Raw genomic sequence first — 144,179 nt, 5'->3', positions numbered from 1 at the left:
TTCTTTATTTGCACTCCCAACTTAACTCATTTTTAATTTCCTACTACTAACATGCACACGTGTACAGTTGTGTATAATCACACCACAATCAGAATAAAAAGGAGTTTCACTACTCTTCCAAAGTCCTCTTACAGTTTCTGTAAAGCTACATCTTCACATTATTTTAAGAATATACTATGAATGGAACTGTACCCATTTGTTTTGAGGTGTGTGTGTGTGTGTGTGTGTGTGTGTGTGTGTGTGTGTGTGTGTTTATTACACTTAGCCCACTGCCTTTGTTTTGAACTCAAGTTGCTACTGCAAAGTGGCATTTCCTAGCATAAGGAAGCCTTCACAACTAGTCTGGTGTGATCACATTTTCTGGTTGAAGGTAGCTTCTTTCTCTCCTGTCTCACAAAGGAACTAATAATGCCATTCAGGAAGACTTCATCTTTGTGAGTTCATTGCTTCCCAAAGGTTCACCTAGAAGTGCTATTGGAAATGGAAAAATCAACTACAACCTCTGAATTCAGGGCAGTATCTTTACATTCCATCTCCAGCAACGGATAAGGACAGAAATTTTGTAGAAATTATTAATATCTAAATCTTTACAGGCTGGGTCATTATTTTTAATCAGTGAGAAGGAAGGATGCTAGAACTATATGTCACCTGCAGGTCTATGCATGGAGATGTGGGTATCTGCACAGCTCTATTGACCCACTTAACAGTGGGTGGCACTCCCCAGGGAATCCAGCAGGGTGCACTCAGAGGCCGGCAGAAGGGAAAGAGCTGGCCCCAAGGACAAATTTATAAATGGGAGTAAGAGATTTGTGTCATTCCTACAGTGCTGGATAACTTATCATGTTGCAGTGTATTTTTTTAACCATCCAGTGTATTCATTTGTATATTTATAGACACTGTCTAGCTACCACAAGTGAGGGAAACCATGCAAACATTTTTATAGCTAGTCCCACATTAAAGTATGTATAGATCTAGAACAAAAGGTTCAGAACACCGAGAGACAGATGAGAGTCTCAGAAAAATCTTCAATAATATTCCTTTACTTGCTACTCAAAATAGCATGAAGAAATATTCAGGTTTGCTTTCCAGCCTGGTGGCTCTCTCTCTTCTCAACCCCTTTTATGTTTTACTGAATCTGGCTTACTTTGGTTAATATTTTTTTATGGTTTTCTATTTCCTAAGAAATTGTACCTACCATATCATTCTTTCTGATGGAGTAGAGAGCCAAGGAGAATATTCTCAGGAGAGGAACATGAAGATGCATTAGCTACATGCATCTGATCATGTAGAATAATTTTAATCAAAGTGAACTAACAGGACATGGAATGAAGTTTTTTCTTTCCTTTTTTGTCTTATTTTCTTTTTGTCTTGTTTGCTCATTAATCTGTCCTTGGAAAGGTGGGAGCAGAGAATTGGAGGGTTGAAGGATGAACAAATGTGGCTGAGGTGCTCACTAAATGAACTTGTGTGTGGGCATGGGAAGAAAAACCTGAAACAGATGAGGAAAAGGGAGGCATTGTTCAAAAAGAAATGTTCTCATTACCTGACTTATGTAACGGTAATCTTTCTGTATATCACCTTTATAAAAACAATTAAAATTTTAAAAACATATTTATGTAATCTTTTTTCTTTTTTATTGTCAGGGTGATGCATAGAAGGGTTAGTTACATGCATCAGGTGGTGGGTATATTATTTCTTGAATATTGTTACACCTTCCTGCCTTTCCATGTTTTTTTTCCCCACTTACCTTCTCTACCCCCTCTCCCAATCACCTTGTTTTCTCCTTCCCTTCTCTATTTCACATAAACAAATACACGTATATGCAATATACCAGGTAACAAAGACAGGTACCATAACAACATGAGATAAACCATAAGCAAAAAAAATAGATAAGAAATAATTTCACATAGCACATAAGAACAACAATCGCAAAGACAAACCTCTCGTTTCCATATTCTGGAGTTCATTTCAATTACCCTCAACCTATATAGCCATATGCACATAATTTTTTAGCTATTGTGATCTTCTGCTAGGAAAATCCTTGTTAAACTAATTACAAGTGAGAGAAACCATGAAGCATATGTTTCTTTGAGTTTGGCTTACTTCACTTAATATGATTTTTTTCCAAGTCTTTTCATTTCCTTACAAATGGGGCAATGTTATTCTTTCTGATGGCAGCATAGTATTCCATTGTGCATAAATACCACATCTTGTTGATCCAATCATCTACTGAGGGGCATCTGGGTTGGTTCCATATCTTTGCTATGGTAAATAGTGCTGCAGTGAACATGGTTGTGCTAGTATGCTTTAGCATGTCCTTATTAATAGACATTTGAGTAAATGCCAAGTAGTTGAATTGCTGGGTCACAGGGGAGCTCTATGTTTAGTTTTTTGAGGAGCTACCAAATTGCTTTCCAGAGTGGCTGAACAAGTTTACACTCCCACCAACAGTGTAGTAGCATTCCCTTCTGGCCACATCCCCACCAGCATCTGTTGTGATTAGATTTCATGACAATGGCTGTTCTAACTGGGGTGAGGTGGAATCTCAAATATATTTTGATTTGTATTTCTTTTACGGCCAGAGATGTAGAGCATTTCTTCATGTGTCTACTGGCCATTTATATTTCCTCTGTAGAGAAGTGTCTCTTTAAGTCTTTAGCCTACTTTTTAATGAGATGGTTGTTTCTTTGAAGATTTGTTTTGGAGAGATTCAATTTTTTAAGCTGTAGATATATTTTTAGATATGAGGCCCTTGTATGGCTAGTGAAGATTTTCTCCACTCTGTGGGCTTTCCATTTAACTTGCTAGGTATGTCTTTTGCCATACAGAAACTCTGCAGTTTAATGTAGTCCCATTTGTTCAAACTTTCTATAATTGGTTGTGTTCCTGGGCCTTTATTAAGTTTTGATGTATTCCAGGGAGCCCAAGTGTATTTCCTATTTCTTCCTGTAAAGTTTTCAGGAAGAAAACTTTTACCTCAAGGTCTTTGATACATTTGGAATTAATTGTGGTGCAGGGTGACATAGAAGGATCCAACTTTAGATTTCTACAGGTGTTTAACCAATTCTGCCAGCACCATTTGTTGAAGAGGCTGTCTTTCTTCCATCCTATTTCTCCCCTGCTTTTTTTGGCTCCCTTATAGTAGTTTGGTGACTATTTGGGTTATTTTCTGGGTCTTCAATTCTATTATATTGACCTCAAGCTTGTTCTTGTCCTAGTACCAAGCTGTTATTTTTTTATTATTACTATAGCTCTATAATAGATTCTAAAGTTTGGTATTGATTTGGTATTTGGTATTGGTTTGTTATCAATACCGAACCAATTTCATTACCAATCCTGCTTTCCATTAAGGATTTTTTTTGCTATATGGGTCTTTTTTTATTCTATATGAATTTTTGGATTGCTTCCTCTATTTCATTAAAGAATGACCTCTGGGTACTGATGAGCATTGCATTGGAGATTTAGATACCCCTTGGCAGGATTGCCATTTTTGCGATGTTAATACTTCTAATCAAGGAGCATGGGAGATTTTTTCCACTTCCTTAGTTCAGCTTTAATTTCTTTTTTTCAGGTGTTTGAATTTTTCACCATAGAGGACCTTTATACTCTTGGTTAAATTAATTACTAAGTATTTTATTTTATTTTGAGGCTATTGCAAAAGGAATTGCTTTCCTGATTTCTGCCTCATTCTTTTATTGCTGGCATACAGGAAAAGAGTTGATTTTTTAATTTGATTTTTTAATTAAAGAATTTATTAACATTGATTTTAACATTCAAATGACATGTTTAACAACCAAGTATTCAACAAGCGACTCTCTATATACAATCACTGGCACTTAGATTTTAGAACATAATTAAAATTAAGTTGAGGGTTTGTATGCCACAGATACATATTAATCTATGTATTAAAACATTATGTCTATAGAGTCATAAATTTTTATGCTCAGCTATGTTCATCTCTGCACTATTCATAATAGCCAAGAGATGGAAACAACCTAGATGCCCTACTGCAGATGAATGGATACAAAAACGTTATATATATATTTACATATATATACATACATATATACATACATACATACACACAATGGAATTTTACTTAGCCAACAGACAAGATAAAATAATGGCATTCTCAGGGAAGTGGATGAATCTAGAACGAATCATGTTGAGTGAGATAAGTCAAGACCAAAGCAGTTGATTTTTGAGGATTAATTTTATACCTGCTACTATGCCAAAGGTTCAAATCTGTTTGAGTAACTTGGGAGTGGAGTCTATAGGGTTCTTTAAATACAGAATCATATCATCTGCAAAGAGGGAACGTTTCACTTCCCCTTTCCTTTTTTGGATGCCCTTTATGTTTACTTCTTGCCTTAGGATTTATGTAATTCTAAATTGATTGTGTTCCTCAGTACAAAATTACCAAAGTGACAGCAAGGAGACATTGGGAAAGAACAACAGTCTGACACTAATGAGAATAAAACAGTCAAAATTTCATATGAAAGTATTTGTCAAGTCATGCTAGAAGATATCATTTTAAAATTTAATCCATGTATTTTAATTGAAAAATGTAGGCTGCCCTGAAGACAAGCCATAGTACTTTAATTTAATAATTTTATTCCCTACCAGTGCACATAAAGCTGGGTGGTTTATTTTCAAGCGTTTGGAAACTGCCATGCTTTACCTCCACTTCATCACACACATAGACGTAGATGAGTACAGTGGGCAGAGCACTCTCAAATATGATGCAAGTCTTTTTCCCTGGGATTAGCTACAACCTGAAGGTGCTAGCAACAGTGTTGTTTTGGGCACTGGTAGTCATGTGTTAAATGCAACTCATCAGCCTCAAGAGCTACCATTAGACATGCCAACATTCTAACCAAGCCATACCTTAACTTTTCTCCTCTCTGTGTTCTTAACATTGAATACCATATTTGATCAAAATAGAAGCTACTCATGACTGGGGACAAATGCTCTCAGGATATCATGAACCCAGTCTAACTGGATGTTTATAGCTCCAGAACCCTGTGAATGGTGGGTCCAGCTCAAACTAAGTAATCACCTTGATCTGCTTCATACCAGAGAATTCAAGGTCAGCAAGGACCTTGCTGCTTGCATTAAAAGCATTTAGACCAGGGGTTTAGCCTATGTAGATATACATGTCGGTGCATTTAATTGTTCATCATTTCTTGTGTACTTTTCCAGTTCCAAGAATAGAATTAAAGACAAATTCATAATTTGATTCTAAGAACGAACGTAAGACTTCAATAATGTTGAAAAATGTACTCTTAGGGAGCTTGGGAACTGCAGTCCACATATTGAATTCCATGAAATACATCTATAAATTATTTTCTTGTATTAATGTTTGAAAATAAGCAATAAGTAAGACCAAGCTAAGTTGAATGTTTCTCTTCAAAGCTTTGGTTCACCAAGAAATAATAAGAAAAGTTACAGGGGAGCAGTTATTAAAAAACAATTTTTTCTCAATGAAGAGGAATGGAATCTTCTCCTTCTATTGACTTACTAAGTATCTCCAAGTCTGTGTAGATTTGAATTTATTCCATTGATTTGTTCAGTTCTCTTCCAATGCTTCCCTGTTTAATTTTATTTTAATTTTTACTTATTTCAACTTGTTTGTATTTATTTAACAAACATTTAAGTAACAACTCGTTCCAAAGATATTCTTACTGATTTAGAACTACTGAATCACATTTTTTTTTCTTCATGCAGCTCTACGAAATGGGTCCCATCTTTGAATTACTTCAGAGATTGGGAGACCAATGTACTGAGAGGAGTGAAATGAATTCTAGATCCCTAAGCTCAGAGTTAACTGAACTAGTTCTCTCAAGAGTTCTTGGAATACCAAAGGGCTCATTTCCTCATAGTAGTTCTTTGATGCAATTTTATTTTTTCCTGTGAACTTGTAATTTCAATCATGTTTCACTTCACAGAGCTGCACTTTGTTCCCTGCCTTGTGCCTACCAACCTAAGAAAAACAACCATCTTTTTTTTTATTGCCTCTGAAATACTTCTATTCCCAGAGCGCTATTAATGTTATAGTCAAATGGACATCTGCTATTGCATTTCCAATTTTAAAAGATCTTCAGCTGTCCGGGATATTCCATTGGCTGATATTTTTCTAGTTTTCCATTCCATCTGTTTGTCTGATCTACGTATCAGTTTATCACCCATCATTTTGCTTCTATCTCTCTCCATATCAATTTCTATATTTATACCCATATATATATATGTATATCTCTATCTTCCTTCTTCGTTTTACCCTGTCTGTGCCTACGACATTCTTTTCTCTTTCTTCTTTTGATTTTTACCTGCATCAAAATCAAATATATAGATGATAAAATTTTATATACAAAGTCTTCCATTTAAGGTATGTGGGAGATTAATAAAATGGGAAAATCTTCTGGATTAGAATTTTCCACCTGGCTGAGAAGGAGAAACACTGCAAAATTTTAACCTGCCCTTGGAACTGACCCCATCTTCTTCATCATAAAGCATTGCTTGAGACTTTATAGTTATGTTTAGTAAACAAAAGCATATGGGCTGTGAAAACGAATTAAGAAAACCATTGTGTATCATGTAGTCTAGATCTTCTGTTATACACAGTAGTTGAGGATTAGAAGCTCCTGAGAGCTTTAGCAAATATTCATGTCTGTAACCATCATAGGTATTCTGATTTAATTAGCTCAAGATTTGTCTTGAGCTAATTTAAGTTCCCAGGTCATTCTAAAATAAGCCAACTTGAGAATCCCTCTTATAGGTCTAGAATATAAAATCTACACACTATATAAGAGACAGAGTTGGATATAAATTCACCAGTTCTTTGGCTTTCTGTTACTTAGGCTACATCTTTCTTTTTCTTTTTCTTCTTCTTTTCTCTCTCTCCCCCTCCCTCCTTCATACTTCCCTCCCTCCCTCCCTCCCTCCCTCCCTCCCTCCCTCTCTCTCTCTCTCTTTCTCTCTTTCTTTCTTTCTTTCTTTCTTTCTTTCTTTCTTTCTTTCTTTCTTTCTTTCTTTCTTTCTTTCTCTTCTCTCCTATTATTTTTGTGGGTCAAGGGGCTTGAAGTCTTCCTGGGTTCTGTCCCAGAGCTTTTCAGCTCAAGGCTACAGCCCTACCCTTGATCCAAGCCCCACTTCACATTTTCTAGAGGTTAATTGGAAATAAGTGTCTCAGGTCCTTTTGTGCTCAGACTGGCTTTGAATCTTAATCCTCAGATCTCAGTCTCCTGAGTAGCTAGGATTACAGGGGTGAGCCACGGAACCAGCTTCCTTTTTTCTTTTAATGGTGGGTAAATTGCTTATAGTTTCCTAAGTCACTAAACACACCCCTTTTTCTTGGTCTGGGTTTGAAGTTAGCATTGTAAAATACAAGAATAAAAGTGTGTATCTCACTGGAGAGGATCCCAATGTTTTATGATGTCACTGTTGGCTTTTTTTTTCTTTCACCAATATTTATTTAGATATGTGAAAGTCTTTTCTTTTTGTGTGTGTGTGTCTTCTTTTTTTTCTTTTTTTTTTTGTCAGTCCTGGGTTTGGGCTCAGGGCTTAAGCACTGTCCCTGGATTTTCGCAAGGTTAGGGCTCTACCACTTGAGTCACAGCACCACTTCTGGCTTTTTTGCTATGTATGTGGTACCGAGGAATCGAACCCGAGTCTTTGTGCATGCTAGGCAAGCACTCTACCACTAGGCCAAACTCCCGGCCCCGAACTATTTTTTTTTTTTTTGCCAGTCCTGGGCTTGGGCTCAGGGCCTGAGCACTCTCCTTGGACTTTCTCAAGGCTAGAGCTCTACCACTTGAGCCTCAGCACCACTCCGGCTTTTTGCTATGTATGTGGTACCGAGGAATTGAACCCAGGTCATCGTGCATGCTAGGCAAGCACTCTACCACCAGGCCAAACTCCTGGCTTTTTCATATATTTTTTATTGTAATTAATAGAAGGGTTACATGATATTTGCCAGATAGACGGTGCATTAATTCACATATATTGATACCCTTTCACATTTCTTGATCCCCATTTCCCTCCCCCCACCCCCACCCTCAACTTGTTTTCCCCCCTTCCCTATCCAATTTCAAATAACCAAATACAAATAAATTCAATATATCAGGTAACAAAGTGAGATACTGTAACAATATGAGATAACCAAGGGACAGCAAAAGAGATGAGAGATAACATACTACCTTAAGGACAACAATCATTCATTATATGGCTTTTGTTTCTATATCCTAGCGGTCCTTTCATTTAGCGTCATACTATATGACCTTATGTATCAAGGTTTTGCTCTACTGCAAATCTCTGCTAAGAGAGCCCAAGGTTTCAACTGATTATGACAAATGAGGGAAACCATTGAGCCTAAGTTCCTTTGAGTCTGGCTTACTTCACTTAATATGACAGTTCTTTACCAGAAATTGATCCTAAGTAAGCTTTAGCACTGTTGGCTTCTTAAATGCAATAACTAATTTTCATTTAAATTAATAAAAGAAAGTCTCTTTTATGTAGACACATAAAGAGAAGAGAAAAAATACTCAGGAAATGATATTAGAGAACAGTTATTTTCAACATTTTGTAAAGTCTTATCTGCTGAATTATTGCATGCAATGGATTATCACAAACTCAAGAGCATTAGAGAGGCCCAGAATTCTGTAGGCCTGAAGTCTCACTTGGGACTTTCTGCCCAAGGTATCACAAAGCTGGAACAACATATGGGCCAAATGTGTTAGTCAGAGATAACAGGGAACATTTTACAAGCTGATTCTGACCACTAGCAAAATTTAACAAAATTCAGTTCCTGTTTGTTCTCAGATTGAGATTTCTTTTTGATGACTACTAGCTGGGAGCTTTTCTAACATCTAAAAGTCACTTCCATTCCTTGGTATTGTTCCTTCCACCTTTAAGCCAACAATGATGTGAACAGATCAAGGCCTTACTGTGCCTTCAAATTTTGCTTTTCTCTTCTTTGTTTATGCCACAGAAATATTCTCAAAGGACACTTGTGACTTGGTCAGATTTATTAGATTATCTCCTTAAGGCTAACTGACTTAGAATCTTAACTGCATGTACAAAACTACTTGACACAATTGACTGTATTACTGTCTGGGACTCAGTTAGGAGATTTCTATTTAACTAGTACAAAGATTAATCACCAGATGAAAACATCATCAGAGGATTCCTCCTCTAACCCCTATCTCCATCTGCACATTGTGAGTGTGAAAGTTCAAGAGTGGTTCTAGTACCTTTATGTTTCCTTTTCCTTTTAGAATTTATCCTATGTCCTTGATTTGTATAAAAGATATTGATGGCCAATTAAGCACATATAAAATATATCAGATAACAGGGTGAAAAATTATAACCAAAGGATGGCAAATGGATGAGTGATAACATAGTACATTAAGGACCACAGTCACTCATTATATGGCTTTTAGTTTCGTACGATTTGCCTAATGTCTCTAGATTTTGTTCTATTGTAAATCGATGGGTTATTTGAAATTGGATAGGGAAGGGGGGAAATCAAGATAAATGGGAGGAGGGTGGGAAGGAAATGGGGACCATGTCATGAGAAAGTGTATCAATGTTCGTGAAGTTATGCACCTTCTATCTGATGAATATAATTTGTCCCCTTTATTAATCACAATAAAATCATAAAAAAAGATATTGATGAGAAACTCTGCATTTAAATGTATTGAGAACATCATTGGGATAGCTTGGGAAAAGATTCTTAGTAAGAAGTCATCTATATCAGCAGTAACTAAACCTAAGGTTTGATGAGTGCCAGGCACACACAGGGAGATACCTATTTAATTCCATTTTACCTTCACAGGAAAGCTTTGAGAAAGGTATTATCTTGATTTTACAAATCAAGAGAAACATAACTGCATATTAAAATGCAGAGTCAGGATTCAAGACTCGAAGGCCAGTCTGTAAGACTTCAAAGTCAGTGCTCTTAGCCTCCTAATTGAATACATGTTTTATATATCTATATATCTACATTAAGATTGTGTACATACACATAAATAGAACTATAGTAGAAAGACTTCATTAACTAGGTTTGTTAACACAGTAATAATTTATTTATCATATGAAATATTTATCTATCATTTCCTTTGTTCTAGTATATATTTGTTGACTCAACTTATTGTTCTTCAATTATCCGATTTTCTTTTGTAATTCAATTTTATATTAATTCAATTTTGTGTCAGACACGTAGTTCATAGTAATATGATGTCAATGATCATAGGAAAAGGCTATAAACACTATATTCTAGATGTATTTAAATATAATGTGTCTTATCCTCATTAATCCTTAATTTCATTAAATCATTCTAATAGTCCAAAGAAACAAGAAGCATTACAATACTCATTTTAAAACTAATGAAGCTAGGCATCATAAAGATGGTAAGTAGCTCACCCAAGGCTGCAAATCTAGTATGTGCAGAAGACAGAAGCTAACCTGTTCCTGACTTTGGACTTTATGCTTTTGCATTCCATCTTTCAACAGATTTTAGATCTTAGAAAAAGAATAACATGTTTCCTGGATATGTGAATTTACATAATAATACACAAACATTTTATAGGACTCTTGCTGGGCATAGGCTCAAAGCTATAATCTGTGATCTGAAGACTGTGGGTCAAAAGCTAGCTCCCAGCAAGAAAGACTGAAGACTCATTTCCAATTATCCACCAAGAAGCCAGAAAAGAAGCTGTGGCTCCAGCAACAGAGACAGTGGAGTAGCTAGGATTACAAGCATGAACCTCTGATGCCTGACTCCCTTGTTATTTTCTTAATGAAGCCATTGTAACTACACAGAAATAGAATCTCAATGTCATTTTGAGTCATATTTATGTTACGGCTAAGAATGTTGAATATTTTTGACACATTGCTTGTTTTTTCACCACTCTGTTCACTTTATCTATCCATTAGTTAATTAGATTATTTGGTATTTAAATTTTTGAGCTCTTGATATATTTTGGGTATTAATAACTCATATGATGAATAGATGGTACAGGCTACTAGACTTAGCTGTCCAACATGATCTATGTTTTCTTTTTTATTTTACTTCAATTTTATTTACATATTTCAGAGTTTTTAATGCTTTGATGTGATTTTTAGTGTTGATCTTTCTATTTTTGTGTTTTTATGTTTAGTAATGTTTGTTATATGAAACCTGGTCTCCTGATGGTCAGTGTTTATATGTTTACAATTATTTTATCTTGTTGATGCATTGTTACTATTATCAATACAAAGTGTCATTAATTTCTTTTAACCTTAGTTTGAATCCTGCTTTGTTAGATATGAGTATAGCTTATGCCTGCTAGCTTTTGGGTTCCATTTGCTTGATATTTCTTTTTTTCATTTTATAAAGTTAAGCATATTTTTGTCCTTACCAGTGATGAGTCCATCTTGTAGGCATCAAACGTTTGGGTCTTGTTTTTAATCTGATCTGCCAGTTTGTACTTTTTGATAAGAAAATTGAGACTATGTACACCCATAGTATTATTAAAAGGTAAATGATGTCTACCATTTTTTATTTTTGCTATATCTAGTTCTGCCCTAATACTTATTTGCTCATATGCTTATCTAATGAGATAAATGGTTGTGTTTATCTTTCTTTTCTTTGTGGAGGATTTCTTTAAATACTTTATGTAGTGATGGCTTAGGGGTCTTGAATTCCTTTAATATTTAAAAATAATTATTCTGGAAGATTATTATTTTTCTTTCAGTTCTGCTCCACTGGCTTTTAGAGACCTGCTGTTATTTTGAAGGATGTGAATTTACATGTCAGTTTGTGGTTCTCTCTTCAGCTTTCAATATTCTTTTCTAGTTCTATATGTTTAATAATTTAACTGTAATACAAAATTAAAGGTCCGTTCCTCATCTTGTCGGTTTAATGTTCCAAAAGGTTCTAGATGACTATCTCATTCTCAAGATTTGAGAAATTTTCTGCCTTATTTATCATCATGTCACCCAATGTTTTAAAATTCTGGCACTGCAATCCAAATCTAAGTGTGTTTGTTTTTGTTTTTGCTTGTTTGTTTGGTGATAATGGAGTTTAGTTTCAGGGTGCTGTTAGTCTTATCACTTGGGCCTTACTTCTGTTTTTAACATTTTTTTCTAGTTATTTGGAGAGAGATTTTGTCAAGCTTTCTTTTAATTATGAGTATCCTGATCTCAGCCTCCTGAGTAGCTATGATTACAGGCATGAGTCACAAGTGCCTGGCTCTAATGACTTTATTGTTTAGCCTGTCCTGGGGGCTTGAATTCTGGATCTGTGCACTAGAGCTTCTTTTGCTCAAGGCTAATGCTCTACCACTTTGAGCCACAGCTCTGTTTCCAATTTTCTGGTGATTAATTGGAGATAAAAGTCTCAGATTTTCCTGCCAAGGCTGTCTTCAAGCCACAGTCCTTAGATCCCAGCCTCACGTGTTGCTAGGATCACTGGTGCACTGCTTTGATGTTTTAACATATTGATTTACTCTGATTTCCTGTATTAGAATTAGTAATTGTGATAATGGTTAAGAATATAAAATTATTTCCACAGCTTATTTTGTGTTTAAGTTTTCTTTGTTTCTCTACTTTATATTAACCTTATGCTGCTTTGAAATTTTTATTTAGAGCAATATTAATTTGGTTCTTGTTAGGTAAGGTCTAGTGCCTTACATATTTAGAAAGCAATGGTAACTAGAAAAAAAAAGCACAAATGTATTCTTCTTGGGCACTTCTACGGTGTTGTAAAAAAAAAGAGCTGATAACAAAGCTTAGCAGTAATGCCATCTTGTAATCTTATGTGACATATATAATTACTTCAGAATAGCCTCATGATATATATGCTATTAATGTGTTCATTTTTATCAGTGAAGAGAAATGACCCACAGATAGATTAAATTATTGATTCTGGTAATTGTTTCCTTTTCTCCAAAGAAGCTTTGTATAGAATGCAATTCTGTTTGTGGATTCTTGCTCTTATTTCCTGTGTAATCCGAGTCCTATTCAGAAAGTTGTGACATTCATTTTTACTTGTGTTCCTTATGCTTCCCTCCAGTAGTATAAACAAAAGTTTCGCATCTTACATTAAGGTCTTGATATATTTTAGATTAGTTTCTTAAAAAGTTGAGAGATAGTGATCTAGTTTCAGTTTTAAATGGGAGGAATACTGGTTTTCCCAACACCTTTGGTTGACATGTCATGGTATTAAGTGAATGTCAAGTCAGTTACAGAAGACAACTTGATTGGAAACACAGCTCTCCTCATTTGCCGATTGTAAAACCAAACAATAGAATGGTTTCAATAGAGACTAGACTGTCCACAAAGCTTAAAATAGGAACAATTTGGGCCTTTTTTATTAAAGAATTTATTAACATTGATTTTTACATCATAATTCAAATGACGTGATTAACAAAAAAGTATTCAAGAAGGGAAAGTCTATATACAATCACAGGCTCTTAATTTTTAGAACATAATAAAAATTAGGCTAAGGGTTTGTATATCATAGATATGTATTAATCAATGTAATAAAACATCATGTCTATAGAGACATAAGTTTTTATGTCTATGTAGTTGTGTTTATATTTCCCGTACTATGTTCATATCATTGAGTATGCAGATATTGAGTCCTCGCTCTTGTACTCTTTGGATCTAATAGCCACATATTAAGGATGCTATGTGCTTTTTGTTCCTTTGGCCTTGACTTGTCTCACTCAATATGATTCGCTCTAGATTCATCCACTTCTCTGTAAATGCCATTATTTTATCTTGTCTGTTGGCTATGTAGAATTTCATTGTATATATATTCCACACTTTCTGTATCCATTCATCTGCAGTAGGGCATCTGGATTGTTTCCATCACCTGGCTATTGTGAATAGTGCAGAGATAACCATAGTTGAGCAGGTGTCCTTATCATATCTTGGGTTATGATGTTCAGGGTAGATGCCCAGCAGTGGTATGGCAGGATCGTAGGGAAGGTCACTTTTCAGTTCTTTAAGAAACCTCCACACTGCTTTCCAGAGTGGCTGTACTAGTTTACAATCTCAACAGCAGTGTAGTAGGGTTCCTTTTTCTCCACAACCCTGAACTCAGTGTCTGAGTTCAAAACCTTAGTTATTCTTGTTGGGGTAAGGTGGTATCTTAGGTTTGCTTTTATTTACATTTCCTTTATGACCATGGATGATGAACATTTTCTTATATGCTTTTCTGCCATTTTAATCTCTTCTTCTGATAAGTCTCTCTTTAGTTCTCTTGCCCATTTAGTGAATGGTTTGTTGAGTTTGGGGGGGGATTAGTTTCCTGAGTTCCCTGTAGATACTGGATATTAAGCATTTGTCAGATGTATTATTGATGAATATCTTTTCCCAGTTGGTTGGCTGTCTCTCTACTTTTGTGGCTATGTTTTTATATGTGCAGAAAATTTTTATTTTTAGGTAATCCCATTTATCGAGTCTCTCTCCAATCTGTTGTGACCTTGGGATTCTGTCCCGGAATCTTCTGCTTGTGCCTATGAGTTCCAGTGTCTCTTCTACTCTATCATGTAGCAGTTTCACGGTTTCCAGTCTGACACTGAGGTCTTTGATGCACTTTGAGTTAATGCTTGTGCATGGTGAAAAGTTACAATCAATTTTAGTTTTCTGCATGTAGCTGCCCAGTTTTGCCAGCACCAATAATTGAATAGACTGTGTTTGTTCTACTGTATATCTTTGGCTCCTTTGTCAAATACAAGTTGACTAATTGGTATGTGGTTCTATTTCTGGGTCTTCTATTCTGTTCCACTGATCTTCTGGTCTGTTTTTGTGCCAATACCAAGCAGTTTTTGTTATTATGGGTTTGAAGTCTGGTATTGTAATACCACCAGCATTGCTCTTTTTGCCTAGAATTGTTTTGGCTATTCTAGGTCTTTTCTTGTTCCATATGAATCTTTGGATTATATCTTGTATTTCAGTAAAGAATGTCTTTGGGATTTTGATGGGGATTGCATTGAATTTGTATATCAGTTTTGGCAGTATAGCCATTTTCACTATGTTGATTCTCCCTAGCCATGAGCATGGGATGTCTTTCCATTTCCTAGTGTCCTCTTTAATTTTTTTCATTAGGCTTTTAAAGTTTTCATTGAATAATTCTTTTAAATCTTTGGTTAAGTATATTCCTAAGTATTTTATTCTTTTGGGGGCTATTGCGAATAGGATCATTTTCTTGATTTGGCCTTTTGTTCATGTATTGTTGGTGTACAAGAAGGCTACTGACTTCTGAAGGTTATTTTTGTATCCTGCCACTTTGCTAAAATAGTTTATTAATTCTAGAAGTTTGGGAGTGGAGTTTGTTGGGTCACTCATCTAGAGGATCATGTCATCTGTGAATAGGGATAGTTTAATTTCTTTTTTCCCTGTATGGATCCCTTTTATGTCCTTTTCTTGCCTATTGCTCTGACTAAGGATTCCAGCACTATATTGAAGAGAAGTGGAGAGAATGGGCAGCCCTGTCTAGTTCCTGATTTTAAGGTAAATGCCTCCAGTCTTTCACCATTTAGTAGAATACTGGCTGTAGGTTTTTCATATATGGCTTTAACTATTTTGAGGAATGTACCTCTTATTCCTATTTTTTCTAGTGCTTTCAACATGAATGGAGGTTGCATTTTGTCAAATGCCTTCTCCGCGTCCAGAGAAATTATCATACGATTCTTATCCTTAGCTCTATTGATGTGATGTATTACATTGATTGATTTGCAAATGTTAAACCAGCCTTGCATCTGTGGGATGAAGCCTACTTGAACATAGTGTATGATTTTTAAATTTGTTTCTGGATTCTGTTGGCTAATATTTTATTGAGGAGTTTTGTGTCTGTGTTCATTAGAGAGATAGGTCTGTAGTTTTCTTTTTTTGTTGGGTCTTTCCCTGGTTTGGGGATGAGAGTAATATTAGCTTCATAAAATGAGTTTGGCATTGCTCCTTCTGTTTCTATTTCTTGGAAAAGTATAGGTATTATTTCATCTTTAAACGTCTTGTAGAATTCCACAATGAAACCACCTGGACCTGGGCTCTTTTTCGTTGGCATTTCCCTGATTGCTTCCACAATTTCATTGTAAGAGGTTGGTTTGTTCAATTTGTTTACCTCTTCATTGTTCAGTGTGGGTAGCCTATACTTATTTAAGAAATCATCCATTTCTACTAGATTTTCTTGTTTCTTTGAATATAGGCCCTGGTAGTACTTATTCATTCATAATGCACTGAATTTTTTGGATATCGGGTGTGATTATTCCTGTAGGGTCTCGGATCTTATTTATTTGAGTATCCCTTCTCCTTTTTTTGATTAATCTTGCCAGGGGTCTGTCTATTTTGTTGACTCTTTCAAAGAACTAACTTTTTGATTTATTAATTTTGTGTATAGTAGATCTTATTTCAATTTCTGATATTTATGATTTTAGTTTTTGTTATTTCTGTCCTTCTAGTTGTTTTAAATTAACTTTTTCTTGCTCCTCTATGTGTTTCGGTTTCTGCTTTAGGGTATTTACACGCTCTTCTTCTGTCTTTTTAATATGTGCTCCTAGGGCGATAAATTTGCCCCTTAGAACTGCCTTTGCTGTGTCCTATAAGTTCCATTATGAAGTCTCTTGATTGTCATTACATTCTAGGAAGTTTTTGATTTCTTCTTTGTTCTGATCTGTCACCCTGGATTTATTCAGAATTGTGTTGTTCAGCTTCCAAGTGTTTGAATGTTTTTTGACTTTGACTGCATTGTTTAGAACTAGTCTGACTCCACTGTGATCAGATAGAAAGCATGGGATTATATCAGTCCTCTTGTATCTGCTTAAATTTTCTGTATGAACTATTATATGATCTATTTTGGCGTGTGTTCCATGTGCTGCTGAGAAAAATGTATAAAGTTTCGCCGTTGGATAGAAGACTCTGTGTATATCTATTAAGCCCAGCTGGGCTATGGTGTCATTTAAATAGATGGTGTCTTTGCTTAACTTTTGTTGAGTTGACCTGTCATTTGGTGAGAGTGGTGACCGCTCTAACATGAAGCCAAACTCCCTGCCGTACAAATGTATTTGTATGTTACTATAAGTTCTACATGCAAGGGAACATCACCTTTTTTTCCCCCTGGGCCTGACTTACTTCTTTTAACATATTTTTCCCAGGTCTCTCCACTTCTTTACAGATAGTATAATATCATTATACTAGTTGGTTCTTTTTAAAGAAAATAATTTTCTTTTGTATTTATGTAGTACCAAGGAGTGAACTCAGGTCCTCATGCATATTAGGCAAGCATTCTACCATTAAGCCACATTCTTTGCCCACTATTTGGTTCTTTACAGGAAGAGTTTTTCAAAATGTTTTAGTAAAGTAAAATAAAACAACTCAATTTTAGTAATTTATCATATTAGTTATATCATCACATGCAACATAATGTATATTTTACAGTATATTAGCTGCATAATCCATGTACATATGTATGTAACATATAGCCAAACATATGAATATATAGGCAAATATAATAACATGAATTTCATGTACATTATATGTTATAGAATCTAAATATTATCTATTACATAAGAATAATATATGATTAGATTTCTTTTTAAATTTTTATTTTATTATCAGCATGATATATAGAAAGGTTAAGGTTACATTTGTAAGGTAATGAGTGTATTCACAACTGGACCTTCTTGAATATGTTTTTCTCCCACTTTCCCTCCCCATCACTGTTACACTGGTTTGCAGATTTCTATATAATGTAATACATTATGTAGTGTTATATGTGTTGGTCTATAATGACTTTTTTCTCATCTGAATCCTAAAATAGAAGCTGTACCTGGTAACTTTTTCTCCCTTCAGTTTACCTGATGCCTAGCTCCTTATTCACCAATCTATTATAACATTTTAATGAACTGGGTATTATTATTAGACATCTAGAAGACATGTATGATACAAAGTAAAAGCTCTGCTGAAAATGTAAGCCAGTAATTGCTTGTCACAATGACTATTTTCTTGTGTTACAAACATATGGTGTTTTGTGACTTGTGCCTATGTGGTTTCACAGAGTTATCTAATGAACCTTCTAGAGTCAAGGAACAGCCAATCATTATACTAATGAATCAGAATTTTTTGCTTTAGACTCACATGCTTCCTTTCTACTGAAATGTGGGGCCATTCTTAATAGCTGCAGATACTGATGGATTAAAAAGTAATATGGGGGGTTGGGAGTTTGGCCTAGTGGTAGAGTGCTTGCCTAGCACTCACAAAGACCCAGGTTTGATTCTTCCATAGCATATACATAGAAAAAAAGCCAGAAATGGTTCTGTGGCTAGAGGCAGAGCTCTGGCCTTGAGAAAGCCCAAGGACAGTGTTCAAGGACCAGGACTGGCAAAAAAAGTAATATGTCCAATAAAGTTTGAAACTCTTTATCCCTAAGCTGCTTTCACTGATGCTACTTAAATCAGTGTAGCTTTAAGGCAGAAAACATAGGTAGGAAAGTGAAATTGCTTAGAGAAAGCTAAAACCATAAAAGCAATGATATGTTAAGTTGAATAAAGGGGACTCAAATGTGCTCTGAAAGTAAAAAATCTATAGTAGAGTGATATGAGAACTAGCTTGTCTCTTCACTTATATGTAGACACTTCAAAGTATCACAGACATCATCTGATAACAAACTTAAAAATCTGCTTCACATTATACAGTGGACACTATTCATATTAATGTGATTTCTCCAATGGCTTTCCAGGTCATATAAATGATATAGCTCATAAGTGCACAAATCTTTCACAGGGGACATAAAATACCCAACTTTATTTTATCAGCTTAAATCTGTTTTAGCCCATTACATGCCCTGGTGTCCATCTGACTGATTCACCAAAGTCTCCACAAGAAGAAATAGAAAATAAAACCACAGCTTGTAGCATGGTAGATAGATTTAGTAATTACTAACTGTGTTACCAATGTGAGCTACAAATGGTGAGCAGAACTACCACAAGACACTCAGAATCTATTATTTTTATGTATTTTTGTTTGACTTGAACATAGTGGTATGGTCAGTGCCGCCTACTGTTTTCCAATTTCTCTTTTGTCATTATATAGATTATAGACTAAAAACAGCAGAGATTGCAGTGCAACAAGGTTTCTAGTCTTACATTTGTAATATGAATCATGAATCCCATATGATATAAGTGTATATCCAATTTTTTATAGTTCTTAAAATTTAAAGTTTGTGTAAAAATTGAGATTGTAGTCACAGGATGAATTTTTTTTTTGCCCGCCTTGGGCTTGGGCTCAGGGCCTGAGCACTGTCCTTGGACTTTCTCAAGGATAGAGCTCTTCCACTTGAGCCTCAGCACCACTTCCAGCTTTTTTCTGTGTATGTGGTGCCGAGGAATCGAACCCGGGTATTTGTGCATGCTAGGCAAGCACTCTACCACTAGGCCAAACTCCCGGCCCCACAGGATGAATCTTAAACAGAGATTTGAACTGGAAACAAAAGAGAAAAGAAGCATTTTCTTATGATAATGGAATTTTATCATTATATCTTTACTTCTGGGAAATAAGTGAAATTCATTTCTCTCCTCACAGGAAGTGAGAAACAAACTGTACTTCTATTAGGAAATCTAAGAGGTTTGGGGAAAGAGATGATAAATCATACTATACAAGGAAGGAGAATAAATGAATAAGTATGCATGATACCCTGATAGAGATTTTTTTAAAGACAATCATCTTAGTCATGATAAGAAGAATCCTACAATGGAGTTGTTGCATCTTAGAGATGTGAATATTTTGCCTCAGTTTATCTCATGGATAAAGAAATTTTGGTATACATATAAACAAATATTATATAATTATAAACAAGAAAGTCTTGTTATTTGTGAGAACATGAATAATCCAGGAGAGTAGGGGATATTATAAGTAAAATAAGTAAACAAGATATATAAAGGAAAATTTGAAAAATGTTAAACTCATAGAAACAAAGTACAAGGACTGTCACTAGATTTTTGAGGGTTAATTTTATGCGCACTACTTTGTCAAAGTTTCAAATCAGCTTGAGTAACTTGGGAGTGCAGTCCATAGAGTTCTTTAAATACAGAATCATGTCATCCACAAAGATAGAAAGTTTCACTTCCTCTTTCCCTATTTGGATTTCCCTTACGCTTGCTCCTGTTTATGTGATTAATTATATTAATTGACTTACCTGTATGTCAATGCGAGGAGTGAGGCAGAAATCAGGAAAGCAACTCCCTTTGCAATAGCCTCAAAGAAAATAAAATAGGAATTAACATAATGAAGAATGTAAAGGACCTTTATGATGGAAAATTTAAAAACCTGAATTAATTTCCTAATTAAAGCAGAACTGAGGAAGTGGAAAATCCCCCATGCTCCTGGATTGGAAGAATTAACATGGTGAAAATGACAATCCTGCCAAGGGCTACCTACAAATTCAATGCAATACTCATCAGTATCCAGGGGTCATTCTTTAATGAAATAGAAGAAGCAATCCAAAAATTCATATAAAATAATAAAAGACCCTGTGTACCAAAAACAGTCCTTAGCAGAGAGAGCATTGGAGGAATATCAATACCAAACTTTAGACTCTATTACCGAGCTATAGAATAAAAATAGCTTGGTGCCTGCACAAGAACAGGCCTGAGGACCAATGGAACAGAACTGAAGACCCCAAAATACACCCACAGACCTGTGGCCACCGAATCTTTGATAAGGGAGCAAAAAAAAAAAAAAGGAAAATAATCATGATGGAAGAAAGACAGCCTCTTCAATAATGGTGCTGGCAGAACTGGTTAAGTACCTGCAGAAAACTAAAGTTGGATCCTTCTATGTCACCCTGCACAGGATTAATTCCAAATGACTTAAAGACGTTGAGATAAAAGCAGATATCCTGAAAACTTTACAAGAAGAAATAGGAAATATACTAGCGCTCTTTGGCATGAGTCAAAACTTTCTTAATAACAGCCCAGAAACACAACCAATTAAAGAAAGTTAGGACAAAAGGGACTGCATTAAACTGCACATCTTCTGTATGGGAAAGAATATAGCTAGCAAGTTAAATAGAAAGCCCAGAGGGGGAGAAGATCTTCCTAGCCATACAATAGAAAAGGACCTTATATCTAAAATATACCTACAGTTCAAAAATTAACCTCTCAAAAACAAATCTTCAAAGAAACAAACACCCCATTAAAAGATGGGCCAAACACTTAAAGAGAGAGTCCTCTGAAGAGCAATAAGAATGGTCTACAGATACACAAAATATGCTGCATGATATTGTTCATGATATCTACTGTATATCACATATATATATTGCATGTCAAATGCTTTGCTAAGGTAATTTGAAAACCAACGTTCAGAGAGATCAGGCAAATTCTTAATTAAGAAAGGTGTGAAAGAAAACCTCAAACCCATATAACACAAGTTCAAGAGCTAACTCCCTTAAAATATTCAAGAGAAAGATCTAAGAATGTTATCAGAAAACCTGGTTTCAGGTTTCTTGTTTTAATTGACAAAATCACTGTCAAATGTGAACACTGGTTTACAGCAGTTTATGTAACTACTTGGATGCTATGGGGAAAGGGTGAACTATTAATAATGATAATATTTTATTATTCCTAATGAGCCTCCAATTTGTGTTCTTTTCCCCCCTCATTGTTTGCGTTTAGTATGAGTCTGGCTTACTGATAGAAGAAAATAAATCCATTTGCCTAAGTTAATGCATAAATATTGCAGGCCTCAGTGTTTCTATTCTTTCAACTTTCTGTTTGTTTGACAGACACAGGATATAATTACATGCTTAAAGAGGTGATTGCGAATCATTCAAAGTTGGCAGTTACTCTACAAAAAGGCAGATCTATGTCTCTTTAGAACTTTAACAAATTGCTTTGTCGGACCAATACTAACAGATTCTCTGGGAACATTTCATCTCTTGGTGCTAAGTGCTATTTTTCTATAACTATTTGTGGAAGCAAGCCTAATATTTCCTATTTCTAAATCTATTTCTATTTGTATAGGAAAAAAAATTAAAACTCCTATCTCAGACAACATGCTAAGCACAGTCACAATCCTTTCATGTTGCATTCATAAAGAAATGGTAGCCATTTTCTCTCATGATTTTACTATATAGGAGTCCCAAGAGAAGCTCTCACTTAATGTTATGCTTATTCAGAGGAGTATTCAATTTTCTTTATAGCACCATATTAAATTTCATCATGAGCTTGGCTTTACTCTCGCTTGAAAAATAAAAAGTTTACAGTAGTAGCACCGCCTCCCCATCTTAAATTTATAGAGTGTATCAAGCTCTATTAGGTAGAACTTTAAAAAGTACTATTCAAGTGGCTTTTAAAATAAATTCTCCTTCAAATATATTTCACATTCTTCATTCTGAGGAGGATCTTCTTTTCAGTGTGGCTTGCACTTAGGGCCTGGTTCAACCTCTGCGCTCTTTCAGTCAAGGCGAGAGTTCTATTACCTTGAGCCACAGCTCCACTTCCATTTTTCTGGTGATTAATTGGACACAGGAGTCTCATGATGGACATCCCTGCCCAGGCTGGCTTCAAAATGCCATCCTAAGATCTCAGCCTCTTGAGTAGCTAGGACTACAGATATGAGTCACTAATGCCCAGCTGAAGAGGAACTTATTTTCTTTTTGCCAGTCCTGGGTTTTTGAACTCAGGATATGAGCATTGTCCCCGGCTTTCTTAATGCTAGAGCTCTACCACTTGAGCCACAGCACCATTTCTGGCTTTTTCTATATATATGTGGTACAGAGGAATGGAACCCAGGTCTTTGTGCATGCTAGGCAAGCATTTTACCACTAGGCCAAACTCGAGGCCCTGAAGAGGAATTTTAATTTTTGGTTTTAATCTTTCGTTTTCACCTTATAGGATTGCCATAGTGTATTCAACCTGGATCATTTGTTGGATTGAGTGTTGGATAGAGTGTTTTTCTTTTTCCCTTCTTTCCTTCCTTCCTTCCTTCCTTCCTTCCTTCCTTCCTTCCTACCTCCTTACTGCCTTCCTTCCATTTTTTTTACTTTATTTGAGTGATCTTTTTTAAAGAATGTATTGTGATTTGAAAGGGGATTATTGAAATAGAAACTGCAGGTCTGAATATTCTTAGTTTTGGACTTCTTCCAGTATTCTTTGTTGTCAGCAACCAGGAAAGGCCATTTACTTGAATAATTCACCAGCTATATTCCCAAGTGAGAGCTTCAGGAGTCTCTTTATTTGCTTTAGCTTTTTATTATGAGGATTTTTCATATGCACACAGAATTAGAAAGGATACCATCACAAAGCCTTATATCCTCATGAAACAGCTCTAATTATTAGCAACATTTTTCAAGCTTTAAAAAGTTTTCACCATCTCAAGTTATATTAGAAACAAACGATGTGTTATTATAAAGATAGAATGCTTAAAGTATGCAAATTTTCTTGAAAATATTAAAACATAGTGTGTCTCATAGATATTTGAGTATTATAAGCACCATTTGTGTGTGTTTGTTAAATGGATATATGTATATTAAAATGTTAGTTGTTTTCCCACATAAGTTACATGAAAATTGTAAAACTGAATAGCTTCAACAAATATTAGCTCAACAACATTAAATTATGAGCAGTAGAGAAAGATTAATTGAATATATAGTGTGTATAAAGTATACATATGTTTGAACATATGATATTTTAATCTTTATTAATAAATGAATTGCATACTTGACAGCCCTTTTCAATTTTTCATTTTGGTGTTTTCTTGTTATGCAATAAGAACAAAAATATTTTGTACACTAAAGTTTTCATTAAATGTCAGCTCTTTACTTGTAACTTAGCGTGTGTGCTTGGGCTATATTGCTAACTGACAGTCACTAAATATATCTTCTGTCTTAGATGCTTACTGAAAACTGTTTTTTTCTAATGACCTTCATGATTCTTTGCAAGCAAAGTCTATTTTTTCTAAGTGATAAAAGGTTGAGCCGGGAGTTTGGCCTACTAGTAGAGTGCTTGCCAAGCATGCATGAAGACCTAGGTTCGATTCCTTGGTACCACATACATAGAAAAAAAGTTGGAAATGGTGCTGTGGCTCAAGTGGTAGAGCTCTAGCATTGAGAAATGTCCAAGGACAGGGCTCAGGCCCTGAGTTCAAGCCCCATGACTGGCCCAAAAATAAATTCTAAGTGATAAAAGGCAAGATTATTCTGAATTAGTTATAGTCAATTTGGCTTGGGACAACATACTGAATTTTCTCTATTTTCGAAGTTCAATTTAGTGTGTGTGTGTGTGTGTGTGTGTGTGTGTGTGTGTGTGCGCGCGCGCGCGTTTGTGAGTGATTAAAAAGCCTGGATCAATAAGTATGTATATATGACCATATAAAATGCAAATCAAAAGGAACTTCAAGATAAGGAATTAAGAGGGTTTTGTGTTTGCTTCTTTTCTCTTTCTCTTTTTTAATTTCATTTTATTGTAGGGGTGCTTTATAGAGGGGTTCCAGTTACATTCATCAGGTTGTGGATACATTACTTCTTGAACACTGATGCCCCTTCTCATGTTTTTCTCCCATTTCCCCTCCCAATCCTCTTATTTTTCATTTCCCTTCCCTATTTCAAATAAACATGTATACAATATACCATGTACCAAATTCAAATACAGTGACAATATGAGGTAAACCGTAAGTGGAAAAAAGAGGAAAGAAATAACTTCACATAGCACATTAAGAAGAATAACCAAAAATAAACCTCTTGTTTTCACATCCTGGAGTTCATTTTGTTTAACCTCATCCTATAAGGCAACATGTATATAGCTTTTGAGCTATTGTGATCCTGTGGTAGGAGGATCCTAGATGTAAAAAAATAAAAATAAAAAGAGAAAAGAGAAATACTTAACAATACCTGTCTCTTATAAAGGAATAAGGCTCATATTTATAATTTAGAAAATAAAAAAGTAGTTTAGAATGCAAAAAAACCCACCATGAAGTAATTACCTGAAAAGGGTTGGATAGAATGGAGTCTGGGGGGGAATAGTAAGCAAATGAAGAAAAGAGGGGGGAAATAAAGAGAAGAATCCAATACATATCCTATAAAATTAAGAAGATGAGGAAGGGGATTGGTAGGAGAGGGATGGGTGAGATTATTGAAAGGGATGAAATTGATCAAAATATATTGTATTTATAAACTTGCTTTGTTATATTTATCAACTCCTTTGTATGATTATTTAAAGATAATTTTAAAAATTGAAAACAAATAAGACATTGGTATTATCAGGCTCACACATGTAATCCTAGCTACTCAAGAGGCTGAGATTTCTTTTTTTTTAATTTAATTTTTTTTATTGTCAGGGTAATGTATAGAGAGGTTACAGTTACATTCACAAGAAGTAGGTGCATTACTTCTCATGTTTTTGTCACCATTTTCCTCCTCCAACTGTTTTCAGTTAATTCTTTTCCCTTTTTTTTTCCGTGTAGTGTATTGCCTGCTGTCACTGCTTTTGATTTTGGTACCCTTAGTCATGTATATAAGTTTATCTGATTTGGGGACAGGAAGGGGAATTCCAGAAATAGTGAGGCAAAGGAAAAAGGGTGAACCAATGCAACAGCCATACTTACAAGATACTAAGTCAGAAATAAACTTTATAACGTGTGGTGGTAGGGGTAAGGGGAAAAATGAGGGAAGGGATTACATTGTTCCCCAAGAAATGAACGCATTTCGTTACTTATATAACTGTAACCCCTCTGTATATACCTTGTTGAATAAAATTAAAAACAAAAAAGACCCCAAACACTGTTCCACACCAGTATACTAACTTGTCATGAAGGAAAGCATGCAATTTTTTTTTCTTCTAGAAAGAACATAAGTGCATTACTAATGATACAAATAAGTGAAAACAGATAAAAAGCAATTAAAATCCTACTATAACCCCATTGCAGGATTAGATAGGTGTATGAAAAACAGTAGGGTAGAGCTCTAGAAAGTTTTTTAGTCAGAACAGTGGTTCTCATTATTTATATATGTGTAACTGAACTCACACACACACAAAGACCTTTCTCAGGCACTATGTGATTGCTCTTGTCTCATTGCACTGGATTCTAGCTCTGTTGTCTGTATAAACTGTTAAAGGTTTACAATATCTGGAGCTGATGTGGTTTAAGGCCTTCACTTCCCCCATTCTGGGTAACAAAACATGTGAAACTCAAGAATTTTTTCATTCTGTTTTCAAAATGTTACTGGAGAATCTTTGTGGAGGACAGGTTGTGAAATTCCCTTCAGTGAGTAGACAAGGGCAGATGCATCAACATGCATTATTGTCAAAGATTATTTATTATGGTTTCGCTTACATGGATTGAGAAGCCTCTGTTTTTTCTTCCTCTACCAGATGTTTGCATTAGTAAGAGCTTCTTTTTTTCATGGCAAAACTGTGGATCTTCTCAGCATTACAGAGTTTCTCTATAGTTCTTCCTCCAACCAGCTTGTAGTTAAGTGAATAAAGGAGTTTTATGTAGGCTTGTGGTTGATGTTTCCTTAGATATGTGTTTTTTGGATCTCTTTCTCTCTCATAATGCTTTTTTGAATTTCAATATAACGTTATGTAATATACAGGGCACTTATCTCTTCTAAGCCACCTTCACAGACTCATTTTTCAGGAGAGTGGGGGAGGATTATCCTTCACTTATTATACAGCTAGAACCAAGAGATTTCTACTCAGAGTGAGTCATACTTGCTCTAATTGGCACACAATCAATATCCATTCTACTAGGAAAATCAGTCTTCTCTTAGGATGAATTGCTTTTAATTTTGCTCTGGCAGCTTGTGAGTAGATTCTCCAAGATGATATTACCTTGCTCATCTAAAACTGCAAATTCAAAATAGAGTTCCATGGCAATATTCTGACCCTTAATCATACTCATTGGAGGGATTACAATGCTAACATTTTGAATGTTTACATGCCAGACTCTGTACTGCTCTAGTCAAAGTTGGTAATGCATGAAAAGATGCTAATAAAACACATAGAGTTGGGAAAGGGGGCTGTTCATGTGCTAAGAGAATTTCTGTTTAAGGTTGAAGCATAGTGATTATAATTGAATTAGTAAAGTAGCTTTAAGAGTGTATTTCAAAATGTCTGTAGTTGAGACAAGTTAAGTGTCACCTCAATTTTATTTGACAATGAAAATTTCCTTTTAGTGGCAAAAAAACAATTTGTCAGAATGTGAAAGAAATTTAGTCAATTTCTGATACGTTTCAAAGATACACATTTTCACTTCTGGTTTGGACACCTGAATGGGTGCAAGTATACTTCTAGTTAAATAGTCATAAAAAACATTTGATTCTTAGATTCTACTGACACTCAATATTTTTATCAGATTAGAGATTTTTTAATTTTATTATTTTTTTTATTGTCGGAGTAATGTATAGAGGGATTACAATTACATGCTCCAGGTAGTAGGTGCATTACTTTTCACACATTGATACTCCTTCTTATGTTTTTGTCCCCATTTCCCTCCCACAAGCTCCTCCCAATCATCTTGTTTTCCCCTTGTCCCCTTTCTATTTCTAATAAACAAATAAACACACATACAATATACCAGGTAATAAAGTCAGATACAGTAGAAATACGAGATTAACCAAAGGGCAACAAAGGAGAAGAGAAAGAACATAGTACATTAAGAACAACAATCACACAAGATAAAGCTCCTGTTTTCATACCTAGAGATCCTTTCATTTAGTCTCATCCTATATGATGTTATATATCTAGGTTTTGGGCTATTGTAATCCCAGATTAGAGGATTTTTAATGTAGAAGAAATATAAAACCACTTAACTGAACGTCATGCTTCACAAGTGAAAAAAATATTTGTAGATTTTAATGAATTTAGCCATCTGGCATAGCATTGAGAAGACATATTTAATTCATTTTTCTTGACTCCTATGATGACAGTTTTTTAATCATATAACTCATAAGGCCATTTCTTATCTGTTTTAAATAAATGCTATTAGAATTTCTCATTTGATATATTTACTCAAATTTTGCATTCCTTAACAAACTCTGTATAGAAAATTGACGTATTTAAATGGGAAAGCCAAATTATGTTATTCACTAATTTAATGTATATTTATCCAAAACACCTAGACCCCCATTTTATAGAAAAAGAGAAAACAGGTAAATTAGGTTGCAGAAGATAAATGATGAAATATAGGACCTCTATACAGTGGTTTATAGAGGGATGGATTGAAGTTGGTTAGATGTCTGTCCACAAAATGAGTGGGACTTTAAGTTGAATCCCAGATTTTTAGTAGTTGTGCCATCGTTAAGGAGAACAGAAATGTGTTCCATGAGAACACAGTGTTCCAAGAATCAGAAACAGGAGAGCTCAGTACCCAGGCCCAAAAAAATATAAGTGCCTGGACCAGCAAAATAAAAAAAGTTGGAAAGTAACAAGAAAAGGTAAATGAAGAAGTAAGCAGAATTCTAAAGATACTTGGATTTAAAACTACAGAAAATAGAGATTTGAGAAAAGATCTCAAAGAGGAGATATAATGTTTGGGAGAATTGCAGGGTAAAGATAAGAACTACTATATTGGGGAATTCTTTTTTTTGTTTTTGTCATTATTTCCCTGTTTAAAACCATACAACGGCTTCCATTTTCCTTCATACTGATTCTAGTTTCCTTGCAATTTGTGGAGACCTGCCTTTGCAGGCAACACTGGAATACAGCATTCCATGATAAAAAAAAAAAAAACCCACCAAGAACTAGAATTCAGTTTATTAAACACGTACTTCTTGCCAGGGCCACTGTAATTCCTCTTTATCCAGCCAGCTTCTGCTTTGCTTTAGCTTTCAGTTCTTGTGACTTCTTCCACAAAACCTGCTTCTTCTATTCAAGATCACTAACTATATTATTTAAAAAGATGCACACTCATACTATACAGTGTTACGTGAAGTAGATTTAGTGAAGCTAATACAGAGAAAGAAGTTATTACAGATCTACACATTTTTCTTCTCCTTCTTCTTCCTCTCCTTCATGCTTTCCCTCTTCTCTTCCTTCCTTCCTTCCTTCCTTCCTTCCTTCCTTCCTTCCTTCCTTCCTTCCTTCCTTCCTCCTCCTCCTCCTCCTCCTCCTCCTCCTCCTCCTCCTCCTCCTCCTCCTCCTTTTCCTCCTCCTCTTTCTTCTTCGTCTTCATATTCGTATTCGTCTTCTTCTTCTTATTCGTCTTCATCCTCTTCTTCTCTAGTCCTGTGACTTAAACTCAAGGACTGGAGACTGTCTTGAGATTCTTTGGCTCAAGGTTAGCCTCTACCACTTGAGACATAGCTCCACTTCCAGACTTTTATGTGATTAATTGGAGACAAGAATCTCACAGACTTTTCTGCAGTCCTTATATCTCAGCCTCCTGTGTGGCTAGGATTACAGGAGTTAGCCATTGGCATCTGGCCACACTTTTCTTATTTTCTTTAAACTCTGCTCAGCACACACCTATGTTATGAATAAGTTAGAATAGTATTAAACTGGGATAACTAAACAGATAGAAGACAGTTACAGATGCGTTTAAAGCCTGAAGAAGAGCAAAAGAAGGGTACTTGACAGGAATGACAGGTCCTACAGAGGAAGGATTTAAGAACTCTGAAAGGGTAAAAGTGGAAGAATAGAGCTACCTATTCTGACAATGATAGGATATTTGTCAAACAAATAGATGTATTATTTTTTTTTCTATCTTGTGCAATAGATTGCTGAATGCACAAGACATGGAATAAGAAGTCCAGAGTTCTTCTGTGGGGTGAAGAGAGGTTGAATCCTCTTTGGGTTTATGGTGCTACATTTTGGAAACCATAGAATCTGTAAGTATGTCCAAGTCTTGAGATTCACAGAATATTTTGGCTAGGAATATGTAAATCATTTGTATGGGTGTGTTAGGGGGAACAGAGTATTTGATAAGACCAGAGAAGAGATACAAGCATAGAACGCACATATTTTATGACTGGGAGTAAAAATACCTTGACATATACAGTAAGCTAATAATAATAGTTAACATTTATTATAGGTTTAAACCCATAGTAAATCAAAGCCAATGTATGTTATTTAATCAAACTGATGATACAATGATGTCTTCTATATCTCTATTTTTCATATTTATAGGAATCAAAGCAATATGTGCTTATACAAAATTCACAATAACATACATACATAATTTAGAAGATGGATGCACTGTGCAATCCATTCCACAAGACAACTTTGGGAAAAGGATATTATATCTTCCTGTATCTTTGCTTACCCTTTATACATTTATATGCTTCAGCAATTCTTTGGTCATTAAAATAGAGGATTATGTTATGTCCGTGCAACATTTTTTTCACATGGTCAAGCATATTTAGAACACTTATGAGGTCATGCATTGTATAGAGTAAGTAGTCAAACGATGTTTGTGACAAGTAATTTTCACAGAAGAAAAGTAGACTTCCACTTAAATTTAGGCTTAAAATAAAATTATCAAGCTGGGAATGAACAATAAATAAGGACTAGACTCAAAATAGTAAATCTAAACATTATTATATCAGAGAAGCCTAATAATGAATGGAGAGCATTCCAAAATGGAGAGTTTCATTGTATAAATGTGGCAGATTTCAAGAAAGATTTCTTGTTATTATTGTTTACAATATTTACACTATTGTTTATTATTTATAATTATCTATCACTAATTATGAATAGATTAGCACAATTTAATAACGATGGAAAACAATAAAGGTGGCTAAGAGAAGATATTTAATTTGAACAGCTTTACACAAATGGTTAAAAAAGGACAGGAAAGAGACAGGGTGGTAAGAGATTTATGGCACTGAAGAAGCTTATAATCGATATCATTTTGGTAGACATCAGGTTTTTAAAATGTAAAGACATTTGATATCTTCTTTAGGCTGACAATTGGATGAGTGTAGAAAAAATGGAGAGGAAGAAGGACTATATTTCTTCTGTTTCTTTGTTTTTCTTTTTGTTGGTTTTGGGGCTTGAGCTGTGCACTGTCCCTGAGCTCTTCAGCTCAAGGCTACTGCCCTACCCCTGGAGCCACAGTACCTACTTCTGCTTTTCTAGTGGATAATTGGAGACAAAAGTCTTGTAGACTTTAGTGCCCAGGCTGGCTTTGAACTGCAACCCTTAGATCTCAGTCTTCTGAGTAGCTAGGATTACAGGTGTGAGCCTCCACACCAGGCTGAAGGATTATATTTCTAAAGACAAAAATCATACTAAGTAAATTTGTGTTATGTTCTCTCCATACTGTTGGTAATTCACCATACTACCTATGATTGAAGGACTGATTTCTTCTTTCTTATAGTGAAATGGAAATCCTCATACCACAAATACTTTAGACAGTAAAATAGTACCTGCTATCACCTAACAATGGCTTATAAACAAAGTTCATGGGCAGGAATTCTAGACCCTAGTGAGGTGGTGAAACTATCATGGGGTAAGGCCAAGTAGAAGGTGACAAGGAATGTTGGGGAGGCCCCCAGCAGCAGAGGGAATGTAGTTCCCACAGAACTAAGGTCTGTTGACAATAGGTTGTTTAAAATGAAATCACCTCCAGGATCTTAGTCTCCTCTGCATTTCTGTTTTCCTGCATTGTTGCAACCAAGGAAAACCTCATCAAATGCTCGTACCAAGCCTTTTAGATTTTCCAGTTACCAGGATTGTGAACCAGCGAAAATCCCTGTTTTTTACATTTCACTAAATGTTTTACATATATATATATATAAACATTATACATATATAAAAACCCCAAACCCATCAAGACTTAACAAACCATTTAATGCCCTGACACCTAAAATAGAGGACTGACATTCAATTTCTATCCCCTTGCTTTTTACAGAATAGTCATGAAAGTTATGAATTTGCTAGACTTGATGCAAAATGTAAACTTTTCTTTCCTTTGTTTAGAAATATTTTGTTGTTGCCCATTGTGAAGCTTGAACTCAGGGTCTGCGTGCTTTTCCTGAGCTCTTTTGCTCCAGGCTAGTGCTCTACTACTTTGAGCCACAGTACCACTTCCAGTTTTGAGTAGTTAATTAGAGATAAGTTTCATGGGGAAATTTTTTTTTATAAAATTTTTTTTATTGTAATTAGTAAAAGGGTTACATGATGTTTGCCAGATAGAAGGTGCATTAATTCACATACATTGATACCCTTTCACATGTCTTGGTACCCATTTCCCTCCCCCCCCACACCCCCCACCCGTCTTGGTTTTCCCCCCTTCCCTATCAAATTTCAAATATCCAAATACAAATAAATTCAATATATCAGATAACAAAGTGAGATACTATACCAATATGAGATAACCAAGGGACAGTAAAGAAGATGAGAGACAACACAGTACATTAAGGACAACAATCATTCATTATATGGCTTTAGTTTCAATAGCTTCACATTATGTATCAAGATTTTGCTCTATTGCAGATCTCTGCTGGTAGAGCCCAAGGTTTCTACTGATTATGACGAATGAGGGAAACCACTGAGCCTAAGTTCCTTTGAGTCTGGCTTACTTCACTTAATATGATTTTTTCTAAGTCTTTCCATTTCCTAACAAATGGGGTGATGTCATTCTTTCTGACAGCAGCATAGAATTCCATTGTGTACAAATACCACAACTTGTTGATCCACTCATCAACTGAGGGACATCTAGGTTGGTTCCATATCTTTGCTATGGTGAATAGTGCTCCAATGAACATTGTTGTGCTAGTGGATTTAGTATGTCCTTGTTTCTGGATGGTTGGGTAAATGTCAAGTAGTGGAATTGCTGGGTCATAGGGGAGTTCTCATGGGGACTTTTATTTTTTGCCTGAACTGGCTTTGAATTGCAATCCTCAGATCTCAGCCTCCTTGAGTAGCTAGGATTGCAGGCATGAGCTACCAGTGCCTGGTTAAAATTTTCTAAGAATTAATCCTAATTTGCCATTTGTATGGCTATAAGGGTAGATAGAGAACTTTAGACTTACTAAGGCAAACATTCTACCATTGGAGCTACATTTCCATTCCTGTTTCTTGTTTATATGAAATTCAAATGTATCTGCATAAATTTTTCCCATCAGTCATGTTATCTCATTTTCAGCTAGCATTATAGAGATTGGATCCTAAGTGACCTCTTAGATTTTGGCTTCTTGACATGAATCAAACTTGTCACATTGGAGGAAACATTTCTTACCATGTTATGCCATAGAGCCTAGAGTACTATGTGGCACTGGGAGAATGTATATAGTGATTGGAGGGGACACAAAATGAATCCATTTGCATGAGGTAAGGGATGTTGCAAATTCCCAATTTTATTTTTCAGGAACTTCTATAATCTCATGTATTCATTACTCTTTAATTTTAAAATCATGACCTTAGTGTTTTATTTCTTGTACAGTGAATATAAACCAAACTCTTTTGCTTTCCCTTTCTAGTTTGAACTTCTGAAAACACAGCTATCTTTATTGGCAATATTTTTTATTCTTTAGAGGATTATAGGATTAGGAGATAGAAGTAAAATATGATTTGCAGTGATTAGTATTCTAGAAGGAAACATCTTCCAAACACTAGGTGGAAAAATTGTTACTAACAATCTGATGATATTATTTTCTCACTATGTCTTCCCTTGTGTGAAAACTGCTTCTATCTTTTTCCATGATTCCATGATAGGCATGTAGGATAATGTTGCTGAGGTATGGAAAAGTGTTCAGAGTTAGTATGCCTATTAGCCTTTGCCACAAAAACTATGTGGAAACAGATATCTAGAAGTTCAGCCATGGTGTCTTATCCTTTCACAAGGAAGAATATCCTGTTGTGTGAATAATGAATGCTTTTCTCTCCAGTGGTCAACTCCAGGCCCACTACAGTTTGTTGAAAAGAGAAATTTGTATATATAACATACGGAAAGGCTGAATTCTGACCTGTTCAAGGTCTATTCTCCCCTAAATTGCAATCCTGGTGGACTTGGGAATTATGTGGCTAAAGGAAGGAATATTCAGCCATTTATATTCTCTAAGTGGCTGCTAGCCTCAACCACCTGGTATGGAGGGGCTACAACTTCAGGATGCAGCATCAGAGGGCATGCATGCTTCTAGCCATGATTTCAGTAACAATGGCTTCTAGCATTTGGCTGCATGTTCAGATGTATTGGAAAGTACTCAGAAACTGGGTATACCTCTGAAGAAACTTTCTCTTGACGACTTGTGCCTGCTTTTAGATAAAAAGCAATCTTGAAGCTGGTCACCAGTGGCTTACGCCTGTAATCCTAGTTACTCAGGAGGCTGAAATCTCAGGATCACAGTTCAAAGCCATGAAAGTCCATAGGACTGTTATCTCCAGTTAACCACCAGAAAACTGGAAGTGGTGCTGTGGCTTAACTAGTAGAGCTTTAGACTTAAGACAGCGCCCAGGTCTAGGGGGGAAACAAAAAAGCAATGCTGTAGTCATTCATGGGAAAAATGACCTGACTAGCATGAGGAAAGCAGAATATTAGATGACTTACCAGTCATATTTTACAGCTTATTTCTGTGAAGTAGGACCAGGACCTATAGGCCAGTTAATGAAATCTGAAGTACTGTGGCTTACCAGGCACACAGATGCTACCTGTCTAGCTTTCTGGCAGTCAGGTTCCTGGAAATTGACAGCTTAAGTGAGGTCTGGGAGACTTCAGGGCAACAATATAATTTGGATACTCAGACTCTGTGCAGGTCCCCACAATCTCAGTTTTGAAATAAGAGATTTGTTTTGGGAGGAAATATTAATGTCAGTGCTGCAAAATGTATGTTAAGTGAAGTAAGTGAAGCCCAGCAAAACAAAAGGTCATGCTTCCCTTATATATGGAAGCTAGATTTAGCTTATAAACTTATAGGTAAATAAATATATTGGGAGATATATAAGTATATACAAATGTATATACTGACTGACATACAGTAGATTCTAAGGACAACTCAAATAATGTAATTCTTTAGAAAGGCAACGTCGAAATTCAACAAAATAAACACCAGGAAGTGGATTCCTGAAAGGAATTGTGATGGAATCTAGGTGGAAGGGATAGACAAAGAAGAGGACTATGCAGTCAAGAATTCAGTGTGTATTCTACAAAAGTAAGACAAAAAAAGGGAAGGGCTGGGCAGAGAAGAGATTGAGAGTGCTCAAAGGTGACATTGATCAAGATGCACTGTATTTAAAACTGCTCTGTAAATGGCAACTTCTTTGTACAGCTACTTAAAGATAATTAAAAAATAAAATTAAAAAAGAAAAACAACTGAAGAATCTGGCAGACTAGCCTATGCTGTGTGAAAATGAATCAGGACACAAGCTGTGGAAGCTTTCCAGTCTCTACTCTCCACAGTTGCCTTCATTCCCTCTAGCCTAGTGCAGGCTGCATGGCATTTTGAAAGACCCAGCTAGGTCCTTCATGGCATGACAATTTGGGAGCTCTTGTTTACATAGCTCTTCTGCTTTGCTTGACCCTGGAAGTAAAGAAAGTCTCAGGGTGGCCAACATTGGATTTGGCTAAGGAGAGCTAAGTCAATCAGAAACATAGAGAATAAGGAAGGTGCTAACACTGGCAAGGAGAAATATGTCTTCAGCAATAGTCACCAAAGGTATCTAATTATTCAGAAAAGAAACTAAGTTAAGCTTCACCTCACATGATAAAGCCCAGGTAGTGGCTCTTAATTACTGGATACAGAGACATGCATTGTGTGAATGATCAGTTATAACAATAACTGAGAGAAAGACTCCAGGTTGTGTTACTCTAACTCATTCTGTATTTTGAGCGTATGGGTATTGGATAAAGGAAAATTTCCAGGGATTCACAATGAGCATATTCTCTATGGGCTCATAGGACAGTGTTCTCATGGGTACTGTTATGGAAATCACTGGAGAAAATCTATTTCAAAAGGTCGTGGAAAATTGAGATTCCTAAAGAGATTAAAAAGAATATATTTTGGTCACAGAATCAATTTGAAAAGCCACTATATTACTCATAGTAGTCATTATCTCAAAGAAATTTGTTTCAATCTGACCACCTTAAACTATAAACTACAGCAATAAAAAATTCAAAATGAGATCCAGAATAACCCCTGATATTTCAAATAATTTGTTTATCATGTGTTTTACAATAGTAAGGTAAATAGAAAGCTAAGAAGAGAAGACTTATATTGCGGATTCTCAAGAAATATTTGTTGAAAGAACATATAGAAGAGCAAAGGACAGAAATTTCATTTACATTATTCTTTCTTTTGTTTGAGACAAGTTCTCAGAATGTAGACCAAGGTGTCCTTAAACTTGGAACCTTCCTATCTCTTTCCCTCCTGTGCATTTACAATTGAAGGCATGTGCCACCATGCAGTGATTAATAACGCAAACACAGGTCCTTCAACATAGTTTCTGTGTATCTCTCTCTCTTTTTTTTTAAAGAGCGTTTACAGTTACATAAGTCAGGTAAGGATTGCTTTTCTTTTTGGACAATGCCACCCTTTTCCTTGCTCTCTTCTCAGTTTTTTCCTTTCATCCCACCCAAAATGTACATGGTTCATTTTCAACATAGTGTCTACTGCTTGTCCCTCTGTATCTGCACCTCCTCTAACTCTTCCAAAGACAAAAACAAACAGCACAAAAGGAAAGAAAACAAAAACAGTTAAAAAAATAAGAGAGAAAAACCCTTGTTTTCATTTCCTGGAATTTATTTTGATAAATATTATTTTGTATGATCAGAGGAATTTCTCTCTCTTGTTTTTTTTTTTTTGCCAGTCCTGAGGCTTGAACTCAAGGCCCAGGGACTGTCCTTGGACTATCCTTGGACTTTCTCAAGTCTAGAGCTCTACCACTTGAGCCACAGCACCATTTCCGGCTTTTTCTATGTATGAGGTACTGAAGAATTGAAGCCAGGTCTTCATGGATGCTAGGCAAGCACTCTACCACTAGACCAAACTGTTGGCCACAGTATTTTTTTTATATATTCCTTAATTACAGATATTCCTTTATAATTTTAATCTAAGTCTCCACAAGTATACAATAAAAGGGCCTTCATAATCAGGCAGCCCTTACTAAATGACTCTCCTGTAATCCTGTTCATGGGTGAATTTTTTAATTGTCCTTTCCTACATTTAAATACACAAATATGTATCATTGTGTTACAGTCAGCCATATTTTTACACAACAATATGTGTAGTACATTTGCAGCTTTGGAGTAGTTAGCTCCATGTTTAACCTCCATGTGTACTCTGCTGTGCCATCTCTGCTGGTACTGGCTTAATGAGGACATCATCTCACAACACAATCCTCATAAATCATTTTTTTGTGGTAAGTAATTAACAAAATGATAGATTAGCAAATAATAGAGTAGATCTAACGAAGACTTAGATGTGGTAAGTTTTTCATTTTTGTTTTTTGTTTTAGTTTGAAGTGAGAACCTTCATATTTGCAGGAAATTCACATTTCTATTAAATCCAGGTTTCTAGCCCTGAAGGTAGTCAATACTTTAAATTATCACATTTCTTACAACATTAGAGACGTTTCCTTATATGTCCCTCTTTATATCTACTGTAAAAATAAAAGTGGAAAAAATCACAATAATTAAAGTTAAAAATTCAATGAAGTGACAGCCAAAAGAGAAATCAGCATATTAGAAAGAGATAAAGAGGAATTTAATCAACTTAAAATAGGTTACAGCAAACACAAGACAGAAAACGAAAATGATAGAAAATTCAGATCATACATAAGACATCTAATGCAAAATGAAGGAGATATTATATATCTACAACTGAAGTTCTAGGAGTGAAAGAAGTGGAACAGCAGTATTGTGTGTGTGTGTGTGTGTGTGTGTGTGCATTCGCGCATGCGTAGGTGATTCCATGTGTATGTTTATGACATTCTTTTTCTGGTCTCTACATTCTTCATTATTCTTCATTAATTTACCTTAAAATGGTATCAGTCTGTCATATAACAACAAAAGATTGTGTCGGTAGTTTGAAGGTCTAATGGTCATCAATGCATAGCAACTTTCTCTTAGCTGTCCAGAACCCCTCTTCACAGAATCTAAAACTGGATCAGTACGCAGTGCAGCGTCGACTGGAACCCAGGACCCTTTCTCTCTCACAGCTAGTCGTCTTTAATAACCTGCTTCTTAATGAATGTAGTGCTTTGAAATAAAAAAAAAAAAAACAAGCAAACATGTCTTTCCCTCATTTCCCGTGACCATAAATTCAGACTCTTCATTATTTATGGTGTTTCCAGGAGATCGATGCATAAAAGTGAGGGAAAGGATACACATTCAGAATTGCACGCTTTATTATGAGACGAGAAATGAGTCTTGCCCAAATGTTCTCCTTTGACAATAACTTTTTTGGTTGTTTTTCTTTTGCCCTCGTTCATATTTTTCATCCTCTTCCATAGGCATTTCCCGGGCAGACTTTATGACTGAAAAACTAGTCCTATAAGTTCCTCCAGAGGCTTCATCACCAACCGCGTACTGGGACCACTCACTACACTGTTGTCCAAAATTAAACATCTGGGCTCCTAACGAATACAGAAAGAACGACAGCCCTCCGTCTGTCTCCCACCCCCAGATTTCCTCCTACACACGCTGAGAAGGTATGGATGCGAATTAGCATCTGTTCCGAGTGACTCCTGACCACTGGGTGATGGTGATGGTGGTGGTGGTGGGGTCTTGCCACACAAAGGGGGAGCGCGGGGCGTGGGGAGGTTGGAAGCCCCTGGAGCCTGGCTACAGGAGAAGCCCGTTTCAGCAGTTTGCGGGGTGCGGTGTGGGGGACGCAGGGCAGGCTAAACTTGGAAATTGAATGCCACCCAAATTGCAGCCTGGGCCCCAGAGCTGCTGGGAGAGGAGGAACTGAGTGCGTGCGCCAGCGGGGTGCTTACGTCGCCGTGATCCGGGCTGGGATAATTAGAGGGGGCTTGGGCTGCGTCGAGTCCTGTTTTAGCAGCAGCAGCGGCAGCAGCAGCAGCCAGGGAACTCGCAGCCGCAGCCCGAGGGGCGCGCAGAACTCGGGAGCCCCGGAGCGCACGGGGGAGAGAGATCGAGAGAGAGGAAGAGAGAGAGGAAGAGAGAGCGAGGCCGCGCCCACCGCCCGCGCTGGGGGCGCACAAAGGCCGGGGCGGCTGCTTCCCCTGGCCTTTTCCATCCCGGCGTTCGGGTCCTCTCCCTCCCTTCCTTCTCCTCTCTCCATAGGCGACAATGGCCGGGCCCCGGCGAGGACCTGGGACCGCGGGGAGCCCAGCCCGGTTGGTGCCCCAGCCTGGCAGTGAGCTCAGCGCACCAGGTTGCTGATCAGAGGAGGATGTGGGCCCGGCTGTCCCCCAGCAAGTCTTCGGCTCCCGGCGCCCCCGCCGCCGCCGGTTCTCTCGGCTCGACCAGCTGATGCTGCTGTCGCCCCCCGCCCCCCGCCGCCTCCACCACCGACACCACCGCCAAAGCCTGGGCTGATGGATGCCAGGGAATGCCGCATTGCTTAGCGTCCCCGCCTCCGGGTTTGCTGGTAGGACCAGGCTGCTCTTTCTTTTTGCTTGCTTTAGGGTGTCTAGAAAAGAGACAGGCATGGAAAAAATAATACGTTTGTCATTCTCCACAACTCCCTCCACCCCCTCCCTCTCTCTGTCCCTCTCCCTCTCTCTCTTGATATCTACATCCCCAGAGAGCCACCCACCCATCCCCACCCTTGCCCCCTCCCTGACACATGTCACTGGACATAAAGAGCTAGAGCAAGGCAGAAGTTGGGGGTGGGGGGTGGGGTGCCCACATGGGTGCCCCAAACCTTGCTGATGCCTTATGAGATCATGGTGTCTCTAAGAGGGGTGAAGGGAAGGTAGCCGTCTGCAAAAATCTTCCCTAATCGTATTGATAACCATAAGCAAAATCCTACAAAGGTATCTTTTAAAAATAGCATCTGTGAATAAGGAGGCACACAGAAGAAGGGAGAGAGAAGAGAGAGGGGGAGAGAGAGAAGAAGCTTATTCTACTCCCCTCCCTCCCTTCATCCCCCCCCCCCTCTTCTTTCTGGCAGAGATGCTCTCTCCCCGCCCTGGAGCTCAGCGGTGAAGAGCCACCTTATTATTAATCAGAATTCTTCTCCGTGTCCCTGGCAGGCGCATCGCATCCTTCAGCTAGGGACGGCGGCAGAACCCCAGTGCTGGGGCTGAGATGTGCGTGGGGGTTGTTTCTGTGACATCTTGGAAGATAGGAAAAGAGGACAGAACCAAGATCAGAGGCAGCCGGGCTAGGTAAGCTTAGGAGTGTTTTGTATGAAGAGAGAAAAAGGACCAGAAGAGACCAGGCTTCTTGGACTGACTGACCAGAGATTCGCATCGATTTAAAGGAAAGAGAAGAGGGAGCGAACCTGGGCGCTGGTTTTGAGGAGGTTGGGGTAGAAGTTTATCCCCCCACAGTGGAGCTCTGGGAAAGCACGAGCAACAGGATACTCCATTGGATGTGAAGACGGGCCATTTTCTATAAAGGGACAGGGAGCAGGCAGAAGGAGAGCTGGGGCTAGAAGGTGGCTTGGCACGGCCAGGGGTGCAGTAGGACAGACAGTCCAGACCAGGGGAAGGCTCGCCAGAATAGAACAATGACTCATTTACAAGCTGGTCTCTCTCCTGAGACCCTGGAGAAAGCTCGCCTGGAACTCAATGAGAACCCAGACACCCTGCACCAGGACATTCAGGAGGTGAGAGATATGGTCATTACCAGGCCGGACATTGGCTTTCTACGCACCGATGATGCGTTCATCTTACGCTTCTTGCGCGCCCGCAAGTTTCATCACTTCGAGGCCTTCCGACTCTTGGCCCAGTACTTTGAGTACAGGCAGCAGAACCTGGACATGTTCAAAAGCTTCAAGGCCACTGATCCAGGCATCAAGCAGGCGCTGAAGGACGGATTTCCTGGGGGCCTGGCCAATCTGGACCATTATGGAAGGAAGATTCTAGTCCTTTTTGCTGCCAATTGGGACCAGAGCAGGTAAATCTGGAATGTAAACTTGTGTTAGCCATATATATATATATATATATATATATATACATATACACACACACATATATATACATACACACACATATATATACATTTATATATAGTGCGTATATACACACATATACCTATAATTAATATAGATACACATATATAGTACATATCATACACATCTATAATATCCAATACATGCATATGTATTCCAGGCTTTGTTTTCAATAGTGCCATAATTTGTGATTTTGATGATTTGTGATTTTTTTTTCTTTTCAATTGATTTGGTTTGGACAAACTAGAAGTTGGAACTGAGAAGTGAACTGGACCTCTGGAAGAAGGTAGTCTGTATTTGTACTTGAAAAAAAAAATAAAAGCTCTCCCATCTCACCTAGTAGTTTTTTCCTGTAGCTTTAAGGGCTTCCCACATCCATTATTAGGCTGACATTAAACAAAAAAGGACTTCTTAACTTCTAAATAAAGGTGCACAGTTTTTCACCTCCTGAGGAAGTTTTCTGGTGTGGTGGAATATGTAAGGAATGGAGATAACTTTTCTACTTTCTCTGAAAGAAATCATTAACATAGGCTCTTGATCTTCATCATCATCACCACCAGCTCCATCACCACCTCCATCACTCTCCTTAATCCCCCTGCCTCCCCTTCTTCCCTCTTCTCCCCCCCCCCACTCCTCTTTCCATCTTTACTCCTGGTATTTTGACTTCTTAGAATAACCTAGTGCTGGGCCAAGGATATGTAGTTTTATAGCTTGGGAACTTTTCTGCTTGGCTCTGTGTGGATGATACACGTCACTTCAGGGAGAAGGAAGAGTGGTACCTTCTGTCGCCTAGCATGCCTAGCGACACTGAAAATGAAGGCTGATGGATATGCTTGTTCTACACCTGTCACTAATCTAAAGAGTGTGTTTTCTGTCTGATGTGATTTTTCATCTTCTGGAAGGAAGTAGGAACCCTTCAGATAGATCAGCTGAGAGGCTTTTAGGTTCATTTGCTGTTTAGTAGAGGAGAAATTATTTTCTCACTTTGTCTACATTATTCCAAGAACAATCTAGCCGATGGCAGTTCTACTTCCTCAATCAGAATTATTTTCTGAGGATGAAAGACATAAGAAATTATATAAGGCTCTTGGGGAAGAGAGGTTCAATTACGTCAAAATTAAATACACTTCATGAATCTTAAATGAATACTAGCAAGCTGAGAATCCTAAGAACTAGTTGCCAAACATCAGAGTTCTCTAAATGGTAACTTTGGCTGCATCTGGTTCAAACTAATGCTGGAGAAATCAGAAGTGATTTTTACAGATCCTGAGAAACCTCCCCAGACAGGCTTCTGGTTTTAGGATGTTATACAATGAATTAAAATCTTAGTTTCCTTCTTTTGATTGGTCACCTTGCCCCACTAATTCTAGGTAGAGAACTGTGATTTTTTAACATAAATATGTAGATAAATTACCACCTTTTTGTTGTTAAGAAACTCATGGAAAAAAATTAACTATTGGGAAGAATGGCATTTCCTTAGGAAAAATTTTTAAAAATCAGTTCAAATGACTGACCACAAGTTGTGTTTAAAATGCTTCCCCCATCTGAGAAGTATATTGCAGAGTCATGTGCTGATGGTTCTTTATATCAAAAATTGAAAATAATATTGGGTAAAGAATCTTTATTCCAGATAGTTTAGAACGATAACACATGTTATCTACGACATACAACTTATGTAAAAGATGGGTTATTATGACTCAAAGCACAGTTATACATCTTTGGCATTATGACAACAAAACCTCCTGTACCATTGATACATAGTTAATAAAAAGCCTGTACCATTGATGCTAGTAAAAAGAGTAATATAGACACAGGTATTACTGATAAAGCATCTAATAAAGAAATCTATAGTAAGGGTAGTTATTGAACAGTTTATAGAATTAATTTGTATAAAACACAAAATTATAAATATTAAAATATTGCAATGTAAGATAGGAAGTGAGAATTCAGGTCCTACAGATATATCTTGTCATGACCTATAAGCTAATAACTGGATGTTCTTTCTGTGGTAGTAAAGAAACAATTAAAATCAAGATACTGTGGTACATGGGTACATAAGGTGAAAATGCATATAAGTGATTCAGAGAGTGTTCAAATATCAGTTATTTCTTCCTTTCATATGTCAACTGTATAGTTCCTTACCTCTATCCCCATATTCTAGGTTCACATACATCAAATGATAAGGAGCACTGGATAAACACTTTTAGTACATTGGCATCCTATGTTACCTGCACATTTATCATGTGTGCATAAGAGTCCCTGTAGTTCCGTAATCTCTCGAAAGTGCTTGTGCATTATCTACCCTTCTCAGAGAGAATCCCCTGTTCCACTGCATAATCACAGGGCTTTTAATCTGAGTCCTACAGAAATCTCTGCCACCTTCCTACACAATTGATATCTTGCCATTATTGCTGTGACATATTATGCTCTCTGTCATGTTTTCCTACTCTTCCTCTCTTGTTGTCAAGTCTGATGAGCCAACCTGCATCCCCCAGTCCAAATACAGTCTCTGGAGAAAAGTGAATGTTTGAACAAAATTCTGACCACATTCTTTGACTTGAACAACTTTAATTTGCAAAGTAGTGTTGCTAGAAAAAAACAAAACAAAACAAAAGAACAATCGGTGAGTTTGAAGTGCAGATAATTACATAAGAAATTCCAAAAATGAGGTATAAGAAAATGTTCCATTTTATTTGGAATAAAATTAGATACAAATTCTGAAGCACAAAAGAAAGTCATGATTTGGGGAATTTTGATTAAAAATAAATGACAAAGTCCTCTGAAAGAATTAGTTTGTCTGATGAAAGGCATGCTATGATATTTATAGCAATACCTAAGCTAGAATAGAAATTTAATAAGAGTTTGAATTGTATTGAGAGTTATAATGTTTTGATTTTTTTGTGGTACTGAAGTTTGAACTCAGGGTCATTGTGCTTGCAAAGCAGTTTAGGTGGTCTACCACTTGCACAGTTAGAGTCTCTTTTGTCATTATTGTTTTTTGTTTTGTAACTGAAGGTATTGTTTGGATAAGTTCTTACAGTTTTGCATTTTGCCTGGACCAGCCCCAGGTATCTATATCTACCTCCATCTATGCCTCCTAAATAATTGGATTATACTTGTGTACCAACAAATTTACCTTATTCTTTGACATAGGACCACCAGGCTGGCCTTGAATTGCAATCCTCCTCATCTCCATCTCTGAAGTAAGCTAGAATTACACCCATGTACTACCACACCTGTTATGCAGTTGTTTCTTTTTAAATTCTAAGCTGAAATTTGTAGGTCATTCCTTCCAGGTTGTCTAACATAATTTCTGAAAGCAGGCGTAAGCAGCCCAAAATTATCAGTCATCTGATGAGTATGCTGCATGGCTAGAATGCTGTAGTTATGGAGGCCATCCTTCCTTCCTCACTAATTGTTAGACCACTTGACTTTGTGAATAGTGTTAGGGTAATGGGCCATGGAGCGAAAGGAGAAATTGCCCACAGTGAAAAGGAATGTTTAGAATTATAGGAGATGACAGTCTAGGTCCAAGGGCAAGAAAACAAACATTTGCCATGTTGAAATTCACTGCTACAAAAATATTGGGTGCATTCATGAGTGAAATTGTGTCACCTGAAACATAAGGATGATGTTGTATAAGAATTGGGCTCAAAGTTGTCATCCTGCTAGTAGTATTTTATTTCTCTAGGTTTCATTAGAGTTATAAAGTTTTCCCTATACTTTACTGTAGTACATAACCACTTATTTGGAATCTGGTTAATAGTAATTACAAAATAATAGCAATATAGCAGGAGTAAAAGAGATTCTTAATGCAGTGATGATTGAGAGACCACTGGTCACCTTACACTGTCTTTGGATTGTCATATGGATATTGATTGTGACTCATGGTGACAATCCAAGGAGAGAGAGAAAACAAATCAGTTAAGTTACACTGTTGTGATCCTCCAACTCTTCCTGGGATTTACCTGAAAATGCAATAGTCTGCTTTTTCCTATTTATGTGACTTTTTCATTAAAAAGGAAATATACAAATTGTAGGTATTTGTGACTTCAGTTTGAATTATGATAATGCTCTGATTTAATGAAATATTGTGGCCATTTTTCAGATTCAAAGATGGTAACAAGAGCCTAACACAGACGGTACAGATTTCCTTTATGATAGCTCTTTAGTATTTAAAAAATATAAAATAAATTAAGAATGGTTTAAGATAGTTAAAGGAAATTAACCAGATAATTAAGATGAAGTATTTATATTATGTACTATTAAAAGAAAGAGAAAAAACATTTTTATCATTTGGATTGGTTTTAAAAGAGAGCTCAGATTATTAAAATATTAAAATATCACATTACTAAAGATTCTATGTCATTAATAGCAAAGTCAGGAGTTCTTACATTCACAATACTGGAGACATTGCTAGATTATACTGTGGCTGGATTTTTAATCATGTTAAAACTAGCAATGATAAGTGCATTTCTTTTGGATTTATATCATGGCAATGCTTCCATAGTTCAAGAAAGCTCTTTTAATAATTAATCTGGGAACTTCAAAAGATTCCACATGCTACTCATAGGTTAGCAATAGGAAAATGAAGGTGGTAAAAAGAAAAATGTCACTGAGAATTGTAAGAACTTTCAGAAAAAAATAGGGCAATCTAAAAACTAGGACAATTGTGCATTACTTAGTGAAATAATTCTGAAATAATAGCAAAAGGAAACCAAAGGAACAAATAAAGAATACTAACTTTTAGTAAGGCATCTATTAGATCTAGATTGAGCATATTGTCATGTTGCAAATGTGAGTCTTGGAGAGAAGCAAGGGATTTGAGTTTACTACACTGTCCTGAAAGGATGACTCAAAAGAAATGTTTAGAAAATATTTTAAACTATGAGCCAACAGTAAACCGAAAGGTCATCATTAATAAACTGATACATTGCCTCCATTTTGGAATAAAAGATCAAACTTTAGAAATTTCATAGCTGGATGTCGTAGCTCACACCTGTAATCCTAGCTACTCAGGAGGCTGAGATCTGAGGATCACAGTTCAAAGCCATCCCGGGCACTGAAGTCCATGAGACTCTTATCCCCAATTAACCACCAGAAAACCAGAAATGTTACTGTTGCTCAAGGGGTAGAGCAGTAGCCTTGAGCTGAGGAGCTTAGGGACAACACCCAGGCCAAGAGTTCAAGCCCCATGATGTACAAAAAATAAATAAATAAATTTCAGCCAACAAAGTACATACGTTTACTTTCATAATTAGCATTATTATTGACAATGAGGTATAACATACTGCTACTATGTGTTAGATTCTTTAGACATCAAATAGCCAACTGAAAAAATTAATCTTCCATTCAAATTGGTTTAGAAAATGGACATCAGCCAGATGTTTACAAAATTAACATTTTTAGTAGCTCCTGGGGCAAGTAAGTACACCTGGTGTGTAGTTCCTACCACAGAAATTGAAATAGGTAATGAGGAAGTAAGTGACAAATATTTGAGGAGAATGTTTATCAGCTTTGGGAGTTCTGAGCATACGAGCACTGGCACGCTGTACAGGGCAGGAAAAACATTGCTTGTTTGGTTCACTTAAGTCAGTTTTAAAAATTTATTATTCGATGTCATTTATTCATTATAAACACGTTTGGCTGGCTGGTGGTGGCTCACAATCGTAATCCTTAGCTAGTCAGAAGGCTGAGAGATCTGAGGATTGTGATTTGAAGTTAGTCTAGGGAGAAAAAGTCCCTGAGACTCTTGTCTCCACTTAACAAGCAAATAAATAAAAGCTGGAATAGCATGTGTGGTTCAAGTAACAAGAGTGCTAGCCTAAAAGAAAGACAGTGAAATTATGAACTTAAACCTCAGTACTAGCACAGTAAGTAAACAATTAATTAATAAACACACTTCGCATTATATATCCTGTCAGTAAGTACTTTTGCAGTGATCATATGTCTGGTAAATGAATCAGTCATGTGGCTTAGTGTATAGTTGTCAAAGGGAAAAGAAACATAATTATATAAACAAATCAGGCCCTGATAGTTAAAAAATATCAAATTAAAGACAATTGAGACAAAAATTAAGATGGGCTGGTAGTGCTGGGACACAGATGCAATTCTATCCTTTGCCAAGTTGAGGTAGGAGAACAGGAAGTTTCCAAACAGACGAGACTATGTGATGATTTTGGTACCAGCCTGATCTACACAGTTGAAAGTTTAAGTCTGTCTTCCCTTGCTTGAATTAAAGTTAAGCAGGGAAGAGAAAAAAAACGTGTTTTATTTTTAATTTTTTTTTTTAGGCAGAGACTTTTGTTACCAGACTTGCAGAAGATTTGGCCTTGAAAAGCTGTCTCCCTGGTGTGTTTATAATTTTTTCCAGCATAAGTCTACCTTGTTTTATTTTATTTTTATTTTTGACAAGAATAGATGCTGGATATTTTGGCCTATTTTTAGAGAATCTAATTTTGTTTGTAGATATTTCATTTCTGGTGATTATGTGTTTCCTACTCACCTGTGTTACCACAGCAGTAAAATTAAATCAGGGGGAGACAGTTCATCAGTGCTCAGTGACAGAAGCCAGAACATGAACATTTCAGTTATCATTTCCCCCCAATGTTTGTAGATGAGCTGTGTTCCCTAATTACTACCATGCATGTTTTAGCATTTTCCCTTCCCAAAAGCCTTGTCCTTGGACAAGGACTAGAGCATAAGTAGTACAAAGTCATGGTGCCCTGGTGGTTTTTGCTCTTCTGTCTTCTGACGTAGTTGCTTCCACTATGAGAAATCCAAACAGCTGTTCATCGAATTCTGTTCTGGGTATGGGGAGAAGAAAGATCATAGATCTATTTGATATCAGAAATATCTGACTTGCAATATAGACTCCCCTCTTTCCTTCCATAGTGATTTATTGCAAATTCTTTAAGTTCTCCCAGACTCTATGCCCTCTGTAGAATAATGGGAACAAAGCTCATTCTTCAACTCACAATTATTTCAATATTAGAATAATACATTTGAAATTGCTTTGAAAATCATAAATGGTTACACAAATGGAGGTATTATTTTCATCACCATTCAGTAATATAAAGCACCTATGTAGGTTCATCAGTTTTAGCACTAATGATACCCTGAAGCATTAAAAATTATAATTCTTCTCCTTTGTTTCTCCCCCAAGTACCTTTCCAACTGAAAGTGCTCAGACATTAGAAAATGTGGTTTAATGAAAACTGAGGGTTGGGGCAGCCTTAATGAAAAATTTAATAATGGCTGATTGATTTAGTGACAAAGGGAAATTGGCTGTTGTGCTTCTCATCATGATCCAGGTCCCGGTGTCTCACCACTGCCCTCCCCCTCCCCCCGCCCCTTGTTGGAAAGGTTGGAAAGCAGTAGGATATGACCTGTTGTGATTTAAGTTGATCTCTGCACTTTCTGTAAGCTGTGCTACAAAGTGAGAGGTAAACTCCTATCTGGAAGAGTAAGTCTGAAAGCCTCTCTCCAAATGATATGGTTACTAGAAGGCGAAGAACCTTCCTTGGTCTTCTTCAGTAGTTTTGAAAACATATTCGGCATTCCATTCATTTCAACAACTTCATTTTTAAGAGAAAGCCGGTGTTCTCCTAGTTGCAGATGGGACGTTTCCGGTCTACAGCGCTGCTTTACAAGAGCCCTCTCCTCTCTTTCATTTACAGCAGTATTTCTGTTTGGGTGAAATAGGGAACTTGAATGAATGTAGCACAGACTTGATGGCAAAGTACAGCACTGTGACATCATTTGCAGGAAGAATTATAGCATTAACACTGTGTATCCTTGGGAGATAATTTAATTCCAGGACATATCATTGAAGATGTGCATTATTATGTTCTGAAGAGAGAAAGTGGTATTTAGCCTGTCAAACACGATTTCATACTAATCTTACAGGTTTTTATTTATACAATAAGCACAGATACTTAGAGGTCCTAAAATGAGAGCAGTCAGCTGACTGACAGATAGAGAGTTTGTTGGAGGTGGATCTAGAGGAAGGTAGAACTTAGAGAAAGGGGAAACTGACTGTTATCCTTAATAGACTGAAGAAAAAGGAGAGGAATATACTTCTTAATTGGGGGAATGGATGTGATGAATCCCTGATTTGCCAGGCTGGATTTGAGTCTATATGAGTCTTGTATGGCAGGAGGTATGGTTACGAAGAGAATGTGAAGTTTAGGTTGGATTATATTAAGTAGTGCTGTGTGTTGGCTTTTAGAGTACTTCATTTCACATTAGGTTAGGAAAGACTAGGAAATAGTTCTGAAAGGGATAAGAGGAGAGAAAGAAAAAGAGGAATGCAATCATTAGCAGGCAATAAGGCTCTTGTGCAGAGCGAAAGAAAATGGGATCTCCAAGAGTGAATATTAATTGAGCAATGAAGGCACCGGCAGAGGAATATTTCAGGAAACAAAGATTTAGTGAAGTCCTAGTATCTGCATAGTAGCTGGAAAGATGAGAATATTGCTCAAGATCTGGCATGCGGTTGGTACATTTACATTATATTGGCTTAAGAATTTGTATGGGAACTCAGTCAACAAGAAACAAAGAAGCCATAATTTGAGAGGCTTTATTGGTGAACTCTTGTCTCAAAGACCTGCGGCCCCTTCAATATACTTAACACTGTCAGAATACTGAGCCATGAAAGCAAGAAAGGAAAGAAAAAACAGAAAAAAAAATACCAACAAATCAGATTCTTGCAATGGAGAGCTGAAGTGGCATACCATGGTGATGGACGAAGAGCCAGGAGAGAGGAAACACAGGAACATGAGGCATGGGTAATGGCACCTGAGCTGATCCAGATCAGCTAAACAGTGTCAGGCTCAGGGGGTATGGTCACAGGAAACTCAAGAGTTTCTCGGGTCCAAGGTACAGGACTGACAGGTCCTGTAACCTATCATCCAAGTCCCTGCTCCCACCTGTGGGAATTCAGGCATGCCCATCACTTGCCTCTAACATGAAGACAAAAGGGCACTAGTTAAACTCAATTCTCTATCATCTACCACATGGCCAAGATGGCACTGCTTAGACACAGTGTCTTTATTTCAAAAGGATGTCTTGACTAGAGGACTCTGGGATTCCATGTGAGGAAAACTATGGAACAAAGTCAACTTCCATATTTATGTGACTGGAAAAACAAAGATCAATGAGAGTAAAATAAAATCGAGTGTTCAGGAAATAAGGAAGAGAAAAAAGACAGGGTAGCATCAGAGACCCAGTTATAATAGAGCTTCAGTAGCAATGATCTTAGCCAATAAGTTTGCAGGATCTACTCTAATCTAAATATTCTTTTTTATCCATTTTCATTTTTTTCCATATATTTTTTATTGTACTTAATAGAAGGGTCACATTATATTCACCAGATAGAAGGTGCATTACTTCACAAACATTGATACCCTTTCTCATGTCTTGGTCCCCAATTCCCTCCCTCCACCCCTACCCCCATCTTGTTTTTCCCCCTTCCTCTATCCTATTTCAAATAACCAAATATGCATATATACAATATATCAGATAACAAGGTGAAATACTGTAACAATAAGAGATAACCAAGGGAAAACAAAAGAGACGAGAGATAACATTGTACTTTAAAGACAACAATCACTCATTATATGGCTTTTTTTTCTTTATCCTGGAGGTCCTTTCATTTAGCCTCATACTATATGGCCATAAGCCTCTAGGTTTTATTCTATTGTAAATCTCTGCTAGGAGAGCCCAAGCTTTCTACTGATTATGACAAATGAGGGAAACCATTGGGCCTATGTTTCTTTGAGTTTGGCTTATTTCATCCATTTTAATTTTTTTATTTTCACAAGAATCATGTGAAGTTAAGAACACATGTTTAAAATGTATAGAGGAGGAAGAAAAGTCATATAACTTCAGCAGTCCAAGAAGTCAACGTTTAGTGTTTGCTATGAGCTATGCACTGAAATAAATATTTCAAATTGTAATCTATCAGGAAACTATTACCTCAAGTTTTTAAAGAGAAAATGGAGACTTAGAAAAGTTTAGTATCTTCTTCAAAGTGCTGAGACTAAAATGAAGATAAATATTTCCCTTTTTGTGTGTGTCTATTATAGGTCTAAGTTTTATATTGAAGAAACTGTATTTTTTTATCAGGTTTAATAAAAATGCCCCATCAGCATTCATGAGCATGCACTCTACTTTGCAAGGAAGGGTTAGATGTTTTCCTCTTAATTATACAGTGAGTCAATAGGAGCCATGATTGGTGGAGAAAATTCTCCACCAATTCTTTTTTTCATAACAGCAGCTTTGATTTTTTTCAAAACAAAGCATCCTACCTAGTTTTATATCAGTTGTAAAATGATCTGCTGGTGCTATGATTTCTCCTTACTGTGGGCTGTGCATCAGTATTTCCACGAATTCAAGTGTCAGTTAATGCTATTATGGGAGACAAAAAATCAAGGTTAAGAGCTGTAAAAATGTGCTAGTTTTAATTATGACTTTATTTCAATACTCCAGAGAAGAATAGCAATGGAGGAACTCATACAGTATGCATACAAATCCCAAACATAAGCATGGGAAATATTTTACATATGATAGTGCACCACAATTTGTAAATTACAGCAGTTGAAATAACTTAAAACAAAAGATGATAGTAGTATAAATACATATATATATATATATATATATATATATATATATATATATATATATATATATATATATTGGTTGGTCATGGGGCTTGAACTCTGGGCCTGGGTATTATCCTGAGTTCTTTAGCTCAAGGCTATCGCTCTACCACTTGAGCCACAGCAGCCACTTCTGATAGTAGTATTCTTGAAGAGATAAATTTGTAGATATCACATTCCTTTGGAAGGTATGTTTTACAGACTTTTGGCAAAAGCTTCTATTAATAATGTTCTCCTATGAAGGGGCTTGCTGAGCTGCTAATGGTATTAATATGACATGTTTGACAACAAGGCTGTAGGAATTCAGAATGGTGGTGACCTGCCCTTTGAGTGCAGCTAACTGGGTTTTTTTTTTTTGATGTTCTTTCCTCAAATAAATGTGACTTTTTTTCCAGAAGACCATTTAGTTTTCTTCTTAGAGTAAGACATTAAATTTCAAAAATTGGTTTTCTCTTGGAAGCTTTGCAAAACTGCTTTCCTTTCTTTCTGACTAGGGAATTTGCCTTATTTTGATTCCTTTAAAATAATTATACAACACACCTACACACCTACACAAATGCATACATTTAAACATAGTTTAAATATCAGAATGATAGATTATAGGACTTGTGTGTACAGACATGTATAGATGATTTTTTTTCTGGATTTTCACAATTTACAGCATGTTCCTTAGAACAAATTGAATCATTTAACATATGTTGATATATACTTTCCAAAGAAAGTCAGATGTTAAAAAAATTGAATTTCTCTTGCTTTCTAACCTTACAGAGGCCATAATTTTCTTTTCTATATACTAATGCATCATCCTTCTAAAATTGTTTTCAAATTCAAATTATATTTTATTTTATGGTGTTTTGACATAGTTTCCGTATTAATAAGAGAATAGATAACTCTCATAAAGAGTTTAGATTGACCTTTTCTTTATCAGGATATTATTGTGAATTTTAGAAACTGAAATATTTGGGAGTTGCCTAATTCAAACCAGATTTTCTTCATTTAGCATTATCAGCTTCAGGTCATAATAAGCTGTTATATTTTCAGTGACCAGAGGCCAGCCATATGTGATATTAAAGACATTCAACTCTGCACATTTTACTGATTATAACAACAAATACATCATAGTGCTCTACAAAAATTTTCTAACTTTGTATATTCAGGCATTATTTTTATATAATTTATGTAGTTTTGTGATGGTCTATACATCTCCAAAATGGTTAAAAATTAGGGTCTATGCATTTTTGCAATATTAAAAGGACCATTAGTTTTTCAGGAAAAATATTCTCTAGCTCTGATTACACCTTGTCAAGTATACTATATCTAGGCTACCATTGCAACAAAAAAATATAGTCTACATACCTAGAATTGTGGGTATGCTCTCATTTGGATCATTTCTTTGACTCTACTTCCCATTTTCTACCGAAATTGAGATCAATGAGATAGATATAGTTACAACTTTTTTTAAGATAAAGAAATATAACCTCACAATTATAAATGCATGACACACTGAGAGCCACAGCTAATGAGGGAGAAGGGAAGAGGTTTTACCTAGCTGTCTTTTGACATCATTCCTATGCTTGACTAATGCTAGAATCCTCACGTATATTCTTTTCCAAACTGTAGGTTTTACAAAGGGGAAAATGAGGCTGTGAGAAGGTGAGAAATCACATGAAGTCCCAGTGTTCATGATAGTTTCCATTCTGAGTTACTATGTTTTGCTCATTTGCCTTCAAATGCTTTTAGAAGTAAAACCAGAACTACTCCTTCTTAAGAAGTCATTGGATCATTCCTACATAATTCATCTATTCTTCATTTCACATTTTCTCTGAGGCCTAGATCTCTTTCTGGATTTTCCTAGTTGCTTCAACCTAAATGTCTCAAGACAGAAATGTGAAATGTTGGCTGCATGAAAATTGAAATCATTGCCATTTTCCATTAACTTGCCAATTCTACTAAAAGTCTAGGCATTCTTACTGATTCTCTTACAGTTCTCTCAGCAATGATTGTATTGCTCCATTCATTTCCTGAGAGTTAGGTCCTATGTGGTCCTGACTGCAGAACCTCCATCTTTGAGCTCTCTCTGGAGTGTTATTGTAACTTTCTAGGTATACTGCACCTACCTCAGCTAAATAAGTTCTTCACTTTCAGACGTCTCCATTTAAGACTCTCTCAGCACTACTGATTTCAATGGAAGACTATCATTTTCTCAGGTTCTTGAAGCTGAAATGCATACCACTCTTCCTCTTTTTTTATAACGTTGAGTTGAACTAATTACCATGTTTTTACTTCTCAGATGTCTCTCAGATTTGTCTTGTTATTTTTGTCCTCTTTTTTGTATTTTTTATTTCTTTTTAAAATTTTTATTGTAAGGATAATGTATAGAGAGGTTACAGGTAATTCATCAGGTAGTTGGTACATTACTTCTCACACATTGATACCCCTTTTAATGTCTTAGTCCCTCTTTCTCTCCCCAACACCTCCCAATCATCTTGTTTTCCCCCCTTCCCATCCCTATTTCAAATAAATAAATAAATGTATATACAATATACCAGGTAACAAAATCAGGTACAGTAACAATATGAGATTAACCAAAAGGCAAAAAAGAGAAGATAAATAACATAGATTGAGAACAACAATCACACAAGATAAATCTCTTGTTTCCATACCCCTTTTTGTTCTGTTTTTGTTGTTAAATAAGTCATAACCAGTCTTAGCACTTGAATCTGGGCTCCTGTTTATAGGAACAGGTAGATTTATTTGATTTCTACAATACTAAGGTGCATGACTAGAAAAAGAAAATTATCACTTTTCTAATTTTGGAATGCTTGTATTAGAATAGATAGATAAAGTTTTATGATTTTCTCCCTTTGGTTTATACTTATATTATGCTCATTCCATACCTCTAACTTCTCTTTCACCTTAATGATACAATGCATATGCCTGTCATTTGACATTTGGCTTTCATACAATGTTCTTATACTCTTAAGATTCCTTCAAACCTCATTCTCTACATTTTCAAACACAGTTGTCTTAGAGTCTTAAATTCTTTATATAAAATGGCAAACAATTTACATATGATTTTCATACCCCTTCTATGTACTTAAGATATTCTCTATTTAAATACTTCTTGATTAGTTATAATGCTTAACATAATAGAAACACAATATTTTATACTGTTTTGTTATATAATATAGATTCTGTACATATTAGCTATATATGGATTTAAAAGATACTTTGGATTCTCTCTTGCTTGAATGTACAGAGACACAGAGGGACAATGGAATCAAGAGGCATAGTATCAGTTTTACTGAAAGCATTTTTAAGTCACTTAAAAATAAAAAAAGCTAACTTTTGAGGGTAGTTGAAATGAGATTTTTGAAAGTCACTGGAAACCCTAGAGGAAAATTAAGTGAATATAAAATTTGAAACCAAATGTTCTTTTGAAAGCAATGCTATTATTAATTGGAATGAAAGATATTACGATTCAAAACCAACCCAGGCACTAAAGTCCATGAGACTCTTATCTCCATTTAACCACTAGAAAACCAGAAGTGGTGCTGTGGCTCAAGGGTACGGTGTTAGCCTTGAGCTGAGGAGCTCAGGGACAGTGCCCAGGCCCAGAGTTAAAGCCCTACAATGAAAAAAAAGTAGTTTTCAAGTTTAATTCAGAACTTCTCTGTTGCTGATAGGTACACATTGGTGGATATTTTGCGTGCCATCTTACTTTCTTTAGAAGCCATGATTGAAGATCCTGAGCTTCAAGTAAATGGGTTTGTTTTGATCATAGACTGGAGTAACTTCACCTTCAAGCAAGCCTCTAAGCTTACACCCAGCATGCTGCGACTAGCCATTGAAGGCCTACAGGTAAGAATATATGGATTGCTATTTCTTGCTCTTCCTTTTTAGACTTCTATTGTATGTGTCATAGTACAGAATGTCTTACAGGATAATGAAATACAAGACATTATAGTTCTTGAGAACAAATTCTAACACATTACATCAACAAAGGATTGTATAATGCTGATTTTAAATTGACAACTGTGCATGGAACATTTTTCTTTAGATTTGCTCTATGAGCTTTTTAGTCTTGCTTCCTATTTTTCATACTTATTGACTAAATATTTCATTCATGACTTCATTTAACCTAGTAAACTTGCATGGATCAGTAATATGTTCACATAGCCTAAGCCTAATCAATATGTTTATCTTCTTTAGTCTCTAGGGTACAAAAATCACTTTTTTGAATTATTGACTTGTTTCTTCATACTTAATTGGGTTTCTTTTTTTTGGTGTGAGGGACTGTCACAAAGAAATTAAGTAAAGTATGTCATCTAGGGAATGATAATTTACTGCCTGGGAATATTATAAAGAATATGGAATTTATTTTGAGCTTATAGACAGCTTTATAAGTTCACCTGAATGATATTATTCAATGTTTATTTTCTATATCCTCAACAGAAGAGTTTTGAGAGTTAATAGTTAATTTTTCTTTTGTCACTTGAGTATTTTATTGCAAAACAGACTATACATTTATCATTCATTAAATTAGGGTGCTAGGCATTTTTACCAATGAATATATCAAAATGATCCAGTTCTCCACTCCAGAGTAAATGTATTAAAATTGAGGACTTCTGGTCATCTAACAAGGAGTTACTCTTCCAGATGGAAGAAGACTGCAGACAAATTAAATACAGTTTGAGTTTTGCCTTTGAACTGAGGAAGATTCACCAATCTTTCTTCTCTACATAGGTTTGTCTTGAGTCAAGACTTCTGACTTGCTCATTGTGAATCAATTTAACTCCTGTCTTATCTTAAATATTTCTATTAACTCTAGAAACAGTTACTAAGGGTTGAGAGAGGGCAAATACGTATATCGGCTGTATTTGCATCAATTTTTCAGGAGACATGTTTTCCTAGATGGGTACTATTTTATTATAATTTGTGACTTCCTATGATATGATGAATTACAGTAGATTGGCTTTGGGAGTCTTGAGTGCTCAGATTCTACATTTGTTGATTGTACTTATCTTCTATTACTTCTCTGCAGTTAAATAAATCTAGAGAGTTACATCCTGGATTCTGAAGAAAATATGTTGTCACTTTGGAAACTAGAGAAAAAAGGGAGATTGTATCTTCTGATAAAGTTTAATATTTGTTTCTTTTGAAAGAAAATGTAGACTTAGCTGGAAAGGTAGTGGTGCTGGTAAATACGTGGTTGGCTTTGAGACACAAGTCAAAGTTTGCTTGCTGAGTGAATAAGTGTGGGAAGAGGCTTCAGGGCACCTGGATTTGGAGAACACTTTGGACAAACACAGAACTATAAGAAGTTAGGAACACATAATGAGTCCGCTTTGTCATGGCTACAATGAAGAATGAGTTCAGGGTAATACACAGAGATAAGCAGGGGAGGGAAGATTGCAACCTCACTGTGTGGAATGGAAGACTGTTTGTTGCATACTCTGGCCTTTGGTCTTTAGGCATAGGGTAGTTCAGGGAAGGAGAGTAGAATGACAACTCTTCCACTTTGGAAAAGAAATCTTTTAGATAAAATAATGGACATGATCAAGGAAGGAAAAGTTGAGTCTAGAGAATTGCAAAACTACCATTGAGTTAACTATATCAATCCTGTGTTCTAGGATAAGGAATGAAATTTCAGATTTTAAGGTACTTAGTCATTTTTTCCAGTATATATTATGATTTGAGTCTGGGTTGTCTGACTCTGAAGACGGACATATTTCATGAGTCTTGCTGTTTTGGTTCATTCCTGGTCTCAGAAAGGAAAGGAGGATATGCTCCATTTCTCTCTCAGACCTCACAAGGTCATTTCCCTAGTTGGATAACAATGCATATTTAACTAAACAAGTCATGGGTAGCTGATCTGTGATTTTACATGTATATTAGGCTAGGCCTAATGTGAGTAGCCTCCTTGAATGCCTTGCTTTCTAATTTTCTGGGGGCAAAGAGAAGGTTTTTTTTTACAATGAGCCAAAGAGATCTGGGTAAACACAAGTATGAACCATTATTCTACGCTTACTTTTGATCCAAGATCACTGCAGAATCTACAAATATTTTCAAAATGTGAGAAGTTTCAGATACTTTATAAAAATAATATAGTAATAGATCTGATAGCATCAAATGCTTTGTTATGCAAAGAAAATATTTCAGCTTCATTGGAGAGTGAAGAGAAGGGGAAAATTACAAGAAGTTAATTGATTAGGATAGTCATAGAAACAGGAAGCTTCTTACAAAATCAATATAAGATTAAGTGAATGTGACTCGTCCACTGTAAGATGTCTGCCTGGGAAGCCAATTAAAACACAAAAGGTTTGGAAATAATGAAATGCTATTGAGTCTGTAAAGTTTTTGTTAAATGGTACACTTTTAAATAACTGTGGTTTCTTTCACTCTAGTTTGTTTTTTATAAAAACATCTTGGAAACTCATTGAAACATGGAAACTATACTTTTCATGGCAGTTTTACTTGTGTTGTTTGTTGTTTTTTGCCTTTAGTGTGGTCCTGCCTGGTAGTTTTGCTTTTGCTTTCAGTTTCAGAGAAATCCTCACTCCATCTGCTCAGCAGTGTAATACTGCCAAGACATGGCTTGCTAGCAAAGAGTTTGGCTGTGACAAGGGGTTGAATAGCTCTTTGAATTGTTACATATAACTCAGATGTAGGGCCATTGTGAAGTGCCTAACATGATGCCAGATATTCTAAGAGCCCTTACTAAGTAAGACTTGTGAAAGAATGAAGAATATGTAATCAATTCACTGGCCCTTTGATTTGACTCAAGGGCCCAGTCTTACCAGGAGCACTACAATCTGCTAACTATGAGAGCCTGGGTAATTCATGTGGAAGAAAAAAAAAGTGCTGCAACCACAAATCCTGGCTCTGACTCCTTTAAAGGCCAGTTTTAGCCTGGGAACCTTGCCAAAACAGAGGGCATGCTAATGCTTAGCAAGATCACTGTTCAAGGCTAATAAGTGAGTAGCTAAATTACCTTTAGTCTAGTCTTAGCTTATTCAGTTTTCCAATTCCTACTTGTGATTTCTGGCAGTTCTGTAATTGCACATGTGTTTGTGGGCATATAAGGTGGTTAAGGAAGAATATAAAAAGAAACTTGGTAAGATATGACTAAATTAGAAATTCACAGCAAAACTGAAGGATTATGTGCTTTGAGGCTGCTTTTAAAGATATAAATATATCTTTATATCTATAAATGTATAAATATTTAGATATAATATCTATAAATATATCTGTAAATATCTTTTTAAATCTATATCTTTATATCTCTATGTATCTACATTTATATCTATATATACCAATGTCTGTCTACCTGTCTGTCTGTATCAATGGTTGGTAACCTGACATCTATTTTCAGGCTAAATGTGGTTTAGACAAGAGCTGAAACCTATTGCATATGAGCCAACTTTTAGGTAGCTTAAGGCATCATTGTTAAAGGACTTGAATTGATGTCTGTCTTGAAAATGAATGCACAGATTCATGATCTGTGTTCATTCAGACAGAATGTATGTCTGTGCATACAAAATGTGGAAATAGATATTCTGATCTTTAGACAGAACTGTACTGAGAAACAGTGACAAGGGCAGTATATAAAGAAAGTGATATTTTGTTTGTCACATGAGTATGTGTTTGAGCTGTGTATTCTGTCAGTTGTTCCTTAACCTAAAACAAAATGAATGAAAGCCTAAAGTTGTGTTGTTCTGTTCTGTGAAAAATGTGGTTTGATTGATGGTTTCAGTCCTCAAAAGTAGAACAGAGTCTTTCTTAGAAAACTGACACTATGTAGTCAGCAAGATGGCAAAGGCATATAGCAAAGGCATATACAGACATTTTTCTTTTGTGGGTCATGGGGCTTGAACTTTGGGCCTGGGCGCTGTCCCTGAGCTCTTGAGCTCAAGGCTATTACCTTACCCTTGAGCCCCAGCCCCACTTCCCCTTTTCTAGAGGTTAATGAGTCTCAGGTCTTTTTGTTTTCAGGCTTCAGGCTGGCTTTGAACCTTGATCTTCAGTTCTTAGACTCCTGAGTAGCTAGGATTACAGGTGTGAGCCACTGCACCTGGCTTTATACACATTTTTTCAATGTCTACATAAGCTCTGTATGTATACATGTACATGCATATGAATGTATATATACACATGTAACAATTGCAGTTTTCTCTTTCTGTAAAATTATTATATAGTTCCTTCAATTTGCAGAAAATATGGTAAAACTGACCAGTTTCTAGAGTAGGTGTTAAGCTTAAAATAATTAAGAGCTATGTGTTTCGAGTGATTTTATACATATTTACTAGATTTAAGACACTTAGTAGCTATCAATAACATGTAATACTTTTACATATTTTGCTACTAACAAGAAGCTTGTTATTTGACCTAAGATAGCCAAATGATTACAAGCATAAAGGGAAAGAAGTAAATAGCATTTATTTGGTTTGAATAGTGATGCATGGATAGAGAGAATTATAATAGAAAGTTGATCCACGTGAGCTATTTTGCATTAATTTTATTGTCTTTGTTTAGATATATCCTGAACTAGAGGACAGAGAGTTGTCTAAATGTAAATATCTTTCTTTTTTTTCAGTACTAATATGAGTTCATCTTGATATATGCTTCCTCCCCAGAGGACTTTATTTTTTCATACTTCAAATACACACTGAAAACCATGAACATGCATGTCTACTTAAACTTTTAGATTAAGACTTCAGAGCTGTAAGATTTAGTCACAGGAATGAATAAAATTGGTACCTGCTTGTCATTTCCCTTCAAAAATATCATCTCTCATGAGTAATTAAAACCTCTGGAAATATTTTAACAGTGTTATTTCTTTTTCTTATAATTCAAAATTCAGGTATCATATTGTTAGGGTCTTTGAGGAAAGGAATTTGATTGTTCATCTACATCCTATTCATTTAAGATTACTCTGGAAATTAAAATACTATTTAACTTTCATTGTAATTATTATGAGGAGCTTTATACATTAGGCTTAGTTTTCTCACTTCCACAACTGGAGAAATCAAAATAGGAATTCTTATCCAGATTTTATTCTGAGATCATTTGATGAACAAATAATACCTGTATGTTTCTAGGGTCTCAACGGAGCAGCATTTTGAAAGCTACAATCAACTGGATTGTTAATATATGGATAAGTTAGCTTGCTGTGTTGGTAAATGCCTATAATTCTACCACTCAGAAGTCTGCAGTAGGAAGATCAAGTCCAGCCCAGATACAAAGTGAGATCTCAAAAAATCATATTTCCTTAACACGTGTATTTGTAGGTACTAGCTAGATATTAATGAGAAACATAAAACCTAAATTACAGTTTAAAAAAGACTCAGTGTTAATAATTCAGGGTACAAAGGAGAGGAGGAGGAAGAGGAGGAGGAGGTGGAGTGAGAAAAGAAATAAAGAGACAGCCCGAGAGAGACAGGGAGGCAATTTGCTTTCTTTCCTATTGATTTTACTGTTCATCTTTTCCAGAGACACCCTCCTAGTCATCCAAAGTAATCTTCAATTAAATATCTGGTCACTCAAGTTGACACATTAACTGTTATACTAACTTTACAGAGATTGCTGTTGCTTGGCCTTGATCTTAGGAGTAATTTGACTTAGGGAATATTTTTTATAAAATGAAAGCAAGACAAAATAAGGTATACTAAGGTAAAAAATACCCAGAAAAGATTAATAAGTCCTACAACATATTCTTGGGTCACTTAACACAGGACTAATATTCTAAGAAATAATTTATTAAAAATTTTCATACTGGAGTGAACATTGGAGTATATTTACAAATGTAAAGGGTTATATAATAGTTGATTAAAATAACTGTTCAGTGCACAGTTTTGTTATTGCTCATAACACAATTGTACAAAATAGTTTGATAATTAAATATTGCTGCATGGGTATAGAGAATAGAATCATTGTTAAGTTAAAAAGTGTGAGATCTAAAGAATCCAGTGTTTATCAACTGCTTAAAAAAGTTTTTCTTTATAACCATTTTTCAATATGATAAAGACGTGCAAAAGTTACCATGTTTTAACCAGTGTAAAAAGACTAAATCAAATGAGGAATATAGCTTTTTGTCTACTTTTGTGATTATGCTATGTACTACAAGGAATTTATTTTCCTCCTGCACGTATCCTAGTAACTCTTTTTGTGTTACAGTCTATTTCCTCTAACTTATTAGATATATATTAGAGCTGTCACCTTGCAGTTCTAATAATAATAATAAAATTGAAAAAATTACCTTTGTGTTAGATTTACTTTCATAGGTTTGCTAGTCTCCACATGAATAAGTTATTTTGTTGTTATATTTCTGTTGGTTCTTTTAAATCTGAAAGTATATAGGGAAGGTAAAATTGTAGATTGAGTTAATTCCATTTCCATATTTGTTTGAGTTTTGCTGAATGTAGAGATATGAATACCAATTAAATTTCCTTTAGTATTTTGAAATGGTTATATTGTAGTTGTTAGGCATTCTTTTTTTTTCTAACAGAATCTTGGCTTCAAACAAATTCTTGTAGTTTGTAGGCACTTGCAATTTTCTATAAACATTTTAAGACCTTTCTTACTGTCTGTAGTTGCAACCATGCATTTGGGAATATACCTTTTGTATGCTCAATATACATATTAAATTAAATCTTCAGTTAGCAAAGGAAGTATTTTTTCTTCTCAATGTGTGTTAGTTCTGAATTGTTATAGCCTTGCTTTTCATTTCATAATACAAGACCTCTATTACCCAATTTTTCTGTCATGCTTTTGTTTCTTGGTTTCATGTACTTTCAATCAATTTTTAAAATATTTCATCATAAATGCAGAAATAAGATTCTGTATAAATTCCTCTGTAGTAATGACTTAAAAAGTAGTTGTATAATGTTCCTCAATGAATGTTAACTTCATATCACAAGACATTCTTGCCTTCTTAGACTTCACTGATACCACAGTAATAAGAGAAGAGGTATACCTTATTATAATTTGATGGAGGTTCACCTTCAGATCCTTCTTTCAACTTTTGCAGGTGTAAGTGAGGGTTAGATACTCCATGTCACTGGCTAGACTAGAGTAGATATTACCTAAAAGTTTTGAATGTTTTAGTCTTGTGTAACAAGACTTCTAATTAGCTTGTTTCATATGTGATGTTTGGACTTCTAGTTATTGTCAGTGGGAGGGATACAGAAGAATATTAACCATCACTTAATACTAGGAACAGAAATTAAAGTTACACATATATTTTGTTCTTCAGAATTTTATGCAAGTACATGATATTTTAGTGTTAGCCTTCAGATATGCTTTTCTATAATGCTGAAATTTTATCTTAAATAAACTCTTCTGTGTCTTTGAAAATTGTGGAGAAAGGTAGGAAACCAATTTTTCCCCCAGTGTGGCACAATGACTTGGAAGCAAGTTAATGCCTTAAAAAATCAATCTTTGTTAGTTTTGATCATAAGCTCATAGGAATGAAAGACACATTTGTTTTATGTTATAAAAGAAAGAGTATACCCTTATTCTTCTACATAGTAATAGCTGGATGATGATGATGATGATATGCATGTAGATGTAGATTTTGGGTAGTAGCACAATGGTAGTGGAGGATAGTAAGTGTTATGAAGATTTCTCCTGATATAAATCCCTAGAACTAATGTGTCCTAGGGGAAGCTATGGAATAAAATTATTTCACAATTTCAAGAAAAATATGCATAATTTTTGATAAAGAAGTGTAGGCATAGTGATGTAAGACTGTAAGGGTTATGAAAACATGTTTATGTATAACTAGGGTAGTGTTTCAGATGGATGAAAAACTTAATTACCTGGTTTCAAAAGATAACATGAGAATGATGACTTGCCACTGCATTATCTCTCTTTCTTCCTTACTTGGACACTGATGGATTTGTATAGAACTGGAGAAAAAAATTATCCTATACTTAGTAGTGCCTTAGGAGCAGATATCTAATCTTAGTAATATGTCCTTCCATATTACTAAACATGGGGAGGTAATTTAATTGTGAAAGGGAAGTAAACATGTTCATCTACACACAAAGCTGTGTTGTTTTCTAGTTTCATGAGCATGGAGAACTACAAGGAACTTAAACAAGAATTAAAGTGACTCCAGGGCTTCATAGCAACCATCAAAGGAGTCTTAGGCTAACTTGAGCAGTACCGTGGACAGTTCCACAGACTATTAGCTGATTGTGTTTTTTTGTGTGTCGTAATTCCTGTTTTGTTTTGTTTTAATTGCATTTTCATCTGGGTGTCATTGGTTTTTAAAAATCAATATCTAGCTCTTAAATGTAGGCTGAAGTTGCTGCAAATATAATGGTTTTCTTCATTACCTCTGAATCTTACAGGTCAAGCATTTGAGTCATGGCTACATACAGTTCTCCTAATGAGGCTTTCCCCCTCTTCTTTCCTTTGTCATTGGTGTTGTCTGATTGATTACTAAAAACTTATATATTGGAATTGAAAATACCATTAACCTTCTTATCCTTTTCATCCAGAGATTTCCCATAATGTTATTTATTACCTAATTTTCAAACGCAGAACATTTGTACCTTGAGAACAGGAGAGATTATGTACTGTGGTTTATATTTAGTCATAAGAAAAATTTTTTTGGGCTGGGAGTTTGGCCTATTGGTCGAGTGCTTGCCTAGCATGCACAAGGACCTGTGTTTGATTCATTGGTACCCCATACATAGAAAAAAAAGCTGAAAATGGTGCTGTGGCTAAAGTGATAGAGCTCTAGCCTTGAGAGAGCCCAAGGACAGTGCTTAGGCCCTGAGCTCAAGCCCAGGACTGGCAAAAAAAGAAAGAAAGAAAGAAAGATTTTTCTCTTTTGCCCATGATAGTTTCTAGAAAAAACTTTTATTACTTGTTTGATCCATGAAGTTTTATTTGAAGAGCAATTATAAAGCTATAGCTAACAAAAACACATTTTTGAATAATTTCTGAATAGACCAGGCTTTATAATCAAGAAATTCTGGGCTCAAATTTTGCCTTTGGGACATAGTGGTTTGGAAACAGAATGCATATCTGTATCAACCTGTTATAGTCATATATAAATAACAAATTTATTGCCTTCCATGTAGTAGTAGTATGGAGATTAAAAAATGTCTTATTTGAAAGTGGGCATAGTACCTAGAGAAAAAAGAATGGACTTATATTTCCTCTGTACTCAGGAATCCAATACAAGTACATTTATGTAACAAAAATACTGACCTTGGAAATAGGAATCCAATTATTGGTGCCAGGAGTTTGGCTTAGTCGTAAAGTGCTTGCCTAGCATGTGCAAAGACTTGATTCCTTGGTTCCACATACATAGAAAAAGTGGTGCCATGGATCAAGTGGTAGATCTATACCTTTGAGAAAGCCTAAGGACAGTGCTCAGACCCTGAATGCAAGCCCAAGGACTGGTGAAAAACAAGCAAGCAAGCACAAGAGGAAGGAAGGAAGGGAGGGAGGGAGGAGGAAGGGAGGGAGGGAGGGAGGAAGGAAGGAAGGGAGGAAGGAAGGAAGGAAGGAAGGAAGGAAGGAAGGAAGGAAGGAAGGAAGGCAGGCAGGCAGGCAGGCAGGCAGGCAATTATTTTCCAGTATATTCAACTATTCAAAGATATCGTATAAAACACACCAATTGAAGTTTGATATGTGATATTCCCAATTATGTCTTATTCTGTAAATAATACACCATAAGCACTGTTCTTTACAAATTTGTAATCCTTGACTCTTTCAGGTTGTACGACAATGAATAAAGATGATTAGTAGTTATTAGTTATTTAAAACACAAGGTACTCACTTGCTTTTTCCCTAGGACCTAAGATGTGACTATCACAGATATTGTCTGCTAAAACCACCTGAAGAGATTCATGAAATGAGGATTAAAATACATACTTCTCCTCACTGTTTACATCTAGATTGTGGGTTCCTTGTAGAAAGAACAAGTTTCCATTTGTTAAGTAGCTCAGCAGTTGATGACAAGGAGGAAAATGCCAATGGTTTTGGTTGAACTGAAGGTGAATTTTAGGGACATGATTAAAAAAAAAACCTGCTAGACAACAAACAACTGGGTTCCAGAGGCTCATGCTTGTAATCCTAGCTATTTAGGAGATTGAGATCTGAGGATGGAGGTTTCAAGCCAACCCTGGGTTGAAAGTCTGTGAGACCTTATCTCCAATAAAATAGAAAAGCCAGAAATGGTACTGTGACTTAAGTGATAGAGCCCTAACCTTGAGCAAAAGAAACTCAGGGTCAACACCCAGCCTTGTCCCACCTCCCAAATTAAAAAAAAAATAACAACCAAACTTGGTAGGGACCAAGACAAGATTATATTAAGAAACTATATAAATAATGAAGTAGGGGCCAGGAGTTTGGCCTCCTAGTAGAGTGTTTGCCTAGCATGCATGAAGACCTGGATTCGATTCCTCAGTACTACATATATTGAAAAACCAGAATTGGTGCTGTGGCTCACGTGGTGAAGCACTAGCCTTGAGGACAGTGCTCAGGCTCTGAGTTCAGTCCCCAGAACTGGGGGAAAACAATGACATAAAAAGTTCACTATATCAGGCTTTTGGAAGATTCAAGAGAAGGGATATCCACAAAAGGCTATGTGATAATTTACACAGGAAGAAAAAACCCAGCTTCTTGAGCAATGAGGGCATTATTGTTGGGATGGTGGCATTTAAACATCTGAAGTATGCTGAGTAAAATCACTCTAATAAATGGTACAGTGAGGTGACAGTGCTAGTACTGAGGGATCTGTGGGTGTCATTTTAAGTCGTGTGTTTCTTTGAGAAAAGTATGTGATAGGATATAAAATAATACTTTAAGATCCTTCAATAATAAAGTTAAAAGAATTAGAGCAGTTTTCTCAATAAATGAATTTAAAATATATTACCTAAAGCATGTAAATCTCCAGGAGGGAGAACCCTATACCATTAAATGTATTTCATGAGTTTGTATTTTTTCTTCGGTAGTTCAGAGATTTGAACTCAGAACTTTGCAATTGCCAGGCAAGTATGCTAGCTCTTGAGGCTTGTCTATAGACCTTTTAGTCTGGTTCTTTTGGAATTAGGACATTGCTTTTTGCTCTGGACAAGTTGGGTCATGATCTATTTTACTTATGCTTTCTGTAATAGTTGTGATGACAGGTGTATGCTAAGATGACCAGCTTTTTTTCTAAGATGAACAACTTTTTCATGGAGGCATAATCCCCCAATCTCAGATTTATCTATCTGGAATGATTGGTATTCATGCATCCCTAAACTAAGACCTTGATTAGTTGAGATAGAATCCAACAAACTTTTTGTGTGGGTTGGCTTTGAATCATAGCCCTTTTGATCTCAGACTCCTTAATAGCTAGGATTACAAGCCCCTTCAATTTGCTTACAAGTTAATTTACAAAGGGACCTACAGCCTTTCACTTGGATAATGGAGTACTTGAGTTGGGATGCTATTCAGCCATTTCAAAGGCTGTTGGACACAGGGATCAAGTTGATATTAGTATCTGGAAGCATGAGGTATCATTTTTTTTTTAAATTTTTTTTATTGTAATTAGTAAAAGGGTCACATGATATTTGCCAGATAAAAGGTGCATTAATTCACATACATTGATACCCTTTCACATGTCTTGGTACCCATTTCCCTCCCCCCACCCCCTCTCCCGTCTTGGTTTTCCCCCCTTCCCTATCAAATTTCAAATATCCAAATACAAATAAATTCAATATATCAGATAACAAAGTGAGATACTATACCAATATGAGATAACCAAGGGATAGCAAAGGAGATGAGAGACAACATAGTACATTAAGGACAACAATTATTCATTATATGGCTTTTGTTTCAATATCCTGGAGGTCCTTTCAATTAGCTTCACATTATATGGCCTTATGTATCAAGATTTTGCTCTATTGCAGATCTCTGCTAGTAGAGCCCAAGGTTTCTACTGATTATGACGAATGAGGGAAACCATTGAGCCTAAGTTCCTTTGAGTCTGGCTTACTTCACTTAATATGACTTTTTCTAAGTCTTTCCATTTCCTAACAAATGGGGCGATGTCATTCTTTCTGACAGCAGCATAGAATTCCATTGTGTACAAATTCATTCTTTATTAAATCCCTCCCTCCTCATTCAAATGAGTGCAATGAAATAAGCAACTAGGAATTCTAGCTGAGACTGGACTCAAAAGTAGGTTCACTGGGACCATAGACTCAGGTTGGGTTCATTTCCCTGAGCGAGGGGAAAAATTCAAAATAAGAAGGTAATGCTTAAGACATGTAGCTGCATTGAGAAGTGAGATGCATGATGCTCCCTTTTTGTTTTTAAATTTCCTAAGTAATGTAAACTCACAGGAAAACTGGAAATGCTCTGTTGGTGGGATGATCTTGAAGCCAGTAGATCTGAGGTGAACTGTAATGGGCAATGTTCTGTGCTAGCCAGAGCCTTTTGTGTACACATGGCACCTATTTCCCCAAGTGTTAGTTGTTTTAGCTATTGACATACTAAGCCAAGTGCCTCAACAGAATTGTCATTGTGAATGACAGCTACTTTGCAAGTGAGTTTTGTCCTTAGGGAGTGCATACAAGCATAAGTGACCAGGTCAATGCAGAAGAAAAAATAAAGTGTCTCTTTGACTCCATTCTAAACAAACCTAAAAGGCCACTCAACTCCAAAGCATCTTGTGGAATCTACCATGACATTATTGTAACTGCATTACCGATGAATGTTTCCTGTTGTCTCACTTTAGTTTCTCATGAGTTTTGTTCCTGATAGCACACCTTGGTGAGAGTTCCATATGCACCTCTTAGTTTCCCTAATTTAAAACACAGAAATATTTACAGTATTTATTACAAATTTATGACATATATGATAATCACTTTACGGTGCTACAAGATGGTGGCCCACATAGCAGTGTCAGGAAATAAACAGTAGGGTGACAGATTTCTTTTTTAAAAAATTTTATGTTATTAACAGCGTGATGTAGAGAGGGATTATAGTTACATTTGTGTGTTAATGAGTACATTCTTCCTTTTATTGACAGTTGTGGGACTTGAACTCAGGGCCTGGGTACTGTCCCTGAACTTCCTTTTGCACAAGGTTAGTGCTCTACCACTTGAGCCAGAGCATCACTCCCAGCTCTTCTGCTTATGTGGTACTGAAGAATTGAACCCAGGGCTTCATGCATGCTAGGCAAGCACTCGACCACTACACCACATTCCCAGACTCTGCATTGCTTCTTGAAAATTGTTACCCCTTCCCATGTTTTTCTCATCCTTTCCTACCCCCCCAACCCCTCCGAAGCTGTAAAGTTCATTTCTAATGTGTTGTCTTTTGAATATTGCTGTTACATTGGTTCACTCTTTGTAGTTTGTCTCATCATCTTGGTTTTCCCCTTCCATTCCATAATTCAAATAAACAAATAAATGTATATATAATATACCAGGTACTAAAGTCTTATATAGCAACAACAGGGGATACGCCATAAGGGGGGAAAAAAGCAAAAGAGTAAAGAAATAACTTCACATAGTACATTAAAAACAACAACCACATAGATAAAACTCTTGTTTCCATATTCTGGAGAGGGTGACAGATTTCTATGATGGATCTTATTTCCACATTAGGAATAACTTTTGCAAAGGTGTTGTAAATAGCATTAGAAGTCTCTTATTTTGAGAACTTGAAGACATCTGATATTTATCATTTACGTAATTTTCTTCTCCAAATATATTTAGTCTTTTCCTCCGTTTCTCTCATGATATAGTTTCTGTATAATGCATCCTAGCTGTCTTCTTAAAAATTCATATTATGGGGCAAGGAGTGTGGCCTAGTGGTAGAGTGCTTGCCTAGCATGCACGAGCTGTGGGTTCCATTCCTCGGTACCACATTCACAGAAAAAAGCTGGAAGTGACCCTGTGGCTCAAATGGCAGAGCACTAGCCTTGAGCATAGTGTCAAGGACAGTGCCTGAGTTCAAGGCCCAGGACTAGCCAAAAAAAAAATCATATTATGGCCATTTATTGCTAATGACTAAATGTTTATAACCTCCTAAAGTTCACATGTCAAAATCCTACTATCTTAATATGATGATATTTGGAAATAAGATCTTTGGGAGGTCACTGGGTTATGAGGATGAAAACAGCCTGGCAGATTAGAATCTGGAAGAAGAGGTTTAAGATAACTTCCTTCTTCCTTCCCTTCCTCCTCCCTCCCTCCCTCCTTCTCCCCACTCCTTCCTTCCTTCCTTCCTTCCTTCCTTCCTTCCTTCCTTCCTTCCTCCCTCCCTCCCTCTCTCCCTCCCTCCCTCCCTTTCTTCCTTTCCTGTGGAAGAAGACCTAGGGAGGTCTTCAACCATGCTGATATTATTATATTGAATTTTTTAGCCCTAGATCTGTGAGAAACAAATGTTAAGACAACTAGTTTATATCTTCATATAGTATCCAAAATGAAGACACTGAAAAAGAAATATAATTATTCTAAGTGTTGTGATATTTATAGAAAATATTTTCATTACCAAAAAAGTATCATTACATATTTAGTTGAAATGTTAATATTAATTTTAAAACACTTTTTGTCCATCTCCAAAAAAGTTTATTAGCATGTTTTAAAACATTTTATTGAATAAAAACAGAAAAGAGCTTCTAAACATGAAAGAGTTATTATCGGTGGCTACACCTTATAACCAGTATTTGGAACTGAATGGACAGCTTTATTGCCAGTTTAACTTTTTATTAAAAACGATCCATCTATTGGCTCCATGAAGTAATGACTATTGTTTCTGCTGGGAATGAGTCCCTGCAGCAATTCCATATTAAAAAATATCCTCAATCATCACTGGAGTGTGGGGCCTGTGACCCTAAGTGAGTAAAGAGCGGCTAAAGATCCACCAAGAGCTGGGATTTTGTTGTCTTTCTTTAAATGAAGCAATGTTTTTCTTTTACACATTACAAAGAAATAGTTCGTATTTTGCCTTTTCAAATTCTTCCGTGGTGTTGAGAACAGCAGCACCGGATGGTCTTCTGGTGGCTTCAGGGGACCCCTCTTCTGGAGGGCAGGTTCTGGGGCATAGGCCTCAGAGCTCAGCAGGCCCTGCATGCTCACATGGCCTTGAGGACAAAGGAGGCCTCGTCCAGGACGCTGTAGTCATTGGACATGTCGCCCTCTCACGGGAAGGGGAGTCTGGCGAAAGCTCGCTTTTCTGAACACTTCCAGCAGGCTGTTGCCTTGTTCCTTCCAATTCTGTCCCTTGGTTTCCGACATTTCTGTTGGCTTCTAGCACTTGCCACCTGTGTTCTCCACGGAAGGAGGGAAGGGCAGAACTAAGGGCCAAGATGACACTTCGATATGCTTTAATAGAGTCTAAAACACTTTTGAAAAGTAAAGCTCCACATTAGAATTCGGGAGGCCGAGATCTGAGGATTACACTTCAAAGCAGCTCAGTCAGGAAAGCTCAGGGATTCATCTCCAATAAACTACTGAAACAAACAAAAGCTAGGAATGGAGCTGTGGCTCAAATGATGTAAGACTTGAGCTAAAGAAGCTGGGAGACAGTACCACGGCAGTGAGTTGAAGCCCCAAAGTTTGGTACACAAAAAAGTAAAAATAATACCGGGAAAGAGCAGAAAGATAAAGAATTAGATCTTGCTTTGGGGAAGGACTAAGGGAAAAAAATTGAGGCTCTTGAAGGATTTTGAAAGGAAATAAATGCAATGTTAGAAGCAATGGGTGTTGAATGATTGCTGAAGTAGTAGGCAGAAAGGATAAAATTTGCTAGCTCAGCCAAGAGGTTAATTTGATTGTATTGTGCAGTATTCATAACAAAGAAAGTTAGAAAAGAAGCTTGCAGACATTGCTGGGACAAAATAGTAGAAGGATAGGAGTACCCCTCTAAAACATTTAAATTTATTCTCTACATTTTGATTCAACAGGATAGGCGTATTTAGTAAGCAGCTTTAAGAGTACTGTGAAAAATGATGGGTTAATCAGAAGATAGGACAGCAGTTTTACATGCTATTAGTTCAGCTGTAAACATATATTCAAACAAATGTCTTACCAAGATTGCTTGATAGAACCCATAGTTCGTAAGGATCTTATGTAAGTTAATCTTTTTGAGGGAGGTAAAGGGGAAGCACAGAAATGATTTACAGAGGGTAAACAAAACAGCAGTGAAAATCATTAGACACTATGTTGAAAATCAACTAAACAACCTGTGGGGGTGGTGCACTGGGAGGGAAAATGAGGAAAGAGGTAACATTGTGCAAAAAGTGTACTTATTACCAAACTTATTTAACTATAAGCCCTCTGTACATCACCTTTACAATTACAACTTAATAAAAACCCACAGACAAGTGAAGCAGTTTTCTTGAAAGCACTGTATGTAGCTTTGGTGGGTATCTTACATGAAGAAATGCTATTAGACCTGAAGAAATATTGGCAGCATTTAGTGTAATGTGTATAAGTTCTGGACCCTGGCTGTTCAGCAAGCCAGAGGAGAGAGAAAAACACTGAAGTAGTGTAAATGTCAACTGTCAAACAAAAAAGAATAAAGGGAGTCAGTTTATCACTATCACTGATTATCTTTCGATATTCTTGTTTCTCCTTTACACCATTTACTCATGGCTTTGTATTTGACTTTTAGGATGTCAATAAAATGTGTGGACTTAGTACTCATTTTTTTATTGCTGCCAGTGCTTGATCTTCGATCTCCTGTCTAGTCCATTGGAGCCAGTATAAGATACACATAGAAGACTGGGTTCTCCAACTGTGTCATGTTGAATCTCCATTGGAATCCCAGTTAGGCAAAGACTTCATCTAATGTTCTTTTTTAATGTGCTTGGTGCTTTAGCAGTGTGAAATAGGAGTGAGTCATTTTGAAGTCAAGCTTCCTGTCACCTAAAACTATACATTGTTTAGACTCATATATCATTGCTTGCTAGAAGAATTGCTCATGCCCTGCTGGCAAAACGAAAAGGTCAGTGCTGTCTTCAGTAACATTTTTTTCTTCTCCAAATCTGCCTCCCTTTTGTCTCTATCCATAGCTCCAAATGACTTTGCAGTCTCGCAAATATTGGAATGAAACTAGGATTTGCAGCTCCAAATGACCATATACACATTTTTCTTCTTTATGTTGCTATCTGAGATCAAACAACTCCAGTTCAACTACGTGGAGGGAACATGAGGGGTTCAAGTCTTTTTGACATATCTTTGGGTAAAATCAAAGTCATATTATAAGGATAATTTTAATCATTTCTAGAAGATTATCATTTGGCTCATTCCCACGTGGAAGAATGGCAAGTTTCTAGTGTCTTCTATGTCTCTATCATGGCAAATGGTATTTCCATTTGCCAAAACAATTGCTGTTTTTATCTATAGCTCAGATATCTACGTAAAGAGGGAGCAAAGGGGAGATTTCTAAAAGATATAAAAGATAAATAAGTTTTAGAAATCTGCTGTACAGTTAAGGTCTTCGCATCATATACTTGAAATTTGGTAGAAAGGTATATTTAAGGATCTCATCACAAACACATGCAAGTAGTAACTGACAGGTGATGAATACATTCATTTATTACAGTGATTAATTCTCTCTATTATATATATATAAATATGTTTATTAAAACCTCAAGTTGAGATGACTCATGCTTGTTATTGTATCTATTGAGGAATCTGAGAACTGATGATCAAGATTTTAAGCCTACCTAGGTAGTAAAGGTTTTGAGATCCCCCTCCTATTAATCAGCAAAACGGCAGAGTGAAAGCATCGCTCAAGTGGTAGAAAACCAGCTACACACAGAGTCAAATGAGAAGCCATGGGCCCAATTTCCTGGCTGTCATGATGGGACTGTTTTTATTTTTTAATTAGTCCTTGTTTTAAATCTACCACTTTTTTTTTTGTTGACATGTCTACTACGCTGCTACTGTTTTCTGTACTTATACTGCCTCTATTATACCTAGTAGACATTTATCTCCTTTTCTAGTTTAAAATGATTGAAATGATTTATGTTATTTTTTTTGAGTTGTTACCCTTTGTGGTTTATTTTCTTGTTGACAGCTGTGGCTAAAGCCTGTCATCAAAGCTCTCTGGGAGGCAAAGATTAGGGAACTTCGAAGCCAGCCTGGTCATGAAAGTTCATCAGATTATCTAACCAGTGGCTGAGTGTGGTGGCACACACCTGCCATCACAGCTGGGTGCAAGCATAATACCCAGGAAAAGTGATGCATAACTATTATTCTCGTGAGAATAAGAAGCATAGATAGTAAATCATAATCAGGATGTCTTTGGCATAAGTGAAATATTTTTTTGAAGCTAATACAAAACAAGCTGGTGGAGTGGCAAAAGTAATAAAGAACCTAACTAGTAAATGTAAGGCCACTTACACTTAAACTGTGCTCAAACTAAAACATGATAAATAGATAGACAAACAGATAGATGGAAATGTAGAAAGCTCATATTTAATGAAACTATAGGAGTAGAAGAAGCAAATACTTGTAATCAGTTTGCCATTTTAAGTCAGAAAATCATCCTCAATAATCCAATAGGTTCTCTAGCCAAAAAACAGTGTATATAAAAACTATTTCAGTGAGAGAGTAAATATCTATAAGTGTCAGAATGGTGTGGTAAAATCACTAGCGATTGACAAAAAAATCTTTATAACAATACTCTAATACTCAGTAAGGTGCATTGTTTTCTCTTTTGAACTTAGTTAAGAAAAGGGAAATGATAGTGTGCTGGTTGGGAAATGGATGAGGTAGTGTTACTGCTCTAAGAGTATGGAGAATATACTCCTTGTATGTTTTAATAATCAAGTTTAATCGCTTTTCCATTGGCCAGTGAATACAAACATAGCAAAGCAGAGTAAGCAGAATTGAAATTATGGTTTCCCTCATTTGTAATAATTTTTTTGGGGGGTGACATGTGGCTTGAACTCTGGGCCTGGGTGCTGTCCCTGCATTTCTTTTATGGCCAGAGTTGCCCAACATTTCTTCATGTGTCTATTGGCTATTGTTATTTCTTCTTTGGAGAAGTCTCTCTTTAATTCTTTGGCCCACCTTTAAATGGGATGGTTGTTTCTTCATGGATTTGTTTTTGAGGGATTTAATTTTTGAGCTGTAGGTATATTTTAGATATAAAGCCCTTGTGTGTTGCATGGCAAGTGAAGATCTCTCACTCTGGTCTTTCTTTTTATCTTGTTGGCCATGTCCTTTGCCCTCCACAAATTCTGCAGTTTAATGCAATCGCATTTATTCAAACTTTGTTTCATTTGCTGTGTTTCTGGGCCTTTATTAAGAAAGTTTTGTCTTGTGCTGAAGAGCGCAAGTGTGTCTCCTAGTTCTTCCTATAAAATTTTCAGGGCATCTGCTTTTACTTTCAGGTCATTGATCCATTTGGAGTTGATTCTGGTACATGGTGACAAATAAGGATCCAACTTTAATTTTCTACATGCCAGCACCATTTGTTGAAGAGGCTGTCTGTCTTCTAGTCAGTTTTTTTTTTTTTGGCACCCTTATTAAACATTAGGTGGCCATAGGTCTGTGGGTTCATTTCTAGGTCTTAATTCGGTTCTATTGGTCCTCAGGCCTGTTCTCATGCCAGCACCAAGCTGTCTTTATTTCTATGCCTTTTTAGTAGAGTTTGAAGTTTGGTATTGATATTCTTCCAGCACTGTTCCCTCTGCTAAACATTTTCTCTATTTGGGGTATTTTATTATTCCACATAAAATATTGGGTTGTTTCCTCTATTTTGTTAAAGAATGAATTTGGAATATTGATGGGTATTGCACTGAATTTTAGATAGATTTTGGCAGTATTGTCATTTCCACAATGTTAATCCTTCCAATCCAGGAGCATGAAAGGTTATTCCACTTCCTTAATTCCACTGCTTTCATTTCCTTCTTCAGGGTTTTGAAGTTTTCATCACAGAGGTCCTTTACTTCCTTGGTTAAGTTAATTCCTAAGTATTTTATTTTCTTTGAGGCTACTGCAAAAGAAGCTGCTTTCTTAATTTCAGCATCACTCTTTTTATTGTCGGCATACAGAAAGACCACTAGGCTTTGAGGGTTAACTACTTGTTTCTTAGTTATATTTTTCTCATGAATTTTTCTTTTCCACCTTTAAATATGTATCTTTGTTCTAGGAGTATATATAATATTTTTTATTTTGGCGTATTTCTCATTTTCTCTTTTATAAGAAACATTTAAAATATTTAATCTCAATTTAGAAGATTAAAGATAGAAAAGGACAAACTGACTTGTCTGTTTTCCATTGGAATCATTTCTGAATAAAAAACTTATTTATCTTTCAAAAAGCAATATAGAACTATATTTTGAAAATGTTTTATTAAATACTAGCAGATTTTGTTCTCATTTTTTTCCAGTCCTGGGCCTGAGATCAAGGCCTGAGCAATGTCCTTGGACTTTCTCAAGGATAGAGCTCTATTTCTTGAACCTCAGCACTTCTGGCTTTTTTGTATGTAGTGGTACCGAGGAATTGAACCCTGGTCTTCGTGCATGCTAGGCAAGCACTCTACCACTAGGCTAAACTCCCTGTTCTTATTTTTTTAATAAATATGGCAGCAACATCATGTGGTAAATATCATATGGAACTTAGAGAAAAATTGACATACATTAATGAAACAATAGAAAATTCAGAAATAGACCTTCCAAATATGACCAGCTGACATTTGACAAATGTAAACATAATTCTATGGAGGCACTACAGCTTTCTTGAGCAAATGGTGATGGAAGTAACTGGTATCCTGTTGCCAAAAATAAAAAAAAATCAATCCTTGTGCAAAAATTAACTCAAATGAATAATGTTTAGATATGGAATACAATAAAGCTATTGGAAAAAATAAAAGAAAATAGTTTCCATCTTGGGCTAGGCAAAGTGGTCTTACATTTTGATTCTATAATTCATTAAAAAGAACCTTTTCAGAAATTTGCTATAAGAAGTGTATCGTATTGAAATTCCTCATGCACTGTGCTTTCTACTAAGAATTGTTTTTGTTATAAGGGGTCTTTTATTATTCAATATGAAATTAGGGATGGTTGAGAATGTTGAAAGGGATGGTATATTCATAAACTGTTTTATTAAACAGCAATATCTTTTTGTGACTATTTACCGATAGATAAAATTTTGCTATATGAAATGCTGATAAAATGGAAAGATGAGTTACACACTGGGAGAAGATATTTGCAAGCAACATGGCTAAAAAACCTTTAAAAAATCACAATGATATATGATGGCATATCTCGGAATGACATATTAGTAAAAGTAGTTAAAACAATGAGCCCATATTAGATGCAATCTAGAGAAACAAGTTATCTCAGATATTTTTTGGTAGGAATGACAAGTGGTATAGGTATTTTGGACAATAGTTGGAAGTTTCTTATTAAGAGAAACATGAGACTATAATCACACAGTTGCACTCTTGAAGCATGTGTTAGAGAACAGAAAATATGTTCCTACATTTGTAGTGATTCCATTTACTAGGGATTGAACTCTGGGCCTTGGTGCTGCCCCTGAACTCTTCAGCTCAAGGCTAACACTCCACCACTTTGTGCTACAGCACCACTTTTGTTTTTGTGGTTGTTAATTGGAGATTAGAGGCTCACAGATTTTTGTTCCTGGGTTGGCTTTGAACTGTGATATTCAGATCTCAGACTCCTGAGTAGCTAGGAAAAAATAAAATTCTTAGATGCTGATCAGTTATAATGTCTGCAAATCTGTATTGTACAATAATACTTAGCAATATAAAGGAAAAGAAAAAACATGCAAGAATAAATCCTATTGAAATATTCAACAATTTGGAATTTAGAATATGCAAGTATATCAAACACATGGTGAGAAAAGTTATTCTCAGAAAGTGACATACCATATCCACTATATATATATTATATATATTATATATATATTATATATATATATAAACTTTGCAAATCAAAAATACTTTCCAGATGGAGAAGAGATGACTGATTACCAGAAGCTAGGAACTGGGATCAGAGGGGCAGATTTGTAACATGTAAGGGGTACCATGAGTGGGCCTTCTATGATAAAATATTTATGCATATATAGTAGGTTTTACAAAAATGCACAGATGATATATATACATATAAATACACAGTTACAAATGAGTATTTGCAAAATTGGTGACATGAGAACAAGGCTTTTAGGTTATACAAGTGTCAGCTTCCTGGGGCTGTGGAAAAGGTGAGTCATTGGTGGACCATAAAGATTGGCTTTTGTGATTTCCTATAAGTCTATGGTTATTTCAAAATGAAAAAGGGAAAATATCACAAAGTTAGCATCCTAATGCTACCATTTTGGCCAACATATATGAGGCAAAAGAAACAGTCGTAAAAAGCAAACAAAAATCTATTATTTCTTTTGAACAATATCAGAGAAAGTATGTTTATTTTATATTATTTACCAGAGTAGGGCCTTTTGGTGCTATTTTTTTGGTATCTGGTGAAATTCACATGCCAGATAGAACATCCGACATACAGAAATAAAATGATTCAAAGTCATATCTACCTATTTATTGCTTTTTATGTATAAAGGAGTGTGTTGATGTCTTTGGAGATTTTCTTTTTTTACAAATAAGAGGTATTGACAGGAAGATTCCCATTTGGTGTACACATAGTAGATGTGCTCAAGAACATGAACAAATAAAAGATTAATGTTAAGGAAATAGTAGAAGAAGTAATTCCACAAAAAGATAAGCAAATGATAAACCATATGTATATATATTGTCTGAGAGAGTGCTGAAGATCAAGATATTGGATATGATGCTACTGTGTTTTTCTTGATTTTCTAGAACTTTCTGAGCATGGCAGTGCATGCCTATTCCCAGAACTTAGGAAGCTAAGGCAGGATGGTACAAGTTTTGGGATCTGTCTGAGCTTGATTTTATACTAAAGAAGAGAAAAGGAAGCAAAACAAAATTTCTAGCACCTATCTCAGTTGAACTCAGTTCCAGTTGAACTGAGAGCAGAGAATGGATTTTAAAAATTTATATATATCAATCAGGTGTGGTAGAGTACACTATTTAGTCCCAGCTACCCATGGAGATTGAGGTAAAAAAAATCACTTACTCTCATAGGTTTGAGGTCTTCTGGGGCAAACCTGTCTTCAAAAAATAATTACATAAACAAGTCACAGTCTTCTTTGTACAAAAGCACATGCCATTGTCAGACTCCTATGGTATCAAATATAGGCAAATGATTCACATTTTTTCCTACTTTCGGAATTCTTTTGCTCAACTAATCAACTAATCCAGGAAGGGAGGGAGGGTAAAGAATATACTTTCTTTTATTTATTGTCATGCATGCTAAGAAAGAAGTTTAAGCTCAAAAGTTTTATAAACATACCACCCACATATTCTCAGCCATCGTGTTGGAAATGAACTTTACAACATGGGAGGGGGTGGAGGAGGGAAAGTGGCAAAGAAAAACATGGAAAGGGATAACAGTGTTCAAGAAGTAATATAGTCACTACCTTATGAATGTAACTGTAACCCCTCTGTACATTACCCTGATTTAAAAAAGAAAGACATTTCTTTATTCAAAGAATATATGCTTTCTTGGGGACATCAGACAAGGATCACTGGAAAATTTTTGCTTTCCATGCCAAGATTAGGGAAGAAAATACTCCAGATGTGTGTGGATGCCCTGATAAGAATACTTGGATAATTGAGATGTCCGTATTTCTTGTTCATGTGACTTTGTAGGCCAGTAAGTGCTGATCGATGACATAGCCACTCTGTTGAAGTGCCCACGGTTCACCAATTTGTTGACTATTATGTTCTAAAAACCATGGATCTTTCAGAAGTCTTTGTAGTTGTTTGAAAGAAAACTTCTAGAAAATAGCTTTGGGCAGTTATTACTTGACAATGAAGTCACAGGAGTGTACAGAAGGAAGATTCTTCTGAGGCCATATGCAGTTACTAGGTGGTTAATTTGAATCTTCTTGGATTAACCCAAATTGATAAGTATGTACAGGATTTTATACTAAATGGAAGGATAGCACAGTAAAATCTATGAAGCATTGAATTAGAAGTTCATTTTTTTTGTATTTAAAATTACATTCATTAAGTGTTTCTGAATTCGAGGAAGGGAGTAATGACCCTGAGCTGAAATCTTGTGTTCTTCTTACAACAGAACTAAGAAGTAAGAGAAAGAAAATATTTATTTTCTTGTTAAATGAACTGAGGCATCAACCTCTCTACCCCCAGACTTACAGGAGATGTTTGTAACAGGAGTTCCTCATGAGCAATACCAAGCACAAAAGCTGCCTAACAACTTGAGTTTGGGTTCCATTGTGTGCTTATGAACATGTGTGCTTAAACTTTGTACTTGAAACTTCTCTAGATCCTCTCAAGCTACATTTATAAATCACTGCTTCACAATCCATCTGGAGACCATGCAGGATTGGGTGGAAGTGGCAGAACTAAAACTGTCATGGCAAATGACTGAAAAACCATCTTTCTGGCTTAAGTAATCTCTTCTTTCCAACTTCAGTCCAGGAAGTCTTGGTCCTTAACTTAGGGGGAAAATGTGGTGTTTTTTTCATTATTATGTTAAAAATACATAGATTATTTTCACAGTAAAAAGGTGGATTTAAAAAATGTATTCACAAACTGTTCCACTTTTCTTTGTATGTGCCATAGCATCAATTAGTACAGCTTGTGGGCATCATAAAAAATGATGCACTGACATTAGAAATTTAACATATTGTACACAATTCCTCTGGAACAGGATCCTTTTCAGTTTCAGTTTCTGGTACAACTAGCCAAGATGATGATGTAGCATCCTCCTCACAGCAGTTTTTTCCTATGCCCTCCTACATCATTTTGTGAATACATTTTTTAAATCCACCTTTTTACTATTCTCCAAATAGAATGAGATAATTCCTATTTTGCCAATTTTTTGTTCAGTTGTGGGACTTGAACTCTGAGCCTAGGCACTATCCCTGAGCTCTTCAACTTGAGGATAGGGCTCTACCACTTTGAGCCCCTCTTCCTGCTTCACTGATGATTAAGTACAGATGAGTGTCACTGACTCTTGTGCCTGGGCTGGCTTTGAACCTCTATTTTCACATTTCAACCTCCTGAGAAGCTAGGATTACAGGTATGAGCCACCGTTGCCAGGATATTTTTCCAAATTTTTAGGGCTTGGTTTCAAATCTTTAGGACCAGTTTTGGCTAGTTTCACAGGCAAGTGTGTCCTGAAATAACCACTTGGAAACTTTTGACTGATTCTTACTGCAATTTGCTATTCTTAGTTTCTCTAGCAGTTCCGCAGCTTAATTCCCCTTTGGCAATTTTGGATATGGGAACATCAGCAGTTCTGGATGTGTGTTATCTAAAGCAGTTTGAAAGTCAAGTGGGAGACTTAATCCATTATTGAAATACCAGCTGAAGTAATAGTAGGGCTTTCCAGCTGGCAGCTGATGTATAAATTGACTATGTAAGATTTAACATGGATTACAAGAAATTACTACACATTCTGTTTTGTTCAGAAATGGTAGTTATTTGTCACCTTTATTGTACATTTGGTTTTTATAAAACAATCTTTTTTTAGGAACCAGATGATGTGGTATTTTTTTTACAAGGTGTGAGTTTTTACTTTGAGTTCTTCACTACTGTCAGATTTAACATGCTAATTCATGAATTTGGGGGGATATGTGAGGAAGGCTTCTTCATGATCTCCAGCCTTTTTCCCTTCATGCTGGAATTCAGTAAACTGCAGCAATGTCTGACTTAAAATAATTCTGTCATCTTATATGAGACTAGGGGATTGTGACTTAATTTCAATCTGTTATCAAACATCTTTGACAGAAAAAGCAGCTGTGAGAACATCACATCTGTTTTATTCACAGAAGAGAGGTGTTTGTGCCTATTTAGTTAAATGAAAACAAAACAGGTTACAAATTAGTTGTTTGTATTGTCTGTTTTGAAAAATATTTAGAAGCTAAGTGTGTTATAGAATATTTCTTTTTATCTAACTGAAGTTGTCTTTTCTGTGTCTCCCTGGAAAACAGAAGATTTTAATGAGCAGTGAGGAGTAAGTGGTTGAGATAAAACATCCTACTACATATGCCAACTTTTATTTTAAAATCATATCTTTCTATGATATGAGGGTCCATATCCTTTTCTTTATTGTGTTCTTTGTATCTATTTAAATAGGGATTGTTATTACTTTTAAGAAAGACACAAATTTCCATTAGCTGGCTATTAAGTAGTCTCTCTCCATTTGCTGGAAGAATTTGGTGAAAAATTTTTGTATCTATCACAAAAGCCCAGGAATTCCTTGCCTGTGGCTAATGTTGTATGGATTCCACCTATAATTGCCTCTGTTTCTGGTCCAGATTCTAGTGGCTGGGGGACGGGGGTAGAAATTGGAAAAGAAGAAGACAGTCTTCTGTTGCCTGTAGGAATCTGAATTTTCTAGAAGATGACTAAGGCATATATCCAAAAATTTGGTACAAACTTGTAACAGATGTCCATAAGATGTACAAATATTATACTATCTCAAGAAGAGACAGTGTGGTTATCATGTCATAACAGACTGATCTTACAGTCTGATGAATGGTGATCCGACTGAGGGAACCAGCTGTACCAGCTGCTACAAAACCACATTTGCTTTTGGTACTAAGACTCTTTTTCAGTGAAACTGGCACTGCTCCTGCTGTTCATTAGTCTCTCACTAATGGCAGGGTACAAACTCTACCATGGACTACTACAGTAACTACTGTCAACATTCCAGACTTTTAAAAAGAGTTTCACACTAGCCATATAAAACCTAAGAGAAAGAGTTAGAAGAATTCAGATTCGAACTCTGGACTGCCTCAGGGACCATCCCTGACATTCTTTTGCTGAAGGAAAGTGCTCTACTACAGTGCCACATTTGGCTTTTTTGAGTAATTTATTGGAGATAAGTCTCACGGAGTTTCCTGCCTGGGTTAGCTTTGAACTGCAGTCCTCAGATCTCAGCCTCCTGAGTAGCTAGGATTATAGCTGTGAGTCACTGACAACCAGCTAGTATTCCATTTTTATAGGGTTGGTAAGGACATAAGTGAATACTGGCTTAGCTAGTATTCTTCTTTATTATGGTTGGTAAGGACATAGCATTTATTGTCAACATTTCCACAAAAGCATGTTTTATATTTATACTGAAACCATCATGAAGGCATGGTGCAATCTTTAGGATCCTAGCATAACTTTCAGAATACACTTACGGAATTGGTAGTTTCCTATATAAAAGCTGAGTGCAACAACATCACTATGTGTACTTGGCTAGGCTGCATGTACCAGTTGAAAGAATCAGAGTTACTCAAAATGCTTGATAAATGTATAAAAAAGGAGAAAAGAAAAGATTAAAATAGGGCCGGGAGTGTGGCCTAGTGGTAGAGTGCTTGTTTAGCATGCATGGAGCCCTGGGTTCAATTCCTTGATATGACATACACAGAAAAAGCTGGAAGTGGTGCTGTGGCTCAAGTGGTACAGTGCTAGTCTTGAAAAAGCTCAAGAACAGTGCCTAGGCCTACACCCCGAGTTCAAGTCCCAGGACTGGAAAAAATAGAGGAAGGAAATGTTAAAATAAATTAATTTATTTCTGACCTTGTGAGTGAGACATATAATTTCTGCCCAATGAGGATATGTATGTAACACTGACTAAGGAGCCCTACAATTCTATCTTGCGAAATAATATACTTGCTGTGGAGTTGATTCTCAGCAAAGATCATTTTGCTCTCATTTGTAGCTACAAACTGAACCCTGACTGAAATAGAAGTTTGTCATTTCATTCTCAGTGATGATGTGTAATCATATTGCCTTGTGCAATTTTTATATTTCATCAAAATTAATTTATAAATTTGAGTATGCTAATTGTCTATATAGATGCTCCAGTTTTTCTCTTTAAACAGGTAGATGCTTGAGGTAAACCTTTTTTGTAGAAATGGGAAAACAAGATGATTGGGAAGGTGGAAGGGGAGGGAAATGGGGACAAAAACATGAGAAGGGGTATCAACGTGTGAGAAGTAATGCACCTACTATCTGGCAAATGTAACTGTAACCCCTCCATACATTACAATAAAATAATATTCAAAAAGAAATACATTCGTAATTCACTGATATGCATATATGATTTATAGTGCCTGTAATTCTCACAAAGAGAATATGTAAGACTTTCTTTGATCTTTATTTTGTAAATTTTCATAATCACTTTTAACTTTTGAGGAAGCTCAAACATTGCATGCTGGAGGTACTTCTAAATCTGCCATTTTTCAAAGAAAGAGACTTGTTTGGGTATACTGTCAATAAAGCCTAGGAGAAATACTGCTTTTGCTAGATTCTTGGCAGACTGAGTCTCCCTTCTCTAAAGCATTCTGACTACACAAGCTGGGCACCAAGCACAAAGTGTTCTGCCCAAGCGAAAAAAATCATGATGAGACTGGATGAATCGGCACAGGCTTTTGAAGGTAGAAATCCTACTAAGTTTCATCTTCCCCTTTTGGCAAGATGCTCACTAACTGTAACACTTTTCTGTCACTGTTTTCTGTCTAAAGCAGTGTCACCAGCAGAGTCAATGGTTATCATCTTAGATAATGGTCTTACGCACCACGGAGTGCTACTTAGCGGTATTACGCTGCATTGCACAAAGCTTGCTGTGATCCTTTTCACATCTGTAAAGTGTGCTTGAATGTGACTATTGTAGTCCTCTATGTATGAGGTGTGCTTAATAAATAACAGGTCTCCCAAAGTTATTCGCATTCCTATTGCTGTTCTTCACGAGTAAAACAAAATTGTGGCCCAGAGAAGATAAGTAGTTCACAAAATTGTAAATATTAGAGTCTATTCTATTTAATGAAATTCATTTAGTTCATTCTCTGGAACACACACATACACACACACACACACACACACACACACACACACTAACTAGCTGCGAAAATGATGAATCAGGGAGAGTTCGCCTCAGCTCACTACACAAAGCAGACATCTCTCTGGATAGTTCAAGGAAAGATCTGTTTATACAGACAATAATCGTCGCTAGAAGAGCTGAAGCAATGGAAGTTAAGGGAGTGCTTCACAGAGGAAGGGAGGTAAATATTACAAAAGCCTGGAGCATTATTAGACACAAAGATCACAGTGTGGAAAAAAAGGAAGTGAATTGTTGCATTTTTGTTTTGCACTTTGATGAGTGCTTAAATCAGAATTTCAAGCAAGATCTGCTTGATTGTCAAGTTAGGGCTTTTCCTAACTCTTCCATGGTGCCTCAATTGTAATTAGCTCATTGAAATTACAACAAAAATAGTTTTAAAAAGCCTTCTCATGGGGCTGGGAACATAGCCAGCATAGTATGATTGGCCGAGTGCTCAACTGGCTTTGATTCCTCAGTATACACAGAGAAAGCACTGTGGCTCAAGTGGCAGAGCACTGACCTTGAACAAAAAGTGTCCAAGGACAGTGCCCAGGCCCTGAGTTCAAACCCCAGAACTGGCAATAACAAAACAAAAAAAGGCCTTCACATTATGTATAAGTTGTGTGTATACACACAACTACTGATTTTTCTGGCCACACCATGGCCTCCCTGTGATTCTCAAAGCTGTTAGCAATTTTTTTTGTCAGTCCTGGGCCTTGAACTAAGGGCCTGACCACTGTCCTTGGGCTTTCTTGAGGCTAGAGCTCTACGTCTTGAGCCACAGCATTACTTCCAGCTTCTTTCTATGGATGTGGTACCAAGGAATCGAATCTGGGTCTTCATGCATGCTAGGCAAGCACTCTACCACTAGACCAAATCCCCCTGCCTCTTGCATTTTTGGTCAGTTAGAACTCTTCTGCTTGAGCCAGCTCCCCATCTGGCTTTTTAGTGGTGCATTGGATATATGTCTCATGCACTTTCCTGCCTAAAGTATCTTGAAGCCAGATTCCTCAGATTTCAGCCTCCTAAGTAGGAAGAACCCTCGGCTCCATGCTTTATTATCTTTCAATTATGTTTTTTGGGACTATAACAACTATTAGCTGTTTTCAGGAGTAAAATATGGCACTCCCGAAAGTGCTGACTTTTTTTTAACAGTCATCTGTACTGGTGAGGATTGGCTTGTCTACAGATTACCTGTTTCAGGATGGAAGTTACAATGCAGTGAAGTTCTTTCTTCTTAACTGCACAGACAGTGTCTTTTTACCATGCAGGTTGACAAATGTGAAAAGTTGATGACCTTCCCTGAACCTCCTCATGTACAACAAAAGTCTGACTTGCCTCTCTCCCTTGTTCTTCTAGGACAGCTTCCCGGCACGATTTGGAGGAATTCATTTTGTCAATCAACCATGGTATATCCATGCCCTATACACTGTGATCCGACCTTTCCTCAAGGAGAAGACTCGGAAAAGGGTATGTTTCTTTGCTTTCTCCTCCTACTCAAGTCTATGCATTATGAAAAATTCTGTCTGCATAATAGTGCCACAATAAAATGTTCTTCAGTCATGATGCAAGTATTACATCTGTAAGAGGTCCTGTTAATTCTTAACAGTAACATGCTGAATAGAGCACCTAAGAATGTCTTATCACATTCATTGCTATGAAAACCCATTGCCATGTTAATTGCACTTGATTTCAAATACTAATGGAAATTATACTTCTATTTCTCAGTAAGTGGGTATTTGTTACACACGATGTATATTGCAATGAACATAATGAATTTGGCAATATTCAATTATGTGACAATTATCATGATCAATCACACATTTGCAAAAAAGCATAGCTGTGTAGAAATTTTAATATTTCTTTGTTACACATTATTTGAGTTTGTGTAAGATTCAGCTTATCTAACAAAACAAGTAATCAAACTACAAAGCACATAATTTTCTGAGGCTATGATAATTCATTTAAAGCATTTATAATACGACACTATACAAATAATAATTCTTATTCAGCATGGACAGTTCATTGTTATCTTGAGTTGTACAGTTTCCAATCAACAGAGCAGTTTGTGAATAGAATGCATCTTGATCGTTACCATCACTTTAAAGGCATTCTATGTGCATTATTTCATTGAATACTTGTAATTATTGAAAGTAAATAATTTATGTTTCCATAACATATTTAAAGCAATCTAGGCTTATTTACCTTCTAAAACATTTAACATTTCTTTGGGGTGATATCATTTAAAATAGTTTATTCTACCTCCTTATGAATATGTAAAATATATTATCATTATCTCTGGTTGCCATACTGTGTTGCATTTTCCTTTATTTATTGAGCCCACGAGCAAACCTATCGCAATCTCTTCTTCCCCAGCCTCTGGTAATCACTCTTCTTTCTATAATCAATTTTGAAGAGGAAATTTAGTAACTATTTTATTCAGAGCTGAGGAAGTAAGTGTGAGGGTGGGTAAATGACTTACTTACTCACAGATGCTGTTGTAAGGTTTTACAGGTAGTATAGAAACCAAAAATAATTGTGTTCCTTATTTAGAGCTGTTATTTCTTCTTTGCATAAGTGCAATTTTCATATAGTTGGTTCCACAATAAAATATACTCACTTTGTGAAAAATAATACTAATGTTTCCTCAAAGCTAAGATATGCTTTAGGTATTTTTAGTATAACAAAATTCATTGTGATTACAAAAGTGCATTAATTGCATTTGTAACTAGCATTCATAAATGGAGGGCATACTGTATCTGGAGTTGTTGGAAATAATTTAGTACTTTAGGAAGAAGAGTCTGGTAAAGAAGCATAACTTACATGGAGTAATGTTTCTACACTCAAGAATCAAATTATACATATTTTAGAATTGAAAAGGGGATTGAAGGGCCTCACAAATGTACTTTCAAGCTTTGTTTTTATGAACGAGTGATCTGGTTATCCAAAATGCCCGCTGGGCTTTCAGTACAAATTACACTATGAAGGCTTATGTAGTGTTCACTCTGTGCCGCATGCTGCTCTCAACACTTTACATATGTGAGCACATTTAATCCTTACTACAATGCTTTAGGGTACATATTGTTACTTTTCTCATTTCATAGATGGGGAAATGAGGCATACAAGTTTAAGCAATTTGCTCAGAATCACAGCTAGTAGTAGGTTGTGGAGCTGGATGTGTGGGTTAATGGAGAGGAAAGTTCTAAGTGGAGAGGATCTTAAAGACAAAAGTCTTAGGTAAACATATATCTACCAAATTTTACTAACAGTAAGGGGACCAGAAAATATGGAGTGGAAAAAAATGATGGGGAAGAGTGACAGGGTATGGGCTAGAGTATAGTGTGACAGATCACCTCTCCTCTGTATACTAGTGTAATAATGTAGATTTTCAGTGAAATGGGAAGTACTTGAAGGCTTTGACTACAGAAGTAACTTGTTTGATGTAATTATAACATAATCCTCTAACTGAGAATAAAAGACTGAAGGAGATCAAGTTTAACAAATAAGGAGGGGATTTTGTGATTTAATTTGACAGTTTAAATAATACCTAGAAGTATGCATTGTATTACTAGCACTATTCCAAATGGAAAGAGGGGTATCTAGGCTTTACTATTTAAAATTATGTGGCTTAGAAATTTCTTTTACAAATAATTGTAGTTAAGTGTATTTATTTTCTATTTATACAAACAATGTAGAATGCAAAATTATTCTATATTTTAGTGGCAAGTAGGAACATTTGTTGGGAGGTGATTTCAGTAGTATAGTTCACAGGTTGAAGGTTGTGAATTGTAGATTGAGATGTTCAGAAGGTTAGAATATACCTTGAAGGTAGCATGATAGATATCAAACATTGAGTTCTCACATCATAAAGGATGAGTTGAAAGTTTTGGTTTGAGTACTTGGAAAGGTTGTCATAGGATTAAGTGTGACTGAAAATAGGGATGGAGAGATAGTGACAAATAGTTCTGAGTTCAGTTTTGGATCTTAAGTTTGAGATGCTAGCAAGCACTTAAATGCAGTTGTCACAGAGAGAGTAGATTTTAATTTATAGAGCTCTAGGTAGAAGTGTGATTTCAAGATAAACATTGCTAATGCTGACTGAATGTGTTAAATGAAATGAATGAAATCAGCAAGGAAGAAGTCTGATTACAAAAGAGTAGGCCCAATGACTGAAACCTGTGGTTCTTGAATGCTGAGAAACAAGAGAATTTAACTAGGAGAAATCTAATAATTCATTTTTTCCATTTTGTTGGCCATGGGGTTTGAACTGAGAGCCTGAACACTGTCCCTGAACTGTTTTGCCCAAAGCTAGTGCTCTCCCACTTTGAGTGACAGTTCCACATCCAGTGTTTTCTGGTGATTAATTGGAGATAAGAGTCTCATGGACTCAGCAGCTCAGGATGGCCTTGAACCAAGATCCCCAGATCTCAGGCTTCTGAGTCGCTAGGATGAAAGGCATGATCTCCCAGCACCTAGCTAGAAATTAAATAGAGGTTTATACTTTATCCTGTGCTACTGAGAGTTCAATATAAACGAGGAGTGAGATTTGGGCACTGTATTTAGCAATGAGTTACAATCATGATAGAAGCTGTTTGTTTGCAGTGGTGGGACACACAAACTTGTTGGGATCACTTTGAAGAAAACCAGAAAGGGAGAGACTGAGGAGAATGAATCTCTGGTGTATTCTGCTATGATTTGTTGTTGCTGTTTTTCCTCAAATGAAAAAGATTCAGATGAAGAGGATGTGGACTACTGTTGAGAAAAATGACTGAGTAGAAGAGAGAGAATGAATTTTAGTGTGCTGATGGAGAGGCTGGCCTCTGCAGTTTTCTATCCGTTGTACTAGCAGTGTAGGCAAACCACATAGTTGCAGATACTGGATGGTGGACCTCATCTGGCTTCCCTGTGTTCTCAGTGGAAGTGGAAGGAAGGCCAAAGCTGAGAGTAATGCTAAGGAAGGAGGTGACAGAGCATTAGAGAAGAGAGGATGTAGGATTGCATTTACCACTGTGAAGACTTTTTTTTAAACACAGTCTGTGTGTTTCAAAAACTATTACTTATGTGAAAAAATTTACTTGATAAAAGAGATCATATAAACGGGTGGATGTCGTTTTTTCTGACAGCAGCATAGAATTCCATTGTGTACAAATACCACATCTTGTTGATCCACTCATCAACTGAGGGGCATCTAGGTTGGTTCCATATCTTTGCTATGGTGAATAATGCTTCATCAACTCATTTGTTAGGAAATGGAAAGACTTAGAAAAAATCATATTAAGTGAAGTAAGCCAGACTCAAAGGAACTTAGGCTCAATGGTTTCCCTCATTTGTCATAATCAGTAGAAACCTTGGGCTCTACTACTAGCAGAGATTTGCAATAGAGCAAAACCTTGATACATAAGGCCATATAGTATGAAGCTAATTGAAAGGACCTCTAGGATATTGAAACAAACACCATATAATGAATGTTTGTTGTCCTTAATGTACTATGTTATCTCTCAACTCTTTTGCTGTTCCTTGGTTATCTCATATTGTTACAGTATCTCACTTTGTTATCTGATATATTGGATATATTTGTATTTGGTTATTTGAAATTGGATAGGGAAGGGAGGAAAACCAAGATGGGGGTTGGGGGGAAGGAAATGGGTACCAAGACATGTGAAAGGGTATCAATGTATGTGAATTAATGCACCTTCTGTCTGGCAAATATCATGTAACCCTTTTATTAATTACAATAAAAATATTAAAAAGAGATCATATATGTATAAAGTAAATTTTAAGCTCTAGAACTTAGCTTTCATATAAGAAATAGTGTGAGAAACGTTTCTCATAAAAAGAAACTAGGAGAGAGTACATGTTTGTGTGCATGTGTGTGTGTATGTATAAGAATGGATGTAGGAATACATATTTACTATTGTAGTCTGAAGATTAGTCTGAAGAGTGGCAAGATGTGAAGTTTGTAATTAACCTTTGTGATACGAGGCAGATGTTTTTTTCTTATTCTATAGGTCCCTGTAATTATGTACTATATGTAGTTGTTCTCCCTCTCTAGTTTAGCCAATGATATGCTGCTAGCTGTTTCTTGCTGTTTTTTTTTTTTTGCCAGTCATTGTCCTTGAACTCAGGGCCTGAGCACTGTCTTGGGCTTTCTCAGGGCTAGAACTCTACACTTGAGACACAGCACCATTTCCATCTTTTTTCTATGTATGTTGTACTGAGGAATCGAACATGGGTCTTCGTGCATGCTAGGCAAGCACTCTACCACTAGGCCAAATATTTGTTAAATGGCTTACTCCAATCCTTTAAAGTATTTCTTATATTGTAGAATGAATTGTTTTTGTTTTCCTATGTGTGTAGTTCTCCTGGATTCTAAAGTTATGGAAAAGCATGAATGTGTTAGCCTAGTGATCTTAAACTTGAAGTATGAAAGTAAATTACTCATAAATTATAGCTCTTAATTGCATGTTGCATATATTTATATTAGATAAATGAAATACTTTACCAGAGAAGGTTGATTGGCAGTTTTTAAACCAAAATGAAAAAGCAGTAGCATTGATGGAGACACCAATTTTGAGTTTTATATAGACAATAATATAAATCATTAATGTTCCATTTTAATCCATTATTTGATTTTCCAATTGGATAGAAAACATGGAAATCTTTAATAAACAGGATACCTGGCACAGTGTTAAATACATAATTCCTTGGAACATGGACCTCATTCAGACTTTCATTATGAGGATGATAATACACTTGTCTTGCTATCATTACCCTTTTTGGATTATAAAGACAAATTTCCTGCTTACATTATTTTCCCTGATGTAAAGAGAAAGTTCTACTGATGTCTCCTTTGAGTTTTATGTCTTATACTGGCTCTGTAATTGATGACAAAGGCCTATTTTAACAGCATTCTGTAGGTATATACTAAAGTTGGATAAACTAATACCAGTATGATACACACATCAGTGTGCATATCTTATGGTGCTCATGCTTTTAACTAGGACATGGGAAAACAAATTTGTGGTTTCAGCTCTTTAGCCCAGTAATGATCTGACCTAAAAGTAAATAATCCTGTACCTCAGGATTTTTTACAGGAAATCTTAGGCTGGTATTGCTGTCCCTATCTGTTTCAACGGAGGAGTTGAAAAGGTTTATGCATTTTAACAGACGTGAACAGCTTTCATATTTGCTTCTCCTGTACTTAGTTGTTCCTCTACAGCATTTAAGTAGTAGTAGTTTCTTCTGTGTGCTTGGCTCCAACCCCTCTTCTTGCATTTGTAGATATTTTTGCATGGTAACAACCTGAATAGTCTACACCAACTAATTCATCCTGAGATTCTGCCTTCTGAGTTCGGAGGAATGCTGCCCCCTTATGACATGGGCACATGGGCAAGAACACTGCTAGACCATGAGTACGATGATGACAGTGAATACAACATGGACCCCTACACCATGCCTATGAAGGAAGTAGAAAAGGAACTCTCCCCCAAGTCAATGAAGAGGTAGGCTGGAGGCATTCTGGGAAAGGGGCTGAAGCTAGAGTGGGAAACTAACTCCACTTTTCTGTGTGTATGTGTGGGGAAGCGTGCACACACAATTTTCTTTTTATATATTTTTAATTATAATATACAGAGGAGTTACAGTTATATTTGCCAGACAGAAAGTGCATTACTTCTCACACATTGATACCCCTTCTCATGTTTTTGTCCCCATTTCCCCCCAACCTCCCTCCCAATTATCTTGTTTTCCCTCCTTCCCTTTCCTCTTTCAAATAAACAAATAACATATATACAATATGCCAGGTAACAGTCAGATACTATAACAATATAAGATTAACCAAGGGAACAAAAGAGAGGAGAAATTACGTAATAGCTTAAAGAACAACAATCACACAAGATAAAGCTCTTGTTTCCAAATCCTGGAGGTCCTTTCATTTAGCCTCATCCTATATGACCTTATGCATCTAGGTTTTCTGCTACTGTAATCCTCTGCTAGGAGAGTCCTAGGACACACACAATTTTCTAGTGAGATGTTACACTCTGTTGTACTCTAATGATTGAATGACTAGATATTTAATGTCAAAGATAAAGTCAACTTGTTTTCATGGTGTGAAATTTCAGTTAATTCAGTGCGCAGACAACTTATTCGTGTATATTTCAAATTGTTCTCTCAGTCATTTGCAAATATAAAATGGATTAATGTTAATATAATCACTGCACTCTAAAATATATTGCCAGACCTTATGCCTAATATTTTGTACCCTTTAACCCTTGCCTCCCATCCTCCCTTCCCAAACTCTCCATCTCTAATTAAGATTCTGCTTCTACATATACAGCTCTTTTATGATAATAGGAAGCATTCTTTCATCACATTGTGTGTTGTGATTAAATATATGCATGGGACATTTTGTCCATTTTAAAAGAGGAAATTTTAACTTAATATTCTTAGGAATCTACTATAATCCTAACACTATATCACACACACAAGGTTTCTAACTGCCCTCTGCATATCCAAGGCTTTTGAAGAAATACTTCCCCAAGATGGGGAGTAGACTGACATTTTTCTGTAAGAATAGAGCCTTTTTTCTACTTAATTTATTATAAGGTACCTCTGTTAGATTATCTTTAAGAAAAGTGAACATACAGATTGTCACATGCTTGCACACCTACATTCAAATATTACATTCAAAGCCTCTGCACTTTTTCACAGAGTTTGCCAAATCTTTATCGAACCATAGTCTGTCTCCTTACAGCTTTACACTTTACAAGTTTATTGTGAAGTTATAGCTCATTTCCCTGCACTGACACATACTCCCATTCTTGCTTTCTCTTAGTGGGTGGCGACTAGCAGATACACACACAGAGATGCATAACTAACAAGAAGATGACACGTTTAGGCCTTCCCAGATCCTTTGCTTTTTATATTATCTTTAGCTTGAAGGATGTTAAATCCTTCCCTCACCATGGGTTCTATGTAATTGTTCCTTTAAGAGCATTCATCTAGACAGATATGGAAGATGAGCTTGCCTTTCCATGATTACAGACATAGTAGTCACAGCAAGTAGAGGTGAATTCAACAAGATGCTGAAAACACTTTAATACAGCACAGATTTGTAGCTACAGAATAAACAAATACTAGATACTTAAATTAGCATTATTAATTACTATTGTTATTATTTATGGAAATAAAATTGTCCATTGCAATGAGAGCAGGGGTTGAACAGAATGTCATGAATTGTAGTAAGAGTTAATTATCAGTCTTTCTATTGCCGCTGGAATAAACCAATTCACAAACCATCCTATTTCTCATACGAACATTTTGTAATCACACACTTGGGGCAACTAAATACCAAAGGAAGTCTTAATCACAAGTATTTTTGTGTGGCTTGTTTCTCTTGTTGAGTAATTGTTCTTATGGAAGTGTCATCAGCCAACAATTATGCATTCATATATAGAGAGTTCAGTAATTTAACCTCAGATTGGGTTGAGAAGTATCATTTTGATAAACTAGTCATATGGTTAACCATATTTTTCCAAGTCATAAATCATACCAGAAGGATCTGGAGATTCCTAAACATAATATCTTCTTATTATGCATCTCTGTGTATCTGCTACTCTCCACCCACTAACTAAAAGAAAGCAGGAATACTATTTGTCAGTGCAAGGAAATGAGCTATAACTTCACAATGAACTTGTGAAGGCTAAACCTGTAAGGAGACAGACTGTTAGACAAAGATTTGGCAGACACATTGTAAAGGTACAGAGGCTTTAAATGTAATATTTGTAAGCTTTGAATTTAGGTGTGCATGCACGTGACAATCTGTTCCCTTTTCTTAAAGAAAATATGTCAGATGCACCTTACAAAAAGTAAATAGAAGAAAGGCTCTTGTTCTTACAGGAGAATGTCAGTCCACTCTCCATTTCATCTGCTTGGTCTGAGGTATTTCTTCAACCCCTCTTCTCTTTTTCCCTTTTTTAGTCTTCTAAAAGAACACACACACACACACACACACAACACACACACAACACACACATGTGTGTGCCCACACACACTGTCCCATAACATTAGTCTCCCTTCTGAGATGGTAAATTCCTAATGACTGTTTTATATTTAGACAAAGTGGGGGATATTAGGAAACAGACCTTTTTAAAAGAATACTCTTGCCTTCATTCTCCTCTTTTGAAACACATTTATTTAAATGAGGGAGTCAAGTGACAGTTAATCCTGCAATATTTCTGATAATTAGTTCCATTGCTTATTCTTTTTCATTAGCATGTGCAGTTGTATTTGGCTTATAGTCTTTCTTCTCAAAAGTTAATGAGGTCTGAGAAGAGGCATATTGCCACAGCAAAAGCCAATTGGCTGGAATGGAGCAGCAATGGAAGAATTCATTACAGAGGAGAGTTTTAAAAGGGCAGCTGCTGTAGCTAATAAGACTGCAACTTCCTGCCTTTAAAAGAGGCATGTTTCATTGATTTTCTCCATTCTGCTTTCCTGTTGTTTCCTAATGATGAACGGGTATTCCCCAGTCCCACTTGCTATGAAACACACAGTTATAAGGGCTTTTCAAATTGTGTATTTTCTTACCTAAAGGGTGTTAGTGCCTAAACATGAGGTCTACTTTAAAAATAAAACTCTTTTGTCATTTCTGTAAGCATTCAGGAACAAGGATTTCATGGATATGTTCTAGAGGGAAATTTAACAAAAGTCTAATTTTAATGTGCATTTCTTTTGTTGTTTTAATCATTAGCCATAATACAAAGTGGTTAAAGAAAATTTCATAGTTATGTTGTAATTGTTTAATGGATTTTTTTCTAGAGCAGCAATCAGGCCACTTATCATTTCTATTCCATTTTTCGTTACAATTATTTCATTGCAATTATTTTTCCATTTGGGAATGTTTTGTTGGAAAATATTGGTCCTGCAGTAGAATTTCTCATGATCACCCAGAGAAGACTTGTTCCATTGTGACAAGGAGAATGTAAGCTTATTGCTGCTCATTCTTGTACTTTGTGGCCAGAGGGGATAATTTCTTCTCTGTGATGGCAAACAACACCTTGTTTCTCTCAGTATGCAGTATCCACAGTTCATAAATTCTTTGATGCTGGAGAGGAAAATCCCCACGTATGGGAGAAGCAAGACAAAGGAAAGACAGAAAAGATAATGCCATATGGATAATTAGTTGGTATTCATTTACTGACTTTATCTTTATTCTTTCCAGATCCCAGTCAGTAGTGGAGCCCACAATACTAAAACGCATGGATAAAAATGAGGAAGAAAATATGCAGCCTTTGCTTTCTCTGGACTAGTAATAACCTCTCCACATCACCCTGTGGATTAGAATGGGAGGTGTTTTCTATCACAGGAACAGTTCTATGGACAAATGACTATCTGGAATCCTACTTAGTCATGTTAATGTAGCATCATGCATAACAAGGCACCTAGCTCTCTCATCTGCCTGAACCATGGGTGCCCTGGGCTGGACTGAACAATGACAACAAATAACAAAAAAGGTCAATAATTTATTCTGTAAGTGCCAACTTCTTTGTAAATACAACGTAATCTTCATGTCAAATTTGTATAATTTTGGTAGTTATTTAATTTGAAAAAGATGGCCTCAAAAGTTCAAGCCAGTGATATGGATTGTAACAAAAAAAAAGCAGAAAAGACAAACTATCAAAGTTAATTCATTGTAGCCCCATTTCCTATGAAGCCATATTCCTGCTATTGTCTCCTTGTATTTCCTCAGAAAATGTGTCTGCACTCAAGCATACTTTGAATGGGCCAAGGGAATGAAATAATTCTAGGAAATTACTCTGATAAATGTTTTCCTACTTAGTGATTTTCATTGCAGAGATAATATGCTCTAGGGCTGTCACTTTCATAGCATTCTGGAGACAACAAATGGCAGAGGAACTGGTGAACTAAACACTTGAACTCTTCTACATTACTTACTTACCGATTCTTACAAAAAGATGTTTCCCCATTTGCAACGTAGAATTATAAAGGAGAATGCATTCTTTCTAATCCTTTGTCTTCACAGTGCCCTCTGTATTCATCACCCCCTAATACATTCTGGCTGGTAGACTCGAAAAATTTCTCAAACTCTGGCCAAGAACAGGGGAAATCGTTCCTGAGTAGTGCTTTGACAGCTAAATTTGGCCACTTAAAAAAATAAGGGGCTAATTTCTAATTATTGTGTATTTGTTGAAATGTAGATACATATGTTACACCGACTATATATACATATATACATATATATGTATATTTACTGAGTTTTAATAAATATTAAATGTGACCTGCATATAAATTAATTCCTAAATGGTTTTAGAGACCATTATGTGAGATGCTCACTTTGGAAATCAACTTCACTGAAATTAAAGGTGAGAAACAGGGTACCTAGGTTTTGAAATTCCAATATAGTATATAATATAATATTAAATATATGCCACTTTAGTGACATAAATTTTATTCTTCAAAGAAGCAATAGGACTCAACTAGGTATACATTAAGCAAACAGAGAAAAATAATTTTTCTCTAAGTCATGTTACTTATCCTAGTCCTGATTATTCCTGTACATACACATTTTCTTTTCCTAAAAGTTTGAAAGCATTGGTTGCATCCAGGAAATATAATTTTAAAAATATCTAGATCACTGAAGGTACAGTATAGTAAGAAATCTACAATCACAATCTCTATTTAAAGCTTTATTTAATAAATATTATACAAGCTAACATGTTTTGAAACCTTATTTTTAATTTCAAACTTCAGAGCGATAAAGCAAGATTTCTTATCATCTCTCAAACGATGAATTTTGAGACCGAGAATTTTGCATTAGAACATACTGTTGAATAAAAAAAGTATCTTTAAGACCTTGTGGAAACTGAAAGCCTTTAAACATTTTTAGCTTTTAGCCAAAAGTTTAAAAGAAATGTATCAAGTTATAATCATACAGCCCAAAGTTTTAAAGTCAAACCAGTAAACCGACCTGCAGCATACAATGGAGTCTAATATTTAGGAAAGTTCAAAAATCACCATTAATCTAAATGATACTTTTAGAATGACAACCTACAGTTGAGAAAAGAAGACTAATGATTACCCAGGACTCTGACTGGAATGAATTGGGGATGAAAGCTACAACACTTCTTATTTTTATGAGAATCCTCACCATCAGTATCATTATGTTTTTGTGTATCCTGCCCACTTTATGTATCCCTGGGCCTTCTAAACATGTGTTGTGCAGTGTGTTCCATTGGAATAAAAATAGAAATAATGTAAGCACAGAAAGGCAATCAACTGTTCATTTACGTGAGTTTCTCTTGCTGTGCACCATTCCTAGCCAGTATTCAGAAGTCTACCTGCTTTTGATGCCAGTTGGCATATCCATTTTCATCCCCTTATCCTAAAGATAGTGTCATCTATAAAAATAATGAGTTCATTTACACCCTATCTGTACTCTACAGTTGGAATGACTGCACTGGCATGCCTGAATATCATTTCTTCAAATGAGCACTTGAGAGTTGGCTTAGGTTTTGTAAAATATTTAAAAATGAAAGAAGGAATTGCAATGATACTTTTTGAAATTGCTATGCTTAATTCAGTCTGTCAGTAACCTAATTTTTCAGCAGTTTTTGAAACTTCTAAGGCTCAAAGAATATTGGCTCAACTTTCTAAGTTTTCCACTCAGCATCCGCTAACTGTTTAGGCTTCTTTTTTCCCTTTGTGGATTTCTGGGTCACATACTTATGATTATTGTTACATAACCTAATAATTAAACACTTTTGTATTCTCTTCCTTTAATTGACTACTGAACTACCACTCACTCTCACACCCACACTGAACTGTGAATGAATTGGTCTCACCACTTTGAGATTTACACTTGGCCTTTTCGTGTGTGTGTGTGTTTCAGGGATCAAACCCTGTGACTTAGCAGGGTAATTATGCATCACTGAGTTATGTCTTATTTCCATTTACTTATTTTCCCATGCCTGCTCCATATATTCTTTTTACGTCTTTCATTCAGGTTCAGGGCATCAGCTTTAAAAGAAACTAACATCTCTTCTCACATTGTCAGTGATATTTGCACACATATTTGACTTCTGTCTCAAGAGGAAAAACATATTTTCAAAAACATGAAGAAGTGCCTTTTTAAAAGTAGCATAAGGCAGTGATAGTGGCATGCAGTTTGTTTTAATTTTGATTCCATCAAAAATCCAATATACAGGGGCCAGGAGTTTGGCCTAATGGTAGAGTGCTTCCCTAGCATGTACGAAGACCCAGATTCGATTCCTTGGTACCACATACATAGAAAAAGGTCAGAAGTGGTGCCTGAGGCTCAAGTGGTAGAGCTCTAGCCTTGAGAAAGTCCAAGGACAGTGTTCAGGCCCTGAGCTCAAGCCCAGGACTGGCAAAAAATAATCCAGTACATATACTTATATTATAAGGGTGATGCATAAATACCATTGGAAAAAATATTTGAAAACTTACTTTGAGGACTTTCATATAGTATTATCTATTGCATAAATTGAATATCGTAACTTTAATCCATGCTATTCGAGGCATAGCAATATGTTAAAATAATATTCAAGCCTTTGAGTTTCTCAAGCAAGTTTGTAAAGTTTTCATGCATGACTTCCTTTATTTCAGACTTTTGCTTGTATCAGGATATAGTCCTAAGTCTTTTCATGTACAATGCTTATATACTTTACAGTACAAAAATTCACACATTTATAACCTGAAAACCAAAGTAAGTAAGTTCTCTTTAATATTGTTAAGTAGGTCACCTTGTTAAATTAAACATTAAGGTCTCTATAATATTTCTGAGGGAAAGTAAGTCAGTCTACAGCGTCAAGAAGATGGAGAGCTATTTTAGATATAGGGGGATATGATTAGGACTCTTCACACAAAGAAGCCTTTAGAACTGTGGCAGTGGGTCTTCAGACACAGACAGCTTTCTCTTTATACAACCTGCAAGCCTCTGGACGGCCTGTGCCCCTTTAAGAGTTATAGCAAGAAAAGCTGCAGACTGCCTCTGTACTCTTCTGCTGTTTTATTTAAAGACCTTGTCTGGTTGGCTAATGATGCCTCTTTGCTTCTTTATGTGTACATATTTGTTAATGATTATTTGAAAAGTTGTCATCAACCATGGGTATATTCCAGATAAATTTCCACACACAAAGGAAAATGGGCAGAGTTCTGGCATAATATTTGAACTTTTCACTAAAATATTTATGTGTTTGTCCCAGGCACATGTTCCATTTAAAACCTGTACAGATACCTAGATACCTAGCCTGAAACACAGTAACACATTTTGAAATTATGAAGTCATTAAATCATGTAAGAATAGGTAGTTTATATAAAAGCACATTGGAACAAAAGAGGAATTTGTTTGTCCTATTTTAGTTGAAAACAACTATTGGAATTCTGTAAAACTATTTATTACTTCAAGGGGCAAAAATAGAAATACAGACAAAAGTGGCTTTCTAACATTAGGCCATAACCCTAATAGCCTGAAGAATACAATATGCTTTGCAAATTCAAGTTTTATTCCATAAATATCTGAATGGTAACTCTACAGAAACATAGTGCTGTGAAATCCATGATGTGGCAAAGATGAAGTTGAAATACAATAGGAAAAATATAGAATTTGAAATTCTGTGTAAAAACGCACTCATTCAACTGGGACATTTATTCAAAGAATATAAATAATATGGTTGTAATAAAAATATTTGAAACCAACTTATTATGGCTAAAACAAATGTACTTTTATAGTAAATACTGGGAAAATATGAAAAATTTATAAGGTGTTGTGTCAGTATCTGACTTGTTTCAAGTTTCAGTTCTAATACTGTCAATGTTATAAGTATACTTACTCTTTCTTTCCAAAAAATTACTCTTATATGAATGAGATCAAATTGGATGAGAATCAAGCCAAATTTTAACAAAAAATTTAAACAGGAATCAATCCCCAACTTCTGTGAAAATATTACTATAAGCTATAAATGGCTTATGTATCAGAGGTCAAAACAATTGTCTAGTTTCTAATCTATTTTATCAGACTTTATGAGTGGTTAAGGAAGAAATAAAACTCAGAAAATCAAATAATTTTGTTTTCAAAGATATCAGATAAGGCTGAGAGGAAATCGTGTGTGTGTGTGTGTGTGTGTGTGTGTGTGTGTGTGTGTGTGTGTGTGTGTGTGTGTTGTGTGCATGAGGCCTAGGGCTCGAATTCAGGGCCTGGGTACTTTCCCTGAGCGTCTGTGCTCAAGACTAGGGCTCTCCCTCCAGGTTTTTGGTATTTTAATTGGAGATGGGAGCTGGACTATCTTCAAATCATGATTCTCAAACCTCAGTGCCCTGGTTGTTAGGATTACAAGCATGAACTACCATAGTGAAGCTAAGTTTTAAGACAATCTCATTTGGTGCAAACGTTGTGCCTATGATTGCTATATGCTATTTGTGCATTGCTCCATAATGTACACTATGATTTTCAAAGGAGACATTTGTCAGAATGTAATCTAAGTGGCATACTATAGCTTTTAATGACTTTTTGCCTGTTAAATAACATATATGTACACATCTGAAATCTAGAAATTTCTAATTCCTAATCTAAAAATGACAATAGTTTTATTTAGAAAGAAATTGTTGTTGGCTATTGACATTAGGGTACTTCAACATTTCTAATATTTGTACATTTGAGATTAAAGAGTAAAGTATATAATTTTCACTAAAATAATATTTAGTGTTTAGTATACTAAACACCAAAATTTAGTAAATAAACATGAAATACTAAATTTTAGTATATTTAGTATTTTATGACTTCTAGAAAACTCTCCAATGAAAATTTGAGTGAAGAAGTTAGCTTTAAAATTGTATGTGTCGGGGCTGAAAGTTTGGTCTAGTGGTAGAGTCTTTGCCTCGCATGCACGAAGACATGGGTTCAATTCCTCGGTACCACATACATAGGAATAAAGCCGGAAATGGTGCTGATGCTCAAGTGGTAGAGCGTCTAGCACTATCCAAGGATAGTGCTCAGGCCCTGAGCTCAAGCCCAGGACTGGCAAAAAAAAATTGTATGTGTCGATGTATTGGTCATTAAAGAAATCAGTAGGATTTTCAATGTAATGGTCATTAAAGAAAATCAGTAAGATTTTCATATTCTCAAGAAAACTAGAGATTAATATCATAAATGTGACTCACAAACAAAGATCACATATTTACTTAAATAAGTGCTGCAAAAATAATGTAAGATCAAAATTTTAAGGAAAATAAAAATTTCATCTGATGGAAGAGAGAACACTAACTCAAAAATGTAAACATGTGTATATTATTACTTTACCTGTGGAGAAAAAGTTATGTACTGAGGTGAAAGGGACTAGCTAAGAGAACAGTTACAATTACCTTAGACTACTGCAATAGACTTCATAACTTCTTCCTCCTCCTCCTCCTCCTCCTCTTTCTCCTGCTTCTGCTTCTACTTCTGCTTCTCCTGCTTCTTTCTCTTCTAAGTTACGGGTTGGGATTGGGTCTTTTCACTTACTAGGTAGGTGTTCTACCACTTAAGTCATATCTCTACATGTCTGTAGACCAAGACTTTCTGACATTTTTAGCTCCAACTCAAGGAATTTTCCTGCATATCTTTTGAGGTTATCATGAATTCTTATTGCCTCTTTTTCCAACAGTTATATGAGCATGAATCAACTTGATAGCAGGAAGTGCAGAAGTATCCAGAGTGGAAATAAATTTAGTGTAGCTACATACAAGCATGGTTGATGTGATATCATAAAACACCAGTGTCATGGAGTGCCAAGAGTTTCTGTTTGGACTGCCATTTACACCCACCTATGCACTGTGAAAGTAGTTGGCAAACACTTTTATTTTGTTTGTTTCTAACCTCCTTTTATCCCATACCTTGTCTTTTCTTAGGTGATCTCTTAACAATCTCTTGTGAAATTTATTGTTCCGCTGCCAGAAGATTGTTCTTGTTATTCCAGGAACTTGCCAAGCACACTTGATGCCGAGGTTGTTCATGTTGTCTTGCCTTTGTCTTGATCTTCCAGGTGTATATCATGTATTTTCTTACCTCCTCTGTGGTTTGTTCAGCATCCTCTCCTTAGTCCTCTCACTTTGCTTAAAATGAGTGAGTCTTCTGGCTCAGAATATTCTCTGTTCTGTTACTACACAATAGAATTGACCACTCATGACACCATGGCTTATTTATCTTAACTCTGAATCTTTCTCCAATTGAATATGAATTCCATAAGAACAGGGAATTTTTTTTGTTTTCTTTTCAACTAAGGGTGCCTTGTACATTGTCTAGAACTTAGAAGCCAATTTAAAACCATTTCATGAATATAGTAATATTTTCAGCAAGTCATATTACATAGTAGCCAACAGTATGTATGAGTTTTAGGAGAGGTTTATAATTGCTTATTAATTTACAAAGCAATTTGTTATTTATCTTTCAAAGGGGGAAAATGTTGAAAGCAGGAACCAGAAATTCCATCTCCTTCTCAATTCTTAGCTCAAATTATGATCTCTCTTAGAAATCATGTCTATTTTATTTCTGTCTTTTGAAGTTAGATTATTGGACCCTATAGCTCTCATATACATACCAAACTTCTATGCATACCTAATATACATATACATAACATATATAACATATATATAACATACATAAACTATACATAACATACTTCCTTGTGATGCTGCAAAATCACCTCCAACAGACAACTTATTTTGAGATTAAAACCATAGTGTTTGACATCATTTGAGTATATCATTTAATTTTTAAAATTGCAAAGGGTTCAAGATTCTAATCCCTCCAATATTAGAAACCAGTTTAGGAGACCACACTTCTATAATTACTTTTCTTGTAAAAATAAATGAAGAGGAACAGGAAGAAAACAAACTAATCAGTCTTCTGTGTACAAGTGAGGAAAATTTTCTTTTGATGATTGAGGATCTATTTATGACCTAGAAATTATGAGAAAACCTTCCCCCCATTTTTTGGTGCCTGTCCTGTGGCTTGAGCTCAGGGCCTGAACACTGTATTTGTGCTTTCTCAAGACTAGGACACTACCACCTGAGCCACAACACCACTTCTGGCTTTTTCTTTCATCTTTCATTAACTATGTTTTATATTTGATATACTGTTTTTAGATGACTTGTGTCTGACATTCACCAATAAGAATTGTTCATGTTCATGTACTCTAACATGGGATTCAAGCCTCTATGTTTTCCTCTTGGTAAAATGATTAGAAACTCAACCATTTTCTTTGTTGTTCTGAATTCTCCTATTATCACTATGTAGTACTTGGACTAACTTTGCCCTAATTTCAGTAACTATCCTAATGTTTGATTCTTGATGTAATATGTTTCTTATTTTCATCTTTTCTAGTGTACCATTTTGTTCTTACCAAACCTAAGTCATTCCTTTCTTCAACACAACATTGTGTACTTTCATCCAGTAGGCCTTCTGCTAAGAAGACATGAAAACAAATGATAACCAAGCAGTATTAATGAAAGAAGTATAACCTGAAGAATGTTTGAAAATGTATTAATAAATGAAACAGGTATTTACTGGCTCTGTGCATTTAAAGCTCGTGTTTCTCATTTTGGTTCTGTGCATCACTTGGTTAATGGAAATCATAATCACTAGATACACAAACATATGACAATCAGGGTCAACAGTTACCTTGGAAAATCTTCTATAGAGAGTAGAAAAAAAAATAGCTCCTGCTCAGGAAAAGGCAGAATTTTCTTGTATTATAGATAATTGATCCTTTACAAATGTACAGTGGAATCATTTTGCTTCTGTAATGTTCTTTCTTCATGCAAACTTTTGAATGCCCTTAGTACTATATTATTGAAATAAAGAGTTCCAAAATATATAGTACATGTAAGATTAAAGTTCATGTTCTTTCTATTGAATTTTGCTTCTTCTCATGATTATTTTTGAATACATCCTGAATATATGTTTTTTGGAAAATTTTATTGATTATATTCCATTTGTGATGGATTTAGAAATATCTCCTAATAGGTCATTGTTTATAATTTTCTTAAAGTTGTAACACAAGTGTTTATGTTCCTTTTTTTTAAAGAGACAATATTTCAGTATTTTTTATTTGTGAAGATGAATGGAGCTCTGTTAAATAAAATGTCATTAAATGAAATTCTAGATTCTGAAATGTAGGTATATATATGTATGTGCCCATTCTATCTTTAGATATTAAGTTCCCAGAAATGTAGATAACATTAGATCAAAAAGCTGTAAACTTGGCCTGGTGTGTGGCCTAGTGGTAGAGTGTTCACTTCACATACATGAAGCACTGGGTTTGATTCCTAGGTACCACATATACAGAAAAGCTGGAACTGGTGCTGTGCTCCAAATGGTAGAGTACTAGCTTTGAGATTTCTCATGGACAGTAAGTATCTAGGCCCCAAGTTCAAGCTCTAGGGCTGGTTTTAAAAAAGGCTATAAACTAGCTGGGCACCAGTGGCTCCCATCTGTAATCCTAGCTACTCAGGAAGCTGATCACCCATCAAAGCCAGCCCAGGCAGAAAAGGCCCTGTGAGGATTGCTAATTAGTCACTCACAAATTGTAAGTGGTGCAGTGGTTCAAAGTGTTGGAGCGCTAGCCTTGAGCAAAAGAGCTCAGAGACAGTACCCAGGCCTTGAGTTCAAGCCACACAACCAATCAAAAAACAAAAAGTTGTAACTTTGCCAATAAAATATGGGAATAGGAACTTAACATTTGGAAGCACAAAATTCTTTCAGAGTAGACTTTATGAGCTCATAAGACTATCTTGTGATGTTAGTTTGAATGTATCATTTACTTGGTAAAACTCTTATCTCAAATTATGAGAAAACACTTGCTGACTCTTTATATTGTAGAATATAAACAACAGTGTCACCTAGAAAGTCTTCCCTCTGAAAGCAATGTAATATATTATGACTCCGGCTTTGGAATTAATAAGCTTCTAAAGCATTTTACTTTGTTCAGAGCATAAGAGTAAACAAAACAAGGCCCTGCTTTCTATGAATCACATTCTAGTGGCATACACAAAAGTAATTCAAGTGTTGTGAATGTATAATTGACCTATTGGAAACTTCTCAAATAAGGTCATACTTATTATAAACATATTAACTACATTTTATTATATATCATTTTAGTCATCTGGTCAATTTTTTTCTGAAAAAAGATTCCAATATATTCTGTTTGTCCAGGTCATTTTGGGAGATGAAATAGGATGTGTGTTTTCTGTGTCTATGCTTAGGGTTGGTATCTATCTGGGAGGTTTTCAAGCAAGTATACCTCATAATCTTTACCGTCCAGAGTCAAATTCTTAAGGTAAATTCTATTCATACTTTAATCCATTATATTTGAAAAGTGAGCTTAGATTTATTATCAGAAAAGAAAACAAATTTTTCAAAATACTAATAGATTAAAAATTGATCTTTCCATTTAACTACTTGATTTCTCTTACTAATAATCAGAATCACAAATTAATTGTTTCCATGGATAGGTTTCTGGACACTTCATTCAGCTCAGTTCAAGAAAGCACCCAATCACTGTGCTTCCAAGATAAGTAACTGGATATCATGAAGTGGAAAATTTCCTACTTGTATGCATATTCACAAATACTTTTGTTGAATGGTCACGTGATAAAATGTCTTCATAGTCATTTTATAGATATCATAGAAAAGTCTAAGTATGGACATAGTAGAAGGATCTCATGACATTGACTATAACTCATCTATAAAAGTCATGACTAAACAAGTTTCTCTGGTGAAATAAAGAAGAGAAAACAAATAACAAAAGTCTGGATAAGACATAATTATTACTTCTGTTAATTCTAAGGAAGGATAGTTGTTAGTACTATCTGGGTGCCATACTCATAATGGATTTATCTTGCTCAAAAAATATTAAAGCACACAAACTTATAATTTTATAAGCACATATTTTCTTGGTATACATGGTCTTTGGGATGATTTCTTTTTTTTTTTTTTTTTTTTTTTGGTGATGGAGTTTGAACTCTGGGCCTGGGCACTGCCCCTGAGCTCTTCAGCTCAAGGCAAGTACTCTGTCACTTGAGCCATAGTACCATTTCTGGTTTTCTGGTAGTTGACTGGAGATACGAGTCTCATGGACTTCAGTGCCCAGGGCTGGCTTTGAACCTTGATCCTCAGATCTCAGCCTCCTGAGTAGCTAGGATTACATGCGTGAGCCACAGGCTCACAGCTGGGATGATTTTCTTTGAGAAAATAGATGCTCTTTTTTTAAAAAAAATGTGTAGTGGTACTACTAATTTTTATGCCTTTTTTCTAGATCTCTGAATTTACATTTTTTCCATATATTTTTATTGTAATTAATAGAAGGGTTACATTATATTCACTACAAAGAAGGTGCATTACTTCACAAACATGGATACTCTTTCTTATGTCTTGGTCCCCATTTCCCTCCTCCTACCCCCACCCCTCATCTTTTTTTCCCTCCTTCCCTATCCTATTTCAAATAACCAAATAAGCATATATACAACATATCAGATAACAAGTTAAAATACTGTAACAATATGAGATAACCAAGGGACAGCAAAAGAGATGAGAGACAACATAATACATTAAGGACAATAATCACTCATTATATGGCTTTTGTTTCTATATCCTGGAGGTCCTTTCATTTAGCGTTATTCTATATGGTCATATGTATCTAGGTTTTGCTCTATTGTAAATCTCTGCTAGGAGAGCCAAGGTTTCTACTGATTATGACAAATGAGGGAAACCATTGAACCTATGTTATTTTGAGTCTGGCTTACTTCACTTAATATGATTTTTTCTAAGACTTTCTATTTCCTTACAAATGGGGGATGTCATTCTTTCTGACAGCAGCATAGAATTCCATTGTGTATAAATACCAAATCTTGTTGATCCACTCATTAACATAATGACTGGGTTGCTTCCATATCTTTGCTATGGTAAATAGTGCTGCCATGAGCATCGTTGTGCTAGATGTCTTTGTTTCTGGACAATTGTGAAAATGCCAAGTAGTGGAATTGCTGGCTCATAGGGGAGCTTGTGGTTTAGTTTTTTGAGGAATCACCATACTGCTTTCCACAGTGGTTGAACCAGTTTGCACTACCACCAGCAGTGTAGTAGTGATCACTCCTGGCTACATCCCACATCTGTTGTTATTAGATTTCTTGATCATGGCCTACTAACTGGAGTGAGGTGGAATCTTAGAGGTTTTTTTTGCATTTCTTTTATGTCCAGAAATGTGGAGCATTTCTTCATATGCCTGTAGGCATTCTTATTTCTTCTTCAGAGAAGACACTCTTTTTTTGCCCATCTTTGAATGAGATGGTTGTTTCTTTGGAAATTAGTTTTGGAGTGATTCAATTTTTTAGATGTTGATATATTTTAAATATGAGCTGGTGCCTGTTGTATGGTTAGTAAAGATCTTCTCCCATTCTGTAAGCTTTCCAGTTAGTTTGCTAGCTATGTCCTTTGCCATATAGAAGCTCTTCAATTTCATGCAGTCCCACTTATCTTGACTTTCTCTGATTTATTGTTTCTGTATCCTTATTAAGAAAGATTTGACCTGTGCCAAGGAGACCTAGTGTATATCCTATTTCTTCTTGTAAAGTTTTCAGTATATGGATCTCTTAATTTTCTACCTGTCAAAGTTGGCTTGTTTTTCACAAGACTACATTTTATTTTCTTCCTATTATTTTCTCTGCTTCAGGTATCTGCTAGTATTTTATTTGATAAAGCCTCCACTAATGAAAAATACAGTTGTACTCCGGCAGTTGGGATCTTCAGATTAGAGAAGAAATTGGACATGTTTGATTCACAATGTTTATAGGACTGTGGAAATCCATGGGTTTGAAATAAACCCAATCCAGTGCTGCCACGAGATTTCATCACTCCTAATTGCATATCAAATGATAGCTCCCAATGCAGTCACTTTTCCTCTTTTAAAGTCTGTCATTCCTGAATTTTCCATGTGCCTTTTTTTTTGCCAGTCCTAGGCTTAAGCTCAGAGTCTGAGCATTGTCCTTGGACTTTTTCAAGGCTAGAGCTCTACAACTTAAGCCTCAGCATCACTTCCAGTTTTTTTCTATGTATGTGGTACCAAGGAATCGAACCCAGGTCTTCATGCATGATAGGCAAGCACTCTACTACTAGGCCAAACTCCCAGCCTCCATGTGCTCTTTTTAATAGCCTCATGTGGGTGAAGGAAAAATGGGCAACTTAACAGCTACTTACCTTAACTATTAATTTCTTTTCTATTTTTATCACTGACTTAAGGTCAGGGTGGTTCAGATTATTGATGTTGTTAAAGCTGGCAAACCAATGTGTAGTGTTTTAGAGATTTGTGATATTATAAAGCACAGAGAGATATCCTCATTGGATGAGTCATAAATATTCCTTGACTTGGAGAACATACGACATGCTTTTTTTTTATCAGCTAAACTGCCCGATACACCAAAAGGCTTCTATTAGATATTGACAAGACAAGGAATAATTTAGTAGGAAAAAATAGTTGTAATGAACAAATGGTTCAAAGAAAAGTAAAACAGAGTGATTCTAATAATATGAAAAGATCTAGGCCATATTCAGATCAAAGGGGATACAAATTCAAAGTGTTCAGTACTTTGATAACATTCTCTTAAGGAGATTATGAGAAAAATTTGTTCTCTTACATTATTCTTAAGAGAATACACTGATACAATTTCTATGAATGAAATCATATCAATGTTTATTGAATTTGAAAATGCAATTATTTTTGATGCCAATATTTTAACAATACAAGAAGAAAATATTTGAAGAAATTCAAGAGAAAAACACTCAACAAAACGAATGTTTTTAAATTATTATGCCACTGAGAATCCTCTTATTACTTATTTTAATGTATACCTTATTCTATTGTAGATATTTAAATAAGAATGAAATAAGTGAGAAAATATTATATATCAAATACTGTTTTCATAAGAGAAAAAGCCTTTTATCAACGTTTTATATTAAAAAGGAAGGATTCTTTAACAAGAATTCAAAATAGCAAATGGTAAAAACTAGACTTGAAAATCTCTTTAGTAGCCAAACTATTTTACTAGAAATCCCTGCTACTGAAAAATACTATAATATTACTAGAAAATTAGTTTAGGGTTTGTCAACATGACTGAAAACCCAAGTGTAAGCAGCCTCCAAACAGAAATAGATTGTTTCAGTATAGATACTTTCTCAACTATTAAGATTCATACACTATTTGAAGTACTCTACATCATGCCTCATGATTTTTTGATATAATAGTAAGTACTCTAGGATTTAACTTCCATTTTATATTTTGAACTCGGGTCTATGATTTGCCTTTGATATATTTTCTTACATATATGTAAGGATATATATATATATATGTATGTCTTAAAAACAACTCTATATGTTAGACACAAAAGTTCACCAAATTTCTTGGGTAAGGAAGCTGCCTTTTAGTGGAATTGATTAACCTGCTCAAGCATTCATGAGGTGGTAAATCTCAGTATCTAACTCCAGGCATTTGTCATTCATAAATCTGTGTCTTTAGTGGCTTAGTCCATTTGAGCTACTATAACAATAATACATTGGGTGTAATACACAAAATGTGTTCTGCAAGGTTATAGAGGCTGGGAAGTATAAGTCAAAACAGAAGCACATTCTGATAATGTTGTATCTGTGAGGAACTTCCTCACAGATAGCTGTCTTCTTATTCTACTCTTGTACAGCACAGGACACAAGGACCTCAAGAGCCAATCCATATGGGCTTTGTCCAGTGGTCTAAGCCCCTTCCAAAGGCCCTTCCTCCTCATACTACCACTTTTGGACTGAAGATTTCAACATATGAATTCTGGTGAAAAATAAACTTTCACACTGCAGCTCTCTTTAACCACTATGACATATTGCTTCACAGAGACAGATGTTCCTTTTAATGAATTCTAAAAATCAACATGAAGCTTTTTAATCAAAAATCTCTTGCAAATTAGCAATCATAAGAGAACAAAGCTGAAATCTGACCCTGCTTTGCCCTTCATCATTTCAGGACACACTGTACTCCAACTCATGTTTGCTGATGATTCAAAGTGGCTGCCAACTCCATCACACACCACTTAAACCCAAGAAACGTGGCTTTCACTGAACTGGAGCTAACCTCAATCAGGTCCGCCCTTCCAGGGCTTTATTATCGAATTTGGAAAGTCTTGGAAGGAAGCCAGCCTTGCTATTGAACAGGAATGGGCTTGAGCTTCAGATATAAGTAGAAGAGAAAGGCTGTTGCAGCAGTGGAAAATAACAGTGCAGCTCTGGATTGTCGGTTCATCTCTGAATTGATAAACATATTTTCCAGAGTCAAAATCACACAGACAGGATGTTGTTCTCTGCTAGAAGGATTTTATTCCTAAATGTCTTATAGAAAGAAGGCTCTCAGCTCGTGCCTACAAAATGCTAGAAATGGATTGGTGCCAAGGACACCAATGAAAAACAAAATTATTCTAGAAGTTTGTTTATTGCAAAGCTTTTTTTGCTTTTAGTTTATCTAGTGACATATTTCCAGCATTATATTCAGGGCCCTCACTACTAATTAGAATGCAGGTTATATTCACCAACTCACTGACATAATTAAGATTATGTATTCATTGAGTACAGATGCCATTCCATCAGTACTATATTCTTCAGAGACACAACTAAATAAAGAGTGTGATAGTGGTTCATGCCTGCGATCTTAGCTACATAGGAGGCTGAAATCTGAAGTCAAGGTTTGAAGTTAGACTAGGCATGCAGGAAAATCCATGGGACTCAAAACTCCAGTTATCCACCAAAAAGGTAGAAGTGGCTGTAGTCTAAGAGTGCTAGTCTTGAACACAAAATTGCAGGGATTTCACCAAGGACAAGAGTTCAAGTCCCAGAATTGAAAGAGAAAGAAAGAAAGGGGTGAAAGCGAGAGGAAGGAAGGAAGGAGGGAAGGAAGGAGGAAAGGAAGAAAGGAAGGAAGGAAGGAAGGAAGGAAGGAAGGAAGGAAGGAAGGAAGGAGGGAAGGAAGGAAAGAAGGAAGGAGGGAGGAAGGGAGGGAGGGAGGGAGGAAAGGAGAGAGAAATATAGAAAGAGAAAAAAAGGAAGGAAAGTAAGAGGAAAGGAAAGAAAGAAAGAAAAAAGGAAAGAAGGAAGGAAGGATTTAAAAGAACTATGATTGTTCACAGAGAATGCACACTCAATTCAGAAAGGATCTATGTACAAGATCAGTAAGCAGGTAGAGGGAAACTACCACATATATTAACATATATTTGATTTTACAATTTCTATTTCATTGAGTAATACAACATAAATTCATCATTACAATCATATTCATTGGTCTTTCAAGGATTGTCTTAAACTTAGGATAAATAATTGGTGCTCACAAGTAAGCAAAATTAGAAATTTTTCTTGAAGGGAAAATCAGATACTGTATATTTAAAAAGATTTTCAAGCAGCCAAGTACAGTTCAAAAGAGAAAAATGTAATGCATACCAAATGAAAATAAAGTCCCTCATAGGAAATAAATCTTATATTTTATGGGCATTTTCAACACTTAGGAAACATGGTATGAAATTATATTGATTAGGCCTAAGTCACTTTCCATTTTGTTCAGTAGCAGTGTTAGATAACTTGAAGGGGAATTATCTAGAGTTTAATTAAATGAATACAAAATGTGGCGGTGAAATTTACTGTGGTATTTGTAAGGCAGGAGTTTGATTTGTAGCCATGATATAAAAAGTAAGATTAGATGCAAAAACTTAAGAAATGAGAATGATTTCAGCTAGATAGAAAATTCTAGTAGCAAAGGACTGTTGTAATGGAGAGGTGGCATGTGTTATTTATTACAAAGGGCTGTCACAATAATTAAGAGGTGAGCTGGAAGGACAAGATACTCAAGAAGAGAGAAAACTAAGTCATTGGTCAATTTGATGAGTTCTCTAGAAAAGAGAAAGAAATTTTTCTAGAATATGGCATTATTGGTGCCATTGTCATCCTTTAGAGGAACAATTTTTTGAAGTGTTAAGGGTGGAGACAGTTTAGGCAGGTAACAGGGAAGAATTAACAGGAAAAATGTGAAACGTGATAGATGAAGTTATTTGTGACTGCATATTTTTCACTTGGGTGGGACAAAGGAAGAACAAAGGAGATAATTGCTTCTATTAGATTGTGGCAGAAAAAAATATAGAATAGTTCAGGTGACGAAAGCTAAAAAGATGAGAGTCATATGAAGAATAACTGCTTTATTTCATTCAGCTGTTATAACAAAATATCTTAGGCTGAAGAACAGAAATTTATTTCTAACAGTTTTGGAGTGAGGAAGTCTAGGATCAAATAACTGGTAGATTTGGCATATATCTGCTCAGGATCTTTTCCTTATAGACAGAACCTTGTTCTAGGTGTGTCTTGTTAGAAAGGAGAAGTGAAATTCCTTGGACCTATTTTTTTCATATATTTTTATTGTAATTAATAGAACGGTTACATTACATTCGCCAGACGGAAGGTGCATTACTTCACATACATTGATACCCTTTCTCATGTCTTGGTCCCCATTTCCCTCCTCCCCACCCCCACCCTTATCTTGTTTTCCCCCCTTTCCTATCCAATTTCAAATAACCAAATATGCTTATATTCAATATATCAGATAACAGAGTGAAATACTGTTAACAATATGAGATAACCAAGGGACAGCAAAAGAGATGAGAGATAACGTAGTACATTAAGGACAACAATCACTCATTATATGGCTTTTGTTTCTATATTCTAGAAGTCCTTTCATTTAGCGTCATACTGTATGGCCATATGTATCTAGGTTTTGCTCTATTGCAAATCTCTACTAGAAGAGTCCAAGGTTTCTACTGATTATGACAAATGAGGGAAATCATTAAGCCTATGTTCCTTTGAGTCTGGCTTACTTCACTTAATATGATTTTTTTCTAAGTCTTTCCATTTCCTTACAAATGGGGCGATGTCGTTCTTTCTGACAGCAGCATAGAATTCCATTGTGTATAAATACCACATCTTGTTGATCCACTCATCAACTGAGGGATATCTGTGTTGGTTCCATATCTTTGCTATGGTAAATAGTGCTGCAATGAACATCGTTGTGCTAGTGGATTTAGTATGCCCTTGTTTCTGGACGGTTGGGTAAATGCCAAGTAGTGGAATTGCTGGGTCATAGGGGAGCTCTATAAGTCCTTGGACCTATTTTTATAAGAGCACTACTACTACTTCCCTTCCCCACAGGCCTGCTTGACAATATCATTACTTTGGTTTCAAGAATCCAGTGTGTGAATCTAGGGGTAGATTAAACACTCAGCCCATAGTGCATACATCAATATGGACAATCTGAATGAGCTGTTCTGAAATCTTTGTTTTTTAGTGCACAGAGCTGGGTATTTGAGAAATGACTGGAAGCATGGAATATTTGAAATGGGTTACCTCACGATTGTTGAGATGACAGGGATTTGTGTTGGTATTATGGGAGCAGGTATTTTAAATGAAGTAGAAGAGAGCATTGGGTAGTTCAAAGAACAGAGTCTGAATTGCTGGATATTTCAACCATGGGCTATTGTACTCACCTGGAATGGTAAGACAACTGTGAAGATGTACTGAAGTCTTCTAGCAAAGATGTTCAGAATTTTATGGTGAAGATAGTTTGAGAAATAATTGAACAAGCTGAGAATGACATCCTAGACAATGGACTAACATGAATATAACCAATGTCTGGTCCTGTTTTATGTTGCGAGTGGGAGAAATTTTTTTAAAGCATGAGATCTTTGAATCAGCTATGATATGGAATCAAAGCTTGGCAAATGTTGTATAGCTCCAGGCATTCACTGGACCAGGTATTGTCAGCTCCTTTGAGGATATGGTTACTGCAGCAATGGTCATTGAAGCTTAAATCAAATTTTCTTTATTAAGGAAATGGATTGAGATCATCTATGGGTACATATCTATGTGGATTCCTGTAACTTTTTGCCATTTGTGGGCCAGCCCATTCATAGTGGTCATTAATCTCCACTGCTTTCCAATGGCTGGCGAGGAGGGATTGTCTGAAGCCCCATCCACAGTTCTGGTGTGCTGAATCCCCTTGGACCTTGTAGAGCTTATGAGGATAGTTTCCATAAATACGGACTTAATTCTATAATAAAATAGGAAAAAATAAGCCCTTCATTTTATACATTGCAAGTACAACTTTTGTGATATAGTAAATAGAGAGGTATTTTTTTTTTGTATTATGCCTAGAGCATAACCTTATTCAAATTTGGAAATTAGTTGCATTACTTAGAGAATGACAGTGAGAAAGTCACTGTCTTTTCTGTAATTCATAAGCTTGAATTTTAATCTTCTTAAAATGAGAATAAAACTACTCAACCTATATATAGAGAGAGATATACCCATATATGTGTGTTTGCATGTGCATATGTACATACATAATATATACATAGATGTCTATAGATACATATATACCTTAGTTTTATATATATGCATACTTGCATATTTTTGATAATGACTATATAACATATAATACTCTTTGATAGGATTATTAAGAGGTAAAATTTAAATTATTTAACAATTAAACACAGGAAGAGAGATTATCTGACCAATGGAAATGAAACATATTCGTATGGAAGCTTATATCAATGAGTTTGTTTGTTTGTGTGTTTGCTTGTTTTGTGGGTCATGGAGCTTGAAGTCACCCTGGGCGATGTCCCTCAGCTCTTCAGCTCAAGGCTACTGCTCTATCCTGGGCCTGGGCATTGTCCTTGAACTCTTCAGCTCAAGGCTACCACCCTACCCTTGTGCCAAGTCCCACTTCCCATTTTCTAGAGGTTAATTGGAGATAAGAGTCTCAGGCCCTTTTGTAACAGGCTGGCTTTGAACCTAGGATTTCAGGAGTGAGCCACTGTGCCCAGCCCAATGAGTTTTAATTCTATTTTTTTTCTGAAGTACATTCCTCCAAATAGCTTAAGATGACCTTTACCTCACTGTATATCTCAGACTGAGTTCAAACTTGAGATGTGTCTGCCTCAGCTTCCCCAATGCTGGGTTTGTTTACAAACATTCACTCCATGGTCAGCTTGAATATGCATTTTGATGATACAGGCACCAAAAGCAAGACTAGTAACCTGTCTGTTCTGTTACCATTTATCCTGACTGTGTGGCTTTATGAAGATTCTTAATGAATTGGCTTAATGTTCTCACCTAATGAATTAGTAAACACCATAAGAAGCAACAATTTCATCTGCAGAAACCTAGCCAAAGTAGTAGTCACTGTTTTATTATCAATTTATAACTTATCAATTTATAATTTATTTCAAAGAAGTAATAACTAGAAGCAATGGATCCCTGATTTCTTCTCTGGAGAAGTGAATGCTTTGAGGAGGTAGTAATGTTTTATTAAAATATAAAATACCCTTAATTTTTTAGAATAGATTAGTTTACAATTTGGATTTTTTCACACAAATTTTTTGAACACAAATTCTGTGCAAACTAGTGGTGTTAGACTGAGAGGAAAATGAAAGATAGTCCTTCTTAAATTTGAACTTTATTAATAGATGTGTTTGTATGTATGTCTGAATGAAGTATTTGGATCACCAAAAAAAGTTGAATCCAAAGTGAAGGTTTAGAATTAGTATCTTTTACATAGCATCCTCCAAAAGACTACTTCTTCTTTATCTATGGTTTTTACAACTTTGTTTATGCATGGTCAACTATTGTCAGAAAAATATGAAATGGAAAATTACAGAAACAAGCAATTTAAGTTTTTAAATGGTGAGTCATTCTGAGTAATGTAATCAAATACGCTGTGTCATATAGTTCCTTCCTGTTCTGCTAAGGACATGACTAATCTCTCTGGCATCTCCACATTGTATATGCTACCCATTCATTGGTTTCTGAATGGCTGGTGCAGTTTTCAAAGTAATTGTTGAGCAATTGCACATGCTTATCTTCATGTAATTTTTATTTTACTTACAAATAGCCTCAAGGAGCAAGACAAATTATGCTAGTAGTAAAGAGAAGTGGGAGAGTGTCGGGTGACAAGGTGAAAATTCTCAACTTGAAAAAAGAGATTATATGCAGAGTTTGCTCAGCTTGACAGTGAGACAAATCTTTGATCCCAGAAATTGTGATGAAAAATACATTTGTGTCAGGCTTGCTGTCAGAACTCAACTACAAATGTATCTGAGTTTTTATATGCTTTGTGGAGTTAGTTAAGATGACTGCTTACACACTTAGTTTTAAGATGATTACATACTATACTTAATTAAGATGATAAAATACACTAAATTTATGTGTTTACATAGAAAGAAAACAGAGTTACTTGTGCGCACTGATCTGTGAATTGCTTCTATCTGCTTAAGGATTCTGGAAAAAAAGGGCAAAGGTGGCTGCTCTATCTGAGCCACAGGTATCTATATTGTCCCTTGAAAATTTAAATGTTGGACTCATGAAAAATGTAACAAATCAACAAAATTTACAATTCCATTAAACATGTATCCAATGACTATTTATTAAATGGAAAATATGCAAGTAATAATTGATTCATTATTATTTTCAGTTTTTCTTTACTTAAACACAAATATCCATCTTTATAAACAAATTACATCTGAATTATAAGGAAATCCCCATAAAAACATAACCAAGCCAATCTAGGTAATTGGCATATTTACAGTTCCTCTTGCTTTTATAAAATAGCAAGATTTCTATAAAGCATTATTTTTTGTTTTCTTTTTATGAGCCTTACAAATTGTTGCATGATGGATTGCTCTGCTGGGTATCTAAATAAATAAAACTAATGTACACAGGGAGCCCAATTCACTCTTTCCCCTGTGACAAGGTTTCATTTCAATTTAACTCAACAAACGCATATTGGACATCTAATGTTTGGTGGGGTTCATCTGGTTGCTAGGATTGAATGTGAATGAGAAGCTGTTGTTAATCCTCTAGGGCATCACAAACCAGTAAAGAAGGCAGATGCACAAAGACAAGTGAATGTAATACAATGAGAGAAGGGGCAGAATTTTTTCAAGTATAAATGATAGCACTGTCAAAGGAGCTATTTTTTCTGATTGAAATTAGGGTTGAAAAATGTAAGAAACAATTACAAGGAATTAGGGTGGGAGATAAAAATTCTTGTGTTTGAAGACAAAGAAAATAGTTTTCATATAGTTACTACTAGAGAAGAGCATTATAAACCATGGATTGTGTGTGTGTGTGTGTGTGTGTGTGTGTGTGTGTGTGTGTGTGTGTGTGTGTGTGTGTGTGTATGATGTAGAGTGATCTACTGGCACAGGCTGTAGAGTGAGGTTTTTGGAGAAATCGTACAGACAAGATGAGAAAGTCACACTGTCATCTATTCATGGAATAAGAGAAGCAAATGATAAGAAACTGGAGATTATTGGTGTTTTTCATGCTCTTAAATAGGAGAAGCAAGAAAATGCTTTTAATACAGAAATGGAGAGAATTCAAATACAGTTTGTTCTTCTCATGAAATCATTTTGCATTTCTCTCCTATATAAAACATGCTTTTCCTGTGGCTACATTTTAAAATCAGGAAAGTATTGATTTTACAGTGTCATCAAAGTTGAAGAAAGAACATAAAAGAACAGAAAATCAGGGTAATCATTGCTATCACCAGGAATAAAAATGAACACTGAAGGGTCATTGTTTTGTCTTTTGTCTCTTGAAGCTGGAGAGTCTAGGTAAGAGGAGATGGAGGAGAATTTTTACTAGATTATCAATGAAAATTTCAGGATTCTTTCACAGCACATTTTGGTTCACATAATTTAGGTTTCACTTAGCAGATAAGCTCCATTTTTTGGCACTGCTTTACTTGGACTATCAGCTTTGGTACCTCAGGAAGAAATTTCAGGAATTTTAATTTACTGTCCTTTCTCCCTTCTGTGCCTTTGTCATATTCCCATCAGTATTAAAATTGTCTTTCCTGGATTTCTTTCTTTAAAAAATTAAATGTCTGTGATATCCATATTTACTTTCAGGACAGATGTATTCTGGCCCAGGAAACCATTTCTCAATCTTCTCAGTCTTGGTCAGCTCTTTCCATTTTATGTCCCAACAGTATTCGGATGCATTTCTTGACTGCATTATTCTCCCCATCACATCAAAGTTGCTTAACTTTCCTTCATGAAACTTTTGCTGGTGGACATTATGGCATACGTCTCTTTTTCTTTTTCTTTTCATCCTATTTTCTTCTCAATAGCCATTTCAAGGTAGGAACCCAATAGAGTCCCAGTACCTGACTGGTATCAAGTAGTAGAATTTCTCTGGAGGGCCTGTTTCCATTGTGAGCTCTCCAAGGTTTTGCTTGTGAGTGATTCCTCGCTAAGTCATGAGGTCAGCATCCAGCTCAAGGATCCAGGAGCAACTGCAGCAAGACATGGCATACATGATACCTGTGTGGAGCTTGCCGATGAAGAGAAAGAGCATGAACCCTGCTCCCAGAAGGGCTGCCAATACAAGCTGGTGTAGCACTGTGGAAAGATAGCCACCTAGTTGGTACAGAGATAGTATGACAAAAAGGTAGCCAGGTAGAATAATGAGTTTTCTACTTAGTGTTGAAGAAAGGTGCTTCCAACAGGCTGTAGGGGGCTGTTGCAAGTTGAGATATTTCAGATTGCGTTTTTGAATTAAGATTGAACAGCTTGTTCCTGGCTAAGCGTCTCAAGTCTTCTCTCCTATCCCCTCTGAAATTGATCATGAGGTTATCTGAGTTAAGTGGGCTGAGATGGAGTTGTGCATGTCTATGAACACCATCTCCCAGAGACTGAGGAGCAGTTGCTGTGGTGGAAACCACACCATACCACCTGTAGTCTTCCAGTGCTCCTTCAAAGCAGTAACTTTCTATTTGTATAGTGCTTCATGTACAAGCAGAAGTCCCCTCCTCTTCAAAGGATTAATTGGAGACATGAAGCATTGTTGCAGAAGGCAACAGATATCCAAGGGTGCCAGTGGCAGGCCATGTTGTTATTTCTTGCTGATATCCTATGGTTTATTCAGAAGAAATTAGGTTGCTTGCAGGAAAATAGAACTAGTGGGATGGGAGTTTGGCCTAGTGGTAGAGTGCTTGCCTAGCATGCACGAAGACCTGGGTTCAATTCCTCGGTACCACATACATAGAAAAATGCCATAAGTGGCGCTGTGGATCAAGTGGTAGAGCTCTATACTTGAGAAAATCCAAGGACAATGCTCAGGCCCTGAGTTCAAGGCTCAGGACTGGCAAAAAAATTAAAAAAAAAGAAAATAGAACTAGTGATCTTCATGTAAAGTGAAACAAGCAAGATGCAAAAGCCAAATAACACAGTTTTCTCCTTATATGCAGAATTCAGTTTTTAAAAAATAAATAGCAGAAATATAAACTAGGATAGAAAGAAGGGCAAAGGAGAAATGATTCTATCAATTGACAAAACTGTCATGTCAGAGCTCATAAGCATAAATGTCTTCAATGCTCAATAATTTTTGGTCATGAGACGGTAGAAAGTGTTGGAGACTGTGATGAACTAAAGGGTCTCTGGACGTTTAAAGAGTCTAGCTTTCTTCAGCTGAAATGACTTATGCACATTTATTGAGATTAATAATTGGAAATGGTGAGAATTCTCTCAGCAGAGTAGACATAAGTTAAAATTGTATCTTCCTAAGTTGGAAATTGAACTCTGAAAAATCTATTGCTTCTCAGCTTTCCTTTCATTATTTATAAAATGGAGTTACTTAATAATCTATTTATAACCACTAGTTTTACTGTGAAAATAAACTAGAGTAATAAATACAAATGACTTAAGATAGTGGCTGCTTATGTAGGATGCTTTCCATTCCGAATATGAGACAGTAAGATTTTGTACTAAATTATGTATTTGTATCATCTGTCTTTATATATTTTCTGTATTTCAAAATTACCATGATGAGCTTGATCAAATTCAAATATCATATGGAAATCTTAATATTTTGGTAAGTATTTAGAGAAGAAAATCAGGAGGTACGAAGTCCTGGTCAACAGAATGAAAGAAGCCAAAGGCATTTCATAAGTCCATGACAAGGCAGAGAACAGATAAGGTATAGGGCAGCCCGGAGAACGAGAATCTCTATCTATCTGTCTATCTATCTAGAGAAAGAGAGAGAATTCATACATCACCCAACAAAGGAAATTATTCCTGTTTTACCTGATAGAAAATTAAATTCTGTATGTCACCTTTATCCAGGACTGATATCATTGTTATTTAGAAATAGTTACAGATAACTTAAAATTTCCTATTAAAGTTAATTCCAGATATATAGTCAAAAACCTTATGTTCTTTTTGTAAATAATGTTTTCCAAAAATGATAATATAAATGCACAAATGAAAGAAAAATATGTTAGGATCAGTGCTGCAAAAAAGCATTGTTGTATTTAGAAATACCGAATGTCATTTTCCTCATGTCATTTTTTGGCCCTCTATAATATCTACAATGAAAGCTGCTCCATTTTGTTGTACATCAGGAAATGAGAATGTACTCAAGGGAATTTGATCCAATTAGTGCTACATTGCTGACCCTGAGTAGAATATATAAAGGAATTCAAAAGTAACATGGAAAGAGTTTGGTTACACATTGCATATCTTCTAAAAGATGAAGTGTGTCAAAACTTAACTTTGTAATTATAAGCAGGTGAATTATAATATTGTATAATTTGAAATGTTCATGGCTGTAGGGAATCATTTCAACAAACCATTCTTAGGGGAAAAGCAGCCAAATGAAGTTGAACCATGGAACAAAATTAACAGTATACATTTGGTAAATTCCTTCCTTCTAACTATATTAATATAGTCAGAAACTCTCTCCAACTCCCTGCGGAAGGAGTTACAGCATTCAAGAGTAAATCTAATCACAGTTTTTCAATTTATGTTATTATGGAACTTGTGCAATTATCTTTTAAATGATCACTTTAGACATTATCTTGATAGCCATTAGAATTGTTGCAGTGCTATCTGGTGTATTTTTAACAAATGAAATCTTAAGTTGATATGTTAGAAAACTACATATCTGGAAAATATAGCCAGATTAGTTTTTGTTCTTTATTGGAGTCAAGGTCATGGCAATTTGATTTTCACCAGCTTGGGAATACTTCACTGGAACTAGGGCATGGAATTTATTTTGAATACATTATATGAAACAGGACAGACTTGAGACTGGGTTGAAGACCTTTATTCTGATGGATCATATTTTACATGCTAAAGTTGTCTCCAAAAACTGTGTGTGTATAATTTGTCATTAAATTGATATATATATTTATTTATACACAATTATATAAATTAATAGTGTGGAGCAAATTATGTGATAATGAAACTTTTTCAAGTGAATATTTTTCTCATGCAATTTTACTCTCTGTTCTAGTGCCAAGTAATATTTACTTACAATGCTTGGATTTTCTAATTTAGCCTTACCCTGGTACCCTGGTACACAGCATTTGCTACAAAAAATTGAGGCATAATATCAAATTCAGAGTCACAGTGGACCAAGAGTTCCATTTCCCTGAGAACAATGAGAACTCAACAATGTGAAACTTTATTTAGAGTACATCCACATTAAATTAGTACTGCTGAAACAATATATTAAGGATTTACAGTAATACCTGGAAGTTCCTTCTAAAATAGAGATGAATAGAATCACAGAGGCTTTTTATATTAATAACTGCTTTATGGCCTTGTAAACTGAATAAATGAAATGAAAACTGAATCTCCAGTCCCAAGCTAATGTTTTATTTCTAGGTAAAGTATGTTTTCATTTTCAAGGTAAAGTTTTAAGTGATTATGTTTCTTTTTTTTTCTTTTTCTTTTGCCAGTACTGGAGCTTGAACACAGGGCCTGAGCACTTTCCTTACGTATTCTCAAGGCTAGAGCTCTACCACTTGAACCACAGTGCCACTTCCAGCTTTTGTCAATGTATGGGGTACCAAGGAATCAAACCCCAATCTTCATGCATGATAGCAAGCAGTCTACTACTAGGACAAACTTCCGGCCAAGTAACTATGTTTCTTAAGCAACATTCAAGAAAATTATGTTTCATTTTTGACCGTTGATACTTTTCACATTGTCCATTAAATTCCAAATGAGTTCATACTAATACTCCTTATATGACCAATACACCTCAAATATTTCAAACCAATCAAACTTGGAATTCCTATTTTTTATATCAGTTAAGTATGGAATTAGTATATTTCATGGAGATTATTTTTGGTTGATATACCAGACTTCTAGGATTGTACTTTGACGATGCAATAAAATAGTAGAATGGTTTCTTAGTTGGAATCATCTACATATACATACATATATGCATACATCCATGTGATATATGTGTGTATCTGTGCATCTTCTTTATGTTATATATGTTATTTACATATTATGCATATTTATAAGTAGAGAGAGTGAGAATAAGAGAAAAATGGAGAAGACCTCAGGCTATTGACTTCAGGGACTTCTAACTTTTCCATGGTATTAGTAGGTTCTGGAGAGTCAAGATATGTTTTTTGTGAATGGAAGCAGTGCGCAAAGCATCAACCCATGACTCAGCTAGTATCCAGGCCACTAACATGTGATATGTCCTTCTAGATGCTAGATATGCATTGATCTACTGGATTTAGGACTCCATGTCCAGATATCTCAGCCTCTTTCATGAGATTCTAATGGGATGTTCTATATATCTTGTAGACTGTAAATATATATATATAATACAGACAAATATATATTATATAGAAATATTACACATAGGATTTCTTCTATTCATTTCAGTTACATTTCTTCATACATCACTTTAAATATTTGTCATTGACAATACAAACCAACAAGAAATAAGAGAAGCAGACAGGCAACCAACTGGGAAAGATATTTACCAATAATACATCTGACAAATGCTTAATATCCATTATCTACAGGGAACTCAAGAATCTAATTCCCCCCAAACCCAATAAACCATTCACTAAATGGGCAAGGGAACTAAAGAGAGACTTATGAGAAGAAGAGATTAAAATGGCAGAAAAGCATATGAGAAAATATTCATCATCTATGGTCATAAAGGAAATGCAAATAAAAACAACCCTAAGATACCACCTTACCCCAACAAGAATGGCCAAAATTTTGAACTCAGACAATGACAGTTGCTGGCAGGGTTGTGGAGAAAAAGGAACCCTACTACACTGCTGGTGGGAATGCAGACTAGTTCAGCCACTCTGGAAAGTAGTGTGGAGGTTTCTTAAAGAACTGAAAATTGACCTTCCCTACGATCCCGCCATACCACTTCTGGACATCTACCTGAACATCATACCCCAAGATATGATAAGGACACCTGTTCAGCTATGTTCATCTCTGCACTATTCACAATAGCCAGGTGATGGAAACAATCCAGATGCCCTACTGCAGAGGAATGGATACAGAAAATACGTTATATATACACAATGGAATTCTACATAGCCAACAGACAAGATAAAATAATGGCATTTGCAGGGAAGTGGATGAATCTTGAACGAATCATGTTGAGTGAGACAAGTCAAGACCTAAGGAACAAAAGGCGCATGGTATCCTTAATATGTGGCTATTAGATCCAAAGAGTACAAGAGTGAGGACTGAATATTTGCATACCCAAAGCTATGGACATGGTAATGGAAATATAAACATAACTATATAGACATAAAAACCTATGACTCTATAGACATAATGTTTTATTTCATAAATTAATGTTTCTATGACATACAAACCCTTAGCCTAATTTTGATTAAGTTCTAAATACTAAGTCCCAGTGATTGTATATATATTCCCTTCTTGAACACTTGTTTGTTAAACTTGTCATTTAAAATATTGATATAAAAATCAATGTGAATAAATTCTTTAATAAAAAAGCACAAAAAAGAAATGAGAAGGAACCATTAAGTTTTGTTATTGTAATTTTTTCTTCTAGAATATCACCATATCATCCTTGTAAATTCTTAACTTTTAACAAAATTTCCATTTTATTATCTATTTACTCTAATAGTTTAGACATTTAATTTTTTCTGATAATTATACATGTGTAATATTTGTGGTATTTCAGCTGTTGTCCAGTTTTTTCTCCTTTTCTTTATTTGTCATGATCATTTTTTATTTTTCATTATTGCACAATAATTGATTGATATAGATATTAGAGAAGGGGTACTATACAGATTATTTTCTTTTTATTTTACTAGAAAAGCTAGAAAACTCTTATTATAACTTTATATTAAATTATTGAATTTGAGGCTTGGCTTTTGTGACCATGATATATCTTATTTTTCCTCACTTTTACAGTACATATAACTCACTTTCGTTCGCCTAAAAAAATGAAATCTTTTTATTAAGTAACTTTTTTACCATCTTAGAAAAGTGACAACTCAAGTAAGTTCTAAGAAGAGTAGTTTGAGATTGGTTAAAATGGTTATGAAGGCCTTTTTAAAAGAAGACAGCTATGAAAGTAGAGTAATTTTGCAGAAGTAAATAGTAGTACTATATCAAAAGACTTGTTTTCTCTGAAGGATAAATTAGATTGTCTGGTGTTGTGAGAATAAAGAAGAAATTCAAAGAAGAATCTTTGATGGAAATTAAGTATACATTAGAGATGAAACTCACAGATTTTGTGCTCCCAAGTGAATTATAGCTGCATCCTCTTAAAAGACTAAGAAAAAAAAGCCTACTTAGAGTTTTCTCTTCCTATAATTGGTAGAATAATTCTATCAACATGCATTTTTTTACCCAGCAATGTTTAGGAAGCAGTGCAGAACACTAGGTTGTTTCAGAAGCAGTGCGGAAATAATGCATGGGTTTTGTAGAGCAAGTGGCTGCTTGTTTATAAGGCAGCTCTTCTCCAGACAAAGACCTGTTATTCTGTTTTATTTAGAAAAATGTGACTCTATGGATGTGTATGTGTCAAGTGAAGTTTATGATTTGTCTGTTTAGAGAGAAAAGGAGCAAGACACATGAAATGTGATAGTTAGTGTAGGCTATATCCATATACAAGATCTATATTGTCAGATTTTAGTGATGCAAATAGGTTCTTTGCCAAAAATTAAGTACATTTATTGTTGGGATAATATATAGAGGGGTTACAGTTATATTCATCAGGGAGTAGGTGCATTACTTTTCTCATATTGTTGCCCCTTATCATGTTTGTGACACCATTTCACCCCCCACCAGCTTCCAATTATCTTGTTGTCCCTCCTTTCCTTCCCTATTTCAAATAAATAATAAACAGATATACAATATACCAGATAACAAAGTCAGATACTGTAACTCCATGAGATTAATCATAAGGGGAAGAAAAAGAAGAGAAATTCACATAGTACATTAAGAGCAATAATCTCAAAGACAAACCTCTTGATTCCACATCCTGGAATGGATATGGAGTGGATATTGTTTCACTAGGCCTCACCCTATGTGGACACATGTACATAGCTTTTAGGTTACTGTGATCGTCGTCTAGGAGAATTCTAGATGTCACATTTTAAACTTTTAGAAGACTGATATTTCATTTGAAATATATGCTAATATGTTTAACTATTTTTAACTTAAGATCAATTTATAATTGGCACTTTGTATCCAAACAGTTGAAGTTTCTACATTGAATTCCTAATCCCTACTGTTATCATTTTTAGTATTCTGTTTTGCACATTTAACTTTTTACTACATAAAACACAATATTGAGAGTTAACTTGTGCCATAATTCTATTTATGAGTTACATATCACCAATTTTAAATTTTAAAAGGAGAAATATGGGAGTCAGAATTGAAGTAAATCGTTCAGTCGCATAAGTAATTGAAGCTAGAGCTTAGATATTTTTAGTTAAAATTTATTCCAAGTCCATGATCTTAACCACCCTATACTTTTGCACTGCAGTACATAAAGCAGTATCCAATAGTTCTTCTTTTTGTATTTATAAGGAGCATATTTTGCCTCAGACAGAGAATAATGTCATAGTAATATTTATCTTTCCAAGTCATGACAATAATTTAAAATATAGTTTTTAATTAGGGTTCTCTTTTGTTTGCAGAATAAACAATCAATCCCTCAAAAAATACAACTGGATGAATAGAAGTCTCGTTTTGCTATGTGATATTTTCACGTATAGATCTTTATTCCTTCTGTCAACATACTTCATTATTTTCACTTAATTTTAGCAAGAAAGGTTATTTCCCGAATTTAGCACTCTCTAATTAGTGGCTAGAATTTTTTCTAAAGGTGTTAATTTTCTATTAATGAGTAATCACTGTGCATGACTGGTTTTATAAACTGAAGCTTGGGCTTCTAAATTAATTGAAATCCTTGATTATGGTCCTCTCAGAGGGTAACACTAGAATACTATCAAGATTCTCCACAGTTTTAAATAATTATGTGGTCGAAAACACATACTCATCATCAAGACTCATACACTCATTCTTCTCACTAAATGAAATTTTAGGAATTATGGAAGAAAATGTATGTATACTATATCTATAATTTTTTCTAAGCAATCTCTCAATTCATAGTTTTTCTTTTTTTAATATTGAGCTCCAAGTAATCAGGCTTCTGATTATGTTCTTACATACCAAAAACTTGGTTAGATGCTTTCTGGAGAAATTTTCTACATTATTTTCAGTCTGTGGGAATGAAAAATGGAAGCTACAGGAAGATTTAATCTAAGATAGGAAGCAAAGGTTGATTTCCTGAACTTATGTTTTCTCTTAGGCAAGCTGCTATACATCCTTCATTAATCTTTCTATGTAGCCTGGATCAGATGGATCGTGACTGCTATGATTGTTGCCGTGTGTCCTCCAGCGGTTCACATGTTAGGATTTCCCTCATTCTTTGAAGGGGATTGGAACTTCATTTGACAATCTGTTTAGAAAGATGCTTGAGGGATGATGAGGAGCAGATAAAGACTTAGGGTGGAGCCCCCATGCTTGAATATTAGTGGATTTATAAGAAGATAAAGGGAATCCAGAAGTTACACAGGTCTGTGCTTTCTGTCTGCTAACAATTGATGTCCATTTCCAGGAAAGGATTCTGCCAGTTAGAAGAACAGCACTAGAAACGGTTCCTCAACCCTGGACCCTCAGAATTGTGAACCAAAAGAAACTTTTCTTTATAAATTTACATAGCCCTGTGCATCTTGTTGTAGGAAAATATAGTGAACCAAAACAGTTACTGAAACAGAATCCCAGAGTTGAACACAAATTGCAATGCAGCCTGTAGTACTTTGTCTGAAACATAGCCAGTGTTCCCACAGCCAAGTCCCTTTCATGTGATGACATTCAAGACATTCTCATCTCACAGGTTTTTTTTTTTCTTTTTTCCCCTATGTATTGATGACTGAAGTCTCTAAAATATACTGTGGGGGCATCCTCACTGATCCAGTGCTGCAATGAAGTAGAACCTGGTGAACACAAAAGGGTAGTATCATAAGACATTCATGGTCAACAATAAGTTTTTTCAGCACTTGAAACATGTGCTGCTTCCTTTTCTGAATTCCTTTTCATCCGGTGAATTCACTCTCATTCCAATTACCGTTCTCCATGAGTCATGTGTTGGTTCTCGTTGAGCATTTTTCATTTCCTGTCCTTCAATTTTGTGAAGTGTAATTATGATATGTCTTTCTGTAACATTCTTTAGGTTTGTCATAATTGAATTCACCCATTTCCTTGAGTCTGTAGGATTTGTTTTCTTTTGACAAACTTGTTTTGAGTGATTTAAATATTCTCTTTCTTCTCCCAACTTCTATAATAACAAAAATAATATTGAATCCTTTATTTTTTCCTATATGAACCCTCTATTTTTGTTTAACATTTCCTGAAGATCAGTCATCCATTAAAAATCCATTGTTCTTCTGTAGTTCAAACTGGATAAATTTCACCTCCCTGCAAATTACAGGATTTAACCTCTGTAATCTCCATTTTACTATTAGGAAGAGTTTGAAAGTTTTTTTCTTTTGATTTTAGGTATTTTAGAATTAGCTCTATAATTTCTATTTTTAATGTGTTTAACTACTATATAAAAACTATACATATTGATGGGGTGTTGTGGAATGTTTCCGTACAGGTATGCATTCTGCAAAATCTATCTTCCTTGATTGGCAGTGAGGTAGAGGAAGGGAAAGTGGGAGAAGAACATGGGAAGGAATATCCATGTTCAAGAGATAATATACCCACTACCTGACAAATGTAACTGTAACCTCTCTATACATCACCGTGACAATAAAATACAATAAAAAAGAAAAATAATGGAAATGGAAAAAATCTATTTCCTAAGCATTACTTCTTCATGTCGAAGTTTTCAAAATCCTCCTAGCTTTTGAATACATAATATACCATTTTAATTTATAGAATCTACCATGGAATAGCATGCCAGAATAACCTGTTCTTAACTACATGTAACTTGGTACCATTGAGAGCAATATTTCTCCAACTCTACTTTCCTCCCACACTTCCACGTCTGTTAGCCATTTATGAGTTAGATAAGTGATACTTGTCCCTCTGTATCTCATTTATTTCACCTTATGGAATAATGTCTGATTCCATTTCTGCTGTTTCATCCTTTGATACCAACAGTTACATCATGATCTAATGAAATATTTCTATTCAGATTGAGAAGATGAATGAAATGCCTTTCTTGAGATGAAAGGATGTTATGCTTTTAGTCTATTAACTGACAGTTTATTTCTTACCCAAATAGCTAGATTAATTATTCTCTAGAATATAAATCTTTTTAATGCAAATTAGAAAGTTGTGAAACACAATCAATAAATGTTCATGTTTATTTATACCCTTCAAAATTTGTACAGAAGTAGATGTAACAAGTTTTAAAACCAAGTATTTTGCATTCTGTCAATACAGCTCAAAATACAGCACCCTGTCTGTCACATTGTAGGTATCCATTTTGTTTTCTTTTAAATTGCATGTTTCTGAAGTTTACAGTACACTGAAACAATAGTTTCGGTTATACGCCAGTAAGACAACTTCCCATCCTGTCCCTAAAACTGATAAAATTCTTGTTTAGGGAGGATCAATTTTACAACTATCTTAGTTGTAGCAATAGATATTACAGTAATTATAGTCATTTGTTTGTATAACTGATTTAGAGGAAGAACGTTCCTCAATCTTGTGGAGTGTATTGAGAAACCTAAGTATTGATCAGGGCTCTGCATTGGAGGTAATTAGAATGGCACTTAAAACTCCTGATAGTAACCCAGGGTATTGTACATTCACTCATGTGTATTTATTTTTTTTCATATATTTTTATTGTAATTAATAGAAGGGTTACATGATATTTGCCAGATAGAAGGTGCATTAATTCACATGCATTGATACCCTTTCACATGTCTTGGTACCCGTTTCCCTCCCCCCCATCCCCATTCCTCCTCTTGTTTTCCCCCTTCCCTATCCAATTTCAAATAACCAAATACAAATATATCCGATATATCAGATAACAAAGTGACATACTGTAATAATATGAGATAACCAAGGGACAGCAAAAGAGATGAGAGATAACATAGTACCTTAAGAACAACAATCATTCATTATATGGCTTATGTTTCTATATCCTAGAGATCCTTTCATTTAGCATCTTACTATATGGCCTTTTGTATCAAGGTTTTGCTCTATTGCAAATCTCTACTAGGAGAGCCCAAGGTTTCTACTGATTATGACAAATGAGGGAAACCATTGAGCCTAAGTTCCTTTGAGTCTGGTTTACTTCAATTAATATGATTTTTTTCTAAGTCTTTCCATTTCCTAACAAATGGGGCAATGTCGTTCTTTCTGACAGCAGCATAGAATTCCATTGTGTACAAATACCACATCTTATTGATCCATTCATCAACTGAGGGACATCTAGGTTGGTTCCATATTTTTGCTATGGTAAATAGTGCTGCAATGAACATTGTTGTGCTGGTGGATTTTGTATGTCCTTGTTTCTGGATGGTTGGGTAAATGCCAAGTCGTGGAATTGCTGGGTAATAGGGGAGCTCTATGTTTAGTCTTTTAAGGAACTGCCACACTGCTTTCAGTAGTGGTTGAACAAGTTTGCACTCCCACCAACAGTGTAGTAGTGATCCCTCCTGGACACATCCCCTCCAGCATCTGTTGTTATTAGTTTTCCTGATCTTGGCCATTCTAACTGGAGTGAGGTGGTATCTTAGAGTTGTTTTGATTTGCATTTCTTTTATGGCCAGAGATGTTGAGCATTTCTTCATGTGTCTATAGGCCATTTTTGTTTCTTCTTCAGAGAAGACTCTCTTTAAGTCTTTGGCCCATCTTTTAATGGGATGATTGTTACTTTGGAGATTAGTTTTGGATTGATTCAATTTTTTGAGCTGTTGATATATTTTAGATATGAGGCCTTTGTCCGCTGTATGGTTGGTGAAAATCTTCTCCCACTCTGTAGGCTTCCAAATTAATTTACTAGGTATGTCCTTTGCCATACAAAAGCTCTGCAATTTAATGCAGTCCCACTTATCTAGACTTTCTCTGATTTGTTGTGATTCTTGGTCCTTATTAAGAAAGTTTCGACCTGTGCCAAGGAGGCCTAGTGTATCTCCTATTCCTTCTTGTAAATTTTTCAGTGTGTCAGCTTTTACCTCCAGGTCTTTGATCCATTTGGAGTAAATTCTAATGCAGGGTGACAAAGAAGGATCCAGCTTTAGTTTTCTGCAGGTGCTTAACCAGTTCTGCCAGCACCACTTCTTGAAGAGGCTATCTTTCTTCCATTCTATTTTTTTTGGTTCCCTTGTCAATGATTAGGTTGCCATAGGTCTGTGGTTTAATATCTGGGTCTTCAGTTCTATTCTATTGGTCTTCAGGCCTGTTCTTGTGCCAGTACCAAGCTGTTTTGATAATTATAGCTCTGTAATAGATTCTAAAGTTTGGAATTGAAATTCCTCCAACGCTGTTCTTTCTGCTAAGAAGTGTTTTTTTGCTATACAGGGTCTTTTATTATTCCATATGAAATTTTGGTTTGCCTCTTCTATTTCTTTAAAGAATGACATTGGGATATTGATGGGAATTGCGTTGAATTTGTACGTAGCCCTGGGCAAGATTGTCATTTTCACAATGTTGATTCTTCCAATCCAGGAGCATGGGAGGTTTTTCCATTTTCTCAGTTCTGCTTTAATTTCCTTTTTCAGGACTTTAAAATTTTCATCAAAAAGTTCCTTTACATTCATAATTAAGGTATTTCGTAAGTACTTTATTTTCTTTGAGGCTACTGCAAAAGGAGGTGCTTTCCTGATTGTTGCCTCATTCCTGTCACTGTTGGTGTAGAGGAAGGCAGTTGATTTTTGAGGGTTAATTTTATAGCCTGCTACCCTTCCAAAGTTTTGAATCAGCTCAAGGAGCTTGGGAGTAGAGTCTATAGGATTCTTCAAATACAGGATCATGTCATCTGCAAAGAGGGAAAGTTTTACTTCCTCTTTCCTTATTTGGATCCCCTTTATGCTTGCTTCTTGCCTTATTGCACTGGCTAGGAATTCTAATACTATGTGAAAGAGGAATGAAGAGAGTGGACATCCTTGTCTCATTACTGATTTTAGAGGGAATGGCTTTAGCTTTCGCCATTAAGTATAATACTAGCAGTGGGTTTGTCATGCACAGCCTTTATTATGTTGAGGAATGTTCCATGGATTCCTAGTTTCTCCAGAGCTTTTAACATAAAGGGGTGTTGGATCTTGTCAAATGCCTTTTCCTCATCTATTGAGACAATCATGTCATTTTTGTCCTTGCTCCTGTTGATGTGTTGAATTATATTAATTGATTTGCGTATGTTGAACCAGCTTTGCCTCCCTGTGATGAATCCTGTTTGATCATAGTGTATAATTTTTTGATGTGTTGTTGTAGACGGTTGGCCAGTAGTTTGTTGAGAAGTTTTGCATCGATGTTCATCAAAAAATAGGTCTATAGTTCTCTTTCTTTGATGAATCTCTGTCTGGTTTGGGGATGAGGGTTATTCTGGCTTCATAGAATGAGTTTGGTAAAGAACCTTCATTTTCAATTTTGTTGAAGAGCTTAAGGAGTATTGGTGTGAGCTCTGCTTTGAAGACCTTACAGAATTCAGCTGTGAATCCATCTGGCCCTGGGCTTTTCTTAGGTGGAAGGTCTCTTATTGCCATTTCTATTTCAGTGCTTGAAAAAGGCCTGTTTAGTTTCATTAGTTCTTCTTGGTTCATGTGAATCTCTTGGGTGCCTAGAGTGTATCCACACTGTAGCAGATCCTGAAATGGAACAGATAAAAGAAGAGATAATATTTTATCCTCTCACAGTCATGGTCAAAAGGAGGAACAATAATCCCAAAAATGAAGAAGCAAATGAATAACTGTGTTGTGCTAAATATACACTTTTACCTATAGAACCAAAGATAGAGTTTATAGTGAAAAATGATAGGCAAACAGGAACAGCATGTGCAAAGTTCTTAATATACAATATGGAAGGACATTAAGTTTCCTATTATAATAAATTTAAAGAATGTTTAAAAATAATTTCTCTTATAATTTTTCAACTAATTCTCCCTGCATTTGTTTCTTTCCATTCTGAGTGATATCACACTTAATCTTTAATTCACTCAAAGTTTGCATTACTATGCTTCTCAGTGTATTCTCACAGTACCACTACTAATCACTTAAGGAGCATAATACAAAAGGTAAGCCACAGGTAGAACAGCATATTGAAAGAAATCTCTAAATTAGCTTTATGCAGACAATAGTATTTGAGTTTACTGGTAAGTACTGTGAAAACAGATGTTTTAAAATGTATTCAAAAGCAAGTTTGTACTGTTAGCTTTCTTCTTCAATATGAAGTTCACTTTCTGATTATACTTACTACTGATATACAGAAGTGAAAAATTACAAATGTAGTTCCAGGAGGGTGTGGATTTTCTGCAAGTTAAATCCCTGGGAAATTGAATGGTAATAGAATGAGCAGTGGAGACATAGTGTTTACAAAATTACAAAAGTTAACAAAATTATTTCATGTATACAGTATCTCTCTTTTTTATTTTCAAATAGAAAGACACATTTTAGTGTAGTGTAGTTAATAAGAATAATTTTAATAATACCACACACTGTAGTAACATTGTGCTACTGCAGGAGACCTTCAGATTTGATAAAAGTTTTTAATATTACAAAACATTTGATAAATAGGTCAGTATCACAACTTCATTTTCTATCAGAGATGGAAGCTCACAGGCCCACAGCAATGATGGAAGCAGACTAGCAATGAATGCTATCTTACCTTGAACTCCTTGGACAGTAAATCTCAGTGAAGGACTTTCCCTATGACCACATCATCATTAAGTAGAATCAGGCTATTCTGTTCAGCATATGTACTGTGTAGATAAATGACCAATTCTTTCCTAAAATGTTGGTGCTTTGTGTATAAGTTGCTGAATATCTCATTTATTTAGGTTTCTGTTATACCCAACAGAGTTGTCAGAGGTTCTATTTTCAAAGATCACACTGAAATGGGAAAGCAGGAAACCAGAGCAATCAAGTCAGCACCTTTTTTTTTTTAAAAAAAGTCATCACACAAAGAAATAATGTTAATGATCTTAAAACAGTTAAATAAAACAACTTAACAGGATTAGATTATATGGAAATCCTGGTAAAATGTTGAATTTTCTTCCTTCCCAATAAGAGATTTACCTCAGAGCTCCAGAAATGTGTAAGATTCTTTGTCATTCTTGACAACACAAATTTCCTATGGGTGATCATTGTGAAAGACTCTCTGAACATTGCTCATAAGAATTTGTTTTTGCTGTTCTTGTAGCTTGAACTCAGGGTAGAGGCACTGTATGAATTTTCATGCTCAATGGGAGGTTCTACTACTTGATCCCTATCTCCACTTCTGGCTATTTTGGGTGATTAATTGGAGACAGGAGTCTTCTGGACATTTCTGTCTGGGTTTGTTTTGATTCTTGATCCTTAGATCTCAGTTTCCTGAGTTGCTAGGATTATGGTTTTGAGTCACCAGCACCCAGGTTTGTAACACTTTCCTATTGCATACATTCCATGAAGTTCAGAATTATATGCTTTATTCAATAGAGCACAGGTATCAAATACATAAGGTAGTTCAATAATTTTTAAGATAAAGGAATAAAAACAGATTAATCAATTAGGAAGTCAATAGTATACTACTGAAGATGATATCTATGGTAATTCTTTAATTCCTAATAAATAGTGGCACGATGAATGTATTGTCAGCTTATTTCATTTGCTCAATAAAATCTCAAGGTATAGCACACATCTGTTCATATAATAAAATCTATTGAGAACTATCATATATTAGGAACAATTGCAGGTCTTGAGGTAAATATGGTTGACGAAAAGAGTCAAACTTCCTATCTACAGGGACCATGTAGTGGATATGGAAAAAAAAGGGAGTGAAAATAGTGATATTGAGAACAACAAAACATAGTCTTTTAGACTGTGAGTTAATAGAGGTATTTCAGGAGTAAAGCACTTGAGCAAAGGCTGAAATGAAGGAACATGAGATGAGGGCATCTGGAAGAAGAGAAATCATGGCTTCTTGTTCAGAGAAAGATAAAGAATCTTTGTTGGGCTTTGAACAAAAGATATTAAGATAGAGATTTTACTTGAAGAAAATTATTGTGGATGATGTGGGGATCCAAATAGGATCTGTCAGGAAAATCTGCATGGCAACTACCATTCCATGCAGGAGAGCTGATGGTGACTGGAAGAAAAATGTATCCCGACCAAGTAAAGAATCAGCAACTACTTTATTTCCTCTTGAGCAATTGAGGTGAATTCAGGTAGCTTTCATTAGTGGCAGGGAGACTCATGGTTGATAGGTCTATTAGTCAGCCTGGCAGAGATACTGAGTAAGAAATTGACTTGAAACCTGGAGTTTATAGTTTAAACGTCTGTGTTTCAAGAGATACAATTCCTGTTATCAGTCTAAAGGTCACACCTAGAAAATAAATATAGTTACAGAAAAAATTGGAACAATTGAGAAAATATGCCTTGTTATTATATATCTTATTATTAGAATTTAAAATTTTTTGTTGGCTTGATTCTTTAGCCTAAATCCTATTTATATGAATTCTTCATTAAAAATTTTTTTCCTACGGAAGTTGTGTGTGACCTTTGAGAGGATCAGAGCTATAGACTCCAGGATCATCCTTTTACTACTTATGCTATTGTAATATGTATTGCCTTTCTATAACTTGAATAGTAATATGTCACACCCCTCTTAGACACAGAGGGCATATTTGTCTTAATTTTTCTTGTTACAGTAAGAGAAAATAAAGAATTCCTAAAAATGTATTTGTTAAACCTAATTGAATTAATTGTTAATGAGAATCAGTCCCTTCTGACTTTCTTGAGTAAGTAGTCCATTATGACACTAGATTATCATCATGAAACATTTGTTACTGCAGAACTAATTGTATGAGTCTTTAGTGAAACTACTGTGCTCTGCAGTCACATTTCCATTTCATTCTGTTGGCATTCCATTCCATTGCTATCCTGACTGAACAGTGCAATTACATGGCATGTTAATTGTCTAGTAATAGGGGGAATAATGATAAAATTACATAGTTCATTCATGTAATAACACTCAAATTGCTGTTTTAGATTCCCAGCCAATTTATAACAAAGTTCAGTGATGCTGACCAGATTTTCCCCCAAGTGCTTTTGGAAATAGTGTAGGTAGAACATAGTACATCCAAATTCTGGATTTTAAATGTATATTGGGCTTCTATTTGTGCATAATTCGGGAAGAAGTGCTAAGTTTTATATCTTCAAGTGCTTATTGTAAGTAGCTTTTGCAAACATTGTAGAAGAGAGTATTTTTTCCTCCAAGATTTGATATTGAATTGAATGTGTGGGGTGAGAGAAAATATACACAAAAGTTTCCATTTTAAGTGTCAGTTTTCAAACAAGATGATTGTGAAGGGTTTGGGGAGGGAAATGGGGATAAAAACATGAGAAGAGGGTATTAATGTGTGAAAAGTAATGCACCTACTACCTGACTAACATAACTGTAACCTCTCTACATTATCCCAACAAAAAATTAAAAAGAAAAAAATCTTTAAGGTGAAGTAAAATCAGGTGCTAGACATTTTACTACTCTTAATACATTTATGTTAATATGTTCCTTTAATTTTTATTGTTTATCTTGTTTGTGTTGCTGGCTTTATGTATGCTGGATTTTACTAATCATATTACTGGACAATTTTCAGTCATAGAGATATCCTGGGGAACTTTAGACCACTTACATTTTTGTGGTTCTGGAACATTTTAAAGGAGCTGAAGGATGCCTATTGTTTTGTATTTTTACTTTACTTTTTGAAGGTTTAGATAGATAGATAGATAGATAGATAGATAGATAGATAGATAGATATAGAAATTTAGAAATACACAGATCACAATGGCACTATAGTTCTGTGATAGGTGGTACAAGAATGTAGCCTAGCAACAGTAATATAGACAACAGGATATTGGCATGTACTAGGCTCAATCATTTCAGTTTGTGCAATATGCTTTACAGAGTTCATACAGCAACAAGGTTTTCCAGGCTCTATGTTTATCATTAATTCTTACATGACTATGATATTTGCAGTTTTTTTACTTATTTTCAAAAACTCACAGAGTGCTAATTTTCTTACAGTGTTCCTCGGTCATATATAACAGAATAATATATATTGTACTATTTTTCAGTAAATATCCAATTTGATTATTCATATTGGCCTATGAGAGAGCCATGGTTTTAAGATGAGGCATATCTGCTTTCCACAGAAATATCTTTCTTATCAATAAATCATGTATATTTAAATCTCTGCCTCAGACCCTACTCTAACATAAAGTTCTTTGTGATTCAGGGGGATTGTTATACTTTGGAACTGTTTTGCTTAGCTTTACACGTCATAAGGCAATGTAGTTTTAAGAACATTGGAGTTGTTTATAATTTTCACCATTGTCAAGGTCTTACAATGGTTTGATTAAAATCCTAGTGAGTTCTGGGATTACTTTGCTTCTTGTATCCTATGAGTAGTGATGGACAGCCTTCTTTTACTTCCCTCTAACTTCAACAATATCATCATGAAAAGTAAAGTTTCTAACATTTTTCTGATTAATAATATTTTCACTGCTGACAAACTATATTTCAATGCCTTCAAACTTTAGAAAACAGCAATTCTATTTCAACTGTAAAGTAATATAAACATTTCAAAGACAGTAGGATCTTTGTGGTGCCATTTCTGAATTTTAATTTTTTTTTACAAAGTCACTAGCAAAGTGGACATAAAAATGAAAATTAAGGGAAATACAATGTAAGAAAAAGTGCTGAAACATTAAAATTGAAAATACATGCTTGCCTAAGGGCAAGGAAAGCTAAACTATGTGAAATCTGTTCCTCTGGGATGCTGATTTATTTTGAAAAATTACAAATTTCTAACTCTGATGTGTGTTATATATGTTATTTGGTACTCTTCCCTCAAATCCTACAGTTGTATGGCTTATCAACAGATGGCCACCCTTACCCAGGAAGCAGAAGTCTATCAACACCTTACTCACAATAGAACACCAGAGCCAATACTTATTGGCTTAGTGAGATTCTCTAGCCCTCTTTCTGCAGAAGAACTTTGCGTATACTAACATTACAATTATTTACTTATTGAAGGTTATCTCCAATCCTAATTTGGACTTTTGGATATATATTCCTTATTTTCATGAAAAGGTCAGAATGGTATTTATTACACTCAACCTACTCTTTGTGCTTTAAGACACATGTGAATTTGAAATTTAGAACTTTCCTTAAGGAACGATATCTCTGGTATTCTGAGGATAGCAGAACAACCAGCAAAAAGTCAGGTAGGCGTTAGAAGGCAATGTTTCAACACTGGGTATTTTTTTCTTTCTGCACAGGCTGGGCCTGAGGATTGAATGACAGAGAAAGATCATATATTGCTTCAGAGATTTAGACTCATCAACCTTCAGCCCATTTGTTCACATTTTATGGAAAATAAAACCTAAGGACTCTCCCAACAAAGGTTACTCTGTGAGGAAGCAGCCTTTCTTTAATCAGACCCTTTGTATTTCCTGTTGGGATGCAGTAGTACATATCGACCTTACACAAAGGGTCCATCGATTGGTATATAAGTCTGAGGGTGTTTTTTTTCACAAGGAGAATTAGGTATCTTATTTAAAAAATATACTTAACAAATAATTGTTTTATATGCTTAGGGGGCACATTTTTGATGTTATGATTATATATATGTTTCAAATAATGATTAACTAAGCTAATTAACACCTACTGCTTATATACAAAATAATGATTAATGAAGCTAATTAACATGTTACCTATATACAAAATAATGATTAATAAAGCTAATTAACATCTATTACCTATATACTGTGCTCTCTTTTCTGTGAAAATATTTTTAGTTTATTCATCTGGTAACTTTCAGTATAAATATAAATATATATAAATCTATTTTATTATTCGTAAACCAATAATTAAGATATAATTACTTATTGACTATAATCACATTGTATAATATATTACTAGGAATTATTTCTCTTTTGTTAATTAAGCTCTATTAATTTCATCTCCTATCCATTCCCAGCACAACTTGTGGGGTTAACTATATTCATCATTAGCAGGATATTATTCATCTCCTGAAGGAAGAATATTGCTATCGTTGAGACTATATTAATGAGTCCAGGAGACATAGCATTAAATGACATAATTTGTGTTGTAATATTATGCATAATAAATACTTTGTAATATCATTATATATGGAATCTAAAACAGTCAATGTCTTTATTTTTTAAGATAACTTTAGAGACATTGTTTCTTTGAGTTGAAGACATCTTGAAACAGAAGTAATACACTTCTCACTGAGAGTCATAATACATAACTGTTTCTTCCCCCTTATTTCCTGTGATTACTTTAAGGCACCACTCTCTCACTTGTGTCTAGTTTCAAAGTTAAATATTAATGCTCAAGCAACTTTTGTCTCTCATTTATGGTAACTATAACATGTGTAACATTATTGCTGAACCAAGGTCATGCTTCTTTATCTAAAAGACAAAATGCTCCTGAGTCTTCTTTATTTTGCTTAAAGATCCCATTGAAAATGAAAGTTAAAGAATAAGCAATGTCAAAAATTAACAAAAGCAAGAAAAATAAATACCATGACTTACATTTTTAATCCTAGTGACTGAGATCTGAGGATCACATTTCAAAGCCAGCCTGGGCACTAAAGAACTTGAGACTTTCCTCCAATTAATCACTAGAAAAGGGGAACTGGGGCTGTGGATCTCAAGGGGTAGGACAATAGCCTTGATCTGAAGAACTCAGGGACAGAGTCCGGACCCAGAGTTCAAGCCCCAAGAGGTACAAAATAAATAAATAAATAATAAAATCATATGACATAGAAGCATTTTGTATGCAACTTTTTAAACAATTATAAGTGAAATACCTGCACTGAATTATGTAAATTTTTGAAATTTTAAAACCAACTTTTTTACTATATTTGCAGGTATATGCACTAATATATAGGAAAACAGCTTGGACAATGCAAAACCAACATATTTCAATAAGTTCTATGTAAACATAAAGAGATTTGTGAATGAAGTAAGGAATGAAATGACAAAAATGAATGCAAGATTATAGAAAATGATCAAACATAAGCAATTATGAGCAGAAAATGAAGGTTGTGCCAAAGTACTAGTATCTTAGTTTAGATTCTGTATAACATCTTGGAGAGGCTGAGTGACATTTTAAATGTGTTGTAAGTAATTTGAAGAATAAGCACAATCATGATGACTGTTAGATTCTTGGAATCTTCATATTGTTATGTGTACTGGGGTGGAAGGTAACATTAATTATTTCAAATCAACTTAAAACTTTTTTGAACTATGCAAAAAGTCTCCTAGATATGAACATACAAAGTCTCTAAAATTGAAATAAGCTTTCCCAGATTTTTCAGTTTAGATGGAAAACATATTCAAAACATACATAATCTATGTCTTCAGGCTTTCTCTCAAAGTTTCTTGGGAATTCTTGAACTAAGAATCCCTCAAAACTGTCTATATTTTTGTAATAATCCAGACAAGAAGTATTATAAAGGACTCAGAACCAATTTTCTTTTTAAAAGTTATTTATTTGTATCATTAGTGTTACTGCAGAGAGATTACAGTTACATGAAACAGATAATGAGTTATGAGTCAGTTCTTTTTGAATCATTTCCTGCCTTCCATTGCTTTTCTCTGTTTTTTTCCCCTCCTGTCCGCACCTATGAGATATACAGTTCATTTTCTACTTCGCGTCTAGTGAGTGCCGCTTTTTCCAACTTTTATCTTCTATCCCTTACTGTCCCAAAGACATCTAAACTAACAAATAAAACAAAGGGAAAAGAAAACAGAATCAACAACAATGACATCTAAAATGTCTCCTATTCCCTTTTCTTGGAGTTCATTTCATAGAATATTATTTCATATGCACATAGCTATTGAACCTTTATCAACCACTCCTATTGATATCCTTCTTTGGCCCACGTGTATTAAGGTCTAGTGTGAATGTCCCAGTGTGCAAACATATACATGCAAATATATGCATATTTTAATCATTCAGCTTATTTACTTGTAGATTTATAGCTACATTTTAGTTATCACAAATGAAGGAAACCATGTAGGCTATATTTCTATGGCTCTAGCTTACTTGATTTAATATAGTTTTTCCAGGTCTCTCCATGTCCTTATGAATGAATGGTACAATGGCACCCTTTCTAATGGAGAAGTGCAATTCATTGGTGTATATACATATGACATTTTCTTGATCCGTTCATCCACTGAGGGACATCTGTGTGGAGCCAATTATCTGTGTCAGTGATGTGGTCTCAACCTCTGTGCTGCTATTGAGTTCAGAAAAAAAATGATTTTGATCACTGCAAGAATATGGACCTCCCCCCAGGAGAGCGTATCATTTTATATGCTAGTGCTCAAAATTATTATAAAGTTTTAGCTGTGAACATTGGCATTCATTTTCTTATCCTTATCTGACTTTGATTATATGCTTGTTCCTGAACTCAGGAATTTGAAGACCATTAGTTCCTCAATCCTAAGTACATGCATATTTTATATGATGCCATAAATATCAGATAGGTTGTGCTTTCTTGCTAAATGTGCCTTTGTATGAATGAAGAAATGCATTCACCTATCCATCTGTCCATTCTGGATCCTTTTCAAGTCCTAGAACTAATCACCATTGTAGAGGACATATGAGATGATAAGAGAGAAATAGGTTAAATGTACTTAGAGAAATGGAATGAATGAGAAAAATACAGAATATGGAATTTTTATAGGACAAATACCATATTTCTTCACCAAATTCCCTAGAATAAGAGCAAAAACAAAACCTATAGTTTAACTTGTATGATATAAAAATGTACTGCTTAGAAATTCTAAAAAATATGTTGACTTAAATAATTTTTCAAAATCCAGTGTGGACAAAAATAACTGTTAACATAAAATGTTTAGTGGTAATTGATGTGTTTTGTTAGGGTATAATGATAATGTGGGATAATTTAATAACTAATTATTTTCTAATAATTCAAGCAGGCCAGTATGTTGCCTTAGGTGTAGAAAAAAGACCTAAGGTAGCGTAATTTCCCCTCCATTTGCATTGGGAAAAAAACCTAATATTTTGTAGAGAGGTTATATATTTTCCATTCATTGTTTAGATTATATATATGTGATATATAATTTGTGGAAATTTCTAAAAGTGGAGTTTATTATCCCTTCCATTAATTTTATTTCATTTACAATATCCATGATGGATTTAATTATTTCTTGGCTACAAATTTTTATATTCAAACACTGACTCCCAGTACTTGAGAATGTGATTGTATTTATAGATAAGCCTTTAACAGGATAATTAAGGTTAAATACAGTCTCAGGGGCAAGACAGCTATTCAATAAATGTAGCAGTTTATGAGAAGAGGTAGATCTATTAGGCATGTGCAGACAGACAGGAAAATTTCCATGAAGATCTAGCAGGAAGACTAATACCTGAAAGTCCAGAGGAAATATAGAAGGAGGTACTAATTTTACCAGCACTTTAATTTGGCACCTGCGGCTGCTAAAACTGTGAGAAAACACATGAACAATATTTAAGCCATCTAAATTGTAGTTGTATTGCTATATGAGAATTCTACTGAGATATTCAGAGAAGCCACAGTTTGAGAGGTTGAATCAGAGATCTTTATTAGAAAGCCAGCAGACTGCGGGAGGACTCATGACCTTCACCAAAACAAAACAACACAAAAAAATCCCTCAGCCTCGAATGCACTTATCCATGGTCAGAAAACTGAGCCTCCAGGATAGCAAAACAAGAGCAGGAAACCAATCTCCACAAACCAGATCAACTCTAATGGAGAGATGAGAGGGGAGAGATTTGAGGGGCCCCTGTGGGGAAGACAATTTCACCTGTAAACATCCCCAGCATCCTCAGCATCCACTAAGATATCAAGATGGTGCCAGTTAGATGCAGCATCCATATTTCTGTATTTTGCTGTGATGACTCTAGCAATCTAATATGGCACTTAAAGCACACACTTTAAAGGAAATTAATTTTAAAGAACTATTCATAAGTAAATATCTGCTGACTATGATTACATAGTTTTCTTCATGATGAGATAAATAGTTTATAAGGAGGATTCATTTTGAATCTGATTTTCAGCACTTTCTCTCTATGAACACCATTTGTCTCATTGATTTGTTTTATGAGGCAGAACCAATGTCATAAAGAACACAGGGAATGTGGCAGGGGAATCATGTTCAGTTCATGCCATCAAAGATGCAAAGAAAGAAAGAACAAGGTGCCAGCATCCCAGAATCTTCTTAAAGGACATGACCCCTGGTGACAACTTCCTTAATGCCCCCACTCTATCTTTTAAAGATTTAATTATTTGTAAGTAGTGCCACAAACAGTTTATCAAACTTTGAGCACACAACCACGTGAGGCTATAGATCAGAACTATAACATTATTATGTTCTCCCCACATTTAAATTGCATTGTAAAGTTGAAGAAGATGAGCTACATATTGTTCTGGTCACAAGGACTCTTTCCACTTCTCATGATTCACCAATAAAATTATATTTAATAGGTACTTGAGATGCGAACTGAATTTTCTTTTCCAGACCTTGTTTTTTGAATTTTCAGAATGTTATCTAATTTTGTTCAATATCAGAACATAGTGTTACATAGACATATAAATTCCTGTAACTTAGGGTTTTTTCCTTTTTCTTTTTTTGTCTTGTAATAGAGTGTATGCTCCTATGAATTAAATATTATCAGACAAGGATTTCAAAATTAAATGATCTTTATCCTTAACCTGGTAACCTAGAAATCGAGATACTTGTGGCCAATCAGGAACTTTCCTGATTTTACCAATGCTGCTGGTTTTAAAATTGTGAAACAAATTGCCATTTCCTTCTCATCATGTCTCTGTACTATGTTATCTCTCATCTCTTTTCCTGACCCTCAGTTATCTCATATTGTTACAATATTTCACCTTGTTATC

The 144,179-nt window shown here is 35.6% G+C and overlaps 1 protein-coding gene across 1 annotated transcript; it reads left to right on the top strand.

Annotated features, from left to right (window-relative positions):
- The first annotated feature begins 40,534 nt into the window (after window positions 1-40,534).
- Clvs2 (clavesin 2) lies at window positions 40,535-96,293 on the top strand. Its single transcript, XM_090338192.1, has 5 exons — window positions 40,535-40,944; window positions 55,347-55,521; window positions 85,931-86,041; window positions 91,853-92,073; window positions 95,793-96,293. The coding sequence occupies exons 1-5, from the start codon at window positions 40,556-40,558 to the stop codon at window positions 95,878-95,880; spliced, it is 984 nt and encodes a 327-aa protein (XP_090194318.1). The 5' UTR covers window positions 40,535-40,555; the 3' UTR covers window positions 95,881-96,293.
- The last annotated feature ends 47,886 nt before the right edge of the window (window positions 96,294-144,179 follow it).

Source organism: Megascapheus bottae, chromosome 8, assembly GCF_031878675.1.
Source record: "Megascapheus bottae isolate mThoBot1 chromosome 8, mThoBot2.hap1, whole genome shotgun sequence".
Taxonomy (NCBI): domain Eukaryota; kingdom Metazoa; phylum Chordata; class Mammalia; order Rodentia; family Geomyidae; genus Megascapheus; species Megascapheus bottae.
The sequence above is the reverse complement of the archived record's forward strand: the minus strand, read 5'-3'. Positions and strand labels throughout refer to the sequence as shown.

Coding starts and splice junctions, on each gene's coding strand:
- Clvs2 (XM_090338192.1), top strand. CDS start 40,556: ATGACTCATTTACAAGCTGGTCTCTCTCCTGAGACCCTGGAGAAAGCT. Junction 86,042..91,852: donor AGGAGAAGACTCGGAAAAGG/GTATGTTTCTTT, acceptor TTGCATTTGTAG/ATATTTTTGCATGGTAACAA. Junction 92,074..95,792: donor TCCCCCAAGTCAATGAAGAG/GTAGGCTGGAGG, acceptor TATTCTTTCCAG/ATCCCAGTCAGTAGTGGAGC.